This window comes from Plecotus auritus (genome assembly GCF_963455305.1).
Source record: "Plecotus auritus genome assembly, chromosome: 8".
In the NCBI taxonomy this organism is placed as follows: domain Eukaryota; kingdom Metazoa; phylum Chordata; class Mammalia; order Chiroptera; family Vespertilionidae; genus Plecotus; species Plecotus auritus.
In genome coordinates, this window is record NC_137782.1 from 10,163,677 (window position 1) to 10,285,572 (window position 121,896).

Consider the following 121,896-nt stretch of genomic DNA (forward strand, 5'->3'; position numbering starts at 1 on the left):
TTATGTACAATGTAAAACATGCAGAAAAGCAAGATTTAAAAGGATGAGGTGAACGGTACTTCTAAATGCCCAGTTCCCCTCTTCTGGCGCAGTATACACTTCAGGCACCATTCGCGGGTGACGGTGATTTACGTAGTCTTCTGGGCAATTTCAACTTTGCCCCCTCTGTCAGATTTTTAAAGCACCAACTGTTGTTTTACCCGGTGGCCTGGCTGACAATGAGCCCACACCAGGGGGGGGGGCAGGCGCCCTTGGGGCTGTGCCCGCCCCCCCATGTCCACATTAGCGCTACCTCCAGCCCAGGGTTCCTTCTGGGCAAGGTTGTAAAGCCGCTTGCTCTCTCGTGCCAGTCCGTTTATGTACATAAAGACAATAGGCTGCCGATGGCCTTCAGCGGCCCAGCGAGCTGCAGTGAGCCACAGCCCCCCCCCCGCCCCCACCGCACCCCCCCCGCCCCCACCGCACCCCCACCCCCACCGCACCCCCACCCCCCAGCCCTCACGACACCCGGGTGCCCGAGTGCGTCAGCATTCAGCAGTAATGATGTGTGGCTTTCTCTCTCATGTTTGAAGTGAAACATTAAATAGATGGACTATTATTTTCTTGCCTCGACCCCGTGGATCCTTTTCCACACCCTCTGGGGGGGGGGTGCCTCTTAGGAGACCCCCTGCCCCGCACTGAACCCAGCAAACCCTCCCCCCTCTTCCCAGGGAGGCCCCTAAAGAGACGCCATCCGTCGAGGATCTGCCAGCAGCCCTCCAGCCAGCCCATCGGGGAGACGGCGTGGGGTCTCAGGCCGAGCGCGCCCTTCCCTCTGTGCCCAGCCGCCTGCGTTTCGGTCACCGCCCAGGAGGCTGGCTGGCAGGACCCGCCGCTGGACAGCGCCCGGCTGGCACCGCAGCCCTGCCCGCGCGCCCCTCGGCGTCCCAGGGCGCCCTGCAGCGGCAAGGGGCGGCAGGGAGGGCCGCTGCCCCCCAGCTTCCCTGTGGCCTTGCTGAAATCTCATTTCCTGCCACAATTCCGAGAGGCAGGTGTTTCTGTTTTTAAATGTCTGCAGTTGCTATTCTGGTCGTGTGAGCCGCTGGCTGTTTCCAAGGCCGAACTATTTTCCTCCGGTGGAGGCACAGTTGGCAGCTAGGCCGCCCCGATCCGATCCGCTGGGTGGCGGGGCCCTCCCTGCACCAGCGCAGCCCAGCCCAGGGGCCTGGGGACGCCCGGGCAGCTGTGGCCGGGGAGCCGGGGGGCGGGGAGCCTTCTCCCGGGCGGTTTCACAGCCCCCGGGTTTGGGTTGCTTTGCACACGTGCCCCTGGCCCCACGCAGGAGAGCAGAACGGAGCCCGGCTGGGCCCTGCCCCTCAGGGCCACCTCCCAGCGGCCACGGGAGGAGCTGGAGGTGGACTCGGGGCAAGAGAAGCCTCCAGACCCTCCAAGCCAGGACTCTCTCTCTCTCTCTCTCTCACAGCAAATCCTTTATTTACTTCTTTGTTTGTTTATTTGTTAGTCCTCACCCGAGGATATTTTTCTATTGGTTTTTTAGAGAGAGTGGAAGGGAGAGGGAGAGACCGAGAGAAACATCGATGGGTTGGTTGTCTCCTGCACGCACCCTGACCAGGGTGGGGGAACCTACAACCCAGGTACATGCCCTTGACCGGAATCAAACCTGGGACCCTGCAGGCCGACACTCTATCCACTGAGCCAGACCCAGGAGCCCGGCCCCGCTCTGGAGGGCCGTGACCCTCGGCGAGCATCCTAATCTACATTTAAACAAATACCTTGAAAGTTTATTTAAACGTGTTCCACAGCATGTACACTGAGTGGCCAGATTATTATGATCTCTGAACGCATAATAATCTGGACACTGAGTGTGTGTGTGTATGTGTGTGTGTGTGTGTGTGTGTATGTGTGTGTGTATACACATATATATACACACACTAGAGGCCCGGTGCACGAAATTCGTGCACGGGGGAGGGGGGTGTCCCTCAGCCCAGCCTGCACCCTCTCAAATCTGGGACCCCTCAAGGGATGTCCGACTGCCCGTTTAACCCGATCCCAGTGGGATCGGGCTTAAATGGGCAGTCAGACATCCCTATCACAATCCAGGACTGCTAGCTCCCAACTGCTCGCCTGCCTGCCTTCCTGATTGCCCCTAACCACTTCTGCCTGCCAGCCTGGTCACCCCCTAACCACTCCCCTGCCAGCCTGATTGATGCCTAACTGCTCCCCTGCAGCCTGTTTTCCCCTAACTGCCCTCCCCTGCAGGCCTGGTCCCCCCCAACTGTTCTCCCCTGCAGGCCTGGTCGCCCCCAACTTCCCTCCTCTGCCGGCTTGGTCACTCCTAACTGCCCTCCCCTGCAGGCTTGATCGCCCCCAACTGCCCTCCCTTGCAGGCCTGGTCCCTCCCAACTGCCCTCCCCTGCTGGACATCTTGTGGTGGCCGTCTTGTGTCCACATGGGGGCAGGATCTTTGACCACATGGGGGCAGCCATCTTGTGTGTTGGAGTGATGGTCAATCTGCATATTACTCTTTTATTAGATAGGATAGAGGCCTGGTACATGGGTGGGGGCCAGCTGGTTTGCCCTGAAGGGTGTCCTGGATCAGGGTGGGGGTTCCCTTGGGGCGTGGGGCGGCCTGGGCGAGGGGCCTGTGGTGGTTTGCAGGCCAGCCACACCCCCCGGCGACCCAAGCGGAGGCCCTGGGATCTGGGGTTTATTTATCTTCTACAATTGAAACTTTGTAGCCTGGAGCGGAGCCAAGCCTTCTGCTTGCTCCGTGGCGGCAGCCATTTTTGGGGGGATTTATGTATCTTCTATAATTGAAACTTTGTAGCCTTAAGCAGAGGCCTAGGCCGGCCAGGGTGTGTGGAAAGCTTGGCTTCCTCCATCACCAGGGGCAACCCTAGCCTCCTGCTCTTTCCAGCTCCGTGGCTACCGCCATTTCTGTTTGGGTTTATGTATCTTCTATCATTGAAACTTTGTAGCCTTGAGTGGAGGCCTAGGCCGGCAAGGGCAGGCGGAAAGCTTGGCTTCCTCCATTGCCAGGGAAACCCAAGCCTCCCTCCTGCTCTCTGTGGCCATAGCCATCTTGGTTGGGTTTATTTGCATATTCACTCCTGATTGGCTGGTGGGCATGGCTTATGGGCATGGCTTGTGGGTGTAGCAGAGTGGTGGTTAATTTGCATATTACTCTTTTATTAGATAAGATATATATATATATATTAGAGGCCCAGTGCATGAATTCGTGCATGGGTGGGGTCCGGCCAGCCTGGTCAGGGAGAGGGGACATGGGCGGTTGGCCAGCCTGCCTGCTGGTCGAATTCCTGGTTGAGGGGACAATTTTCATATTAGCTTTTAATTATATAGGATATACACTGAGTGGCCAGATTATTATGCGTTCAGAGATCATAACAATATGGCCACTCAGTGTATAAGATCATTTGATAACAGTTCCTAGAGATTTGGGGAATAAAGGGGATTAATTTTCAAGGGAATGGAGAAGCTTTCATCCTTAAACATCCCGGTGCCCGCACACTCGGAAGGCTTGCCCCAGGAGAGGAAAGACGGGGAAGAAGCCTGTCATCACCCTCGCGGGGCCGTGGCCCTGAGCACGCTGGTCCCCGTGTGTGGGTTCACAAAAGTAACGTGGCAGGGCGCTGAAGCGGGTGGGGTTAAAACAATCACTACTAGTGTGTAGCCCTCGGCTGGCGGCTCAGCTGGTTGGAGTGTGGTCCCCCAGGCACCAAAAGGTTTCGGGTTCAATCCTGGATCAGTGGCGGGAGGCCACTTATCTGGGTCTCTCTCTCTCTCTCTTTCTCTCTCTCTCTCTCATTAATTAACAGGTCCTTGGGTGGATTAAAATAATAATAATAAATAAATCACTGTTTAAAGAAAACCAAACTTATGCAATATGTCAATTAGAGCTCCGTTTGAAAAAAAAAATCATATTAAATGTGCTAACTTGAGTTCCAACAGTTTTGTAGGGACTTTTTGCATTTCATTTGAACACTGGTTTCAGTTGGGGAGTTATGTAACTGTTCTTCAGCATACAGAGTGTAAGTAATTTTGTGTTCATCCTTATTTAAGTAATATAATAAGCGAAATAATTTCAGTCAGCCCTGGGGGTTATCATGCAACTTTAGGTTTCCTTTCTAAAAATCATCCCTTTCGTGTTGGAGTCGGCTATCCAGAATTTTCTAGAATGGGGGCTTCTGCTGGAAGGATGAGGGAACAGTCCTTCGGGGTTCAGGACCAGCAAAGAGAGGGCTGGGGAGGAAGGTCTCCATCACTTGACACCTGCTAGGAGGTGAGTTTAAGCAGACATCACCTGGGCCTGAAATCTCCGTTCCAGCATTGTGTGGTCAGCAAGTAAAAAGTGAATTTCAGCCCTGGCTGGGTTGGCTCAGGGGATAGAGTATTGGCCTGCAGCCTGAAGGGTCCCAGGTTCGATTCTGGTCAAGGGCACAGGCCCGGGTTGCAGGCTCCATCCCCAGTAAGGGGCGTGCAGGAGGCAGCTGATCCATGATTCTCTCTCATCATTGATGTTTCTTCCCTTCTCCTTTCCTCTCTGAAATAAATAAAAATATATATTTTTAAAAAAGTGAATTTCATGTATGTGCTGTTGCCTAACGCACCAAGCACAGTATGCCTTGAACATGGGCAGTGCCCAGGGAGCAGCTGCGGGCAGATGAGGTCATCGCCCAGGAGGGAAGTGGGCACCTCGCCTGCCCCCGCCGCCTCTCGGGGCGCTGAAGCTTTGCGCTCTCGCTGGCCTCCCCCGGGTGGGCTGGGGTCACCTCCCTTCCTGGTGGGTTAGGTCTGGGTTGTCATGGCTGGGAAGACAGGGCCGCAGCTGGTTGGGGTTGTACCTGAGACTTCCCAAGAGACCCACTGTCCACAGGAGCAAACGAAAACCACAGTGTGCGAGAGGGTTAGAGAGTTCATGCGAGTCACAAACAAGCCCGTGATGTGGCGAGGTGTCCCCGCTCTCTGCAGTGGGGACCCCACCCAGGAGTAGGTCATCAACAGTCCTCCTGGGGCTCCCAGCAGAGCCGGGAACTTGGGTGTCAGGTCCCCCTGGAACAGAAACCCCAGAGATCTGGGCTGTCTGCCTTCTGAGACAGGAACCTGCTAGAATATTCTCATCAGGAAATCAGGAAGGGGATGTTTGATAAAGAAAGATAAGAGAAGGGTGCTTCACAGGCCCAGACACTAATGGAGCAAAGGGAATACTGGGAACTCAAATCCCAAAGCCAGACACCTCAGGACCAGGTGGGGTAACCAGGGAGGGTGGGGGCGTTTCCAGGGAAGACAGAGCTTCTTACCATCACCTCCCTGTCCCTTGAGAGGGTTTGATGCGTTCCCCCCCCCCCGGCCCCCCCCACCCCACACAAGTGCATTTGTTTGCTGGTACAGAGTACTACAGACGGGGGGGCTTAACCAACAGGAATTTATTTTCTCACAGTCCTGGAGGCGAGACGTCCAAGATCAAGGTGGCTTGTTTCTCCTGAGGCCTCTCTCCTGGGCTTGCAGGTGGCCGTCTTCTTGTTGTGCCCTCACACAGCCTTTTCTCTGGTCCCTCTTTCCTCTTATCAGGATACCAGTCCTGCTAGATTAGCCTCCCCCCGCCCCCCACATGACCTCATTTAACCTTAACTACTTCTTTAAACACCCTATCTTCAAATGTCACATTCTGACGGGGTGTTAGGGATTAGGACTTCAACATATGAACTGTGGGGAAACGCAGTTCAGTCCATAACACCCAGAAAATAGCACTGTGGGCGGTGTGCAAGTTCCAGACCCGAGCTGTATCCTTGCCTTCAGGTGAAGGTCGCGCTGAGTCCCCACCTGCAGTGGCAGCTTCGTTCATGTTCACACGAAGGCGATGCAGTAACTCCAGGAGTGGCCTGTCTCTCACCTTCTTTTTCAGCCTCAGGCAAGGATGGGCTGACTCTGACTGTTGGCCCAGACTCCTGTCCTTGAACTACAGGCTGTTGAACCAGCACCGAGCACTTGTTGTATTCATCACTGTGAAAGTGGAACAAAGAGGCTATTTTCATATTGACCGTGGAGGCTAGGTAGGCCCCAGCGGCACTGGGCTCTGGGCACTGATCCAGTATCTGCTCGGGACATCACAGGTCACCTCAGGTGCCCTTTTGGATTATGTTTACGCAGACAGCTAAGCAATATGTGCAGCTCCCGGGACTGGCTGCCACACACTCCCGCCCCCGGCACATCACATGCCTGGCCTGTGAGTCAGCTCTCCCAGACACGGAGATGCTCAGAGGCTCAGGCTTTGGCCTCTGTTAGCACCAACACCTGCCTCCATTCCTGCCCAATGGGTCTTCATCTAATAGAATAGACATGATAGTACACGCCCTCCACTTCCATTTATGACGGAACAGGTAAATTAGAACAACTGTTTTACCACGGACAGTTGGAAAAGTTGCACCAAATATAAAAATGATTGAAGGCATCAGAGAGCTAACATATTACTGGACCAAGATCTGACGGAGACCAGAAACTCAGGGGGATAGGCAGGTGTTCAGAGCCCGGATGCATTTGCTGATCACACAGAGCAGAGAGGAGAGGCTCAACATTGCCTGTGAAAGCTTCATTGGCTGCTGGGCAAGGCCACACAGCAACAGCACAGACATCAGAAATGGAGAAAACGAAATTAAAGTTTTTCTAAGGTGCTCATATTATCTAAGAAGAGGTAAGAGTACTCATTTCTTTTAGCATTTGATAACTCAAAAAGGTATTGTAATATCCATGTTTGGCAACTGAAAATATATGTTTTAAAATATATATACAATTGCTAAACTAAGAAAAGTAAAGATGAAATAATTTTAAAAGGCAAGAAAGAAAAGAAAAGAAAACAGACTAATTGGGACAAAAAGAGAGCAAAAAATAACATTTAAGCCCAAGTAATTATATTAAATATAAATGGACTAAATGCTCCAATTAAAAGATAAAGATGGTCTTTATCTGATAATTTATAAACTGCTTACAGAAAGCACACCTACAATAAAAAGACACAGAAAGGTTAAAAGTTACAGTATGGAAAAAAGATACAACAATCATAAACCTAAAGCAAGTGAGGTAGCCATATTAATATTAGAAAAAAAACATTTAAAAGCAAGAAGCATTATTAGAGGTAAAGGAGGTGTTTCATGATAATAAAAAGTTTGACCAGAAAGATCTAGCAAATCTAAATTTGTGTGTGCATAATAAAATAGCCTCAACAATGTAGGAAGCCAAATGTTGACAACCAAAAGAAAAATTAGGCAAATCCTTAACTATAGTTAGGAGATAGTAACACATTTCTTCCAGAAACTTGGGGGAAAACCAACAAAAAGTCTGGCAGGAATTGAAAGGGCACACCACTTAACTACAGAAATTGGCCCACAATGACCAATACCAAGACATTTTCTAGTAAAATACTGAACTCTAAATATAAAAAGAAGAAAAATCCTTTGAACAATAAGACCAAGTAACTTATAAGGAAAGGAAAATTCAATTGCCAAAAACCATCTTGATAGCAACATTTTATGCCACAAGAAAATGGATAAGATATTTAAGATACTCAGAAAGAAAATACAAGTATAAGAGCCAAGGACTTCGACCTCGCCAAACTGACTTTTGAATATGAATATTGCAGACAACAACATGCAAAAATTCAGGGAATATTGATTCTATAGCCCTGGCTTAGGAAACTAGTAGAGGATAAAGTTTAGACAACCCAAATGACAAGTGTGTGTGTGTGTGTGTGTGTGTGTGTGTACAATCGTGCACCATTTTCCACTAAAAGAAGTCAAGGCTTCAAGGAGAAATGTCTGGGACAGGAATGGTACAAGATGGAGTGTCTTGTCATAGGGCCGTGGTCGGCAAACTGTGTCTCGCTAGCTACATGCGGCTCTTTGGCCCCTTGAGTGTGGCTCTTCCACAAAATCCCACAGCCTGGGCGAGTCTATTTTGAAGAAGTGGTGTTAGAAGAAGTTTAAGTTTAAAAAATTTGGCTCTCAAAAGGAATTTCACTCGTTGTACTGTTGATATTTGGCTCTGTTGACTAATGAGTTTGCCAACCACTGTCATAGGGGATGGAAAAGAAGCTATCAAAGACACAGGAGTCTATGCAGCAGAAAAAAAAACAGAATCGCTTACCCTTTGAGACAGCATGGAGGGACCTGGAAAGTATCATGCAAGTGAAGTAAGTCAGTCAGAGAAAGACAAGTATCACATGATCACACACATATGTGGAATCTAATGAACACAATAAACTGATGAACGGAGTGGATCCAGAGACATGGAAGCGTGGAACAGAGAGCGAATCTCAGAGGGAAGGCAGGGGAGGGTGGGCGGGAGGTAACCAACCAAAGACCTTGAATGCATTCAGGGGTGGGCAAACTTTTTGATTCGAGGGCCACAATGGGTTCTTAAACTGGACCGGAGGGCCGGAACAAAAGCATGGATGGAGTGTTTGTGTGAACTAATATAAATTCAAAGTAAAGGAGCGGAGGGGAGAGCAAGAGAACCGATATAACAGCCGGATCCGGCCCGCGGGCCGTAGTTTGCCCACGGCTGGTAGATGCACGGCCCATGGACACAGACAATGGGGTGCTGAAGGCCTGGGGGGTGGGGAGGGGTGCTGCAGAGGGTCAATGGGGGGAAAAAGAGGGACATATGTAATACTTTCAACAATCATTATTTTTTTAAAAACGAAATCTTTTAAAAATTACCAAAAAAAAAAAAGAAAAAGACAGGGGCCAAGCAGAACTTCACTGGCCGAATGGGACAGTTTGAATAGCAAGGACAATTACTGAAATGGATGAAACACACCAACCAGAGTCTGTTCTCGAGCATAAGTAACATATATGTAGGGTGGGCAAAGTAGGTTTACAGTTGTGAGAACACAAAACTCAGAGTTTATTCTTGTATTATTTATTCTTGTATCATATATTTTCCCCATGTGAACAACTGTAAACCTACTTTTGCCCACCCCTGTATATTTTTTTTTTCTTTTCATCCCCTCACAAGAAACAAGTGAGCTCAGCTGGTGTGGCTCAATGGTTGAGCGTCGACCTATGAACCAGGTGGTCACGGTCTCCCCACCTAAGCCTTCCTCAGCCTTTGGTAGGGAGGATGCAATGGACTGTGTCCGTGTGCTGGACCTACCTGTCCAATGACAACTCAAGTTTCATGAACCCTCACTGTCCAATGACAACTCAAGTTTCATGAGCCCTACCTGTCCAATGACAACTCAAGTTTCATGAACCCTAACTGTCCAATGACAACTCAAGTTTCATGAGCCCTACCTGTCCAATGACAACTCAAGTTTCATGAGCCCTCACTGGCCATCCTGCCTGGCAGGGTCTCCCTACTGAAACCTGGACCGGAGAAGCCTGCGCCTCCAAACTTACTGGCTCGGCTGATGGGTCCACCACAGCGTGGCCCTCATTTCCCAGGTGAGGGACCTGTGGGCCTTGTTTACTCATCAGCAGGGAGGCTGGGGGAACGGAGGGAAGCGGGTGAGACAAGAAAGGACGGAACTGGGCTTGAGAGAAATCCCAAAGACACACAGGGTGGTGGTTCTAAAACCAGTCAGCTTGGCACCTTTTCCCTTTCCATTTTTTTTTTAAATTGGAAAATCCGATTTTGAATGTATGGTTTGAGCCCTGGCTGAGCTGCCAATGATGGGTCTGGCCACCGTCAGCGTCTGCTTCCTATTCTCTGTAATGGGTCTACACGCCTGCTGCTGGGTTAGGGCGAGAGCAGCAACATGTGTAAGGAAAGCACTTGGTAAACTCAGAAGTGTCCCACATTATCAGTCCCTTTCCTCAGATGGCCCCGGCTGAGGTCCACTGAAGAAAGGATTCCCTAAACAAATCAAGGGGGCGGGGCACCTGCACAGAGGGAAGATTTGGGCCTGAAAACTACTCTCTCACGTGTCACAAGAAACATTCGACGATCTCATCACAAATTATTCTTTTTGTTCTTTTTTTTTATTTATTTTCAGAGAGGAAGGGAGAGGGAAAGACAGATAGAAACATCAATGATGAGAGAGAATCATGGATCAGCTGCCTCCTGCACGGCCCCCACTGAGGATCCAGCCGCAACCCTGGCATGTGCCCTTGACCGGAATGGAACCAGGGACCCCTCAGTCCGCAGGCTGGTGCTCTAGTCACTGAGCCAAACGGGCCAGGGCACAAATTATTCTCCATCAGTCATTCTCCCAGGTCGCCCGGAAGCCCTGCCGCCAAGGGTACTGGAAGGTCACAGAGCCAAGTGGGAGCTCGGGGCCTTCCCCGGCCTCAGCAGGCGCCGTGCCCAGCCCTCCATGCGTGTTTGGACTGGGTGTCCTTCACGAGCCTGGCCGGCTGGGAGCGGATCTCAGTGGTCGCTGGGCTGAGTCTGTGACAGCCCGCGGGCCCTGTCCTTGGGCCAGTCACTCAGCAGCCACCTCTGCCAGTCTGGGCTCTGGTCTGGGGGGCCGGGGTGGGGGTGGGGGGGTACTGACACCCCTCCCCTCAGGGTCGGGTGAGGGTTACACAGTTCACACTCAGGGTGAACAGTGCCTGGCGCTCAGAAGTCTTCCAAGGGTCTTGGCTCATTCTCACAGCTAAAAAGCCAAAGCTCTAAGGCCGTGGTCGGCAAACCGCGGCTCGCGAGCCACATGCGGCTCTTTGGCCCCTTGAGTGTGGCTCTTCCACAAAATACCATGGCCTGGGCGAGTCTATTTTGAAGAAGTGGCGTTAGAAGAAGTTTAAGTTTAAAAATTTGGCTCTCCAAAGAAATTCCAATCGTTGTACTGTTGATATTTGGCTCTGTAGACCAATGAGTTTGCCGACCACTGCTCTAAGGGAAAGGCGTGTCTCAGCTGACGGAGCTTCGAGCAGGGTGGGCCCCACACCGACCATGGCCTTTCTCTCCTGAGCAGCTGCCAGGCCTGGGAAAGGGCCGCCAGACGCCCCTGGCCCCAGCCTGGCTGCAGGGGTGAGGTCACCCAGCCACTCAGCTGGAGCGCCCGGTCTGTGGCCCCCAACAGAGGGGCCTCCAGGAGGCCGGCGAGGCCCCGGCACACACGTGCTGTTCGCTGTATACACAGTTAAATGCTAACCAAGCCCACAGCCCCCCAGCCCCCCCCCCCACACACACACAGCTGCCCGCAGGAGGTGGCCCCAGGCCCAGCCGCCCAGCTGCCCAGCCCCGGGCACGCTCAGGGTCCCGTTTGCTCAGGATCCAGGATCCATTCCCGCGTGCAGTGGGCCTGGCGGGGGCTCGGTGATTTGGGGCAAGGTCCACACATGAGGGGTGTGGGTTCCAGGCCCCGTCAGGGCACACCCCAAGGGAGGCAACCAATCCATGTCTCTCTCACATTGATGTCTCTCTCCTCCCCCCTCCCTTCCACCATCTCTAAAAATTAATGAGAAAAATACCCTGGGTGAGGACTAACCAGGAAAAAAGGAAGCGTGCTCTCCCCCAGGTCCCCGCCTGCCTCCGGCGGCCTGGCTGCAGGCCGGGAGTCTGCCTTTGAAAGGGTGCTGCGGGTGTCTCCTCTGCTCCTGGCCAGTTTTCCCTCCTCTGGTGCACGGCGGCCTCTGGCTCCTCCTGGTGGGGGTGCAGGACAGGGGACGGCCCCCTGGCTCACGGCTGCCCCGACAGGCCCCCTGGGGGCGCTCATCTCACCGCATGGGAAGTCTTGCCTACTCAGCTGGCCCACAGCTGGTGGATGGGCCGTGGAAATGGGTCAGGGAGCAGAGCTGCTGGGTCAGCTGGACGTGGGATGGCCACCCCTCACTGTGAGGACAGTTACTCAGTGGGAGGGAGGACACGCACAGCCTTCAGGCACCGGGAAAGGCGGGGTTCTCATTCCTGCTTAGGTGGCCCGGCCTCTCGCCGGGGGAATGTGGGACAGTTGTCACTTCTCGCCTTGGCTGCGCCGTCCACTGTGGGAGCCACTAGCCACGTGGCTCCTGAGCCGCAAGATGAGCCTTAAGTGTGAAATACACAGGGGTCCCCATCCTCTCAAGTATCTCAGTCGTTTTTACAGCGATGACCTATTGAACTGATATTTTTATGTATTGCTTTCAATCAAATGTATTACTAAAATTAACTTTACCTACTTCTTTATAACTTTTTAAGCGACGTCTAGTGTTTCTGGTGGACAGTACAGCCTCAGAGACTCAGCTAAAACCACGCATGAACTGTTGCATTTTAATACATGTTACAAACTCCCTCCCACCAACCCCAAAAGTTGGTCCTAGCAGCCGTGGGCAAACTACGGCCCGCGGGCCGGATCCGGCCCATTCGGCTGTTCTATCTGGCCCGCGGAGCCAAAAGAGCGGAGGGTTCTCTTGCTCTCCCCTCCGCTCCTTTACTTTGAATTTATATTAGTTCACACAAACACTCCATCCATGCTTTTGTTCCGGCCCTCCGGTCCAGTTTAAGAACCCATTGTGGCCCTCGAGTCAAAAAGTTTGCCCACCCCTGTTAGAGCCATGAAGGTTTGGTCTGGAGGAGGGTCGGACCCCTCATTTGCAGATGATGAAACACGCTCAGGTGGGGTCCTAGCATCCCTGCCGAGCATGGAAGCTGTTTCAAGTTGCTCCCGGGCAACGGTGCAGAAGGTGGGTGCCAAGTTTCCAGAAAGTGCTCGCAGACGTAGGCCCCAGAATGAAGCAGTCCAGTGTCTGCAGCTGCATGCCAGCTGGGAGTGAGAGGGCCGGGCACGGGCCTTTCCCCGCGGGCAGGGCTGGGCGTGGGCCATCGGCCGCACGTGGCCGGCGGAGGTCTGGGTGTGAGGTCCACCCGCTGGCCGCGTCAGGCCTAAACCTGGCCCTCGGCTCTGTTTTGACTGGCCCACAACGTTTTACAGTGTTTTGAATCATTTGCCAAAGTTTCAACATTAGGAAATGGCCATCAAAACCCGGGTTCCAACTTCTGAAAAATTCGATCTGGCCACACGGGGCTGCTTTTCCTGCCTGACAACAGCCCGCTGCCCCTGCGCCTGTGGCTCAGATCCCGGCTCCCACATCCCTCACCTTGCCCCTCTCCCTCACAGGGGCCAGGGCGGCTGAGGGCTGTAACCCGTTGATCCTGGAGGCCGGAGGAACGGGAAGTGGTTGTCCTACACTTGTCTCTATCGAAAGGCGAAGGAATGAGAGCGGAGCCCGGAGGGCTTCGTGCTGGAGGGAGAAACATGTACCAGCTGCCCCACGCATCGCATCCCCTCCCTCCCCACCGCGGGCACCTGAACTTGCCGTCTGATCTGACTTGTTTCCTTCGCATCCTGTGACGAAAGGGGAAGGTGGCCATCTCACCCTTTCCCACAGGGAAACTGAGGCACTGAGCGGCCTCCATCCACTAACACAGGGAGCTGGCTCTGCAGGCCAGGGGGTCCTGGGGCCGGGGTGTCCTGGGGCCGGGGGGTCCTGAGGCCGGGGGGGTCCTGGGGCGGGGGTGTCCTGGGGCGGGGGTGTCCTGGGGCCAGGGGGTCCTGGGGCCGGGGGTCCTGGGGCCGGGGGTCCTGAGGCCGGGGGGGGGGGTCCTGAGGCCGGGGGGGTCCTGGGGCGGGGGTGTCCTGGGGCCAGGGTGTCCTGGGGCCGGGGTCTTCTCCACTCTCTAACATTCCCCGGCCAAGCCACCGGGATTTGTGACCAGTACCGCAGGGCCTCCTGCCCCAGGACAGACATGCATCTCAGGGGGCAGAGTTTGATGGGGTCATGGGGAGGCGGGTCGCTTCTCCCAGGCTCCTCCCAGGCTCGGGAAGGAGCGACACAGACGGAGCCGCACTGAGGGCAGGAACCCGCCAGGAGGGCCAGCACACCGGGATGCTCAGCTGGTCACTTCTGCTGCGTTGCCAGCTGTTGGTCCATCCTGTCCCTGAGGGGATCCTCCCCGCCCCCCCCCCCCCTTGCCCCACTCAGGGCCTGGAGCCCAGACTTGTCTCCCAGGATGTGCGGAGCTTCCAGAAGTGAGGCCCAGACCAGGCCTGCCTGTTGGGGTTGGCGCCCTGCCTGGAACGGGGCGCCCCTGGAGCCGGGGCCCCCCTCAGCTCCCCCCACTGGAGGCTTGGAAGCTCTTCGTTCTCCCAGAGACCTGTGGGTGCTTCTGGCAGCCAAATGAGCCCGCAGGAGAGGGCAGCCCGCCTGGGGGGGGGGGGGGGGGAGGGAGGGAATATGGGACTTTCGTCATAAACAAGGCTTCATATTGCTGGACACTGGCCTACTGGAGCAGGGGTGCGGGCAAGGTAGTGAGCAACACGTGCACAGCAGGTGGGCGCCCCAGCAGCGGGCGGAAGCCCATCCACATCTGTCCCCGAAACTGATAAACCCACATGGGGACAGATGCTTGTCCAGGTGCCAGCACCCTCTGCGCAGACCTTCGCCATCGGGCTCCGGTACCGGGCGAGCGGCTCCAGGAGGCTGGGACCCGGTGTGCCCCCTTCCCAGGACGACCTCACTCAGGAGCCGCTGGGAGGAGGGGCGGAGGGGAGCCTCGAGGGGCAGACACGCCCGCCGCCTTCGCGCGACGATGGCGACCCCTGGCGGTCATCGCAGGAAGTGGAACGCCCGCAGAGGCGCCTCCCCGCTTCTCTCCCGGTTCCGTGGCCACCCCCTCCCTCCCTCCCTCCCCGGACCCCTCCCGGCCACCGCCCGCGCCCGGCCCTCGGCTGGGCCTGCTGAGACCTGTCCCCGCCCAGCTCGCCCCAGCGCCGCGCGCCCCGGCTCCTCCTGGGGACAAACCCGGCCCGGCCCCGGCCAGCTAAATGCCCCACTGCCCGCGCCTCTGCCTCCCTCTCCCCGCGGGCGGCCTGTGCCCTGGCTGCCTGCCGTTTCCCAGCGATCACCCCTCCGCCAGCCCCTTCCCCGGGCTCCTGTGGGCGGCTCTGCGGGAATCAGATTCCCCGGGGAAGGCGAGCCTCCAGGCAAAGGGCTCCCTCGCCCTGCACCTGAGCGCCCACTGCCGCCGCCCAAAGCTCCCAGGCAGCCAGGCTGCGACCAGGTCACAGGCTCCCCACGCACAGCCGCGCTGGGGTTGGGGGTGCGGGGAGAGAGTGCAGGGGTGAGGGGCGGAGGTCACCAGCGCCCCAATGAGGACACAAAAACAGCCCCCGCCCTGGGCTGGATGGATAGCCAGGCCCGTGCATGTCAAAGGTCAGGGCAGCCCCCACACCGGGTTCCCATTAAGGACCTGGTGGTGACGGTGGTGATGACAGCTCGCCTTCATTAGCCCCTTCCTCTACCCCAGGCGCATGGTTAACTGCTTCACACACATTTTCCTCAGTTTATCCTCACATCAGCCCCAAGAGGCTAAGTGTGCCTGCCAGTGTTTCGCAGGTAAAGAAACTGAAGCTTAAAGACGCGGTAGATAGAAGTTGTCAAATGGGCCACAAGGAGAAAGGGCAGGTCTGAGGATGCCTCCAGGTGCTGTCAGCTACCAGCTCAGGTAGGAGGTCACCTGAGATCACGCACAGAGATTGCTCGTGTTTTCCCCGCCGGGGGCATTTCAGGTTACTCCCCTCCTGCCTGAGTGGTCCTATTTGTGGTCCTCGCTGCACAGACTCGCTCTCACCCGCCCCTGTGAGCCCCTCAGCTATCCTCTTTCCAGACTGAGGCTCCCGTCCCCAAAGGCTTTGTTCCCTCCAGAACGCTGCCAGGTGCCTGGCCCAGAACTGACTTCTCAGAGAACCCAGCCCGCCAGGCCTGGCGTCAGCACCTGCCAGGCCTCCTGTACCGCCACCCGTCTCACGGTGCCGAGAGCGAAGCCCCCGGGCACAGAGCCCAGGGTACACATTCCATTGTGACCAGGAAGAGGACAAGACATGCGTTCTTGTCTTCTTGAAATAAAGATTTCAATCAAGAGATAAAGGGTAGCAAGGTAAGTAAGAGCTTACGGAGAGCAGCAAAAATACACTCAGGACAGGGAAACAAGGGAGGGCATGGAAGCAGCAGCAGGAGGGCCCAGGCTGGGCTCTTTGCTCACTGAGAATCCGAGAAAAGGGGGCCCTGGAGACAGGGTCAGGGGTTAGCCTGGGAGGAGCTGCCCTGCCCTGCCCATTGCTCCCTGGTTGCAAGTCTCATGAGGTCCCTTAGAGAAAAGAAGGGAAAAGGGAGTGGGGTTGGCTTTTACCCCTGGGGGAGAGCTTGCCCTGGGTCCTTCATCCTGAGGCTATTTATCTCTCTCTTGCAGGTGGGAACCTTAGGGGAGGTCTCAGGGGAGGGTCTCAATAGAATATTCATCAGCTTTCCAGGTGTGCTCTTTCAGGGTCTTGGTCTCCACTGATTGGTCAGCACCCGGCACGAGGTCACTGATCAAAGACCCTCAGCTGGTCAGCACCAGGGCATAGGGTCACTAATCAATGACCCTCAGCTGGTCAGCACCAGGGCACAGGGTCACTAGCCAATGACCCTCAGCTGGTCAGCACCAGGGCATAGGGTCACTAATCAATGACCCTCAGCTGGTCAGCACCAGGGCACGGGGTCACTAATCAATGACCCTCAGCTGGTCAGCACCAGGGCATGGGGTCACTAGTCAATGACCCTCAGCTGGTCAGCACCAGGGCACAGGGTCACTAGCCAATGACCCTCAGCTGGTCAGCACCAGGGCATGGGGTCACTAATCAATGACCCTCAGCTGGTCCTGAGGCAGCCAAGGAGTCACTTGTCCGGTTTTGCTGCTTTTCCCGGCCTGGAGCTGAAATACAACTGAGGCCTAGATGTTATCTTTAGGGAGGAAAGGTCAGGAGCGTGGAAACGCAGGACCAGCTACATGCTAGGAGAGGAGAGGTGACCCTGGGGCGAGTCCTTGTTTTCCCAGTCTTGCCCCTTGCGAGGCACCTGGGGCTTTCTACCCAGGTGAGTTTCTGTACCCAGCCCGTCATCCTTGCTTGGTTCATGTCTGTCTGACTGCCTGTAACACCCTATTGAAAGAATGAATGAATAAATGTATAAATTTCCTAGAGCAGCTGTAACGAAGCACCACAGATAAGGCGACTAAATCAGCAGGAACATTCCCTCAGTTCTGGAGGCCAGAAGTCTAAAAGCGAGGTCCCAGCAGGCCATGCTCCCTCGGAATCCTGCAGGAAGGACCTTTCCTGGTCCCTCCAGCGTCTGCTGGTCACTGGGGATCTTAGCATCCTTGATCTGTAGATGCATCACTTCCATCTCTACCCCGTCTTCACAGAACCCTTTCCCCGCCTGTCAGCCTGTGTCTCTCCTCTTCTCATTAGAACACCAGTCACATTGCATGAGGGCCTCCCTAGTGTCCTCATTCACTCGGGTACATCTGCAGAGACCCTACTTCCGAGGAAGGTCATATTCACAGGAACCAGGGGTTGGGGTTCAACACATCTTTTTTGGAGGACACCATTCAACCCATAACAACTGCCAAGGGCAACTTGCTCGTGGTCTGATTTTCATTTATAACTAAGGCTCTCGGGGCTTGCTTTGTCCCTGCAAGCAAAAGGACTACAGCTTTTAGGGGTGGTGCTGCCTTACACCCTGCAAGGATGTACTTGTTTCACCCTTGATTCCTCTTCCTGTCTCTGAGACCATCGGTGCTGCCTTTGTGGTCATGGTAATGACTGTGTTGACTCCCAGTTTCAGTGCTCGTGTTTCTCTCCCTCTGGGCAATGACAAGAAGCATTCTAATATCTAAAGACGTTAAGCTGACCTCACATTCTTACTGAAGTTCGCAGTCCTCTGTGTGGTCCTTAAGCCTCATTACAGTCCAGCCCCAGATCTCCTTTCCTGCTTTGACGTACTTGTCTGGCTCTTAGCAGAACAAGCAAGACAGGTGGCTAGGCCTTGAAGACAGACTTCTTTGCAAATATTTTCCACAAGTGACTACCCAGATTTCATGCTTCATTAAACATGAAAACCTTCCTTAAAATAGAAAAGGAGGCAATAGATTATATCACAGCATGCTTATGGCTCTAGTCAAATAACCTGGATTTTTTTAAATATGTCATTCTAAAACTCCTCTCACTTCTAGTCCTCATTCACAGTAAAATGGGCCTAAACTCAATTGCTGGAAGCTACCCATTGTCTACACCAGTGGTCGGCAAACTCATTAGTCAACAGAGCCAAATATCAACAGTACAACAATTGAAATTTCTTTGGAGAGCCAAATTTTTTAAACTTAAACTTCTTCTAATGCCACTTCTTCAAAATAGACTTGCCCAGGCCGTGGTATTTTGTGGAAGAGCCACACTCAAGGGGCCAAAGAGTTACATGTGGCTCATGAGCCGCGGTTTGCCGACCACTGCCCTAACCTGATAATCTTTTACTGTTTACCAAACTTTACCTTTGATATGCTTGTTTGCTTTGCTAAAGGGCAAATGTGTATTCTAGTAAATAAAAGCTATTGGGTCCGGATATTCGGAGAGCTTCACCACTAGAATGAAGTCTCTACCTGGCTTCCCCCATGCCTTCTAAATTTATATTTCTTGTCTAGTGTATCTGTTTATGTGCAGCCCCTTCTCCAGATCCTGAATCCTTGCTGCAAAAGGTTGCGGCATTTTCGCACCTTGAAAGGGACATCTGGAGAAGATGATTCGCCGGAGCAAAAAATGAAGAAAGTTCACCGGAAAGGTGGGATCACTGGAAAAGGTGGGGAGACTCACTGCACATAAAGCTCATGCCAAGCTTTGGAAGTCGTGATCCGTAAGTGGGTGAGAATGTCTTTTTTAAGCCAGGCCATAATGGGGAAGAATTCGAATAAAAGACAAAAATATCATTGTAAATTTTTAGCTTATATGCTCAAGGATAAAGAAATTAAAATGTCTAAAGTTACTCTCTTAAATCAGGCTCAAGGAAAACGAGTGCCCTTGTCATCTTTAACTATGTGGGCTCTTGTTCAAACTGCATTATGCCTAATTCATATTGGGGATCAAAAGTCTGTAATACAGAAGGCCCCAGGTCCTCTGCCTCTAGTGTGGAAAGGCTCAACAGCTAGAGAAAATAGAGCTATCAGTCCATTTACAAAAGGACTCTTTAACGCTTTGTCTGAAAATTGCCATATGATGCCTTGGGACAGACAGATTTTAGCTAAAATAACTTCAGAGGCCAGTCAATGCTATGGAGAGAAAGAGCCAGGAAAAGAACTCTGGTTTATTAAGTCTTGTCTATATGTTATGGGTACTTGTCTGTTGATTGTAGTTTTATCTGTCTTTGTTGTTTATTGTTAGTCTGTTAAGCATGCCTTTAATTTAATTTAATAAGTAAAGAAACCTAGATGGCCAGGCCATTTACTGAATTTCCCCAGAGCAAACAGGATATGGGGGTGGGGAGACATGTGGCCAATGGTACATGTCCTAGGAGACAAAGGGAGGTAGAAATAACTAAAAAGGCCCCAGCCCATTAATTACTAGGTCCTTTGGTGATCCTGTAAAATGGACACCCATTCACGAGAGTGTTATCAAAAGTCTCATTTCGCGATGTTTTTATTTCCCAGTCTGTCATTTGAAATTTGGATAGATGAGACATTTCTCACAATTTAAGGGATACATCTGGGATTTCTGTACCCGTGGGGAGGAAAAGGCTAGCTTAAGAGAAGGCGCGCCCCACCCAACTTTGGGTGGCCTCTTGGGCTGACTCCATCTCTTTACGGATATTGTAGAATAAACCCAAGACTGTTTTTCTTTAAAAGATGGCAAAAATGGCACAAGGAAAACATACAGGCTGGGCTTAGGCAACAAGATTAGTATTTCCATAATAAAGGGTCGTTCTTGAATAATAGACCGCATTCCAACGTTAACATTAAGGCCACTGAAAGTCAGTAAGTTATCTCTGTTGCAGAATCTGCCAAAATAAATGCCTTAAATAATAATAATTGGCTTTAAAAATCTCAAAATCGTGGAAACATAGATAAATAAATGTAAATAAAATGAAGACTTTGTGGTGAAGCTTTTCATTAATAATTATAAGTATATTGATGGTGGGGTCCAGTCGCTCGGGGGAGACTGGCTAAAGCTCTCTGTTGGAGGAGGGGGCTGGTCTCACTTTCTGCAGCAGCAACCTTAGATGTTATCTCTGAGGGAAAAAGTGGCGCTTTTATTTTATTTTATTTTATTTTTATTTTTTTATTTTTTGTCCTTTGAGGCATTTTATTTCCACATATGTATTACATCCCTAGAAAAAGAATCCCAGGATTTTCCCTCCCCTGTGTTTTCGTCTTGCTTCTTCATGGTCCATGATGCCCGCTGCGGTTGTCAGTACAATGAAACCGAACTGACAGGATGGAGACAAGTTTGTTCTGCCATTTTTCTAGATCTTTGAGTTACACATCAAATCTGGGGCTGATTACTCCACACTTGTTCAACCTGCCTGTGAGGTTCACAACAATTTTCCCAGCTCTGTGGTCATCAATAATTTCAAATTCACCAATGTAACCATGCTTCATCATCACAGTCAGAAACCGGACGATGACTTCGGAGCACGGCCTAATGAGAACCTGGCATTTGCCCCTCTTTTCGGCATTGTTGATACTCTAAAGAGCATCAGCCAGGACATTGATGCAGCACAGACCGATGGCGGAAAGAGAATGGGAAAAAGTGGCGCTTTTAAAATTCAGGCCTGCTTTCCTCCTCCCCTTACCTCTTCGCCAGCCTCATATAGTTTTACAAAGTCTTTGGTAACTTCGGAGTTTGCTGAATTAAGTAATAAAAATTATTAAATAGCTAGGTATTTTGAAATAACAGAATACTGAAATATTAATCTGAGTTTGCCTCGTATGAAAAATCTAAAGGATAGATTTGAATCTATTAATTAAATATGTCTTGCATTTTATTTGAAATAAATCCTTAAACATATAAATATATTACTAATCTAAGAAATGCTAAGTATTTAACTTGCCACCTAAAATTTGAGGCTTCAAAGAGTTTAAAGTCCAAATTAAGTTGGGAGAAATTATATTGTTGTGATAATAAAATGCATAAAGTATAGAAATTCATTTTTGAGAGGAATGATTCTTAATTTTCTCTGGAGAAATTAGTAGTTCAAAATATATTATAGTCCTTATGTGTACTATGTGTGGTAAAATTTCAACCTAGGATATAATACTTTATATGGTCTGATTAAAAAAGAAAGATTAATTCTATGGTCTGAACCAAATTTTTAATATAAAAACCAATTTAAATTTAATTGATATCTTTTAGAATAATTACAAAAAAGTACATAATATAATCTTTGGGTTATGTATATTTGATAGTCTTTCCAAGTTAAATTTTAAGACTTTAGCTGAGAGATAGCTTTGGGACATTTCAAGGGCCCTGGAATGATTCAAGGATTTATTCTCTCTTAAAATCAGTGGAAAGCTTTATCAAATAAAAATTAATAGCTATGTTTTATTTATATATATTTTTTTTAAATGTTATAAAAGTTTCAACCTCTAAGGGAGGGCAAGACAAAGTTGCTAAATACTTCCTAAACAGAATTGGATTATTCAGCAGCAGAATTTTAAAACAAAAGCTCTCAGGGAGCCTGCTCTTTAGATAGGCTGGGGGATGGGTCAGCATCTGTACTTCATAGGTCAAATGTATAAGTCTGCTTACTTTGCTTTTTCAATAAAGATGCCTACTTTAGTTACTTAATAAATTAGCTCTTTATAATATAATCAAGGTCTCATATAAACTCATTTATATGAGAAGCCAAAATTTTATAAACAATTGGGTCTAACAAAGTCCAAAGTAAAATTTGCATACATATGCAAATGAGCACTAGCCAAAAAGAATGCTGTTTAAAAGTAAATTTTAAACTTAATAAAATGGAGAAATGTTAAAATCTCTTCTGCCACTATTTACAAAGTAAACTAAAAGTTATTATTCAAGCATTAAATCTCACCATTAATAAGACACCATAAGTAAAAAGACACCACTTTTACTTGATATATGTGCATTGCAGTATTGGTCAGAATCTGAAAAGCAACCAAGTTTGTTACTCTGTTTAAAAGAAAGAAAAAAGATTTTTAAAAGAAACTACCTAAATGTGGCCTAGAAATTACTCTGGGAGGAAATAAAGAAAATTCCTTTCAAATATCTAGAAAACTGTAATTAAAAATCAATGTATTAGGCCTCAAAAAGAAAAGTAAATAATTTGCACTTTGCCTCCCTAACAAAGCTTATGTCAATATACTCAAAGACTGATAGCAGGAATCCAATAAGTGGCATTTACTGTCCATACCCAAGGACAATTGAAGTTAAAAAAATAAGCCTTATTTCAGACTGATTTAAATTGGAAAATTGAAATAAGTTACTATTCAGGGGAACTTAGTTTTACTAGGCAGGAATCTATTCCTGGAGCATTAACTGTTTTTACTGATGGCTCATCTCATAGTAAAGCTGCTTATCATACAATGAATTCAGACTGAGTCATCCAGACCAGTCATACTTCTGTGCAAAGAATTAAATTAGAAGCCATCAAGGCTGCATTGCAGGATTTTCAAGAGCCTCTAATATTATTTCCAATTAAAAACAAAAAAAGGGGGGATAGTGAATATGCTGTAAGCAAACTACATCAAGCCTTAATTACTTAAATTTTTCTGCTTGTAATGCTGATGGCAAAACACTCATGAAATTACACTGGTATCAGAATAAGCCAACGGAAAATGGTCTAGTTCAGTGGTCAGCAAACTATGTGACATGACAGCAATGATATCCGAATTCTGGATGGTGGACAAACGGACCCGCATTGCCATTGCCCACCGTTTGTCCACCATCCAGAATTCGGATATCATTGCTGTCATGTCACAGGGGACAGTGATTGGGAAGGGGACTCAAAGAACTGATGGCCCAGAAAGAAGCCTACTACAAACTAATTCCTTAAATGCCTGGCAGCAATTTAAAAAGGACATGACAGAACTCTAATTCTTGTTAAATTTATTAAGAAAACAAAAAAGGGGGAGATGCTAGAAGCTGAAAACCCATTGTCTACACCAGGGGTGGGCAAACTTTTTGACTCGAGGCCACAATGGGTTCTTACACTGGACCGGAGGGCCGGAACAAAAGCATGGATAGAGTGTTTGTGTGAACTAATATAAATTCAAAGTAAAGGAGCGGAGGGGAGAGCAAGAGGCCGTAGTTTGCCCAAGGTTGGTCTACACTATCATGAAAGTGCAGCAGGGAACACAGAGGCTGATGGACCTTGGGCTTTAGCAAGGGCTAAAAGCTATGCACCAATAGTTCTGTCAAGACAATGGTGGCTCAAGGCAATCCCCTAACCCAGTGATCGGCAAACCGCGGCTCGTGAGCCACATGCAGCTCTTTGGCCCCTTGAGTGTGGCTCTTCCACAAAATACCAGGGCCTGGGTGAGTCTATTTTGAAGAAGTGGTGTTAGAAGAAGTTTAAGTTTAAAAAGTTTGGCTCTCAATAGAAATTTCAATCGTTGTACTGTTGGTATTTGGCTCTGTTGACTAATGAGTTTGCCGACCACTGCCCTAACCTGATAATCTTTTACTGTTTACCAAACTTTACCTTTGATATGCTTGTTTGCTTTGCTAAAGGGCAAATGTGTATTCTAGTAAATAAAAGCTATTGGGTCCGGATATTCGGAGAGCTTCGCCACTAGAATGAAGTCTCCACCTGGCTTTCCCCATGCCTTCTAAATTTATATTTCTTGTCTAGTGTATCCGTTTATGTGCAGTCCCTTAACCAGATCCTGAATTCTTGCTGCAAAAGATTGCGGCAGTCAATCATTTCTATAAAGTAATGATATCTTTTTAAAACCTGCCAATAATATTTAAATCACCAAATGTTTACAGATTGCAATGAGGTCTTTAACAAAAGGAGTTGTTAGTACTCAAGAGTACAAATACGTTGGGAGAGAAATACTTTGAAAAAAAAAGCCATGTAGCTCGGATCAAAATCTCTATTGAAATAAGCTAACCCACTGGTTTCTAGGGTGGTCTTAAGAACACCTTCTGGGCAAGGAAGCTGACGACTTGTTCATCTAAACCGATATAAGGGTAGCTGGCATGCATAATAAGTGTTCCTCAAACTTGGAACACACCTACCTTAGAATCTTATTATGTTTGGAAAGGCCCTCCAAGCAAGCGGTAAAAGCATCAGAAAGACAATCCTTGATTTTATGCCACGCTATTTATTCTATAGACAACCTATTTATCTTGTAGACAAGCAGGCCTATTTTTGCTACAGTAAAGTAAAATTTCAAAATACAACCAACTCTACGCTTGATACATCGTGTCCCCGGGGAAGTCCCGGTAGAGCGGGGGAAACCAAAGCTGCAGTACTGGCTGCTGCCTGCCATTTCCTAGAAGGCGTCTCGCCACTGAGGTTGGACTCAAAAGTGCAAAAGGAAAAACTTAAAAATCAAACCTGGAATTCAACTGTGTATGTTGAGATTCGGTTTTATTTATGCTACTAGCTAAGTAAAAAGCATACATGTTGTGTCTGTGGTACAATCAATACATTTGCAACTTTACTACTTAAATTCTCTAAACAAAGTAACTGCCAATTGATACGGTCATTGATGGCACAGGGCTTAGAAAAACCAAAAGGTATAAAAAGTTTGCAGTCTTGCCCCAAGATACAAAAACTGAATTTCAAACAATGCCTTAACATACATGATTTAAAGAGTATATGAAAAAGAAGTCACATCAAATCAAGTACAAAAATAGCCAAAATGCCTATTATGAGCTGTAATGTTTCCATTAGTCCACACAGGATCTGACACAGAACTTAGCAGTTTCCAAATACGCATCATTTACTTTAAGCACTGCCACCTTTGCAGGATGGGGAGATGGAGGAGTGACACTGCTTTTAGTGTTTCTAAAAGTACAAAGCCTTTCCCTATGAATTAATGAAGGAAAGAAATGGCTCTTCCAGGCTCTTGGTACCCAACCCTGTGCCTGGAAATATAGACTACATCTACTGTTTAACAGGGAAAAGTTATACTACTCGAGAAATCGTTATCCAACTGGGGTAACTATTGAACTTGTCAATGGTATTTCTTTGTCTGATAATTTTAAGGAATTCTCAGTATTCACAGAGATTACTGTTTTGCCTTGGTGAGAATAAAATTGAAGTCGCAAGACAATATGAATTGAAATCACCTTCACTAGTTTAACTTGCAGAAAATATATTTTGAATAAAAGATTATAATACATTACTGTCTTATTTTTTAAACACAGAGTGAAGTTGCTCTTGGTAACATTAACTCACCCACATGGCACAATATTTTGGAGTAAAGTCTGCTCAACCATAACAACGTGCACACAAAATAACATGGGTGAATTAACTTTGAGAACGTCTCTGCCTTTAAAATCAGCAATATTGAGTTTACTCTTTAGAAGAGCACATATGCCAATGTTCTGCATAGAAAAAGGTCAAAGACATTTTAAAGGGCTAAATTTTCCAGGATTGGAATGATTCCTTCATACATAACTGGTGCAGTAAATTTAATAAGAATGTGTTTTTCCTGACCTTCAAGTTCTGAGCCATGCCTGAAAAGTTCTAAATAGGAAAAAACATTTTTAAAAAAAGTTTTAATCCATTTTCTGTCTGCTAGAAGCAAGGCAGCAAACATGTTTTCAACCCTTTATGAAAAGATAAAGCAGAACAAAAGTGATATGTATCTTCAGATTATAAACAGGATTGTATGTTCTAGTCCACCATCCTGACAATGAATGTTAAGGGCTCCAGCAGTAAAGATTTCAGCGTAAACGTTCTAAACGGACAACAGGTAAGGCCCGGAGTACTTCATCCAGGAGCTGGAGGGCCCGGTGCAAGTGAATCTCAATCCAGCAAGGCGTTTCCTTGATGCTCAGATTTGGGTAATCCGATCCCCAGCCTTCCACAAAACTCATCCTGAGGATGCATAAGTCATGTAGGTCATTCACCCCCATCAGTGAAGGATCTGACAAATGTAGCAGAAAAGATTGGAAAGACATCAGGGGGACAGGCTGATCTCTTCCCATTCTCCCTACATCTTACATTAATAAAGTGACAGCTCTCTTTAATTCACTCTACCCAGCATATAGTTCTCTGTCCAAGTGCCAAGAAGTACAGACCTAAATGTTATCAACAGAGACTGAAAACTATTGGTTCAGACAATTTGCATTCCACCCGAGTCATCTGCCTAACCACCAATTATAAAGTAATTTACTGCAATCTACCCACACCCCACCAATTTTTCTCTTTACTCTCTGTCTTTCCCTCTCTCCCACTCTCTAAAAAAAAAAATCAATGGAAAGATATCTGTAGGTGAGAAATAAAAATAAATTTTTTAAAGGACAGTCATATAGTCAATCTGCATTCATCAATATTACATGAAACTAGTGGGAGGAATTTGCATGTACTGTAGAGAAACCTGCAGGGACACTGCAGTTTTCTTGGCCAGTGTGATTTGCTTACCACACTGAAGAGGTTAAGAACAGGGGTTGAATGAATCACTAGTTATGCCTTCAGACGTGGAATATGGGTGCCACGTGTTTCCATCATAAAAGTCTATAGTCAGGAGTTTAACTCTGCAGTAAAAAATTCCCCATCAGTGTGAAACCTGGCACACAGTTCAATTTTACCCTAAAATTAAAAAAAAGTCTACAAGTTATCAAAATACCACCCTCACTTAGTTTTCTCTCCATGCTTAGCATAGTTAAAACACACACACACACACACACACACACACACACACAAACAGGAGGTGCCTAATTCTGAAATTGAAAATGCTTTCCTTCTAGAATGAAGCCAAGCATGTCAGTGATAACCACCCACCCAGGCTGGTGAGGCAGGAATTAAAAGCATCAACAGAAAAGGAGGAGGTGACCAATAATATAATAAGAAACTCTTTTCTTCTTTATCCCATACTCCCTTTTGACACAAAAAGAATAAAAATAGGTTCCTAGACAAAGGGCAAACATTACAAGAACAGTTTTCTATAAATTCAAAAAAGTTATTATCCCAGTAAAGAAAAATTTAATTTCTATTATTTCTTAAAGTAACTAATCAAATAAGTGAATCCAGATAAAACACCAGCAGTTACACTTAAATGCATGCGCACACACAACCAAAAGCATAGAAAAAATTTCCTAAGTGGTGGTGGAATAAATGCAAGCTACATTGACACATTCCCAAGGCCAAACCGAAATTACAACTAAACCACAGAAAAACCATCCTCAATAATCACTGAACAATCAACTGAAGATTAGCTGGAGAGAACCCCATAACCAAGGACAGAAATTGCAGACCACATGCAGACTGGTAGGAAGGGTAGAGGCGGGAAAGGGCAGACCAGGCTCCCACAGACAGCAGCGGAAGTTCTGGAGGTATATCTCAGCTGTGGGAAGCTGCCACTGAGAACTCTGGGGTCTAAACCCCAAACTGGGCCCCAGTACAGAGCACCAGAACTGAGTAAGACGCCCACAGAACATCTGGCGTGAAAAACATCATGGTTGCTGTCTGCCAGGGAGAGATGGCTGGAAATGCAGGCACCCTCTTAAATGGCCAACACACAACATTTCATTGCAGCCACTCACCTTGGGCTCTGGCAGAGGGAGCTGTGTGAGCAGAAGCTAGGGTTGGGGGTCTGGGGTTAGAGCTCAGAAGGCAGACTCTCTGGTTTTCTGTGCTGAGCTATTCCCTCACACAGGGGAGGACATCATGCTCCCTTAGTCCTTTGCTATCCAGCTGTTTTTTGCGGGGGTTGAGGGTAAGGGAGAGCTATTCTCTCATCATTTTAGAAAACCCCTTATCCCACCATGTGGAGTTTCTGAGGCCCAATAAGAGACTGAGAATAGCAATTGCCCCACCATGTTGGCAAACCTTTTGCCACACACTGTGGTCAATAGCCTGAGGCTAATTAAGAATGAATAACAATCAGACTGCAGGCAGAGGCAGGTCTCTGGAGGATTTGAGTCTTTGCCTGATCTAATTTGGGGACCAGGGCTAGGAAAAGCAGACCCTGGTACACATCTTGGTCCTTTCCAAAAGCATCCAGCCCCAGCAGACTGAGCCATATATTGTGGATTGCTGATAGCTCCACAAAGGGTACTCAGACACAAACAGCATCTGACATTGTCCTACACCAGAGATTGGGAGTTGTAACAGATAGACCTAATACATAGACAAAAATCCAAACTGGCAGCAAAAATGGAGAGACAAAATACAAGTCCCAAATAAAAGAACAAGAGAATTCTCCAGAAGAAGAGCTAAATGAAATGAAAATAAGAAATTTATCAGGTCTAGAGATCAGAATATTATGGCAAGGATGTTCAATGCATGAGAAAAGATATAGTAGTTATGAAGAATGACATAGCACTGATAAAGAACACATTGGAAGAATGCATGGCAGATTAGGGGAGCCAAGTGTCAGATCAGTAAATTAAAAGTCAGGGTATTAAAAAAAATCAGTCAATCAAAGAACTAAAAAAAAAAAAAAAAAAAATTTAAAAGACAGGAGGGAGCTGTGGGTCTTCATAAAACGTAACAATATTTGCATAATAGATGTGCTAGAAGTGGAAGAAAGTGAGCAAGGGATAGAGAATGTGTTTGAAGAAATGATGGCAGAAAACTTCCCTAACCTGGTGAAGGAAAAAGTTCAGGAGGCATAGAGAGTCCCAACCAAGAAGAACTCAAACAGGCCTATGCTCAGACACATCATAATTAAAATGCCAAAAATTAAAGACAAAGAGAAAATCTTAAAGGCAATAAGAGAAAAGCAAACTGTTGCCTACACAGGAGTTTCCAGATGGCTGTCAGCTGATTTTTCATCAGAAACTCTACAGGCCAGAAAGGAATGGCATGAAATATGGAAGATAATGAAATTCAAGGATCTAAAAACCAAGATTACTATATCCAGCAAGGTTATCATTCAAAATAGGTGGTGAAATAAAGAGCTTCCCAGACCAAAAAAAAAGGCTAAAGGAGTTCTTCACCACCAAACTGGCACTGCAAGAAATGCAAAAGGGACTGCTGTAATGAGAAGAGATAAATGGAAATAGAGAAACATATGCACAAAGAATTAAAATGGCAACAAGTAAGTACCTATCAATAATAACCTTAAATGTAAATAGATTAAATACTCCAATCAAAAGGCATAGGGTAGCTTAATGGATACAAAACCATGACCCAATTAGGTGCTGCTACAAGAGATCCACCTCAGAACAAAAGACTCACACAGGATGAGAGTGAAGGGATGGAAAAAAATTTTCCCATGCAAATGAAAATGAAAAAGCTGGGGTAGCAATACTCAGATATGAAAAAATAGATTTCAAAATGAAGACCATCATAAGAGACAATACAGGTCACTACATAATACTAAAGGGATCAATCCAACAAGAGGATATAACCCTGGTAAACATATGTGTATACCCAATATAGGAGCACCTAAATATATAAAAAAACCTCTAGAGGACTTTTAAGGGAGAGATCAACAACAATACAGTCATAGCTGGGGACTTTAACACCCGCTATCTTCACTGGATAGATCTTCCAGACCAAAAATTAACAAGGAAACAGTAAATCTAAATGACACATTGGGTCAGGTGGATTTAATTGACATTTATAGAACATTTCACCCCAAAGCTGCAGAATATACATTCTTCTCAAATTCACCTGGGTCATTTTCAAAGATAAACCACATGTTAGGACATAAAACAAGTCTCTACAAGTTGAAGAAGATTGAAATCATAGCAAGTGTCTTCTCAGATCACAATGAAATGAAATTAGAAATCAATTACAGTAAAAACATTCAAAAAGCATTCAAACACATGGAGGCTAAATAGCATGTTATTAAACAATGAATGATTTACCAGTGAGAACAAGAAAGAAATAAAAAACTTCCTGGAAACAAATGAAAATGAGCACACAACAATGCAAAATCTCTGGGACACAACAAAAGCAGTCCCAAGAGGGGAGTTCATAGCACTATTATAGGAATACCTTAAAAAAATTAACAATAAACTATTTAACTCTACAACAGAGAAATAGAAAGAGAACAACAAGAAAAGCCCAGATTAAGTAGAAGGAAGGAAATAATGAAGATTAGAGCAGAATAAATGACACTGAGACTAAAAAAGCAAAACAAAAATCAATAAAACCAAGAGCTGGTTCTTTGAAAAGATAAACAAGATCGATGAACATTTAGTCAGACTCATCAAAAAACAAAAGAGAGGACCCAAATGAATAAAATCAAAAACAAAAGTGGAAAAGTAACAACTCACAACACAAAAATACAAATGATTGTAAGAAAATACTATGAGCAACTATATGCCAACAAGCTGGACAATGTGGACGAAACAGACAAATTCATAAAAAAATACAATCTTCCAAAACTGAATCAGGAAGAACCAGAAAACCTCAACAGGCCAATAACAACTGATGAAATAGAAGCAGTAACCGAAAGACACCCAGCAAACAAGAGCCCAGGTCCAGATGGCTTCACAGGGGAGTTTTACCAAACATTCAGAGAAGAACTACCAACTATGTTCCTCAAATTATTCCCAAAAAGTCCAAGAGGAAGGAACACTTTTAAGCTCCTTTTATGAGACCAGCATTATCCTAGTCCCAAAACCAGATAAAGACACCACAAGGAAGAGAATTACAGGCCAATATCCCTGATGAACATAGATGCTAAAATCCTCAACAAAATATTAGCAAATCAGATCCAGCAATATATTAAAAAGATCATACACCATGAACAAGTGGGATTTATCCCAGGAATGCAAGGCTGGCACAGTATTTTCAAATCAATACACGTGATACATCACATAAACAAATTGAAAGACAAAAATCACATGATTATATCAATAGACGTAGAAAAAGCATTCGACAAAATTCAATACCCATTTTTTATAAAAAGTCTCCCCATAGTGGGAGTAGAGGGATATCTCAACATAATAAAGGCCATATATGACAAATGTACAGTCAACATCATACTCAATAGGCAAAAACTAAAAGCATTTCTCCTAAGAATAGGAACAAGACAGGGATATCTGCTACCCTCACTCTTATTTAATATAGTCCTGGAAGTGCTTGCCACAGCAAGATCAGACAAGAAGAAACATAAAAAGCATCCAAATTCGAAAGGAGGAAGATAACATGCTATTATACATAGAAAACCCTAAAGATTCCACTAAAAAACTACTAGATTTAATGAAGGAATTGGGCAATTTGCAGGATACAAAGTTAACACCCAGAAATTGATCGCATTTTTATACACCAATAATGAATTCTCAGAAAAATAAACTAAACAAACAACCCATTTACCAAGGCAACAAAAAAAGTAAGATACTTAGGAATAAACTTAACCAAGGAGGTAAAAGACTTGTACTAGGAAAACTACAGGACATTGAAAAAAGAGATAGAGGAAAAAAGAGATGGTGGAAGATATAAACAAGTGGAAGATATATACCATGTTCATGGATTGGTAGAATTAACATAATTAAAATGTCCATACTACCCAAAGCAATTTACAGATTCAATGCAATCCCTATTAAAATAACAACAGCATATTTCACAGCTCTAGAACAAATACTCCAAAAATGTATATGGAACCAAATAAAGACCCAGAATAGCCAAAGCAATCTTGAGAAAAAAGAACGAAGTTGGAGAGATCACAATACCAAATATCAATTTATATTACAAAGCCACTGTAATTAAAACTGCCTGGTACTGGCAAAAGAACAGACATATTGATCAATGGAACAGAACAGAGAACCCAGAAATCAACCCAAGCCATTATGCTCAATTAATATTTCATGAAGGAGGCCAGAGCATACAATGGAGTCAAGACAGTCTCTTCAATAAATGATTTGTGAGAAAATAAAAAGTAAAATACAATAAATAAATAAATAAATAAATAAATAAATAAAGTTGGGAAAATTGGACAGATACATGCAAAAAAGTGAAACTGGACCACCAACTTACACCATACACAAGAATAAACTCAAGATGGATAAAAGACCTAACTGTAAGTGGTGAAACCATAAAAAATCCTGGAAGAAACCACAGGCATCAAAATCTCAGACATCTCTTGTAGCAGTATGTTTGTGGATACATCTTCTAGGGCAAAGAAAACTAAGGAGAAAATAAACAAATGGGACTACATCAAAATAAAAGGCTTCTGCACAGCAAAAGAAACCATCAACAAAATGAAAAGGGAGCCCACTGTATGGAAGAATATATTTGGCAATGATACATCTGATAAAGGTTTAAAATTAAAAATATATAAGGAACTCATACAACTTAACAAAAGGAAGACAATCCAGTTTAAAAAATGGACAAAGGACCTAAATAGACACTTCTTCAAAGGGTACATACAAATGGCCAAGAGATATATGAAAAAATGCTCCAAGTCACTGATCATCAGAGAGATGCAAATTAAAACAACAGTGAGGTACCACCTCACATCTGTCAGAATGGCTACCATCAACAAATAACAAGTGCTGGCGAGGATGTGGAGAAAAAGGAACTCTAGTGCACTGCTGGTGGGAATGCAGACTGGTGCAGCCATTATGGAAAACAGTATGGAGTTTCCTCAAAAAGTTAAATATGTCACTGCCATTTGACCCAGTGTTCCCACTTCTAGGAATATATCCTAAGAATCCTGAAACACCAGTCAGAAAGAATGTATGCACCCCTTTGTTCATAGCAATGCAATTCTCAATAGCTAAGATCTGGAAACAGCCCAAGTGCCCATCAGTAGATGAGTGAATAAAAAAGCTGTGGTACATTTACACCATGGAATGCTATGCAGCAGCCAAAAAGAAGGATCTCGTACCCTTTGAGACAGCATGGAGGGACCTGGAGAGTATGATGCTAAGAGAAATAAGCCAGTCAGAGAAAGACAAGCATCACATGATCTCACTCATATGTGGAATCTAATGAACAAAGTAAACTGATGAACAGAATAGGTCCAGAGACATGGAAGCGTGGAACAGACTGTGGAAGCTCAGAGGGAAGGCGGGGAGGATAGGTGGGTGGGAAGAGAACAACCAAAGAACTCGTATGCACATATGCATGAACCATGGACACAGACAATAGGGGGGTGAGGGCCTCGGTGGGGGGGGGGGGGGGAGCGGCTAAAAGGGGTCAATAAGGGGGAAAGGGGACATATGTAATATTTTCAACAATAAAGATTTAAAAAATAAAATTAAAAACAACAACACGAAAGCATACTTACGAGTTATAAGTCTTCCACCTAGTGCTCCAGGGAGAGGGAAGAACTCTGCCTCGGCGGAGTCCAGGGCATCTGTTGCAACATCTAATAAGGCCACGTGCCTCAGGATTAGATTATAACACTCTTTAAAATCAAAGACCTTTAAAAAAAAGTGGGGGGGTCAGTTTAATGTTGCGAGTCCACCAGAAAAGATTCCAGATATCAACGATCAATGCACAATTTATTTAAAACCTGTAGCTTCATTTAGCTCTCAGAAGGAAAACATTAATTAAAAAATTTAAGTTTTTATGTATACTATAATTGGGCGTTAAGAAAGCTGGCCAAGAAACATTTCACCAGCAGGACAGCAGCGGTGGCTCCATGCCCCTGAGCCCTTGATCTAATTCAGTGTAGGTCAGCGTTATTGTCCCTGTGAAAGACCACCTCTTCCTGTAAAACAAACAGGTAACAAATCGCCCCCACCCTTTCAAGACAAACTGCTACAAGTTTTCTGAAGGCTGGATTGATGGCCTTGGTTATTAGATATATAACCAACTTCTTTCCTTTACCATTCTAGCTATTTGGAGGAGTGTGATAAGTGGCATTGACACTACATTTTAAAAAAAAAAATCTTCATTTTAAAGAAATGCATACTTTACTACATAAGAGCTTCTGTCTGGTACATAGTATATATTCAACATGGTCACGTTCTGTTCATTCACGTCAAATGACAAATAATCCAAAGACTTCCCAGGATGGAGGAGTAAGGTATGCATGACCACCTTCTCTCTCTGCTCCATTTACATGCAAAAGTTATTAAAAATTTTATATCCTTGCCCCGCCAGTGTGGCTTAGTGGTTAAACATCAATCTATGAACCAGGGGGTCACGGTGTGATTCCCGGTCAGGGCACATGCCCGGATTGCAGGCTTGATCCCGGTGTGGGGTGTGAAGGAGGCAGCCAATCAAAGATTCTCTCTCATCATGGATGTTTTCTGTATCTCTCTCTCCTTTCCTCTCTGAAAAAAAAAAATCTTTTTAATTGATATTCTCCAATCCAGGAATATAATTCCTATGGAAAACCAGGGGATAGCAATAGCCAAAAAATCCTGAAAAAGAACGAAGCTAGAGAATTCACACTTCCCAATTTCAAAACTTACTGCAAAGCTACAGTAATTGAGGCAGAGAAGTGCTGTCATAAGGGTAGATACACAGATCAATAAAATACAATTGATAGCCTAGAAATAAGCCTTTACATTTAAGGTCAACTTAATTTCAACAGGGGTATCAAGATAACTTAATAAGGGAAACAGTCTTTTTGACAAATGGTTGCTGGAACAACTGAATAATCTCATACAGAAGAACGAAGCTGGATCAACCTCCTTAAACTATGCACAAAAATTCACTAAAAATGTCTAATAGGCCTAAACTGACAGCCAGAACTATAAAACCCTTAGGACAAAACACAGGAGTAATACATTTTCAGGACTTCGGAGTAGGCAAGGGTTTCTTAGACATGACACCAAAAACACACGCATTCAAAGAACAGATAAACTCAAAGGTATCAAAATGAACAACTTTTGTGTGGGCTGCAAATCATATCAAGAAAAGGAAAGACAAGCCAAAGAACAGAAGAAAATATTTTCAAATTATATATCTGACAAGGGACTGATACCCAGAATATATAAAGAACTCTTACGACTCAATAATAAAAACAAAACCCAGTTTAAAAATGGACAAAAGATCTAAACAGACATTTCTCCAAAGAAGATATACAAATGACCAATAAGCACCTGAAGAGATATTCAACATTATTAGCTATTAAGGAAATGCAAATCAAAATCACCATGAGATACCACTTCACATCCACTAGGAAGGCTAAATAAGAAGGATAACAACAAGTGTTGATGAGCATATAAAGAACTGAAACCTTCATATATACCAGGTGTACCAGTTACTAATGCAGATTTTTTTCAATAGATGGAGTGACACATATGGTGATATATATGCGATTTGATATGTATGCTATTTTGTTGTATTGACAGCAAGCTTCATATGTCAAATTTCCTGAAAGTGTTAACATCATAGGTATTTTTACACTTAAAAATGTCGAATTTCGTGCCCCCCAAAAAAACATTTGCGGGAAGTTTTAATTCATTACTTTATTTTGAAGAAAAAAGTTATCGTATACTTCGGGAAGCTTATGGTGAATATGCTCCATCTCAAGATACTTGTGAATGCTGGTTTAAATGCTTTAAAAGTGATGATTTCGATGTGAAAGACAAAGGATGTCCAGGTCAACCGAAAAAGTTTGAAGAAAAACAATTACAAGCATTATTGGATGAGGATGCGTGTCAAACTCACAACTTACAGAAAAATTAGTCGTTACTCAGCAAACAATTCCCGATTGTTTACAAGCAATGGGAAAGATTTTAAAGGGAGGATAATTGGTGCCACATCAACTGAACAAAAGACAAATGGAAAACCGAAAAGTCATCAGTAAAATGTTGCTTCAACAGCACAAAAGTCTTTTTTGCATCGAATTGTGACTGGTGATGAAAAGTGGATTTAGTTTGAGAATCCCAAACACACAAAATCATGTGTGATCCACGTCAACCATCAACATTGACTGCAAGGCCAAATCGCTTCAGAAAGAAGGCAATGCTCTGCGTTTGGTGGGATCAGGAAGGTGTGGTGTATAATGAGCTTCTAAAACCAGGTGAAACTTAATACTGATCGCTGCTGACAACAAATAATCAATTTAAACCACGCTTTGAAACAACCAGAATGTTACACAGCAACATAATTTTGCTTCATAATGATGCACCATCACACACTTAAAAACCAGTTAAAGACATATTAAAAGAGCCCTGACTGGTTTGGCTCAGTGGCTAGAGCGTCAGCCTGTGGACTCAAGGGTCCCAGGTTCGATTCCGGTCAAGGGCATGTACCTTGGTTGCGGGCACATACCCAGTGGGGAGTGTGCAGGAGGCAGCTGATTGATGTTTCTCTCTCATCGATGTTTCTGGCTCTCTATCCCCTCTCCCTTCCTCTCTGTAAAAAAATCAATAAAATATAATTTTTTAAAAAAAGACACGTTAAAAGATCTTGCCTGGGAAGTATTAACCCACCCGCTGTATTCACCAGACCTTGCTCCTTCAGATTACCACTTGTTCACATTGATGGCACACGCACTTTCTGAGCAGCACTTCAAAATGTATGAAGAAGTGAAAATTGGGTCTCTGAATGGTTTGCCTCAAAACAAGAAAAGTTCTATTGGGACGGTACCCACAAATTACCTGAAAGATGGGGAAATATGTAGCTAGCGATGGACATTACTTTGAATGAAGCACTTTTGATGTTTTTCTTGAAATTATCGTGTTTTCTTTGATTACATAATCCGCCATTATTAACTGGTACACCTAGTACATTGCTGGTGGAAATGTAAAATGGCATTGCCACTTTTGAAAACAGTCTGCAGTCTCTCAAAAAGTTAAGCATAGAGTTGCCTATGATCCTGCAATTCCGCTCCTACTTATATATCCAAGAAAATGAAAACACACATCTACCTAAAAACTCCAATATCGATGTTCATAGCAGCATTATTCCTAGTAGCCAACAAGTGGAAACAACCCATTGTCCATCAAATGATGATGGATAAATCCACAGTGGACAGCAGGGCTAAAGACAGGAGGTACTTGGGGTCCCAGGACCACAAACAGTAGGTGCAGAGGACAGAAACTCAGCTTCTTAGAATAAAATGGGAAGATACAGTAGCCAGGCTCTCTGAGGTCTGTAAATGGGCATCTGCCCATGCACCAAAGGCTGGTGAAATACCTTACGCTAATCCAGAAACGCACCGAGGCAGGTTCTTGCCCAGGGCAGAGGTAAGCGTCAGACAAACCTATGCCACAGACTTAGGCCCTGAGGATTGGACCCAGGGGATTGGAACGCAACTTCCTCAAGGGACGCAACTCCTCTACCTTCTAAATATACAAGTCGGCTCTGAGATGTGGATCCCTGGGTGCCGGACTAAGGCAGAATGGCTCCAAGGGGAGAAACCACGACAGGGAGTGAAAACAAAGAATAAGCCCTGGCCAGCGAGGCTCAGCTGGATGAGCGTCAGCCTGTGTCCCGGAGGGGCATGGGTTCAATTCCTGGGTCGGGCACCTGCGGAAGGCAGCCATCTGTTTCTCTCTCACATCAGTGCTTCTTCCTCTCTCCCTTCCTCTCTCTCTAAAATCAATTAAAACATTATATATATAATGTGTGTGTGTGTGGGGGGCTATCTAATTACAATATTTCTCTTTCAAACAGTGTTTTTTATCAAAGTAAAATGAATTGAATATGTAATAATTAATAAAAAATACCTTAGGCTTAATTTGATTGAATAATTAGAATTTCCTTTCATAAAATCCTAAAGATTGCCTAGGAACATTTTACATATTTTATAACAAAGGAATATGCTAGTGGGTTCACTCAATATTTTCAAGAACCTGTGTGTTAGTCTAAAACGTTTAACAAATTTGCTACTACAATAATAGGGCATGAATGTAATCATAAAACGAGATAACCAGCCATGTCAATAAATGCCCCCAAGGAAATGTGTTTTAAAAACAACATAATTTCTGGGATTTAATACATAAAAAGACATTTTTCTTTTTCTCCCTCCTCCATCTCAATTCTCTAAACAAATAGAGCCTTCCAAGTCTGAAATATTTAAGGAGAACGTCCACTAACCTTTTGACACATTACTGGGCAGATCTTATGAACACCTATTCCACGCATATGCCCAGTTTCTCTGTCCAAGTATTCACTCTGTACAAAGACGGCATGGTCACTGAGGCACCTGACCCAAATATCACCTTTACCTTTACATTCCAGCTGCACACCTTTGCCTATGCGCAACCTTAGGGAGGAAAAGGGAATTCATTTTATTTTGATAAGTATTAAAAAATATGTATTAGTTCATACTCAATATTTAAAAATTAAAAAAGAATAAAGAATTTCATATAACACCATAATCAAAAGATTGCCACTGTATATTTTGTATATTTCCTTCTTTTTTAAATATCTTATACTATATAATAAAAGTGTAATATGCTAAGTGTCCGACCGTTCATGCAACCATTCCACCAGTTGCTATGATGCACACTGACCACCAGGGGGTTGACATTCTGACTGGTAGGTTAGCTTGCTGCTGGGGTCTGGCCTATCAGGACTGGGCAAGATGGGCCGGACATGCCCTGGAGCCCTCCTGTGGTCCTTCCCCAAACAGCCAACCTCCTGCGGTCCCTCCCTGGCAAGCCAGCCCCCATCAGCCCTAATCAGGACTGGGTGAGATGGCCTCGATCGGCCCCGACACCAGCCAGGCCAAGGGACCCCACTGGTGCACAAATTCATGCACCAGGCCTCTAGTTCATATACAATAATGATGGGCATCTATATATATATATATAAGGCTCAGCGATCGTCCCACTGGCTGAATGGCCAGTTGGTATGACACACATTGACCACCGGGGGGCAGACGCTCAACAAGAGCTGCTGAGCTGTGGTGACTTGGCAGTGGTGGTTTTCGGGTGACGCACCCTGGAACCAGAGAGGAGGGAGCCACACAATTCCACCTTCAGCCGTGGGTTATGTTGTTGCTGGGGCACTGTCGGCTCCAAATCTAATTTCCTGCTGAGCTGCGGTGACCTCAGACACCCTTTGAGTTGAGGTACCACCCCAGGTGTGGCCAGCTGGGGAAGGACTGCAGAAAGTTGGTTCCAGGGCATGTCCAGCCTCCTCACCCAGTCCCACCCCGCCAGCCACCTTCTAATTACTTTCTTTCAATGTGCACGAATCCATGCACCAGGCCACTAGCATACATAATATAATGCTTGGTTACTATGTGTCAGAAACATTTAACATAAACTCTCACTGAACCCTCATTTCAATGAGCTAAATATTATTATTCCCACTTCATAAATGATGAAACTAAAGCTTATAGCTACACTGTCCAAACTGAAGCCACTAGCTACTATAAGTGGCTATTTAATTTAATGAAAAATAATTTAAAAATTAAAGTTAACCATATGACTATATTTTAAGTGCTCAACGGTTACACATGGCCAGTGGCTACAGTACTGGACAACACAGACACAAACCATTCCCTTCACCACAGACATTTCTTAGACAGCACTGGCTTAGGGACCAGGTGATTGGCCAAAGACACACAGCTAGCGATAGAGCCAAGACTATGTATTTATACACACACACATTTTCTTAGAGTTGAGATTACAAAGTACCTAACACTGTGTATGTTTTCCTATACTATTTCATCTTAAGCATTTACATTTGACCATATAAACATTTTATTAACATTTTAATGACTACATAAAAATAAAAGTTTATCAAAATTTACTCAACCACTTTCCCTTTCATTGTTTCCCAACATTATAAATAACACTTGCAGAGCCATGTCTTCATTTTATATTATTTCCTTTCAATAGATGTATAGAATACATGATTGGAGGATACAAAAACTAGTTTTTAAATTGGATTCCAAAAGGTCTTGTTACTATTCAAAACAGGAACCTCACTTACAAACAAAAGAATCTTAAAGATGATGTGGCACAATGAAATATTAAGCAGCAACAAAAAGAATAAAACCTTGTCATTTTTGACAACATGGGTATCATGATAAGTAAAATAAGTGAGGCAGAGAAAGACAAATATCATATGGTTTCACTTACATGAGGAATCAAAAAGCAAAACAAAATAAAAACAGGCTCATAGAAACAGAGACCAACAGAATAGTTACCAGAAAGGAGGTGGTGGGGGGATGGGTGAAAAGAGAAAGGGGAATCCTATATAATAAAAGCCTAATATGCTAAGTGTCCAGTTGTCTGGTTGTGTGTTCAACCAATCAAAGTGTAACATGCTAATGATATGCTAAGGCCGCTCAACTGCACGCTATGACGTGCACTGACCACAAGGAGGCAGACACTCTGACTGGCAGGTTACCTTGCTGCTGGAGTCCGGCCAATCGGGACTGAGCAAGATGAGCCGGACACATCCTGAATCCCTCCCACAGTCCCCCCCCAGCTGGTCAACCTCCCGCGTCCCTCCCTGGCCCTGATCATGCACCTATGGGGTCCCTCAGCCTGGCCTGCACCTTCTCACAATCCAGGACCCCTTGGGTGATGTCGGAGAGCCAGTTTCGGCCCAATCCCACAGACCAGGCCAAGGAATCCCACTGGTGGACAAATTCGTGCACCGGGCCTCTAATCTATACATAAAAAGCCTAGGCCAGTGGTCGGCAAACTCATTCGTCACCAGAGCCAAATATCAGCAGTACAACGACTGAAATTTCTTTTGAGAGCCAAATTTTTTAAACTTAAACTTCTAACGCCACTTCTTCAAAATAGACTCGCCCAGGCCGTGGTATTTTGTGGAAGAGCCACACTCAAGGGGCCAAAGAGCCACATGTGGCTAATGAGCTGCAGTTTGCCGACCACGGCTCTAAGCAACCATTACAACCAAAGAACCGGAATGACCGGTCAACCAGTTGCTATGATGCACACTCAATGCAGAAGCTGCCCTCTGGTGGTCAGTGTGCTCCCCAGCCAACCTCCGCAGCCTTCCCCCCACCCCTGCCAACCTCCCTCAGCCCTTCCCCTCAGCCAGCCAACCTCCGCAGCCTTCCCCCTGGCCAGCCAACCTCCCGCAGCGCCCCCCTCCCCACACCCCGGCCAACCTCCCTCAGCCCTTCCCCCCCCACCAGCCAACATCCCTCAGCCCCTCCCCCCGGCCAGCCAACCTCCCAGGGTCCCTTCCCACAGCTGGCCGGCCCCCTGATAGGCCTTGATCGCCAACCAGGCTGAGGGACCCCACCCATGCACTGGGCCTTTAGTTTAGTTAATAATATTGTGATATTTGACATGATTGATTACTAGAATTAGTGGGGCAATCACACTGTAAGGTATAAAAATGTAGAGTCACTATATTGTGCACATGAAACTAATAAAACCAAGATAAGATGGTATACCAACTGTATATAAATTTAAGAAATACATTTTTAAAAAGAACTTTTTTTTCATATTTTAAATAACAAACATCTACAATACAAGTGGAATGCTTACTGATTCTGAATTTTCAAGATGACCTTTATTCTTTTTTCCTCGTGGCACACACATTATCCACACTGAGAAATATAACTAAAAAGACAATGTATTCAACTTTTAAAATACTTATACAATCAATACCTTGCTCTCTCAATGGCTTCCGTCCTGTGGACATTGGAGAGTTGACCCAAGCAAAAGCGATCTCCTCCAGAAGGGTCCACATATCCATCAACAGTAACAATAGGGCAGCTTGAAGGAACCTTAAATGTCTCTCCTACTTGGACATCCATTTCAAAGTAAGCGATGGAACACCAATACTCAGGAGCTACAGGAGACAAATGGGAGCAAACATCATTCCATAAGGCAAAGCTGTTCCTCAAATAAAGGCTGGAGGGACAGAAGAGGAATCTGAAAAGCACCCAACAGAATCTGATAAAATGACGATGCTTTAAATATCCAGGCATTTTCCTGTCTTCTATTTTTCAGCTCAGTGCCTAGCATTCTTGAAACTCTAGTCACTTTTAAAATCTGGAATTTGGTTCTTACCTCAAAGACCCAGTCAACTGAGAATTCAAAGAACAAAAGTAATCAGGACAGAAAATAAATTATTTTACCATGGCATTTCATTTCACTGCACATATTTTTTTAATTTTTAAAATTGATTTTGAGAGAGAGAGACTAATTTGTTGTTCCTCTTATATTTATGCATTCATTGCACAACTCTCCAATCAATGTCCACATCGAACCTGAGCCATGGTGTATCTGGACAATGATCTAACCACTAAGGCAGACTAAACTTTTCTTTCTTTAAACACACTGACTTTAAGACATAATCCAGGAAGTATTATCCATAGCATATTTTTCTAGTTCCCTAACTGAGTGTAAGGACCAAGCTCGTCAGCCATTCATTCAGACCAGAGTCAAGGTTAATTACTCTAACTAGACAGCTGCTGTGAGCGGGAATGCTCAACCGTCTCTTGGCTGAAAGGTCATTTGTTGTATCACTTAGTGAAGTCAAGTGATGTTTGCTACTATGATTTTAACCTGAAGATGGATGTAGTGTATTCATTTGAACAACAACAAATGATTTAAAATAACTGTGAATGATTAGCGGGAAAGAAGGCACTACTTGGTTGGGTTTGTAAAGTTTTCTGCTGATTAACCAATTACTTATCTGCACGTCAATGTGACACTTATGAACTCTGACTGGACTAGGATTTGAAGCAATAAAACTCTTAACAATCTGAAAGGATAGAAAAATAGATCTTTTCAACCCCCTCTCAAAAAAATCTTAAAATGAAGTATAACTGATGCCTAAAACACTTTTTTTAAAAAACCTGTATTCTATGTATCTAACTGATTTTTAAAATGTTTTCAAGGAAGAAAATACTTTACAATGAAGAATTAATAAAATGGACCATGAAGATACAAAAATTAAAATTCATATGTTTTCTCAAACAGATCAAATCAACTAATCATGAATACAAACATTCCTTTAAATATTTTTATTGTCATTACAACATGAAAACTAGTGACATAAAATGCCTTGTTAAAAATCCCATTTTGAAATATTTATGAAGTTATTCCTTAGAGTAAAACTAGTGGCCCAGTGCATGAAATTCGTGCACATTAAAAAGGGATTAATTAGAGGAAATAATTTAATATTGCTATTTGCCCTTTCTCTATAATAGAAGTATCAGAGATGAAAGAAAATTAGTAAAATGTATATGAAAACCTTCCTCCTGTAAGAGTCTGGGGCACACCACAGGACCCAGAGTCAAGTCCTCGCCCACCCACATGCGCCTCAAAATCGCGTGAGACCCAGACCTGGCCGCCCCCCTCCCCCATTGGGCTAGATCCAGACCCAGCCAGTCCCACCCTTGTCAAGCCCTGCCGGGCAGGGGACATAGCCTCAGGTCCCCTGGCCCGGTGCCAGGATGGGGGGCATGACCTGAGATCCCCCAGCCCAGACAAGGGTGGGAGGGCTTGCCTTGAGGTCCCCCCTCAAGCCCCACCAGGTGTGGGACATGGCCTGAGATCCCCTGTCAAGCCCGCTGGGTGGGGGGCATGGCCTGAGGTCCCCCGTCAAGCCCCGCCAGGCGGGGGGGAGGGGCACAGCCTCAGGTCCCCCGGCCCGGCACTGAGAGGGGGGAACAGCCTGAGGTCCCCTGTCAAGCCCCATCGGCAGGGGGGTGCAGCCTCAGGTCCCCCCTGGGCGGGGGACATGGCCTGAGTTCCCCTGACCCAGCACTGGGGGTGCACCTTGAGGTCCCCTGTCAAGCCCCGCCAGGCAGGGGGTCGCAGCCTCAAGTCCCCTGGGTTGGTGCTGGGGCAGGGAGTGTGGCCTGAGGTTCCCCAGCCTGGTGCTGGGGTGGGGAGCGTGGCCTCAAGTCCCCTGTCAAGCCCCACCTGGTGGGGGACGTGGCCTGAGGTCCCCCGGCCTGGCGCTGGGGCCAGGGGAGCAGCCTGAGGTCCCCTATCCCAGCACCAGGATGGGAAGCGCACCTTGAGGGCCCCCGGCAAGCTCCACCAGGTGGGAGGCTCGGCCTGAGGTCCCCTGGCCTGGCACTGGAGTGGGGGGAGCAGCCTGAGGTCCCCTGGCCCAGCACCAGGACAGGAAGTGCACCTTGAGGTCCCCTGTCAAGTCCTGCCGGGTGGGGGGTGTGGCCTGAAGTCCCCTGGCCTGGCACTGGGGCGGGGGAGGGCGTAGCCTCAGGTCCCTGCTGATTGCTTGTTAAGGCTCCTGATGGGAACTTGGCCTCAGCTGTGGGTGCAGCCATCTTTGTGATGGAGTGATGGTCAATTAGCATATTCCCTCTTTATTAGAGAGGACTCTTCAGTGAAGACATCACCTTCTGCTTTGAACAAGAAGCTTCAGCAAACACCTGGCAGGGATGCTGCTTGACGCTAAACTAGAGGAAGCCAACAGACCAAGCACCCGTGCTTTGGCAGCTAAAACCACTAATCGCACATAAAGGAGGTCTTTACACAATGAGTCCAAAAGGTAAATTGTGTTACAAACAATGCCCTGAAGTCATGAGTGTTTACAATGATAGTAAAAAATGAGGTGCAAATACATGCCTTTCCTAGTTCACAGTGAAGAACGCTATCTAGAAGCAAAGTTCCATAGTGAGCAACGTTTTTCATGAGTCGATTCAGGGTGGGGCAAAGGAGTTGTAAAATCTTCTTGTTTAAATAAAAAAACATACTGTTATCATGAACTGCAATATCTGTACTTGCACTTACACCTCATTTTATTATTTTCCAGTCACCAAGGGTTTTTTGTTTGTTTCCCCAATAGTTCAGACACCATACAACAAGGATGGTTACGGGAAGCTCCTCTCTCAATAGCTGACCTGCTCGGCTAGGAAGGAGAGATGTACCACAAACCAGGAATGAAAAATGACCATCGATTATGAAGAGGGCATGAGGCCTAAGAAAGCAGGAGGAAGGGGGTTACTGTCTGGAGGACAGAGAGGGCCAGAGGTCACCTAAACGGGTTCCAGGGAAGGTGGCAGTGCCGGGATACAACACACCATGTGAGAACTTTTCCCTTCCACTCCCAAGGAGCTAACCAGACGACAGGGAACATTCTTACTTTTAAAGCAGGAGCAGGTCCTGAGAATTCATTGAGTTCATTAGGCCTTTCTGGATCTCTCTTTGCTCTTTTGCTCCAAGAACCAAACGCCATGTGGGTGACAAGCCTGCAGCTTCACATCATTACCATCACCACAGGCTGAAATCACTGTCAGAGAGCACTTTCTTAATTAAAAGTTGGTGGGGCTGTTCTGTGCGGGCTGTGCTGACCGCTGATATTTTGTTTCTTGCTCCCAAATTAGTGAAGTTGGCCAGAGGAAAGGTTGTAGAAGGCTGAGTTAACAACATGAAACTTTTTTTACAATGTGAGAACTTAGCTAAATTACGTGTTGTAATGGGGAAACGTAAAGCACAGCTTTATCAAATAAATGCTGTTCAATTACAATGGAAAATGTACATCTCCAAGGCATACCTTTAATTTCTGAAATCACGTCATTCAAGAAAATATTTTTAAATTTGGTTAACTTTTTTTTAATTAAATATATTTTATTGATTTTACAGAGAGAGGAAGGGAGAGAGATAGAGAGTTAGAAACATCGATGAGAGAGAAACATCGATCAGCTGCCTCCTGCACACCTCCTACTGGGGATGTGCCCGCAACCAAGGTACATGCCCTTGACCGAAATCGAACCTGGGACCTTTCAGTCCACAGGCCGACGCTCTATCCACTGAGCCAAACCGGTCAGGGCAACTTTTTTTAAAGTTAGAATTTGGATAAAGCACCTAAGAGATTCATTATGAATTATTCTTTATATTATTCAGATCTGAATGAGATGCCCTGTGAGAACCTTTTATGACACATAAAGGTCCTCTCGCCCTGGCCAGTGTGGCTCGGTTGGCGAGTCGTACACTGAGAGATCTGGGGGTCAGGGCACATGCCTAAGTTTTGGGTTCAACCATAGTGTCTCTAGGCGTGTACAAGACGCAACTGATCTAAGTTTTTCTCTCACATCGATGTTTCTCTCTCCCTCCCTCCCTCCCTCCCTCTCTACAATCAGTAAACATACCCTTGCATGAGGCTGAGTGTAGCAGGTATGAAATGGTGAGGAGAAGGGCAATATGACTGGAAGCCCACTCAGTAGGGAAGTCCGGTGCTCTCCCCCCTTGGTGCAGGCCCAGGCCTTTCCCTGCCCTCTCGCTCTGCCTCACCCCCACCCCAGCCAGAATCCAAGTACCCAGGTTGCTGAACCCAGGCTTGGTCTGACCCCACCGGTCAGACACCTGGTGCTGTTCCCACAGCCTACAGCACATTTGGTGCCTCGTGACTTGCCTGCTCCCAGATTCCAAGGCACATGCCCGCTCGACCCGGCCTGGGAAGACGCCATCACTGCTTGTGTGTCAGCTCCAGGCCCAGATAAGCAACAAAACCAGCCTCTGCCGACCTCAGGACCAGCTGCATTGAATAATGACACCCCCCTGGTGCCTGCCAATCAATCATTGGAGACCACACCCCTGAAAGGATACACCTGAAGAACTGCTGTGTATCCTATGAAGATCTTTCCCTGGGACCTCCCCAAAAATCCCTGTCTTAAAACACTTAAGATGGAGGACCCAGTGCGCTCTCCCTCCCTGGAGCACACCTGTGCCTTTCCCTTCCCTCTCTCCCTCCCCACCCAGGTACATTACCATCAGCTTCCTCACTCCCAAGCTCCAAGGGCCCTTCCTCTACCTCTGTAACTTGTTGCCTAACCCCATTTCTTCTAGGAATTACTTCTATCTCTGTAATTTACCCAATAAATTCCCCTCAGCAAAAAAGAAAAAAAGGGGGGGGGGAGATCAGTTAGGATATTCTTTTAACAGTTCAAGAGGAAAATAAAAGGTTGTGAGTTAAAACTACTCTAGGGCCCATTAGTATTCACAGTCAAAGAGTTCACAGCCTTCTAAGTTCCAACCAGCTGACTCCATTAAAGGTGTGTGGGCAGAGCTGGTCCCCTCCTGCAACCACTTGGACAAGAGACCTTTCAGGATCATCCTCACCATTGAGTTCCTTCCTATTATACTCAAAGACAGAGGCTTTCCTGCCCATGCAGGGCTACAGATGCATGGCTCATAACTAGTTAATGCTGTTCCCTCACCACCAGAAGCTCTTAGGCCTCAACATCGGTTCTAGCCTGAGAAGAATGAAGTAAAGTTATCATGAGGCCAAAGCGATTGCAGGATATAAAATTGAGATCACAGAACTAGCTAAATGCCACCCCTCCCAAACCCACACCACCATTCCATCTAGGGTAGGTCTTTCTTCAGAGCCCTGATTACCCTCATTCCTGTAGATCACCTTCCACTAAGCCTTACAAAGACTGACACTACACCCCATCCCATGACCCCCAAGTTGCCAGAGGTCACTATTAACTCTCAATGATGCTGCCTCGAAACCAGCAAAAATCCTCATTCTTAAGATTCTAGATATTCCCTTCTGATCACAATATATTTATTCACAAACAAAATTAAGATTCTGATACCAATTCTTTAATTTCAAATACAAATAAGACAAAACTACTAAACTGGACTGTTTAGAGATGTAGTCATCACTTTCAAAGAGCAATACACATATGGCAGGACAGTGGTTACCACTGCGGGGAGGGTAGAAACCTTTTAGACAGAAAAAGTGCCTGAGGTAGGAAGGTTTCTGGGGGTGCTGCAGTGTTTTAGTTTTCAATCTGGGTGGTGTTTATACAGGTACTGGCTTTAATGTTATTCATTAGATTGTATGTATCCATATTTTATGTACTTTTCTATTTATTACATTTCTCAATAAAAATCCTATATAATAAAATATGCAAATTGACCGAGCAGTGGAATGACTGGTCGCTATGACACGCACTGACCACCAGGGGGCAGACACTCAATGCAGGAGCTGCCCTGTGGTGGTCAGTGAGCTCCCTCAGGGGAAGCAGCGCTCAGCCAGAAGCCGGGCTCATGGCTGGAGAGCGCAGCAGCGGTGGCAGGAGCCTCTCCCGCCTCTGTGCTAAGGATGTCTGACTGCCGGCTTAGGCCTGCTCCCTGCAGGGACCGGGCCTAAGCCGTCAGTCAGCTATCCCCCGAGGGCTCCTGGACTGCAAGAGGGTGCAGGCCAGGCTGAGAGAACCCCTGAGTGCATGAATTTCATGCACCAGGCCTCTAGTTTCTATAAAGGCAAGACCCCTTGACCCACAAAAATGTTTAAAACAACAAATATGCAAATACCATCTAGAAAATCCACTACAGAGAATAACTTAACTAATCTATACTAATAAAAGGGTAATATGCTAATTAGACCAGTCATCCTGCCTTCCTTTCAGACAAAGCCCCGGTGGCGGGGGCCGAGGCAGAGGCGGTTAGGGTCAAACAGGCCAGCAGTGGAGAGCAGTTAGGGGCAATAGGCCAGCAGAGGAGGACAGTTAGGGGCAATCAGGCCAGTGGGGGGGGGGTACAGTTAGGGGTGATCAGGCTGGCGGGGAGGGCAGTTAGGGGCTATCAGGCACGCAGGCAGAGGAGTTAGGGGCAATCAGGCAGGTGAGCAGTTAGGAGCCAGTGGTCTCAGATTGCGAGAGGGATGTCCGAGGGGTCCCAGATTGGAGAGGGTGCAGGCCGGGCTGAGGGATCCTCCCCGCCATGCACGAATCTCATGCACTGGGCCTCTAGTTAATATATATGTTTAAAAATGTCTCTGAACATTTCTTTAAATCAGACTTTTCCTCTAAATCAAAACAAACATTATTTGTATCCTAAATCAGCACAAAGTTTATTAAACTCTCACATTTACTCCTGGTGAGCATAGTAAATGTGCTTTTCATACTCTAATGTGTAAATCAATTTGGCCTTCTGATCCAGAAATTCCTCAAATCCCTTAAACTGAAGAGCTATAAGCATCAAGGTCTTACCCTCACTGTTTTAATGGCCAGAAGAAAAAATGGAACCAACATAAATAACAAATAACAGAACACTGTTTAAGAAAATTATACAGATCTATTTGAGAAACTATGTTATCCTTTAAATTAATCATTATGGTTACCATAGTTATACTTTTACAAAACCTTTTTTGGAAATATATGCTAAAGTGCCTACATATGCAATGACTATATCGGATTTCCTTCCAAATAGAAGGTGAGGGTATGAATGAGAAGTAGGGGGATGTGAATGAAACAAGACTGGCCATTAGTTGTTAATAGCTCAAACTGAGGGATGAGTACAATGAGGGAGGGATCTCCCATATTATTCTGGTATTTGTTGTATGTTTGAAATCCTTTATAATAAAACATTTTTAAATTAGGGTGAAAATTAAGGGCGTGAGTTGAAATGATATACTTTGCATCTTTTTATGATAAGAAAGGCAGTTATGGAGGAAAGAAAAAACAAATCAAAATCCTATGCTTATGTTAAGAAGCCTTCGGTATGTTATGCCTAAACTTTCTTTCTTTTTTTTTTTTTAATATATTTTATTGATTTTTTACAGAGAGGAAGGGAGAGAGATAGAGAGTTAGAAACATTGATGAGAGAGAAACATCCATCAGCTGCCTCCTGCACACCTCCTACTGGGGATGTGCCGGCAACCAAGGTACATGCCCTTGACCGGAATCGAACCCGGGACCCTTCAGTCCGCAGGCCGATGCTCCATCCACTGAGCCACACCGGTTAGGGCCCAACTTTCTCTGTTTTATTACTTCTACAGTTAAAAAGTTATATTCAAACTATGAACTGAGAACATCTGCTTCGCTATTTACTCCTTTCAGCATAATGTAATCTGTGTGTAAATTCCAATTAGCCAGAGATTCCTGAATCTATCTTCTAAGACAGACACAGCGACTTATTTTTCTTTCCAGCATCTACTTCAGATCTTCCCATTTCCAGGGACGCGTTCCCTCCAGGGCGGTGGCAGCGCCCTCCCTCCCCACCAGGGGGCGCTGTGAGCGTGCGCTCTCCCAGCCTCCATCACCTGTAAGAGAGAACTTCAGCTCAGAGAAGCCACGTCCTCTGGTTTCTACAGCATTTTTTCTAACGCTCCGGTCCCATTGCAGCGGATGCAAAACATAAATGTTCCTGGTGTCACCCCTACACGTGGCCACTTCTTCACCACGAAATTCCCTGCTATTTTGGAGAAGCAATTTATGGGTAGCCTAGCGAGGGATTGGGGTGGTGGCGCCGCCAATTTCCCCTCCTGATCCTTTATGTCCCTTCACACGAGACTTCCCTTCAGGCACCTGAGTCCCAGAGAGACTTCAGTCTCTACGCCTCACTTTCCTCGTCTTAAATCAGCGGTGACATTCCCTTTTAAAGCTCTTGAGAGGATTAATGAGTAACTGGAAGGGGACACAGGCGCTCCCGAATGCTAGTTGTCCTCGTCCTGCCTCCTGGGCCTGGCTCTGGAACTCCCTCTTGGCCGGGAGCTCGCCCTGCTGGGCGGGAGTCCCCACCTGTCAGTGACGCAGGGCTGAGAGCCGAGGCGGGGTGGCGGTGGGGGTCAGCCGTCCCTCGGATGCTCTGAAAGCCACGCCGCTAGCGTCCGGGGAGGCTCCTGCCCCTCTGAACCCCCTTGGGCCCCAAGAGGGGAAGGGGCTCACAGGCCTGCAGACCTCCAGGGTGGCCAGTGCTCAGCGAGCGGGGCACCTTCCTGAATCTGGGCAAGCGAGGGCCTGGCTTAGCTCCACCGCCAGACCCAGGCTCTGTGGACTGCAAGGACCGTTGTCAGAGCTACCTCCCAGGGGTCCTTGCAACACGGAATGAAGATCCTTAACGAGTCAAACTCTCGGCGTCGGGAGCAGGGGTGTTCGTCTGGCTCCGGGGCGCAGTGGCAGCAGGTGGGCCAGCCCACGTGTCTGTGGGCGGCGGCCAGCACCCTCTGCGCAGACCTTCGCCATCGGGCTCTGGTACCGGGCGAGCGGCTCCAGGAGGCTGGGACCCGGTGTGCCCCCTTCCCAGGACGACCTCACTCAGGAGCCGCTGGGGAGGAGGGGCGGAGGGGAGCCTCCAGGGGCAGACACGCCCGCCGCCTTCGCGCGACGATGGCGACCCCTGGCGGTCATCGCAGGAAGTGGAACGCCCGCAGAGGCGCCTCCCCGCTTCTCTCCCGGTTCCCTGGTCACCCCCTCCCTCCCTCCCTCCCCGGACCCCTCCCGGCCACCGCCCGCGCCCAGCCCTCGGCTGGGCCTGCTGAGACCTGTCCCCTCCCAGCTCGCCCCAGCGCCGCGCGCCCCGGCTCCTCCTGGGGACAAACCCGGCCCGGCCCCGGCCAGCTAAATGCCCCACTGCCCGCGCCTCTGCCTCCCTCTCCCCGCGGGCGGCCTGTGCCCTGGCTGCCTGCCGTTTCCCAGCGAACACCCCTCCGCCAGCCCCTTCCCCGGGCTCCTGTGGGCGGCTCTGCGGGAATCAGATTCCCCGGGGAAGGCGAGCCTCCAGGCAAAGGGCTCCCTCGCCCTGCACCTGAGCGCCCACTGCCGCCGCCCAAAGCTCCAAGGCAGCCAGGCTGCGACCAGGTCACAGGCTCCCCACGCACAGCCGCGCTGGGGTTGGGGGTGCGGGGAGAGAGTGCAGGCGTGAGGGGCGGAGGTCACCAGCGCCCCAATGAAGACGCAAAAACAGCCCCCGCCCTGGGCTGGATGGATAGCCAGGCCCGTGCATGTCAAAGGTCAGGGCAGCCCCAACACCGGGTTCCCATTAAGGACCTGGTGGTGACGGTGGTGATGACAGCTCGCCTTCATTAGCCCCTTCCTCTACCCCAGGCGCATGGTTAACTGCTTCACACACATTTTCCTCAATGTATCCTCACTTCAGCCCCAAGAGGCTAAGTGTGCCTGCCAGTGTTTCGCAGATAAAGAAACTGAAGCTTAAAGTCGCGGTAGATAGAAGTTGTCAAATGGGCCACAGGAGAAAGGGCAGGTCTGAGGATGCCTCCAGGTGCTGTCAGCTACCAGCTCAGGTAGGAGGTCACCTGAGATTGTCTCCATCTTCACAGACCCTTCCCGTGTGCTAGTTCTGAAGACTGGGGAGTGAGTGTTTGCTTATTACTTTCCGCAGCTTATCGATTAGGCTCGTTCATTTTTATTTATCAAATATTACATGGTAGTTTGACGTTATTCAAAGACTGACTGCCAAGACCTCTGGCAAATGGGATGTTTACGACATGATAAGGAATCTTGGGAAGCACAGGAGAGCTGGACCCCAGTGAGGGGCGCTCCCACGGCTCCTCCCTCCGGGCGGCTGCTGGCTGTAGACGGGTTCGGGTTCGAGGCCCGCCAGGCTACTCGGATTCCAGCTGTCACTGTCCCTACTCAAAGCCCCGAGTCCGGGTGCCATCAGCTGGCTGCTTGCGGAGAGGCGTGGCCACCTGGTTCAGATCCCCTGTTGCATCTGTTCCGTTTACCTTTGAGGATACCTTTGCCTGGCTCACTTCTCTAGGTTGTTACTGGCAACTCACTAAGGTGTCCTATCCCTCTCCACCCCCTTCGCCTTCTGGTCCCAAGAATCCTGTCCTTCACGGTGAAGAGATGTCCGTGGGTGACAGCTCTGAGGTGAGCTGGTCCACACGAGCAGCGAGGCAGAGGCCACCTCAGGAGTCATTAGGGAGCGGAAAGGCTGGCTGATGTGCCTGACCCCGACGACAGGAAATTCAGGTTCTGTGGCAAAGCGGGGGCTACAATGAGAGCTACATAGAAAAGTGAGCAATTAGCCCGGGCCGGTGTGGCTCAGTGGATAGAGCGTCGGCCTGCGGACTGAAGGGTCCCAGGTTTGATTCTAGTCAAGGGCACATGCCCGGGTTGCAGGCTGGATCCCCAGTGGGGGTCATGCAGGAGGTGACCAATCAATGGTTCTCTTTCATCATTGATGTTTCTGTCGCTCTCTCTCTCTCCCTTCCTCTTTGAAATAAATATTTTTAAAAACTTTAAAAAAAGAAAAATGAGCAAATTAAAATATGAAGGCAATGAATTTCAGGGGGAAAGCAAAAAACATGAAAGAAGTTAAACAAAAAAAAGTACACCAAGTGGCTCAGCTGTGGACAGTGAATTAATCAAAAGTTATGATTTAATCCCAGTGGTGAGCAAGAATTGATGGGGTAGTGATGGTGTGAGACAGCTAAACCCTCATTTTTTTAGAGTAGCAAGTCAATGGCTCTTTTTTTTTCCCAAAAAAATAAGAAATGCCACCATGATTATGCTATTTAGAAACATGACGGTGAACCCAGAAAAAAGGCGCTAAGAACCAGGAACGGGACTAGGGAGGCATGAGGTAAGAAACCTCTTTCATTCAAGCCGCGGCTCCCACATCTCCTCCACCCACCGGGACCCACCCTCCTTTCAAAAATGAGAGAAGAGTGGGGACTGTTCTCCATGGTCACAGTTTGAAATGCCGTATTCCCCATTTCAGCGGTCACAGAGCAATGAAGGAAATATTGCCCTCAAATTCGAGAATTCTCTAAGTGATGAGGCACTCTTTCCAGAGCCAAGACATCCACAAGCTTAAGAAAAAAAATGAGCACATAATGGTTTAATTGGCTTTCTCTTTTAATCAAAAACATACTTTGTTACAGAGTTCTCAGGAAAAGGTTCAACTATTTGTTAGCCACAGACGTCACCCAGGGAAAAGCATACAGAGAGCCACAGAGCGCCTGGCACTTCAGCGGGCCAGCTTTCCCCAAAGCGGCTCAGGTGGCTCCTCGGAGCTTCAGCGCAGCTGCACTCCTCTGAGTCCAGGGAGGAGGCAGAGCTGGGAAAGCCACCACCAAATCCGTTCCGACCCCCAGCTGCTTCCTCCAAATGGTTCTGCAGCCCACCCCATTTTCATCAGCAAGCAGTCACACGTTCACCTTAAAGCACATGTCTGAGGCATTGGCCAGAACCCAACACCTGGAGGAAGTTTGCCGACTCCATGTTTAGCCTTTTAACCAATTCAAACCCATGAGTCCTTCTATCAGTGACAAGCAGCCATAGCAACAGCAGCTGGTTACATCCCTTCCTGCCCGGCTACCACCGAGCTGGCCTCTACCAGGACTCCCCAACCCCCACCCTTGACCCAGCCCTAATGGAGGCTCTCAAGGTCCTTGTAAAAGCCCAGTTCACTCATTACACTCATCCACGATGGGCTGGAAGAGAACTCTGAAAGAAATGCTCCAACCAAAAGTCTTCTAATCAAAATGGACTAAAAAGAGCCAAGAATAAAGTGAATAATCATCCACTACACGTTTCATTGAGTTGTACAAACCATTTTAATTGATGCAGTTCAAAGGAATGTCCCTGTTCTAAGCATAGAAGAGTTAAAAAACCAAAGACCCAAAGTAATGACCTCCACTATCATCAGGCATTTACAGTAAGTTTTCAATCCATTTTAGTTAAAAAAATTACCAGCACACAGCCCTTAAGGGGATGGCGTCACACACATACCAACCCAAAAGTTAGAATGTCATGACTCAAAAAAAGCCTTGCTAAGCCTTCAATAGAGATGATGGGAAAATAAAATGAAGGCTTTTCCCCACCCCTCTTTTTTTTTTTTAAGTATTTATTGCAGCCCCCAAGGTAGTGCTAGGCCTTTGGCTGAATTTAAGTCTTAGGGACATACTATGTAACTTAGTGTCCACAGGAGAATAGTAATAAAATCTCAAGCCTAGTCTCATTCAAATAATGTAGAAACAAGTAAAAAAGCCCCCTCAAACAGCAGAGCAAAGGTGAGGAAGAAATCAAAAACTGCTGCAAGGTAGGCAAGGCCACTGACACTTCAGAGCTGGAAGAACGCGTCTAGTCCAACTCCCTCATTTTACAGATGAGGCAACTGAGGCCCACAGAAGGTAATGACTTCCCAAGGTCATGCATCAAATTGGTGGCAGGGCACAACTAGAGAGGAGTCATTCGCTTCAGGCTGAACAAGAGCCTGGCTCAGAGACCTGCCGAGGACGCACCTTAAACTGAACACTATCCACATCCATAGAGAAATGATTGTCTTCACCAGAGCGATCTCCTCAGTCCTTCCTAGTTTAAAAAAAAAATAGAGGTTCATTCATTCACTCAACTCTGATGGTGAAATCCCTGAAAACTTCAGCAATTACTTTAGCTACTCCTTGGGGCAGGCCATCAAACCCTCAAATGTCATAAAGGCACCTAGAGGTCAAAAACATCTGTGGAGGAGGAAGGCCAGAACATAGGGCTCAAAAGGAGACACCGAAACAAAACAGAAACGATCCTTTCGTTTTCCAAGCTTTGTTTTGTTTTGTTTTGTTTTGTTTCTTGGTGTCCTCTAGGCAAGGGTAACGCCTCTGGCTATTGATAACCTAGTTTCACAGCCCTTGTGACCCCAATTTTTATGTGAGCATTCAAGTGGAAGCAATGAAACCTTTTAAAAATCTTGCAAAGGGGGAAAATAGGAATATGACTCACTTCTGTCTGCCTCAACTGCCTGAAACTGAGCAAGAATCAAGAAGCACTCTAAGCCAGTGGTTCTCAACCTTTCTAACGCCGCGACCCTTTAGTACAGCTCCTCGTGTTGTGGGGACCCCCAAACATAACATTATTTTCGTTGCTACTTCATAACTGTAATTTTGCTACTGTTAATGAATCGTAATGTAAATATCTGTGTTTTCCGATGGTCTTAGGTGACCCTGCTAGTGGGTCACGACCCACAGGTTGAGAACCGCTGCTGTAGAGCCTAAGACCATCGGAAAACACAGATATTCACATTACGATTCATAACAGTAGCAAAATTACAGTTTTGAAGTAGCAACGAAAATAATGTTATGGTTGGGGGTCACCATGTGAGGAACTGTATTAAAGGGTCGCGGCATTAGGAAGGTTGAGAACCAGTGCTAAGCAGTCAAACGCCAACTGAAGGCCTTTCAATCATGTACAGGAAGTTTCTTGGGTCCTGTCCCAGTTTGCCCTGTAGTCAAAGAGAGTGCTACTAAGTCTGGTTATCTGGCTTCCTTGCCCAAGCAGCTGGGAAAAAAATGAATCAGAAAGGGAAGAAGAGGTACTAAGGGGAGGTACACTAACAATGCACAGGAAGTGTCACTGTCAGAAAGGGAGAAGATGGGGGTCGGAGGGGTAAAATCTAAACATTCCAAACCACAGCAAGTCTGCAACCATTTAGTAAAGGCCAACAACCCTTTCTGAGCGCCCGCGAAGTTGAGGAGGAGAGCTAGGCACAAAAGCAAACATACCCAGTATGTTCTCTGACATACATATTAAGTAACTCCATCAAAAAATGGCTGATGCAGCCCTGGCTGGTTTGGCCAGTGGGTAGAGCGTCAGCCTGGAGACGGAAGGGTCCCAGGTTCAATTCCAGCCAAGGGCACATGCCCGGGGTTAAAGGCTCGATCCCCAGGGCATGTGCAGGAGGCAGCCAATCAATGATTCTCTCTCATCATTGATGTTTCTCTCTCTCTTTCCCTCTCCCTTCCTCTCTGAAATCAATAAAGATATATATTTTTTAAAATGGCTGAGATAAAAACGTCTTACTGCTTAAATAAGGCAAGTCTGGATTATGCAAAAAATTCCATTTCACAACCATACAAGATAAACCACCTAGTAACACTGGAACAAGTGCTGGGGACAAGGCTGGGCCCGAGGATGCTGCTCTGAATAAGGCCACTAACATTTTACATCCTTCCTGACATATCTGAAGAGAAATTACCTGTCAGAAAAAAAAAAAAAAAGGCTTGCACTAAAGATTCTCAAAGCCTATTTCTATACTCTGGCAAAGGAGGATTTAGGCGATTCTTTACAGAGATCCATCTGCAAGAAGATGCGTCCCACCTCTAGAAGGAAAAAGGATGCATTTCCTCATTCTATTCTCTGCCAGTCTTTGTCAAGCGCCATCTACAAGAGAGTTGTTAACTGACTTTACAGACAATTGCTTTCATATATTCATTCACCTCCGTAACCTAAATTTACCACTTTCCCAACTTGCTGTCCTTAAATAAAATGCCAGTAAATGACTCAATGATAAAGGGAGCAAACTATAAAAACTATGAACAAAAAGGATTCTGCCCTACTCAAGATAAAATTGCTTATTCCAAAAGACTCTCAAAAAGGATGTGAACTAATCTGATTTTGCATAATAGCTAATGAGTAACAACTATTAACCAGTCACCACCAAACCAGGAACAGAAATATTTCACCTTCTATTCTTTAACTTCCACAGATAGTGAAGGAGCAGCTTGGGAAAATGTACAACTTCCCTTCTCCAGATGGGCACAATAAAAAAGATACTGCAATACACTTTTAAAATATTTATCATCTGGAAGATAGGACATTATATATTGTCTTCAAAATTTCTATTACAAATACCTCCCTTTACACCACACCCTTCCCCACAAAAATGGATTTTAAAAGCTACTATGTATTCAGTTTACTCGGATGTTTCAAGTATGGTTGTCCTTAAGTGAGACCACCCAACCTGTAAACCTACAATGTTCCAGGAGGAATGGGATGGGTGACCTATTTAGTGGTTAGGTCAATAAAAAGGAGCCATGCTTCTGGAAAAACAAGGTTATATGGCAGTGATTTCTTGTCGTTATCTTTGTATACCAGGTGTAGCATACTTTTACAGAGGAGATAGACTGTATCTCACCAAAGAATGTACTCCCTGGAAAATAAAGGCAACACCATAAAGGATTCCCTTTGAGTATGAAAGGCACTGACAAATGTGGAACGGGCCTCATACTGGATGATAAAGGTACGTACTTAGTTCACCTCTCATTCAGCTTTCACTGAAATTCAACATTTTGAAAGTCTTTGACATATGAACCAGCGTAGAACACTCATTCAGAAACATATGCTTATAATAATCAGATTCTTAGAACTGCAGAAACTATTGTACCCCTAAATTTAACCTAGTGATTCCTTTATCTTACTCATTAAAGATGACTACATTTAAGAAATGGAAATACCAGTTAACAACTAAGCTCTCAGGAATAACTGATAACATACTAGATGTTTTCTCAAAAGCATGTGATTGCATCTGGGTACAAATATAAAGCAATTAATAACTATAAATACTTTTATGTACTTGTCTGGCTCTTAGCAGAAAGCAACCAAGACAGGTAGCTAGGCCTTGAAGACAAACTTCTTTGCAAATATTTTCCACAAATGATTCCCAGATTTCATGTTTCATTAAACATGAAAACCTTCCTTAAAATAGAAAAGGAGGCAATAGATTATATCACAGCATGCTTATGGCTCTAGCCAAATAATCTGGATTTTTTAAAATATGTCATTCTAAAACTCCTCTCACTCCTACTCCTCATTCACAGTAAAATGGGCCTAAAGTCAATAATTTATATGAAATGATATCTTTTTAAAAATCTGCCAATAATACTTAAATCACCAAACTTTTACAGATTGCAATGAGGTCTTTAACAAAAGGAGTTGTTAGTACTCAAGAGTACAAATACGTTGGGAGAGAAATACTTTGAAAACAAAAGCCATGTAGCTCGGATCAAAATCTCTATTTAAATAAGCTAACCCACTGGTTTCTAGGGTGGTCTTAAGAACACCTTCTGAGCAAGGAAGCTGACGACTTGTTCATCTAAACCGATATAAGGGTAGCTGGCATGCATAATAAGTGTTCCTCAAACTTGGAACACACCTACCTTAGAATCTTATTATGTTTGGAAAGGCCCTCCAAGCAAGCGGTAAAAGCATCAGAAAGACAATCCTTGATTTTATGCCACACTACTTATTCTGTAGACAACCTATATATCTTGTAGACAACCAGGCCTATTTTTGCTACAGTAAAATAAAATTTCAAAATACAACCAACTCTACGCTTGATACATCGTGTCCCCGGGGAAGTCCCGGTAGAGCGGGGGGGAAACCAAAGCTGCAGTACTGGCTGCTGCCTGCCATTTCCTAGAAGGCGTCTCGCCACTGAGGTTGGACTCAAAAGTGCAAAAGGAAAAACTTAAAAATCAAACCTAGAATTCAACTGTGTATGTTGAGATTCGGTTTTATTTATGCTACTAGCTAAGTAAAAAGCATACATGTTGTGTCTGTGGTACAGTCAATACATTTGCAACTTTACTACTTAAATTCTCTATACAAAGTCACTGCCAATTGATACGGTCATTGATGGCACAGGGCTTAGAAAAACCAAAAGGTATAAAAAGTTTGCAGTCTTGCCCCAAGATACAAAAACTGAATTTCAAACAATGCCATAACATACATGATTTAAAGAGTATATGAAAAAGAAGTCACATCAAATCAAGTACAAAAATAGCCAAACTGCCTATTATGAGCTGTAATGTTTCCATTAGTCCACACAGGATCTGACACAGAACTTAGCAGTTTCCAAATACGCATCATTTACTTTAAGCACTGCCACCTCTGCAGGATGGGGAGATGGAGGAGTGACACTGCTTTTAGTGTTTCTAAAAGTACAAAGCCTTTCCCTATGAATTAATGAAGGAAAGAAATGGCTCTTCCAGGCTTCTTGGTAACCAACCCTGTGCCTGGAAATATAGACTACATCTACTGTTTAACAGGGAAAAGTTATACTACTCGAGAAATCGTTATCCAACTGGGATAACTATTGAACTTGTCAATGGTATTTCTTTGTCTGATCATTTTAAGGAATTCTCAGTATTCACAGAGATTACTGTTTTGCCTTGGTGAAAATAAAATTGAAGTCGCAAGACAATATGAATTGAAATCACCTTCACTAGTTTAACTTGCAGAAAATATATTTTGGATAAAAGATTATAATACATTACTGTCTTATTTTTTAAACACAGAGTGAAGTTGCTCTTGGTAACATTAACTCACCCACATGGCACAATATTTTGGAGTAAAGTCTGCTCAACCATAACAACGTGCACACAAAATAACATGGGTGAATTAACTTTGAGAACATCTCTGCCTTTAAAATCAGCAATATTGAGTTTACTCTTTAGAAGAGCACATATGCCAATGTTCTGCATAGAAAAAGGTCAAAGACATTTTAAAGGGCTAAATTTTCCAGGATTGGAATGATTCCTTCATACATAACTGGTGCAGTAAATTTAATAAGAATGTGTTTTTCCTGACCTTCAAGTTCTGAGCCATGCCTGAAAAGTTCTAAATAGGAAAAAAAAAATTTTTTTAAAAAGTTTTAATCCAGTTTCTGTCTGCTAGGAGCAAGGCAGCAAACATGTTTTCAACCCTTTATGAAAAGATAAAGCAGAACAAAAGTGATATATATCTTCAGATTATAAACAGGATTGTATGTTCTAGTCCACCATCCTGACAATGAATGTTAAGGGCTCCGACAAGCCAGTAAAGATTTCAGTCTAAAGGTTGTGGGTCGGCAATAGGCATGGTGTGAAGTACTTCATCCAGGAGCTGGAGGGCCCGGTGTAAGTGAATCTCAATCCAGCAAGGCGTTTCCTTGATGCTCTGTCTTGGGTAATCTGGTCCCCAGCCTTTCACAAAACTCATTCTGAGGATGCATAAGCGACGTAGGTCATCCACCCCGATTCCAGCAGCAGCTGACAAACCTAGCAGAAAAGATTGGAAAGACATCAGGGGGACAGGCTGATCTCTTTCCATTCTCCCTACATCTTACATTAACAAAGTGACAGCTCTCTTTAATTCACTCTACCCAGCATATAGTTCTCTGTCCAAGTGCCAAGAAGTACAAATCTAAACTTTATCAACAGGGGCCGAAAACTTTTGGTTCAGACAATTTGCATTCCACCTGAGTCATCTGCCTAACCACCAATTATAAAGTAATTTACTGCAATCTACCCACACCCCACCAATTTTTCTCTTTAGAAATGGAGGTGAAGGGATAAGAAGCAACTTGACTTTAAGGGTAGTGCATGTCCACAGAATGGGTCATGCAAACTTCCTGTCTATCTAAACAGCCTGGTTCAGAGTAAGACATGACTAATAATGAAACAGTTAAGAGTCCTAGTTCCATTAAAGCTTCTTGGAAGACCCCGACGATGTCTCTCCATTTCACAATGTAACAGAGAATATGCAGCTACTCAATTAGGGCATTAGATGAGAATGAGAACTTTAATATTTCTGGATTCTTCAGTAAAAGCATGTTTATGACATCAGAACTGGCAAATGAATGGTTTAGATGCCTGAATTTTTTAAAAAATCAAATTCTGTAAATGAATATGCCTTATCTATCTCTAAATTGTAAACTCCTGAATATCAGTCATAATAGAGACTCTGCATCTAATTTTCCAGTCAGAACATACAGTCATATAGTCAATCTGCATTCATCAATATTACAAGAAACTAGTGGGAGGAATTTGCATGTACTGTAGAGAAACCTGCAGGGACACTGCAGTTTTCTTGGCCAGTGTGATTTGCTTACCACACTGAAGAGGTTAAGAACAGGGGTTGAATGAATCACTAGTTATGCCTTCAGACGTGGAAGATGGGTGCCACGTGTTTCCATCATAAAAGTCTATAGTCAGGAGTTTAACTCTGCAGTAAAAAATTCCCCATCAGTGTGAAACCTGGCACACAGTTCAATTTTACCCTAAAATTAAAAAAAAGTCTACAAGTTATCAAAATACCACCCTCACTTAGTTTTCTCTCCATGCTTAGCATAGTTAAAAAACACACACACACACACAAAAACAGGAGGTACCTAATTCTGAAATTGAAAATGCTTTCCTTCTAGAATGAAGCCAAGCATGTCAGTGATAACCACCCACCCAGGCTGGTGAGGCAGGAATTAAAAGCATCAACAGAAAAGGAGGAGGTGACCAATAATATAATAAAAAACCCTTTTCTTCTTTATCCCATACTCCCTTTTGACACAAAAAGAATAAAAATAGGTTCCTAGACAAAGGACAAACATTACAAGAACAGTTTTCTATAAATTCAAAAATGTTATTATCCCAGTAATGAAAACTTTAATTTCTATTATTGTTTAAAGTAACTAATCAAATAAGTGAATCAATATAAAACGCCAGCTGTTACACTTAAAAACAACACAAACCAAAAGCATACTTACTGATCGCTGGAGCTATTCCACCTACTGACCCCGGGCCAGGGATGTTTCCTGCCACTGCTGCTGCCTGGGCCGCCGCTGCAGCCTGGGCAGTGGCCGCCTGCTGCTGCATCTGACGGTGACACTGCCGTAAATCAAAGACCTTCAGAAAAAGGGTAGGTTTAACGTTACGAGTCCACCAGAAAAGATGCCATACATCAAAATCAATGCACAACTAATTTAAAACGTATAGCTTCATTCTGCTCTCTTAAACAGAGAAATGTAAGTTTTTATGTATACTGTAATACAGGAAAGCTGGCCAAGTGACACATTCCACCATAAGGACAGCAGTGGTTGCTCCATGCCTCTGAACCTTTGATCTAATTCAGTGTGGGTCAGCGTTATTGTCCCTGTGAAAAACAACCCCTTTGTGTAAAATAAAGTTAAGAAATCACCCCTCCCTTTCAAAGCAAATTGCTACGAGTTTTCTTTAGGATGAATTGATGACCTTGGTGAGTTATATAGCCAACTTTTTTTCTTTACCATTCTAGCCATTTGGAGTGAGTGATAGAAAGCATTTTCACCTTACTTTTTTTAAATCTGAATTTTTAAGAAATGCATACTTTATTACATAAGAGCAAAAGAACTTCTGACTGGTACATAGTATATATTCAACACTGTCATGTTCTGTTCATTCACTTCAAATGACAAATAATCCAAAGACTTCCAGTCAGGATGGAGGAGTAAGCTATGCATGACCACCTTCTCTCTCTGCTCCATTTACATGCAAAAGACAGAAAAACTATTAAAAGTTGATAAGCTCGCCTTGCTGGTGTGGCCCAGTGGTTGTCGACTATGAACCTGGAGGTCACGGTTTGACAGGGCACATGCCCGGGTTCTGCGCTCAATCCCGGGGGGGTGGGGGGGGGCGCGGGGAGTGAAGGAGGCAGCCTATCAATGACTCTCTCATCATGGATGTTTCTATCTCTCCCTCTCTGAAACAAATAAGAACGTATTTTTAAAAATTGATATCCTCCAAGCGTGTCATATAAATCCTGTGGATATACCAGCGGGTGGCAATAGCCAAAATAATCCTGAAAAAGAACGAAGCTAGAGAATTCACACTTCCCAATTTCAAAACTTACTGCAAAGCTACAATAATCAAGGCAGAATAGTACTGTCATAAGGATAGATACACAGATCAATATAATACAATTGATAGCCTAGAAATAAGCCTTTACATTTAAGGTCAACTTAATTTCAACAGGGGTATCAAGATAACTTAATAAGGGAAACAGTCTTTTTGACCAATGGTTGCTGGAACAACTGAATAATCTCATGCAGAAGAACGAAGCTGGATCAACCTCCTTAAACTATGCACCAAAATTCACTAAAAATGTCTAACAGGCCTAAATTGACAGCCAGAACTATAAAACCCTTAGGACAAAACACAGGAGTAATACATTTTCAGGACTTCGGAGTAAGCAATGGTTTCTTAGATATGACACCAAAAACACACGCATTCAAAGAACAGATAAACTCAAAGGTATCAAAATGAACAACTCTTGTGTGGGCTGCAAATCATATCAAGAAAAGGAAAGACAAGCCAAAGAACAGAAGAAAATATTTTCAAATTATGTATCTGACAAGGGACTGATACCCAGAATATATAAAGAACTCTTACGACTCAATAATAAAAACAAAACCCAGTTTAAAAATGGACAAAAGATCTAAACAGACATTTCTCCAAAGAAGATATACAAATGACCAATAAGCACCTGAAGAGATATTCAACATTATTAGCTATTAAGGAAATGCAAATCAAAATCACCATGAGATACCACTTCACATCCACTAGTAAGGCTAAATAAGAAGGATAACAACAAGTGTTGATGAGCATATAAAGAACTGAAACCTTCATATATACCAGGTGTACCGGTTAATAATGCGGATATTTTTCAATAGATGGAGTTACACATATGGTGATATATATGCGATTTGATATGTATGCTATTTTGTTGTATTGACAGCAAGCTTCATATGTCAAATTTCCTGAAAGTGTTAACATCATAGGTATTTTTACACTTAAAAATGTTGAATTTCGTGCCCCCAAAAAAAACATTTGGGGGAAGTTTTAATTCATTACTTTATTTTGAAGAAAAAAGTTATTGTATACTTCGGGAAGCTTATGGTGAATATGCTCCAACTCAAGATACTTGTGAACGCTGGTTTAAATGCTTTAAAAATGATGATTTCGATGTGAAAGACAAAGGATGTCCAGGTCAACCGAAAAAGTTTGAAGAAAAACAATTACAAGCATTATTGGATGAAGATGTGTGTCAAACTCACAACTTACAGAAAAATTAATCGTTGCTCAGCAAACTATTTCCGATTGCTTACAAGCAACGGAAAAGATTTTAAAGGAAGGAAAATGGGTGCCACATCAACTGAACAAAAGACAAATGGAAAACCTAAAAGTCTTCAGTAAAATGTTGCTTCAACGGCACGAAAGTCTTTTTTGCATCGAATTGTGACTGGCGATGAAAGTGGATTTAGTTTGAGAATCCCAAACGCACAAAATCATGTGTGATCCACGTCAACCATCAACATCGACTACAAGGCCAAATCCCTTCAGAAAGAAGGCAATGCTCTGAGTTTGGTAGGATCAGGAAGGTGTGGTGTATAATGAGCTTCTAAAACCAGGTGAAACTGTTAATACTGATCGCTACCGGCAACAAACAACCAATTTGAACCATGCTTTGAAACAACCAGAATGTTACACAGCAAAGTAATTTTGCTTCATAATGATGCACCATCACACACTTCAAAACCAGTTAAAAACACGTTAAAAGAGCCCTGAACGGTTTGGCTCAGTGGCTAGAGCATCAGCCTGTGTCCTGGAGGGGCATGGGTTCAATTCCTGGGTAGGGCACCTGCGGAAGGCAGCCATCTGTTTCTCTCTCACATCAATGCTTCTTTCTCTCTCCCTTCCTCTCTCTCTAAAATTAAAATATTTAAAATATATATGCATATATATTTAGGCTATCTCATTACAACAATATTTCTCTTTCAAGCAGTGGTTGTTACCAAATAAAATGAGTTGAATATGTAATAATTAATAAAAAATACCTTAGGCTAATTTGAAAAATGAAAGAATAAATAACTGGTTTAATTCCAAAGTAACTAACTTTAAAAAACCTACCTTAGAATTTTTCATTTCTCAGGTTCTTAATTCAAAAACCAATTAACATTAGAATTTCCTGTCATAAAATCCTAAAGGTTGGCTAAGATGGAATTCCAAAATCTTACATGTTTTCAACTAAAGAATAGGCTTGGTGGTTTCACTCAAATGTTTTTAGAGCCTGTGTGTTAGTCTAAAACGTTTAACAAATTTGCTACTACAATAATAGGGCATGAATGTAATCACAAAACAAGGTAACCAGCCATGTCAATAAATGCCCCCAAGGAAATGTGTTTTAAAAACAACATAATTTCTGGGATTTAATACATAAAAAGACATTTTTTTCTCTTCCCTCCTCCATCTCAATTCTTATATTTAAGGAGAACTTCCACTAACCTTTATATATGCACTTGGGTAGATCTTATGAACAGCATCTCCAGGTGCACGCCCAGCTTCTCTGTCTAAGTAGTAACTCTGTACAAAGACTGCATGGTCACTGAGGCACCTGACCCAAACATCACCTTCACCTTTACATTCCAATTGTACACCTTTGCCTATGTGCAACCTTAGGGAGAAAAAGGAAATTATATTTTATTTTGGTAAGTATTAAAAAATACATATTAGAATACCCAATACTGAAAAATTAAAAAGAATTTAAAAAGACTTTATGTAACACCACACCAAAAGATCGCCATTGTTAATTTTTTGTATACTTCCTTCCTTTTTAAATGTCTATTCATATATAAAAATGATGGGCATATATACACACACACACACACACACACACACACACACATAATACTTAGTATGTGTCAGAAATATTTAACATAAATTCTCACTGAACTCTCAAAATTCCATAACCTAAACATTAGTATTTTATAAATGACTAAACTAAGGCTTATATCTACACTGTCCAAACTGATAGCCACTAGCTACTATAAGTGGCTATTTAATTTAATGAAAAATAATTTAAAAATTAAAGTTAACCATATGACTATATTTTAAGTGCTCAACGGTTACACATGGCCAGTGGCTACAGTACTGGACAACACAGACACAAACCATTCCCTTCACCACAGACATTTCTTAGACAGCACTGGCTTAGGGACCAGGTGATTTGCCAAAGACACACAGCTAGCGATAGAGCCAAGACTATGTATTTACACACACACACATTTTCTTAGAGTTGAGATTACAAAGTACCTAACACTGTGTATGTTTTCCTATACTATTTCATCTTAAGCATTTACATTTGATTATATAAACATTTTATTAACATTTTAATGACTACATAAAAATAAAAGTTTATCAAAATTTACTCAACCACTTTCCCTTTCATTGTTTCCCAACATTATAAATAACACTTGCAGAGCCTTCATTTTATATTATTTCCTTTCAATAGATGAATAGAATATATGGTCTTGTTACTATTCAAAACAGGAACATCACTTACAAACAAAAGAATCTTAAAGATGTGGCACAATGGAATATTACGCAGCAACAAAAAAGAATAAAACCTTTCCATTTCCAACAACATGGGTATTATGCTAAGTAAAATAAGTCAGGCAGAAAAGACAAATATCGTATGATTTCACTTATATGTGGAATTGAAAAACAAAACAAAATAAAAACAGATTCTTAGAAATAGAGACCAACAGGATGGTTACCAGAAAGGAAGGAGTAGAGGGATGGGTGAAAAGAGGAAGGGGAATTTAGTTAATAATATTGTGATATTTGACATGATCGATTACTAGAATTAGTGGGGTGATCACATTGTAAGGTATAAAAATGTCGAGTCACTATATTGTACACCTGAAACTGATATAACCAAGATAAGATGGTATACCAACTGTATATAAATTTAAAAAATACATTTTTAAAAAGAACTTTTTTTTCATATTTTAAATAACAAACATCTACAATACAAATGGAAATGCTTACTGATTCTGAATTTTCAAGATGACTTTTATTCTTTTTTCCTCATGGAACACACATTATCCACACTGAGAAATATAACTGACTAAAAAGACAATGTAGTGTATTCAACTTTTAAAATACCTATACAATCAATACCTTGCTCTCTCAATGGCTTCTGTCCTGTGGACATTGGAGAGTTGACCCAAGCAAAAGCGATCTCCTCCAGAAGGGTCCACATATCCATCAACAGTAACAATAGGGCAGCTTGAAGGAACCTTAAATGTCTCTCCTACTTGGACATCCATTTCAAAGTAAGCAATGGAACACCAATACTCAGGAGCTATAGGAGACAAATGGGAGCAAACATCATTCCATAAGGCAAAGCTGTTCCTCAAATAAAGGCTGGAGGCACAGAAGAGGAATCTGAAGAGCACCCAAAAGAATTTGATAAAATGACGATGCTTTAAATATCCAGGCATTTTCCTGTCTTCTATTTTTCAGCTCAGTGCCTAGCATTCTTGAAACTCTAGTCACTTTTAAAATCTGGAATTTGGTTCTTACCTCAAAAGACCCAATCAACTGAGAATTCAAAGAACAAAAGTAATCAGGACAGAAAATAAATTTCGATGGCATTTCATTTCACTGCACATATTTACTTTCCTTTTTTTAATTTTTAAAAATATTGATTTAGAAAGAGGGAGAGAGAAAGAGAGAGAGAGAGAGTGAGAGAGAGAGAGAGAGAGAGAGAGAGACTAATTTATTGTTCCTCATATTTATGCATTCATTGCACAACTCTCCAATGTCCACATCGAACCTGAGCCATGGTGTATCTGGACAATGATCTAACCACTAAGGCAGACTAAACTTTTCTTTTTTTAAACACACTGACTTTAAGACATAATCCAGGAAGTATTATCCATAGCATATTTTTCTAGTTCCCTAACTGAGTGTAAGGACCCAAGCTCCTCAGACATTCATTCAGACCAGAGTCAAGGTTAATTACTCTAACTAGACAGCTGCTGTGAGCGGGAATGCTCAACCGTCTCTTGGCTGAAAGGTCATTTGTTGTATCACTTAGTGAAGTCAAGTGATGTTTGCTACTATGATTTTAACCTGAAGATGGATGTAGTGTATTCATTTGAACAACAACAAATGATTTAAAATAACTGTGAATGATTAGCAGGAAAGAAGGCACTACTTGGTTGGGTTTGTAAAGTTTTCTGCTGATTAACCAATTACTTATCTGCACGCCAACGTGACACTTATGAACTCTGACTGGACTAGGATTTGAAGCAATAAAACTCTTAACAATCTGAAAGGATAGAAAAATAGATCTTTTCAACCCCCTCTCAAAAAAATCTTAAAATGAAGTATAATTGATGCTTAAAACACATTTTTGAAAAACCTGTATTCTATGTATCTAATTGATTTTTTTTTAAAGTTACCAAGGAAGAAAATACTTTCCAATAAAGAATAAAATGGACCATGAAGATACAAAAATTAAAATTCATATGTTTTCTTAAACAGATCAAATCAACTAATCATGAATACAAACATTCCTTTAAATATTTTTATTGTCATTACAACATGAAAACTAGTGACATAAAATGCCTTGTTAAAAATCCCATTTTGAAATATTTATGAAGTTATTCCTTAGAGTAAAATTCTTCAGTGAAGACATCACCTTCTGCTTTGAACAAGAAGCTTCAGCAAACACCTGGCAGGGATGCTGCTTGACGCTAAACTAGAGGTTACCGAAGCCAACAGACCAAGCACCCGTGCTTTGGCAGCTAAAACCACTAATCGCACATAAAGGAGGTCTTTACACAATGAGTCCAAAAGGTAAATTGTGTTACAAACAATGCCCTGAAGTCATGAGTGTTTACAATGATAGTAATAAATGAGGTGCAAATACATGCCTTTCCTAGTTCACAGTGAAGAACGCTATCTAGAAGCAAAGTTCCATAGTGAGCAACGTTTTCTCATGAGTCGATTCAGGGTGGGGCAAAGGAGTTGTAAAATCTTCTTGTTTAAATAAAAAAACATACTGTTATCAAGAACTGCAATATCTGTACTTGCACTTACACCTCATTTTATTATTTTCCAGTCACCAAGGGTTTTTTGTTTGTTTCCCCAATAGTTCAGACACCATACAACAAGGATGGTTACGGGAAGCTCCTCTCTCAATAGCTGACCTGCTCGGCTAGGAAGGAGAGATGTACCACAAACCAGGAATGAAAAATGACCATCGATTATGAAGAGGGCATGAGGCCTAAGAAAGCAGGAGGAAGGGGGTTACTGTCTGGAGGACAGAGAGGGCCAGAGGTCACCTAAACGGGTTCCAAGGAAGGTGGCAGTGCCGAGATACAACACACCATGTGAGAACTTTTCCCTTCCACTCCCAAGGAGCTAACCAGACGACAGGGAACATTCTTACTTTTAAAGCAGGAGCAGGTCCTGAGAATTCATTGAGTTCATTAGGCCTTTCTGGATCTCTCTTTGCTCTTTTGCTCCAAGAACCAAACACCATGTGGGTGACAAGCCTGCAGCTTCACATCATTACCATCACCACAGGCTGAAATCACTGTCAGAGAGCACTTTCTTAATTAAAAGTTGGTGGGGCTGTTCTGTGCGGGCTGTGCTGACCGCTGATATTTTGTTTCTTGTTCCCAAATTAGTGAAGTTGGCCAGAGGAAAGGTTGTAAAAGGCTGAGTTAACAACATGAAACTTTTTTTACAATGTGAGAACTTAGCTAAATTATGTGTTGTAATGGGGAAACATAAAGCACAGCTTTATCAAATAAATGCTGTTCAATTACAATGGAAAATGTACATCTCCAAGGCATTATCTTTAATTTCTGAAATCACGTCATTCAAGAAAATATTTTTAAATTTGGTTAACTTTTTTTTTTATTAAATATATTTTATTGATTTTACAGAGAGAGGAAGGGAGAGAGAGAACCATCGATGAGAGAGAAACATCAATAGCTGTCTCCTGCACACCTCCTACTGGGGATGTGCCCGCAACCAAGGTACATGCCCTTGACCGGAATCGAACCTGGGACTTTCAGTCCACAGGCCCACACTCTATCCACTGAGCCAAACCAGTCAGGGCAACTTTTTTTAAAGTTAGAATTTGGATAAAGCACCTAAGAGATTCATTATGAATTATTCTTTATATTATTTAGCTCTGAATGAGATGCTCTGTGAGAACCTTTTATGAACACGAAATGCGTGCATGAAATTCATGCATTTAGAGGGGGTCCCTAAGCCTGGCCTGCGCCCTCCTGCAGTCCAGGAGCCCTCAGGGAATGCCAACTAACAGCTGGGCTCGGCAGTGGGACGTCCTTAGCGCTGCCAAGAAGGCGGGAGAGGCTCCCACCATCACCATTGCACTCGCCAGCCTTGAGGCAGGCTCAGGGATTCTGGCTGACTGGCATTCCCCCTGTGGGAGCACAATGACCACCAGGGGGCAGCTCCTGCGTTAAGTGTCTGCCCCTTGGTGGTCAGTGCCCATCCTAGCAACTGGTCATTGTGCCATTCGGTCGATTTGCATATTAGCCTTCTATTATATAGGACAAAGATCCTCTCGCCCTGGCCAGTGTGGCTCGGTTGGCGAGTCGTACACTGAGAGATCTGGGGGTCAGGGCACATGCCTAAGTTTTGGGTTCAACCATAGTGTCTCTAGGCGTGTACAAGACGCAACTGATCTAAGTTTTTCTCTCACATCGATGTTTCTCTCTCCCTCCCTCCCTCTCTACAATCAGTAAACATACCCTTGCATGAGGCTGAGTGTAGTAGGTATTAAATGGTGAGGAGAAGGGCAATATAACTGGAAGCCCACTCAGTAGGGAAGTCCGGTGCTCTCCCCGCTTGGTGCAGGCCCAGGCCTTTCCCTGCCCTCTCGCTCTGCCTCACCCCCACCCCAGCCAGAATCCAAGTACCCAGGTTGCTGAACCCAGGCTTGGTCTGACCCCACCGGTCAGACACCTGGTGCTGTCCCCACAGCCTACAGCACATTTGGTGCTGCGTGACTTGCCCGTTCGACCCGGCCTGGGAAGACGCCATCACTGCTTGTGTTTCAGCTCCAGGCCCAGATAAGCAACAAAACCAGCCTCTGCCGACCTCAGGACCAGCTGCATTGAATAATGACACCCCCCTGGTGCCTGCCAATCAATCATTGGAGACCACACCCCTGAAAGGATACACCTGAAGAACTGCTGTGTATCCTATGAAGATCTTTCCCTGGGACCTCCCCAAAAATCCCTGTCTTAAAACACTTAAGATGGAGGACCCAGTGCGCTCTCCCTCCCTGGAGCACACCTGTGCCTTTCCCTTCCCTCTCTCCCTCCCCACCCAGGTACATTACCATCAGCTTCCTCACTCCTAAGCTCCAAGGGCCCTTCCTCTACCTCTGTAACTTGTTGCCTAACCCCATTTCTTCTAGGAATTACTTCTATCTCTGTAATTTACCCAATAAATTCCCCTCACCAAAAAAGAAAAAAGGGGGGGGGTGGAGATCAGTTAGAATATTCTCTTAACAGTTCAAGAGGAAAATAAACGGTTGTGAGTTAAAACTACTCTAGGGCCCATTAGTATTCACAGCCAAAGAGTTCACAGCCTTCTAAGTTCCAACCAGCTGACTCCATTAAAGGTGTGTGGGCAGAGCTGGTCCCCTCCTGCAACCACTTGGACAAGAGACCTTTCAGGATCATCCTCACCATTGAGTCCCTTCCTATTATACTCAAAGACAGAGGCTTTCCTGCCCATGCAGGGCTACAGATGCATGGCTCATAACTAGTTAATGCTGTTCCCTCACCCCCAGAAGCTCTTAGGCCTCAACATCGGTTCTAGCCTGAGAAGAATGAAGTAAAGCTATCATGAGGCCAAAAGCGATTGCAGGATATAAAATTGAGATCACAGAACTAGCTAAATGCCACCCCTCCCAAACCCACACCACCATTCCATCTAGGGTAGGTCTTTCTTCAGAGCCCTGATTACCCTCATTCTTGTAGATCACCTTCCACTAAGCCTTACAAAGACTGACACCACACCCCATCCCCCAAATTGCTAGAAGTCACTGTTGTAACTCTCACTGAAGTAACTCTCACTGATGTTGCCTCAAAACCAGCAAAAATCCTCATTCTTAAGATTCTAGATATTCCCTTCTGATCACAATATATTTATTCACAAACAAAATTAAGATTTTGATCAATGACATCAATTCTATAATTTCAAATACAAGTAAAACCAAACCACTATACTAGACTTTTTAGGGATGCAGTCATCACTTTCAAAGAGTAAAAAAAAAAAAAAAAATACTACATAATAAAAGTCTAGTACGCTAAGTGTCCAGTTGTCCTGTTGGCCAATCAACCAATCAAAGCATAATATGCTAATGACTAGAGGCCTGGTGCACGAAATTCGTGCACGGGAGGGTGTGGGGGGTGGGTCCCTCAGCCCAGCCTGCACCCTCTCCAATCTGGGACCCCTCAAGGGATGTCTGACTGCCCGTTTAGCCCAATCCTACGGCCCGATCCCGGTAGGATCGGGCCTAAACGGGCAGTCGGACATCCCTCTCACAATCCAGGACTGCTGGCTCCCAACTGCTTGCCTGCTTGCCTTCCTGATTGCCCCTAACCACTTCTGCCTGCCAGCCTGATCACCCCCTAACCACTCCCCTGACAGCCTGATTGATGCCTAACTGCTCCCCTGGCCAGCCTCATTGCCCCTAACTGCCCTCCCCTACAGGCCCAGTTGCCCCCAACTTCCCTCTTCTGCCGGCCTGGTCACCCCTAACTGTTCTCCCCTGCAGGCTTGATCGCCCCCAACTGTCCTCCCTTGCAGGCCTGGTCCCTCCCAACTGCACTCCCCTGCTGGCCATCTTGTCTCCACATCGGGGCATCCATCTTTGACCACATGGGGGGAGCCATCTTGTGTGTTGGGAGTGATGGTCAATTTGCATATTATTCTTTTATTTGATAGTATAGAGGCCTGGTGCATGGGTGGGGGCCAGCTGGTTTGCCCTGAAGGGTGTCCTGGATCAGGGTGAGGGTTCCCTTGGGGCGTGGGGCGGCCTGGGCGAGGGGCCTGTGGTTGTTTGCAGGCCGGCCACGCCCCCCGGCAACCCAAGCGGAGGCCCTGGTATCTGGGGTTTATTTATCTTCTATAATTGAAACTTTGTAGCCTTGAGCGGAGCCAAGCCTCCTGCTCACTCCGTGGCCGCAGCCATTTTTGGGGGATTTATTTATCTTCTATAATTGAAACTTTGTAGCCTTGAGTGTAGGCCTGTGCCGGCCAGGACAGCAGGGAAGCTTGGCTTCCTCCATTGCCGCGGAAACCCAAGCCTCCTGCTTGCTGCAGCTCTGTGGCCGCAGCCATCTTGGTTGGGTTAATTTGCATAGTTGCTCCTGATTGGATGGTGGGCATGGCTTGTGGGTGTAGCAGAGGTACGGTCAATTTGCATATTACTCTTTTATTAGATAGGATATGCCAGTGGTTGGCAAACTCATTAGTCAACAGAGCCGCGTGTGGCTTGCGAGCCGCAGTTTGCCGACCACTGGGATATGCTAAGGCTGCTTAACCACTCGCCATGATGCGCACTGACCATCAGGGGGCAGAGTCGACCCGTCGCTATGACATGCACTGACCACCAGGGGGCAGATGCTCCAACTGGTAGGTTAGCTTGCTGCTGGGGTCCAGCAGATAGGGACTGAGCAAGATGGGCCGAATACGCCCTGGAGCTCTCCCGCAGTCCCTCCCCAGCTGGCCAACGTCCTGCATCCCTCCCTGGCCCTGATCGTGCACCGGTGGGGGTCCCTCAGCCTGGCCTGCGCCCTCTCACAATCCAGGCTGAGGGACTCCTCCCCGCAACTAAGTACATGAATTTCATGCACCGGGCCTCTAGTAATATCTAGAAAAAGCAGGATCATGATTACCGCTGGGGTAGGGGAGAAAAGTTTTTGACAGAGAAAATGCCCCAGGTAGGAAGGTTTCTGGGGGTGCTACAATGTTTTAGTTTTCAATCTGGGTGGTGGTTATACAGGTATTGGCTTTAATGTTATTCATTAGATTGTATGTATTCATGTTTTATGTACTTTTCTATTAATTACATTTCCCAATAAAACTCTATAATAATAGCCCTAACCGGTTTAGCTCAGTGGATAGAGCGTCGGCCTGCGGACGGAAAGGTCCCAGGTTTGATTCCAGTCAAGAGCATGTACTTTGGCTGCTTGCACATCTCCAGTAGAAGGTGTGCAGGAGGCAGCTGATTGATGTTTCTCTCTCATCAAAATGTTTCTAACTCTCTATCCCTCTCCCTTCCTCTCTGTAAAAAATCAATAAAATATATATTTTTAAAAAAATCTATAATAATAAAAGCATAATATGCTAATTAGACCAGACATCCTTCCAGATGAAGCCATGGTGGTGGGGGCCGAGGCAAAGGCAGCTGCCACCGTGGCGGGGGCCGAGCCCCTTGCCTCTAGTGTATATAAAGATAAGACCCCTTGACCCATAAAAATGTTTAAAACAAACATATAGAAAATCCACTACAGTTAATAACTAAGTAATACATGTTTACAAAATGTCTGAACATTTTTTGAATCATAATACTTCTCCAAATCAAAATAAATATTATTTGCATCCTAAATCAGCACGTTTACTAAACTATCACACTTACTACTGGTAAGCATGGTAAAAGTGCTTTTCATACTCTAATGTGTAAATCAATTTAGCCTTCTGATCCAGAAATTCTTCAAATCTCTTAAACTGAAGAGTTATAAGTATCAAAATCTTACCCTCAATGTTTTGTTTAACAGCCAGAAAAATAAATGGAACCAACATAAATAATAAATAATAATTTTCATTGTTTAAGAAAATTATACAGATCTATTTGAGAAACTATATGTTATCCTTTAAATTAATCATTATGGTTACTATAGTCATATTTTTAAAAAATCTTTTTTAGAAATATATCCTAAAGTATTTACATGTAAAATGACCATAGCCCCACCAGTGTAGCTCAGTGGTCTATGAACTAGGAAGTCATGGTTCAATTCCAGGTCGGGGCACATGCCCGGGTTGCGGGCTCAATCCCTAGTGGGCAATGTGCAGGAGGCAGCCGATGGATGATTCTCTCTCATCATTGACGTTTCTATTTCTCTCTCCCTCTTCCTTCTTCTCTGAAATCAATAAAAATATATTAAAATAAATAAATAAGATGACTATATAGGATTTTCTTCAGAATAATAGATGAGGGTATGAATGAGAAGTAGGGGGATATGAATGAAGCAAGATTGGCCATTAGTTGTTAATAGCTAAAACTGAGGGATGAGTATAATGAGGGAGGGATCTCCCATATTATTTTGGTATTTGTTGTATGTTTGAAATTCTTTATAATAAAACATTTTTAAAATTAGGGTGAAAATTAAGGAGATGAGTTGAAATGATATACTTTGTATCTTTTTATAATAAGAAAAAGTTATGAAGGGATAGAGAAAAGAAAAATCAAAATCCTATATTTATATATTAAAGAAGCCTTCAGTATTTTACTTCTAAACTTGTTTTATCACTTCTATAATTTAAAAAGTTATATTCAAACTATGAACTGAGAAAATCTACTTAGCTATGCTCTCTTTTGAGCATAATTTAATCCGTTTCTACATTTCAATTAGCCAGAGATTCCTGAATCTTCTAAGACAGATACAGTGACTTATTTTTCTTTTCAGCATCTACTTCAGATCCTTCCCTAGCTTTTTTTTTTAATTTATTATTATTATTTTTAATCAGAGAGGAAGGGGGAGGGAGAGATAGAAACATCAATGATGAGAGAATTATTGATCGGCTTCCTCCTGCATGCCCCCCACTGGAGATCGAGCCCGCAACCTGGGCATGTGCCCTTGACCAAAATCAAACCTGGGAACTTTCAGTCCACAGGCCGATGCTCTATCCACTGAGCCAAACCAGCTAGGGCTTCCCTAGCTTTTTAAGTGGCAATTTTACATTGTGTTCTATTTGAAACCCAGTTTCTTCTGCTGCATATTTATATATTCAATGCTAAAACCAGCACTTTGGTATTTTATATTTTAGTTGAAAACAGCTCTTATCTTTTCTTTCAGAGACAGTTAAAAAAATATATAGACAATTTGTGTGTGACTATAACGGTTACTTGTAAACTATTAACTAATGCTATAATGAGAATTGTACTTATTTAAACCTTAAATTACTGTGTTATTACATTAAAACCTGCGTGTGTGTGTGTGTGTGTGTGTGTGTGTGTTTATTACCATAAAGAAAATCTAATTATAGGGAATCAATTTTAAAATACACTTACCAGGATGATTGGAAATGGGAGGCTGGAATGCAAGCTCATTGTGAACTGGCCCTAAAGAAAAGATAATAGAAATCCCGATTTTATTTACTAAAAGTTCACTAATATTAAAAATTTTAATATACCTTATTTAAATATAACTATCATACCTTAGGAGCTGTTTGGATCAAGTTTCTGCAATGTCTAAGAACTTAAAAGTTTAATTTATATTACTTCATAATTATAACAAGCAAATACTCTTGAATTACTTTTATATTTAATAGCTAACATTTAGTGCTATATGCCAAGTGCTGTTAAGCAATTTATAATAGTTGTACATGCAAAACTTAATGTAAGTTATAAATTATTCATGTAACATGTAATACAGTATAATTTATAATGTAATATATAATAATAATTTAAATTGTTAGGTCCATTCTAAAAACAAGTGTTTATGGCTTATTAAATTAAGGCTATTTCCATAATGGAAGAGTAGCTAACATAATTGAGAGATTATTATGTGTTAAGACATTGTGCTAAACATCTCATATGAATTATTACATTTATTTCTTACAACACTGGGTCAGATACTACTAATTACTACTGTTACACTTAAGGCTTGGGGAGATTAAATAATTTGCCAAGGTCACACAGCCAGTTAAGGGTCCAAATTCAGCACCCTTAACCACTATGCTGGCCCAGCAGCCATTAAAAATTATATTCTCTTAAGACAGTGGTCGGCAAACTGCGGCTCTCGAGCCACATGCGGCTCTTTGGCCCCTTGAGTGTGGCTCTTCCACAAAATACCATGGCCTGGGCGAGTCTATTTTGTAGAAGTGGCGTTAGAAGAAGTTTAAGTTTAAAAAATTTGGCTCTCAAGAGAAATTTCAATCGTACTGTTGATATCTGGCTCTGTTGACTAATTAGTTTGCCAACCACTGTCTTAAGACATCAAAAAATAATAACATGACTGAAAAAAAAAAACAAAAAACAGGATATAACAATATACACAATATGATCTCCTCCTCCCCCCAAATTTATATATACCCATTTATATAACTGGAAGGAAAACATGACAAAGTATTACAAGTGGATATCTCTAGATAGTAGGATTCTTATTTATACACTTCCAATATTTTTTAAGTTTTCTTTGTGACTATTAACCTTATATTAGAGGGAAAAAGATTTAATACATATGAAAGATTTATACTATCGATTTTACTAAGCCAAAAGAACAAAGTTCCTCTTCTGCCTGAAACTACAAGCTATGGTTAATCAGTAGGGTATCCCTCCCAATCAAGCCTGCAGAGCAATGATGGGTTCCACATCAGAGTGTCTATGGTGTGCTAAATACTACAGTGAGGGAAACCTTGAGATCTTGACACTCAAAGGGTTTCAATCAACTTGGGGGTGGATATACAAATACACATGAGATCTAAGAACATGCACAAAGCAAACAAACAAATGAATGGAAATCAATGTGGTGTTAATGAAACATTAGCAACGGAAAAATAAATATATTGGTAAACATTACTCCTCTAAAACAAAGGTATGATAACACAGTTATAAAAAATAATGTTTACAAAAAATACTGAAAAACTCTAATCATTTAATAAAACTAAATTGTAAAATGAATAAAAGATGTAAAAACATTTTTTAAATGGAAAAAAAAATGAAGTCCTCAAAAAGAAAAGGCCCTTACAACAAAAACAAGAGCTTACAGTAATGTCCGGGATGGGGCGGCATAGGCGGGTGGTGCTGAAGATGGCCGTTTTGGTGGTGAGGCAAATTAGGTGTGTATGGTGCGGTCCTACTTCCAGTCCAGGTGGTAGTGCTGTCTAAAAATTAAGGCCCACATGGATTAATTTGCTCTTAAAAAGTCTGCCTAGTTCTTCTCAACTACTTAAAATATTTTAAAAAGCATGTACATACTATGATGGTAAGTAGCTGGCTGACCAGTAAATCCATTCTGCTGCTGTCCTGGCTGAGGCCCTGAAGCTATCTGCAACAATCCTTCACTATGGCTGCCTGCCAGTATACTGGCAGGCTGACCTAGAGGAACAAGAAGACATTAAGATGGCACATTTATAGATGCAATCCTATGGTTTTATACAGTAACTGCAGGACCAAATTACATGATAGTCACAACTATAAAAATGAGCAAAAATGAACTCATTCATGGCCTATCAAATAAAAAATCCTAAAGTCCTCTATAAAGGCAAACCTTAACTTGAAGAAGTTCAAAATCATTGTATCTTAAGTAATGGCTAGTTAATTTTAGCAGCCTATTTCTTCACAATATTCTTCAAATGCCAGAAAAATACCACTATATGTCTAGCCTACCACACTAACTTCTTCAGAAGCATATCAGTTCACCCCGGCCACTCCATTCAGCTCTGGACCTTTCTGATTAGGACTCCAAAAGGCCAGGCTTAAGTAAATGTTGAAGACTGGAAAGTTCATTATTATCAGCTCTGGTACTGGTAATAATAGAATGCTGGGGGTTTGATAAGAGAAAAGCAGATCAGGCAAATATTTTAAATGAAATGTGATGGATAAGGTGAGAAAATAAAAAAAAAATTCAAGCTCCACTGTTTAATTGTTACAGTATGATTGCTAGTTTTAAGAAAAAAACTATCAGACTATCAGTCTTCTTTGAAATTTTTCATGTACTTTTAAAAACCAAGAATCATCTCTTTCTAAGAACATTATCACACTCCTGAAATTACAGGAAACTAGTTGCCCTCTGTTATGTAACAAAGAAGACTAAGCTTCCTCTGGCTTCTATTCAATTAAAAACCACTCTATGATATTGCTTACTGGCCTACATTTTTAAGGTCTTTTTTTTTTTTTTTTTTTCCAGTGGGGGGGAAAAAACTTGATTTCTTCAAGCAAGCATTAAGTCAACTGTCTCATTTCTAAAGCACTGAAATGTCATAATTATTGTCTAATCTTCATAGGACTCAGCCCGTTTAAAATGAAGTCACTTTAGCAGGCATCAATAAAGGCAGTCCAATTTCAACCTCCAGATACTATCAACAGTGGTTAGTAGCTGTGCTCTAGCACTAATCTATGCTGTAAAGTACATTCTTTAATTCTCCATCACTACCCATTCTCTTTGTCAACTATGTTCCCAAACTGGTAAATAAAGAGTAGATAGCCTAGCTGGTGTGGTTCAGTGGTTGAGTGTCGACCTATGAACCAGGAGGTCATGATTCGATTCCCAGTCAGAGCATATGCCTAGGTAGCAGGCTCAATCCCAGTGTGGGGCGTACAGCAGGCAGCCTGCAGAGGCTAAGAGCAGTAGTTAGCATAACAAATGTGAGAAGCTCGTCAGAAGGCTGATGGACATTTTCAGCAGGGCTGAAAATCAGCTGAACAGCTGTAGGCATTTCCCCTAACCCAGTGGTCGACAAACTCATTAGTCAACAGAGCCGCAGTTTGCCGACCACTGCCCTAACCTGATAATCTTTTCCTGTTTACCAAACTGTACCTTTGATATGCCTGTTTGCACTCCTAAAGGGCCAATGTGTTTTCAAGTAAATAAAAAGCCCTGTGCCCGGAGATTCAGGGAGCCCACTTCAATAGAGGGTGAGGCCTCCACCTGGCTCCCCCTATGCCTTCCAAATTTATATTTCTTGTCCAGTCTCTATTCATTTATGTGCAGCCCTTCTCCAGATTCCTGAAACCTTGCTAAGAAAAGACTGTGGCAGCAGCCAATCAATGGTTCTCTCATCACTGATGTTTCTACCTCTCCCTCTCCCTTCCTCTCTGAAAACATTAAAAACAAAGAAAGATCTATATATATAAAAGGCTAAGTGACTGGCCAACTGGCCCACTGGCTGACCAGCCAGTAGGTATGATGCGCACTGACCACTAGGGGGCAGACACTCAACGCAGGTGCTGCTGCTAAGTGACAGCAACTTTGCAGAGTGCCTTCTCGCACTTCAGGACCCCTCGCAGGATGTCAGACTGCTGGTTTTGGCCCGATCCCCACAGGCCAGGATGAGGGACCCCACCTGCTGGAGGGACCCGGCTCACTCCGCAGATGCCCTTTGAGCTCCGGCACTGCCCCAGGTGTGGCTGGCCGGGGAGAGACCGCAGGAGGTTGGCTCCAGGGCGAGTCCAGCACATCTCGCCCAGTCCTGCCCTGTCAGCCACCTTCTAATTAATTTCCTTTGGATGTGCACGAATCCGTGCACCGGACCTCTTTTACACACACACACACACACACACACACACACGTATGAGAGAGAATAGAAACACCAAGTGGTTATATCCTCACATGTTTTCACATAAACACTGTATCTAAGTATTCATCTCATGTAGCAAATCCAAAAGATACTGCTTTGAAGAGGTAAAATGAATTAAAGAGGGGGAATGTTGGTATGCTTTACTCAAAAACTCTATTATATAAATCAGTTCTCCATTTATTCCAAAGGTCAAATTTATATATTGAATCTGATCTGATATTAAAGTAAACAGAATAATGCTCCCTTTGGTAGGGGCCAACAAAGTATCAGTCCAAATCTATTAACATCTAGTGGTGATGTGGGCTTAGATACAATCTCCTTAGCAACCAGGTACAAATAACATATACATGCCAACAACCTGCTCTGTGATTAATTTTACAAAGCTATTCCAAGCAGCAAATTGTCCAGACATTTGTGACTGTAAAAATAAATAATAGTAGTAACAGAACTAGGTCATTATTGCCTTCATCAGGCCCCAAGAAAAGTTGAACCTAATAGCCCTGTGCCAGAGAAGGTGGCACCTCTATTATGGGGAAAACCTTTTTGAAACAGACTTCTTACTTGAAAAAACACAGCATTAGCTTATGTGGAATTTAGCTTTATTTCAAAATCAACTACAATACTTAACATTTATCTTGAGGAGTATTAGTCTGTCAAGATCCCTTCTTCTAAGTTTGCACAATGGGAGACTATTATAAAGCAATAGTCTGCCAGATAAATCAAAAGAAGAACATTGATTAAAGGAAAGCTCGCAATTCCATTACCACAGATTTTTATAAACATGTTGCTTTAAAACAACTTTGTTAACTACTTAACTATTTCTCTAAAAAGTATCTGAAAGCTCAAGAGGCTTCTTACTTCTGCATGTAATAGTAGATAAGTACAAATTAGACCTCTAATTTAAATCAGTATTATAATCAAAGTCATTACTTAACTTCCAAGTGACTATACATCAACATAAAAATGTTTAAATAAACTACAAACCATATTTTCCAGGATCAACCCAACAACCTATTTAATACCTATTTACCAATGAAAGATACCATAGTACAGCCCAGCCGGTATTGCTCAGTGGTTGAGCAATGACGTATAAACCAGAAAGTCATGGTTTGATTCCTGGTCAAGGCACATGCCCATTGCGGGCTTGATCCTTAATAGTGGGTGTGCAGGAGGCAGCCCATCAATGATTCTCTCTCATCACTGATGTTTCTCTCTCTCTCCCCCTCTCCCTTCCTCTCTCTGAAATTAATAAAGACATATTTTTAAAAAAGATACCAGTAAGTACTTTTAATTATTACTTACTTGGAGTTTTCCTCCAAGTGACTATATGTAAATATTCAATGGTTAAGGAAATTCAATTTGCTGACTACATCTGCTTCTACAACTCACTTGTGGAAGCCACAGGAATGTTGGGAAAGTTGGTGGTGCTGGCAGCATTAGACTCAGATGGAGCTAGCAGAGCTGGGGTGCTGTATGTCTCCGTCGATGCACGATTACTTGGTGGATGCTGGATGGTTTGAATTGAATGCCCTTCAGTGGATAATGATGGCTGTCCCTCAAAGTCATGTACATATTCATCCTTCACCAACATACTTGGTGGAGCTATATAGAAAATTAAGCATATCTTAAAATCTTATAAGCTTCTATTCCTAGAAAAAAAATCTTACAATAATACCTAAAATTAATAATAGTGTAAATAATTCAGAGTTTTTTATAATATTTGAAAAGCATACTACTTTATCAGCAAAAGCTATTTATTTAGAGGTAGTGGCATCAGATATACTTTATCAATCAATTTGACTGACCCCTTGAAATTGGAAGCTAGACTATATTCCAACAACTTCCAGCAATGGTTCTGAAGAGGTAGTCCTTAGTTAACTTAGAAATAATAATCACCTTAAATATATAACATGAGGCAGACAAAAACCAAATGGCTGAGGAAACTATCCAGATGAGACCAAATTGAGATTGAGCACTGAGCTATATCTTTTTGCTAATTTCACACATGGTAGAATTATGAGTCAGATCTGATAGCTATCCAATTCCAGGATCTAGAATTATTAAGTAACATAGTCTTTGAAAGTAAAGTATACTGAATATCCCTTAAGGTTTAGGACCAGACAGAAAAATCCTAAATGCTAAGTCAAACTGAAATTCCCTTCTAGAAACCCAACCCAAATAATGGTACTCAATAACAGCAATATTTTAGGATAGGGAAGGAGTGTAGAGTCTTCAGAACTGGAACCCCTAAAAAGCACCCTCCGCCAAGGAGATTCTAATATAGCTATCCCTACAGTTTCCCAACCCCTAACACCCCTTGTGCTAAATGCTTTAATTCTCCAAAAAATATGGATGGAGAATGGTGATGATGGTAAGTGACATGGTATCAATATCTATGGCGACGGCTTTAACCAATCTGGATCCCTTCCCAGACCATCACAACAGCTTCTATTACCAACCAATTGTTTGAAGAAACCTAATAACCATTAACAAGTACCAAAAGGCACTAGAGTATTCTTCTGTTACTAATGGCACAAAAGAAAAGTGGAGAATAAAAACAAGTGGACTTTCATGGTCTTCCTAAATTTTGTTTAAGGTCAGAAGATATTTCTGACCCACCTCTAAGATTCTGCAACAGAAGAGGTACTGAGCCACTAACTTCCCCTCCCAGAACAATGGCACACCTTTTTAAGGTGACAGTGGCTCTTCACCAGTTTCTCTGCAAATTAATTAGTTCTTAGAATTTTGAGTTTATTAACATGTTCTAAATAACAGAGCTGAAGTTTTAACAGATCTCTGTTCTCCCATTATTACACTAAGAAAAAAACAAAAAAACAAAGAACACACACACCCATTTGTTGCATTTCCCCACCTCAAAACACTTTCTCCTTTTTAAAATAGGACTAGATCATCTGTGATCAGCATATACTTTAAAGTGCCCTTGCTTAATTTACTCAAAATGTAACAAGACTGAAAAAATATTTATATATATAGTTTTAAATCATTCTTAAAATTACCTATCATTCATAAACATAAGTTAGGCTGAAATGAAGAAAAATTAGAATACTGGTATTTTTTAATGTTATACAAGATTCCAAATTACCAAACATTACAGGTATTTATACCCATTTAAACCAGCTCTGTTAGATTTTCTTCCAAAATAACCAGTTTTAAATGATTCAAAAAATATTCTTCCTTTGTATGTTTTATGATCCCCTATTATATTTTTATACTACTTTAGTTCATAAACAGCAGTTCAAATAAAAGCACCAACAGCTTATTTAAATCCAGATGCATGCAACCCCCAAACCCTACATTTCCAAAGGGGCAAGACTTTTTCTGGTAAATGTTATCAGAATCTACAATTTCTAAGTAAATGAAAAATAGAGGAGACTGAATTAAAAAAAAAAAAAAAAAGAAAGAAAGAAAAAACAGAGAAAGTTACAAGAAACAGGTTTCTTACCATTACTCTGCAATGTTAATCCTGAGAGATCTTCATTTTTAAAAGGGGAAAAGAAAATGAAACATTAATCATTACCATGCAAATATTTTCCATTTATTTTAAATTATTAAATGTAAATATAAGCCAAAGTCAAAACTTCATGAACCATTTCAAGAATAAATGCTACCATAATACATGAAATATTCAACTCTATCATGCTTTCCATCTTATTTTCCAAAACAATATTCTAAATGAGCAAAATACCAATTATTTAGTTTTAGCAATCAAAATACAAGTGTGTTCCAAAGTTGAAATTTAAATATTTGTATTTCATTAAGAATGTCTGTTTCTTTAACTTTAGTTGAAGTCCTGGGCCACCTCCAAATTTATAATTAACTTAGAAAAATTAAAACACTATTGAGATGTTTTCCCTTTGTGCTTCTAAAGAAAAAAGCAAAGTTTACTTACCAATTCCAGGTGATACAACTCGTTCATAGTGATATGGGTTCACACAGACACTATCACACTTTAAGTCAAATGCATACTGACAATATTTAACATGTTTTAGTTCATTTTTGTGAAGATCAGGCCACCTCCAGAGACGGGCATAGATCACATGAGGAAATCCTTTCCGGCCTGCCACCTAGGAAAAAGGAACAACCATTTATTGAACATCAGTTATGCATCATACATTATACAAGGCACTTTATACGTGTTCTCAGTTAATCCTTAAAATCCTGTAAAGTCAGTTTTTTAATCTCCATTTCATAAATGAGAAAACTAAAGCTCAAAATAACTTACTTGGCCATGGTCACAAAACAGTGAGCTCAGGTATGATTTCAAGGCCTGTGCTCGGATTTTAAAATGCAAAAAAAGTATGGCTTTGTTGTGGAAATTATGCATAAAATCTAGAAATAAAAACGTTAAATCTAATGACATGTTCCTTTAAAAATATTAAGGACAGGAGATATATTATGTAGTTCTACATGAGAAAAATGTGACCAGTTAAAATAAAAGGTAAAGAAAATTTGTCAAATAAAAGTTTTCTAACTTAAGTTTTAAAGATATCTTTGAATTCTTCTAGATTGTTTTTTATATAAAAGTACCAAACATACATTATCAGATTTCTAAATTATTTTTAAAAAACCACAAGTATAACTCAGGTTTCAAAAATGTGCATATAATACCAAAAAGGAAAAAAACATAAAAAGCAACAAGAATGAATACCAAAATGCTAAAGGTATGGGTTTTCTTCTGCCTTTTATTTTTATGTTCCAAATTTTCTACACATAACTTTTTAGTCAGAACATTAAACAATTTAAAAAATGTCTTTAATACATGGAATACATATTCTTCCATATATTCCCACAGTGGGTATTGGTACAGGATGTATAATATCTAAAGAGATGGGGCAAGAATTAAAGTATCCCAAAGAAACTGAAAGGAAACGAGAATTTCTTTTTTAATCTGCCACTACAGAAGATATATGAAAACTCAAGTACAAGACTAACCTGAAGCCTTCCATCCAATGTTCTCTGTATGGTAACACATTTACTAGGATGAGCTCCATTTGTAGTAATGGCTGTTATTAACGAATCCAATTCATCTTTTTTCTCCTTCAGCTTCTTTACCAAACTTTCAATTGCTCTTTTTGCAAATGTTTCACTCTCTCCACCTTGTCTATGGCACATCAAACTATGTACAATGCTCAGACAGGCATCATTACTTGTTGGTGTATTTGTAATAGACATATTGTCCATTTGTTAAAGTTATGTCTTTTAAGTCAAGTATGTCTCCAATTTCCAGAGCAATTTTGGAGGCAGTGAAAAACACTGGCTAATGTCACAAGGAAAATTGTTAAAACATGTGGCATTCAGGATAACCTTAAAAAAACAAAAAAAAAGAAGACAGACATTAGAACACAGTTTACAAAGGAAATTCAATTTCTTAGGAAAGATGGAATTGCTCCAGTTAAGTCAAAGATTCAATGCACATAATTAAAATTTGGTGCTTAGCCCTAGCTGGTTTGGCTCAGTGGATAGAGGGTCGTCCTGTGTACTGAAGGGTCGCAGATTCGATTCCGGTCAAGGGCACATGCCTCGGTTGCAGGCTCAATCCCCAGGAGGGGCATGCAGGAGGCAGCCGATCAATGATTCTCTCTCATCATTGATGTTTCTATTTCTCTCTCCCTCTCCCTTCCTCTCTGAAATCAATAAAGATTAAAAAAAAAAATTGATGCTTACATTTTTAAATGACTTAATTAAAATGTTGCTGTTTTTGACATTCCAAAAATATTAAAGTTAATCCTTCTCATTATTATAGAGGCATGCTCAATCAAGCCTTATTGACTGTACTAGTCACCATAAAGTAAAATCTTAGGACTTTTAAAAAAGAAATACTTAGGAAGGCCAGCACTTAAAAATATTCTTGATAGATAAACAACTAGTTAAACCTAATCGTCTATCAACTAACACACATGAAAAATTCACTGTCATCTAATACAAATGCCGTTTATCAGTGTATAACACCCATCTTTGTTCAGAGACTACTGACAACAATAAAAAGGTAAAAACTTGTATATGGGCAAAGGATTCTAAAACTAATTTCTACAAAGCATGGCTATAAGCACATGAAATATGCTCAATCATTAATCATTAAGGGGAATGCAAATCAAAACCACAAGGAGACACCACTTCACACACACTAGGTTAGATAAATCAAAAGGATATACAGAGAAAGACAAATACCATATGATTTGCCTTTCACTACAGAATCTAATGAACAAAATAAACAAAATAGAAACAGACTAACAGATATGGAAACAGACCGACAAGCTATCAGAGGGAAGAGGGCTAGGTGAAAAAGGTGATGGGATTAAAAAAATATTTCATGGACACAGACAACAGTGATTACCAGAGGGAAAGTGAGATGAGGGGAAGTAAAAGAGGGTAAAGGAGGGATAAATGGTGATGAAAGGACACCTGACTTTGGGTGATGAACACTAATACAATACACAGATACTGTATTATAGAACTGTACACTTGAATCCTATAATTTTATTAACCAATGCTACCCCAATAAATTCACTAAAACATTTTTTTTTTTTAATGATAGATAGATACAAATAATAGGGTAGTGAAGGCCTGGAGCAAGGGGCAAGGGTGGGCCAGAAGGGATCAATGGGGAGGAAAGGGGGACATAAATCTTTCAAAAATAAAGATTTAAAAAGAATAATTAAAAAAAGAACTTGAGCTAGAAAAGATTTTTTTCAAAAAGGATATACAATAAGTACTGGCAAGGGAGTGGAGAAAATCAAACTCTCATACATTGCTAGTACGATTGCAAAATGGTGCAGCCACTTTTGGAAAGTTATCTGCCAATTCCACAAAATGTTAAACAAAGAATTACCCTATTACCCAGCAATTCTACCCAAGATTACTGAAAACCTATGTCCACACAAAAACCTGTACATAAATGTTCATAGCAACAGCATTCATAATGTCCAAAAAGTAAATACAACCCCAATGTCCATCAACTGATAAATGTATAAACGAGTATATCCATACAATGTAATATTATCCTATATAATAAAAGCCCAGTGACCGAAACGGCAGAACAACCAGAACTACCAGAGACCAGAACAACCACAGCTCCTTGCCCCGGCCATCCCCGCCCCCCAGCAGGAACCCCACCCTGATAGGGGGCATGGCCGACCTGCAAATCACCCCCGGCCCCTCGCCCCCCAGCGGGAACCCCACCCCGATCCGGGACCACCATCAGGACAGGCCAGCCAGGCCCCACCCATGCACCGGGCCTCTATCCTATATAATAAAAAGGGTAATATGCAAATTGACCCTAATGGCGGAACGACCAGAACAACTGCTCGACCAGTCACTATGAGGCGCAATGACCACCTCTCAGTCCCTTTCTCTGGCCAGCAGGCTCTGATCATCCAATGGCGAACAGGAAACCGGGGGTGGGTGGTGGGGGACAGGGGTGGTGCCAGGCCAAGGGCCCCACCCCACCAGTCACCCCACACACAGAGGGCAACCCACAGCGGGGACAGGGCCAGCGAGTGGGCGGTAGCAGCCAACCTCTTGGTCCCTTCCCCTGGCCATCAGGCTCCGATCACCCGATGGCGAACGGGGAACCAGGAGTGGGTGGCAATGGGGGGTAGGGCCGGCTGCAGGTAGCCAGGGAAGATGGCCCTAATCACAGGCCAGGCCTAGGGACCATACCCACGCACGAATTTTGTGCACCAGGCCTCTAGTTCAGTCATAAAAAGGAATTAAGTACTGGTACATGCTACAACATGGATGAACCTGTAAAACATGCTAAATGAAAGAAGACAGTCACAAATGGTCACATATTATATAACCCAATTTATGAACTATCCAGAATAGGCAAATCCATAAAAACAAAAAGTAGAATAGTGGTTGCCAGAGGCTATGGGGAAAAGGAATGAGGAGTGACTGCTAATGGGTATGAAGTATCTTTTGGGAGTAATGATAATGTTCTAAAATCAATAGCGGTGATGCACAACTCTATCACTCTAGTGAAAACCACTGACATGTATACTTTAAAAGGGTGAATTTTATAGTTTGTAAATTATATCTCAATAAAGTTATTAAAAAAGAAAAGACCACTGAGCCCTGGCCAGGAGGCTCAGTTGTTAGAGCATCGTCCGGTACACCAAAAGGTTGTGGGTTCAATTCCCAGTCAGGACACATACCTAGGTCACAAGTTCAATCCTGGTTGGGGAGCATAAGGGAGGCAACCCATCAATGTTTTCCTTCTCACACTGATGTTTCTCTCTTTTTCTCTTTCTCTTTCTCCCTCTTGCTCTTTCCCTCCCTCCTTCCCACTGTTCCTTCCTCTCTCTCTAAAAATCAATAAAAGCATATTCTTGGCCCAGCTAGTGTGGCTCAGTTGGTTGAGCATCATCCCATGCACCAGGAGGTCACTGGTTCAATTCCCAGTCAGGGTACATGCCCAAGTTGTGGGCTCAATCCCCAGCAGGTGGTGTGCACGGGGCAGCTGATCAATGTTTCTCTCTCGTTGATGCTTCCACCTCCCTCTCCCTTCCTCTTCCTGAAGTCAATCAACACACACACATCCTTGGATGAGAATTTAAAAATATTTTTAAAAAACCGACACTGAATTCCTCAAAAGTTTTTACCTGTGAAAGCAACAGGTTAAATTCTTTTCTTCTTTTTCAATTGTTTTTTAATTGATTTTTTAGAGAGAGAGGAAGGAAGAGAGAAACATCAATGAGAAACATGATCAGCTGCCTCCTGCACACCCCCTACTGGAGATCAAACCCATAACACGATCATGGGATGTGCATGGGACAATGCTCAACCAACTTACCCACACAGGCCAGGGCGATTATTTTTTTTAAAAAACTAAAATGTCTATATATATATAAAAGGCTAATATGCAAACTGTCCCCTCGGGAGTTCGACCGGGAGTTCGATCGTTCGCTATGACTTGTGCTGACCACCAGGGGGTGGCGTGGACGAAAAAAGGCCCCAGCCAGCAGCCAGAAGGCCCTGATCGGCACTGATCGCCGGCCAGGCCTAGGGACCCTACCTGTGGATGATTTTCATGCACCAGGCCTCTAGTAGAAAATAAATATTAATGAAGAATCTATACTTATATGTACAAAACTAAAATAACTTATCTGAGTTCAAGTTCCAACATGGAATACGAAAAGGCCATTAGTCTAAGAATAAATGACATAGCGCTGGAGTGTAGGCTACGCTTTGAATGCTGAGTTGTTTTTCTTTATTGGTTGACTAGAGGCCCGGTACACCAAATTTGTGCATGGGGGGGGGGGTGTCCCTCAGCCTGGCCTGCACCCTCTCCAATCTGGGATCCCTTGAGGAATGTCTGACTGCCGGTTTAGGCCTGACTTGCATGGGATCGGGCCTAAACCAGCAGTTGGACATCCCTCTCACAATCCGGGACCACTGGCTCCTAACTGCTCGCCTGCCTGCCTGCCTGATTGCCCCTAACCGCTTCTGCCTGCCAGCCTGATCACCCCCTGACCACTCTCCTGCCAGCCTGAATGCCCACAACTGCCCTCCCCTGCCGCAACCTGCCACCACTACCGGGACCTGCCTCCTCAGCGCGAGGCGGTGGAGATGCCAGGACCAGCCTCCTCCATGCCGCGCAGAGCTGCGGGACCCCCAGGCCTCACCGCACAGAGCAGCCGCCGGACCCCGCCTCCACTGTGCATGCGGCCATCTTGTGACAACGTCACGCGCAAGGACCACCTAGGCTTTTATTAGATGTTATTGCATTCCATGCTTATTTCACTTTTATTTTCCTTTGCTCTTTACTTGAATCTTTTTTTTTTATATATATTTTATTAATTTTTTACAGAGAGGAAGAGAGAGGAGAGGGATAGAGAGCTAGAAACATCGATGAGAGAGAAACATCAATCAGCTGCCTCCTGCACACCTCCTACTGGGGATGTGCCCGCAACCAAGGTACGTGCCCTTGACCGGAATCGAACCCGGGACCTTTCAGTCCGCAGGCCGACGCTCTATCCACTGAGCCAAACCGGTTTCGGCTCTTTACTTGAATCTTTAAAGATCCACCCCCAACACCAAATAAATAAAACTAACCCATCAGTCTATACCAAAATCTGTTCCTCTTCTGATGACCTTTATTTCTAAAGCATTAATTCCATTCAATTACCAACACTGGAAAAGCTTGGTAAATCATCTTTGACTTCCCTCTCTCTTTCACTACCCCCACATTCTCTCACAAAGTTACATAATTCTTTACCTTAGTCATTTCCATCAATCTCCTCCTTTCTTTTTTTTTATTAAAAAAAAAGGTTTTAAATGTTACACGCAATAAACCTTAACATTTCAAGCAAAATGATCTTATAAATGTTACATATTATTATTTATATGTAACATAACATATTATAAATGTTACATATTATTATTAGAGAACCAAAAAGAAAAAGAACAATATATATAGTTACGTTTCATTGTCCCACAGCTCCCCAATAAACATTAATATCTCAAGAAAAATGATTTTAAATATATTACATGCAATAAACACCAATTATTCAAGAAAAATGATCTTACATATATTACACGCAATATACATTAATATTTCAAGAATAAACAAATTTTAAGTATAATAATATTACCAAAACAGTACTAACATAGTATGATATCACAAAAGTTGTAGGAAATATTAAAAATCTGCAAATAACAGGATTACTTCTATTATATTCTAGTATATTCCCCCCCCCCCCCCCCGGCTCTATTTTTGCCCATCAGTTTATGTTGTTCATTATATTCCACAAATGAGATCCTATAATATTTATCTTTCTCTGACTGGGTTATTTAGCTTAGCATGATGCTTTTAAAGTCTATTTTGCCAGATATGAGTATTGCTACTCCAGTTTTTTGTGTTTTGTTTTTCTTTCCCATTTGCTTGGAAAATTTTTTCCCAACTCTTCACTTTCATCCTGTGTGTGTCTTTTGTTTTGGGGTGGGTCTCTTGCAGACAGCATATACTAGTAGTTGGGTCATGTTTTGGTAGCCATTTAGCTACCCTACACCTTTTGATTGGAGCATTTAATCCATTTACATTTAGGGTTATTATTGAGAGGTACTTATTTATAGCCATTTTAATTCTGTATGACTAGGTTTCTTTCTGTTTCTTCTTCTCAGCAATCCCTTTAGCATTTCTTGTAATGCTGGCTTGGTGGTGAACTCCTTTAGCCTTTTTTTTTTGGGTGGGGGGGGTGTCTAGGAAGCTCTTTATTTGACTGTCTATTTTGAATGATAGCCTTGCTGGATATAGCAATCTTGGTCTCAGATCCTTTACCTTGAGTACTTCATGCCATTCCCTTCTGGCCTGCAGAGTTTCTGGTCAGAAATCAGGTGTCAGCCTTATGGGAACTCCTTTGCAGGTAAGTTTTCTTTTCTCTTGCTGCCTTTAAGATTCTCTCTTTGTCTTTAATTTTTGGCATTTTAATTATGATGTGTCTGGGCATGGGTCTGTTTGGGTTTTTCTTGTTTGGTGTTCTCTGTGCCTCCTAAACTTCTGTGACTTTTTCCTTTACCAGGTTAGGGAGGTTTTCTACCATTATTTCTTCAAACACCATCTCTATGCCTTTCTCCCTTTCTGCCTCTTCTGTCACACCTACTATTCTAATATTTTTACATTTCGCCCTGACCAGTTTGGCTCAGTTGATAACGCGTCAGCCTACGGACTGAAGGGTCCCAGGTTCAATTCCAGTCAAGGGCATGTACCTTGGTTGCGGGCACATCCCCAGTGGGCGGTGTGTAGGAGGCAGCTGATCAATGTTTCTCTCTCATCTGATGTTTCTGGCTCTCTATCCCTCTCCCTTCCTCTCTGTAAAAAAATCAATAAAAAATATAAAATATATATATATATATATATATATATATATATATATATATATATATATATATGTTACGTTTCACATTGTCCCACAGCTCCCTTAAGCTGTCCTCCTGTTTTTAATTGTTTTTTTTTCTTTTTGGTTCTCTAATTGAGTGATATTTTCAACTCTATCTTCTAATTCACTTATTCAATCCTCAGCTTCCCCTAATCTGCTGTGTCTTCCTTCCAATGTGTTATTTGTTATGTCATTCTTTATCTCAGACTGTTCTTTTTTCATAGTTACTATTAGAGGCCTGGTGCACAAAAATTCATGCACTGAAGGGGGGCCCCTCAACCTGGCCTGCCCTGTCTTATAGTCTGGGAACCCTGAGGGGATGTCCTACTGACAGCTTAGGCCCACTCCTCACGGCCGATCAGAGGAAGGCACCACCCCCATCACCCCCTCGCTGCTGCTGCCTCTGGCCTCCCTCTGCGGGAGGCAACCGGGTGATCAGGGGAAGGCAACACCCCCATCATGCCTCTGCTGCTGCCACTGCCAGCTGCATGGCTGCCTGAACCTCAGCCCTCCCAGCCACCGTAGTTTGCCTGAGCCCCGGCCCGGCCCTCGTTGCCTGAGCCTCGGGTTGGCTCTGGGCTGTGGCAGCCACCATCCGTGGCTTGCTTGAGCCTCAGGCAGTCACTGTGGCTTTGTCCCGAAGGACGCAGCATCAAGTCCCTGCCCACCCACGTGTGCCTGCTGCACACTCAGCCTCCTGCTGATCAGTCGTTATGGCGTAATGACCATTAGCATATTAGCTCTTTATTAGATAGAATATCTTCTTTTATACTGTTGAGCATTTTTAACATTATTACTCTGAACTCTGTTTCAGATAAATTTCTTATCTCTGCTTCATTTGTCTCTTCTTCTGGAGAATTCTCTAGTTCTTTCATTTGAGGGTTGTTTCTTTGTTTCCTCATTTTGGCTGTCTGTTTGGGTTTGTGACTAAGTATTAGGTAGATCAGGGGTGGGCAAACTTTTTGACTCGAGGGCCACAATGGGTTCTTAAACTGGACTGGAGGACTGGAACAAAAGCATGGATGGAGTGTTTGTGTGAACTAATATAAATTCAAAGTAAAGGAGCGGAGGGGAGAGCAAGAGAACCCTCTGCTCTTTCGGCTCCGCGGGCTGGATAGAACAGCCAAACGGGCCGGATCCGGCCCGCGGGCCGTAGTTTGCCCACAGCTGAGGTAGATCCTCTATGCCTCTCAATCTCTAGTGCAGGACAGTGTTAAAGGCTGTTTCTGACTAATTGGATCAGGCAAAGACTCAAAGCCTCCAGAGACCGCCTCTGTCTACAGACGAATAGGATTCCGACTTGAATTGTCCTCAGGTGTGGTGAGAGTTTTTTCATCAGGGTGGGGCAGTTGCTTCTGCCTGGAGGCTAATAATCTCTTAAGTGGCCTCAGGGCAAGGTGTTTTCCAATAGGGTGTGTCCACTGTCTTCCCCCCAGGCAAGGCAGATGTCTATGTGGGAAAGATGTCCTCTGCTGTTTGAGGGAATGACTCAGCCCAGGAAACTTGGGGGTCTGCCTTCTGAGCTTTATCCCTTGAGACCCCAGTCCTGGGTTCTGCTCTTACAGTTCCAATCCACTTCACCCTCCCTTTGCCAGAGCACAAGATGGATGGCTCCACAGAGAATTTTTGTGCATTGGCCCTTTAAGAGGGTGCCCAAATTTTCAGCTGCCACTCCCTGGCAGACAGCACCCCACTGCTTTTCACAGCCAGATGTTATGTGGGCACCCTCCTCAGTTTGGTGGTCTCTGCTGGGGAGCCTAGCTTCGGGATTAGATCTCAGAGTTCTCAGGGCCAACCCCCACAGCTGAGATATCTCTCTGGGACTTCAGTTGCTGTCTGAGTACCTGGCCAGCCCTTTCGCCCCTCCACCCCTCCTACCAGTCTCTATGCCGTCTCCACCTTCCATCCTTGGGTATCAGAGTCCTCTCTTGTGAGTTTTCCATTGATTATTCAGGAAGCCTTTCCATATTTCAGTTGTAATTCCCAATCTCATCCTTTCTATTCTCCCTGGCCCTCCCTGTTGCAGTTTGGGGCATCCTTAGAATTTATATCAATCACTTGGTATTTAACATGTGTTCCCCCTTACTGTTATCTGTTTTACATAAATGTCTGTCTCCTCAGCTAATGATAAGCCCCATGCAGAAAAAGGCAGTTTTTCTTATATCTTTGGATACTTAGCACATTCTATAAATACATATTTGAAGGTACACTTTCCAGATAACCAAAATTTAGCTACATGGGGGGAGGGAGGGGTTAGAGTCAGAGATCTGCATTAGAATCCTAGCCTGGCTGGCATGGCTCAGTGGTTGAGCTTTGATCTATTAACCTGGAAGTCACAGTTCAATTCCCAGTCAGGGCACATGCCTGGGTTGCAGGCTCAATCCCCAATAGGGGGTGTGCAAGAGGCAGCTGATCAATGATTCTCTCTCATCATTGATGTTTCTCTCTTTCTGTCCCTTCCTCTCTGAAATTAATAAAAAAATATATTTAAAAAAAAGGAAATAATAATAAAAAAAGAATCTTAGCCCATACACTAAGTAGTTGGACAAATTAAGTTAATGTGTCTTAAACTCTCTGAATCTGGATTAAAAGGAGAGTATATAGAGCTCAAATGAGAAAGTCTATACCATAAAGTGATATGGTTCAATAAAAAACAGCTATTACCTGAATACCAAAATGTTTATTTTAATTGTTTAAAAATTTTTTTTTCCTAAAACACATTATGCATTTTTCTGCACTTTCTCCTATTAAAACTTGTCAAAATTTAGGAGGGCAGGGGCTGAAGTAGACTATTCATCCAAGGACTCACAACTCAAAGGCCTATAGGAGCCAGGCAAATTTTATCCTATATAAAAAAGAGGTTATATGCAAATTGACCATCACGCCCTCACAAGATGGCTGCCTACGACCAGGCCGGCAGGGGGTTAGTGAGGGACGACCAAACGACTGAACAAGCAGGCTGCGTGGGGCAACCAGGCTGGTTGGGGGGTTAGTGAAGGACGACCAAACAACTGAACAGCAGGCTGTGTGGGGCGGCCAGGCAGGCAGGGGGGCCATGAGGGGTGACCAGGCTGGCAGGGGGGGCAGTTGGGGGCGACCAGGCCAGCGGGGGTGGGGCAGTTAGGGGCAACCAGGCTGGCGGGGAGGTGCAGTTGGGGGCGATTAGGCTGGTGGGGGGGCAGAAAGGGGTGACTAGGCTGGCGGGGGGGGGGGCAGTTGGAGCAATCAGGCTGGCAGAGGGGGGCAGTTGGGGGCAACCAGGCCAGCAGGGGGGGCAGTAAGGGGTGACCAGGCAGGCAGGCAGGTGAGCAATTAGGAGCCAGTGGTCAAGATTGTGAGAGGGATGTCCAACTGCCGGTTTAGTCCTGATCCCCAGTCCGACATTCCCCGAGAGGTCCCAGATTGGAGAGGGTGCAGGCTGGGCTGAGGGGACCCCCCCCCTCCCCCATGCATGAATTTCATGCCCCAGGCCTCTAGTAAATAAATAAAATGTGCCAGGTGTAAAGAAATATATGGAGAGGAGTACAAGTGCATGCTCATCAAAATGGGTAGCCACTATGCATTTCCATTGGAGACCTTCAATGTCCATTTGTATGTGAAATCTCCTTTTTAAGTATTTCCCAATACTTATCTGTGGGGAAAATGGAGAGAAAAAGAGGAAAAGCAAGAAACCACTGTGTATGTCAAATAAAATACACCTTCAAACTCAAATCTGGCCCAAGAGTGCCATCAGTTTAAAATCTTTGAATGCCACCTCATAACAATTTTAGTTTCTAGACTGAAAGCTCTAGGGGCAGCAACTGCATATGCTTTATTCATTATTACAAACCCAATTCCTAGGACACTTAAGTGCTCCTGATTATCAGATCAATGCATTTCTGTATGTGCTTTCAGATTCTTTCTCATGCTTTTCTTCCGTGTAAAACATTCCGTCCCATTTTATCCACTTGGTAAGTCCTAGCCATCCTTCAAGTGCCATTTAAATATCTCAGTTTTTGCCCTAACCGGTTTGGCTCAGTGGATAGAGCGTCAGCCTGCGGACTGAAGGGTCCCAGGTTCGATTCCAGTCAAGGGCATGTACCTTGGTTGCGGGCACATCCCCAGTGGGGGGTGTGCAGGAGGCAGCTGATCGATGTTTCTCTCTCATTGATGTTTCTAACTCTCTATCCCTCTCCCTTCCTCTCTGTAAAAAATCAATAAAAAATATATAAATATATATATATATATATAATCAGTTTTTCCAGGACCACACCGTAACGCACTATCTCTTCTCCTCCCAATCCTAGAGAATTACTTCCCTGGTCTGTTTACTGTATGTTCCCTGTATATTACTTGATCCCTACCGCAAATTTGAAACATACCCCAATTAAAACACACAGTATTATAGTTGATTATGTATTTGTCTCACACTGTTATCATAAATCTAGAAGTTCAAGAAAACAGCAACACTTTCTCATCTTAAAAATTCCCAGCACCATGCAGTTCCTAACATATACCAGGTAAAAGTTTGTGGGTTGACTATAGCTTTTTGTTCTGTGGCATTTCCTTGCAATAATTTTGAATAGTGCAAATACTTTGCTGTTAAACTCATTTTCTGATATTACATTCCAAAAGATTTGTATCAATTTGAAAGTGTTTGAGTATAACTATTTCAACATAATCTCACCATCAGATGTTATCATTTCCAAAACCTAAGTTATCTTTGGGCCTAATGGTATCTCAAAAACTGTTTTAATTGCACATATCTTTGAAAACTAATGAAAATATCTTTGCTTTCTTAAACAGAGTTTTTTCATGTGTTTGTCTTTGTTGTATTCCTTTGACAAGTGCCTAAAACATTATTAAAAAGTTCCTTGTATAAGAAATAATAGCAGGGGTGTACAGATGTTTTCCTACATTAAATAGCTCTACATTATAATTTTTTAGTGATATGTAATGATGTAGACAAGGGCACTAGTTGGTATAAATAAAATTATATGTTCTAATTAAAGCTCTAGCAGCATGACTGAAGCAAGTTAACATCTCCTTCAAGTCTCTCATCTATAAAATGGGAACAATACATGCCTTGCTAACTTTAGAGACTTGCTATGGTAATCAAATGCAACAATATCCATAAAAACAATCTGAAACCACAAACTGACCAATCCAACACTGTATCTACCTACTATATGCAAATCACTACAGATACAAGACAAGCAGCACACAATGAAAAAGTTCTCAACTCTATCAGACCAACATCTCATTTTGTAACAAATAATTTATATCACCATTAGCATTCTTGAAACAATTCTAACCTATTTGACGTATTTAAAAAATTTTAACAATGCCATCATTGTTAAAGGAGAAAAAGATCCTAATATATATAAAGATCTAGGTGGCATCACGACTGAACGGGCGACCGGTCACCATGAAGTGCATTGAGCACCTCTCGGTCCCTCCTCTCTCCCCCAACCCCCAAGCCACTCACCATGAGGGGGGGCTGGCGGTGGGGCGGGACTGGGGACTGTTGAGCGGCAGTGGCCATGAGCTTAGCAGAGCAGTCACCCAGGCGGCAGCGATTTTCCCGAAGCAGTAGTGGGGCGGGTGAGTTTCGCTGAGCATCCAGGGGCAAGCTTCGCGGGCGGCAGCAAGCTTCACGGAGCAGTGGGGGTTGGGGAGAGCCTCCCGGAGCATTCAAGGGGCCGCAAGCATCGCAGAGCTTCCCGGGGCGGGGAGCTTCACGTAGCGTCACAGAGCGGCAGAAGCCACACAATGGAGGCCAGGCTAGGCCTAGGGACCCTAACCGTGCACGATTTCGTGCATGCTGGGCCACTAGTTAATAGATAATAAAGTATGTATTTTAACAAAAATGTTCCAGCATATCAATAAATTTAGATAATAAAAATGATAGATGCTTGCACTCATATGTAGAATCATCATAAATATGACAACTTCAGGTGTTTTGTTTTGGCAACTTAAATAGCAGTGATAAAGTTGGGGACAAAGATTTTCCAAAATGGTGAACTCCTGATAAAGTCCCAAACAAAACAACTTCAATTAAGAAACCAAATTAAGAGCCTGGCCAGCGTGACTCAGTGGTTGAGCATCAACCCAGGAGCCAGGAGGTCATGGTTCGATTCCTGGTCAAGGCACATGCCCAGGATGCAGGCTTGATCCCCAGCAGGGGGCATGCAGGAGGCAGCCAGTAAATGATTCTCTCTTATCATTGATGCTTCTATCTCTCTCTCCTTCTCCCTTCCTCTCTAAAATATACATAACACTAGTAGCCCTGCGCACCAGTAGCTCACCAGTAGCTCGCTGCCGCCCTCCAGTAGCTCTTCACCCGCTCCCCACTCTCCTGTAGCTCCCCCCGCCCCCCCTTCTTCCAGCCCCCCCTCATAGCTTGCTGCCCTGCCCACTCCTGTAGCTCTCCACCGCCCGCTTGTAGCCAGTAGCTCACTGCCGCCCTCCTGTAACTCCCTCCGTGCCCCCCCAGTAGCTTACTGCCCTGCCCCCTCATGTAGCTCTCCGCTGCCCGCTTGTAGCTCGCTGCCCCACCCTCCTGCTGATCCGTGATCCGGTCGTTACGCGATCAATCGTTATGCTTCACAGTGCAACGGCCATTTGCATATTATATCTTTATTATATAGGAGTATTTTTTTCTTTTTTTAAAGAAAGAAACCAAATTAATAGAAACTTCATTTCTGAAAAATTGAGTACATATTAAAATGGAGCTGCATTCTAGGTTAATTATATGTTTCCTCTTACATGAATTTCTGGGGCATCTGACAGTGTTGTGGGATGCAACATAATTCTTCAAAATCCTTCACATTGCAAGATGGCATCCCTAGCTCCCACCCACCAAAGCTCCTCCCACTAATATCCACATCACTTAAGGAGCAGTACTTACTCCACTGATAACCACAGATACAGAAGATCCAAATATATTACTCTTAAGTAATAGATGCTAAAAGAGGTAGGTGTTAAAGTGAATTGGGACTATAAATGAGAAAGCATGGAAAGTCCACAGGTAAACTAGATCTTAGCATGATGTATCAGTCAGGCTAGGCTACCCTATGTTGCAGTGACAACCAACCCCAAAATATCAGTAGCTTAAATCACAGGTGTATTTTCTGCATAAACTGGGAGCACTGCTCATTGTTTATGCAGAAAATACACCTTAATCTCTCAGGGATTAAGCTAACAATGACTTCATATCTACATATGTCCTTAAATGGCAGGGGAAGAGATAGGATAATTCATGCACTGTCTTTCAAAGGCCGACCATCCCTTCTGCTCACATTTGACTGGCCAAAGTCATATGGCCATGTCAGTGGTTCTCAACCAGAACAACTTTGTCCCTCAGGGTCATTTGGCAATATCTAGAGACATTTTTTATTTTCACAACTGGAATGGGGAAGTGAGAGGCAGAAGATTACTGGCATCTAGCAGGTAAAAGCCAGGGCTGCTGCCAAACATCCTACAATGCAAGGACAGCCCCCTACTACAAAAATGTATCCAGCCCAAAATGTCAATTTTGCCAAGGCCGAGAAGCCCTGAACCATGCCTAGTTTCAAGGTTGGGGTGGGAGACAGAGAAGTGCAAGACAGAAGAGAGCCATCAGAGTGATTATTGGTGGAATAGTACGAATGACTACCACATGTGAATTAGAATTTGCCAGGCTAAAAGGAAATCATAGGGAAAAGCAAAGGGATAAGAATACAGATATTTTGTCTAGAGTAAGTCCATGATAGGAAAGTGGGGGAGAAATAATAACATTAAATATCTATTAGAAAGAAAACTATAGTAAGAAGATGGAGAATAGCTTTAGAAAGTGAAACAAGAGAACTAGTTAGGAGACAGTAATCAGAAGAGTAATAGGGCCTAGACTAGAGGTATGGGCAAGGAAAACAAAGGGGGGAACCAAGGAAGTGTTTCTAAGTAGAACAGACTAGATATTTTAATCACCTAAGTATAAGGGATGAAAAGAAGGGACAGTCAAAAGATGACCCATTGCCCAGCTGGTGTGGCTCAGTGGTTGAGCATCAACCTATGCACCAGGTTACCAGTTCAATTCCCTGTCAGGGCACATACCCGGGTTGTGGGCTCAGTCCTCAGTGGGGGGTGTGCAGGAGGCAGCCGATGGATGATTCCCTCTCATCACTGATGTGTCTATCTCTCCTTTCTTCTCTGAAATCAATAAAAACATTTTTTAAAAGATGACCCAAAAAAAAAAAAAAATGACCCATTTCCTAGACAGATTAACTGAAAGATGACAGATTAAGATTTAAGAGGTTAAGTATGCTAAATTTTAAAGAGCTCAATAGAGAATCCTATCTGAAAGTCTCTAACACACAGGTATTAGATAAAAAAGAACTGTAATAGAACAAACAATCCCATGGTGACAGTGGTAATGGGAGGTAGAAAGTCACTAAAAGGGACAAAGGTTTGTTCTTTTTTCTATCTACCTATTGTGTATTTTGTCTCTAGCCTTATTTTAATCATGTGTCACCTGATGTTGACCATAGGGGTCTAACAGCAACTCCAAGCTAATTAAGTTACTCTCTAAAAATAAAAAGGCTGATTGCTGGCCTGAAGGGCTCTATGGAGTTCAAAAACTTTAATTAATGAACGTTGGTATGTTTCTATTTCTCAGATATCTGTTTACTTTTGAATTATCAGCTGTATTATATATGGAACAAACATAGAAGTATATTTTCTATAGTTATAGGTATTTTGATTAATGATCAATAAACAATAAAGAAATATATGAGAAAAGTGCTTAAGTTAACAAGAAAAAAAAGTCTAACCTGGTGAAATATCACTAGGAAGAAATTCTAATCATAGACTTAAAAGCAAGAAAAAAGTATCTGCAGGTTTAGTTCAATAGCCTGTAGCACAAGCTGAAGCCTGGATTCTAACAGAGGAACATCCAAGAGTTGAGGGTCATCAAAAGAAAACCTTCCAAAAGCACAAAGGATTATAGACATAGGTATTAATGATTTAAAAACCTGGGATGGGAATAATACAATCAGAATGCTTTTGTCATAACTTTTAAGATGAACTATAAGAAACAAATTTAGAAGTGTGCTTGTTTATCCATAGGTCTTAGATTTAAATATCATACTGCAACACTATGGTGATTGATTGCCAGAGGGAAAGGGGCTGGGGGAGGTAGAAGAGGGTAAAGGGGCAATAAGTGGTGTTGGAAGGAGACCTGACTTTGGGTGGTGCACACACAATACAATATACAGATGCCGCACTATAGAATAGTACACCTGAAACCTATATAATTTTATTAATCAATGTCACCCCAACAAATTCAATGAAAATTAAAATAAACAAGCATCACCTTATATAATCTTATTTAAAAATTAACATTTTTCTGGACTCTCATCTGCTTCTACAGCAACCTGTTACAACATGTTGTTTTGGTTAAAGTATATGAAGAAAATGTGCCTCACATAGATAACTAATTAGAAATGAGAGGAGTATTTTAATGGCCTTTTAAGATAATGGATTTTCAATTTTTATTCAACACCAAGTGCAACAAATGGCAATTCTTAACGTTAATTGCAACGTGAAATCTGAATCCACATCAATGAATTTCCTGGCTCTGCTATATAAAAATATTTTGAATGGACCTCCTTACCCATGCATGATTTTATAACTTCATGCATTGGTCATCTGGGAAAATATTAGTTTAATGAGTTATATAGATCTTCCAAATGTTGAAAGATTTTATGTATTTTAATCACATACCTTAATAGCACCACCAATTTGTTCACTCATTTTCTTTCTTTCCTTTTTTTTAAGATGGGCACAAGAGGAAGTTTTTTTTATATATGTTTTTATTGATTTTAGAGAGAGGAAGGGAGAGGGAGAGAGAGAGAAACATCAATGAGAAACATCAACATTGACTGGCTGCCCTCTGTATGCCCCCTACTGGGGATCCAGCCCAAAACCCAGGTAATGTGCCCTGACTAGGAATCGAACCTGTGACGTTGGTGCATGGGTCAAGTCTCAACCACTGAGCCACACTGGCCAGGCTCTTCATTCATTTTCAAGAAATACCTGCCAAATATCAAATCTGTGCAACTATGGTTTATATAAAAGTCATTCTTTTATGTAAAAATACAAGTAGTAGTTCATTAAAAAGCACCTAGGTTAGCCCTGGCCAGTGTGGCTCAGTTGGATGGGCATCCTCCCGTGCACTGAAAGGTTGCCGGTTCAATTCCTGGTCAGGGCACATGCCCAGGTTTTGGACTTGATCCCTGGTGAGGCATGTGCAAGAGGCAGCCTATCAATGTTTTGCTTTTATATTGATGTTTCTCTGTTTCTAAAAAGCCAATTAAAAAATCTTTATATAAAAAAAACCCACCAGCTAGTTTAGCTTGCACCTCAATCACACAAGTGCTTTTCTCAGAGATGAACCTTGTACTTCAAAGTGCAGAAGTAGGTTATGCTAGCTTTTATTTAATCACACTGAGTATTAAAAAGATATGCACTCCAGGGGACAGATTTTAAATGTTAAAACTTTTACTGCTTCACCAAGGATACTCCTAAGTGAAACTGACATTTTTTTCTAATGCTTAATGTGTGTGTTTGGCTGTGAAGAACACAATAAAGATTCATACAGTTTGCTGCCACTACCTCGATTCATGCTAAGGTGCCCGCAGTTTACCCACCACTTCTTCACCAGCAATGCAAATGCCCACATGGTAAAAAGGCAAGTTAACATTTATTTTATTATGAAAATAATTTTGACTTCATGAACGTCCTAAAAGAAAAGGGTCATGGGGACTGCCCCCACCTGGAGTCTATGGATCACACTCTGGAAAAAATTGTTTTAAAAAATTGGAAACTGAAGTATCCTATACAATAAAAGAGAAACATGTAAATTGACCGTACCTCCACTACGCTCACCAGCCAATCAGGAGTGAGTATGCAAATTAACCTGATGCGGGTTAATTTGCATACACCAGTGCCAGGTGGAGAGCAGAGTGGGAGAGCTGGCGGAAGAGTGGAGCGGCTTGGGGAACTTGGCTCCCCAAGCCGCCAGACAGAGAGCAGAGAAGGAGAGCTGGCTGCCTGGAGGACTTGGCAGAGTGGGAGGCCATGGGACAGAGACAGAGCAGGAAGGGAGCGCAGGGAGCACCAGGAATTCTGGGAACAGTTCTGGTAGCAGCCACAGGACTGGAAGCGGAAGCCCAGAGCACAGGGAGCACCAGGAATGCTGGGAATCGGAGTTCTGGTGGCAGACGGATCTCCTAGACACTAGGGCAAAGCGAGCCTAGAGCAAGTTACTGTTGCGGTGGGGGATGGAGGGAAAGCAAAGGTGAGAGACATAAGTAAAATCAGAGTGTCTAGGAAAAATTAAAGGGAAGATATCCTAAAACTTCCAGGAAATCTCCACCAATGAAGCAAAGAAAAAAAAAATGCCTCTATCATTCTGTGAGCAACAAACCAAACTGGGTTGGGGTCTCAGACAATTCGCTCATATGATTGCAAAGACAGACAGAAACTCCCGGATTGGCGAGGGCTCCCCTGAGGGCTCCCAGATTGGAGAGGGTGCAGGTCAGGCTGAGGGATCCACACCCCGTGCACGAATATTCATGCACCGGGCCCCTAGTCTATATGTATAAAAGCCTAAGCAACCCAACGACTGGTCGCTATGATGCGCACTAATCACCAGGGGGCAGATGCTCAACGCAGGAGTTGCCCTCTGGTGGTCAGTGCCCTCCCACAGCCAACCTCCCATGGCCCCTCCCTCCGGCCAACCTCCCACAGTCCCTTTCTCCAGCCGGCCAAACTCCTGCTGTGCCCATCGGCCCCAAATGCCGGCCAGGCTGAGGGACCTCACCCATGCACAAATTCGTGCACTGGGCCTCTAGCATTTTAATAACTGGTAATTGAAAAATACATTTCATAAAACCTTTTAAATGAAGAAGACCATCAAGTCATCTAGATTATGCTTTCATAAAGGGCTGTATCAGAATACCCTGCAGGTTAGCCTAGACCCGTGGTCGGCAAACTGCGGCTCGAGAGTCACATGCGGCTCTTTGGCCCCTTGAGTGTGGCTCTTCCACAAAATACCACAGCCTGGGCAAGTCTATTTTGAAGAAGTGGCGTTAGAAGAAGTTTAAGTTTAAAAAATTTGGCTCTCAAAAGAAATTTCAATCGTTGTACTATTGATATTTGGCTCTGTCGACTAATGAGTTTGCCGACCACTGGCCTAGCCCTATTAAATATATATAGAGTGGAGCTCTACCTTCAAAAAGCACTCTAGGAGTCTTGAGGTGTCAGTTTTATAAGGCACTAATCTAGTCTACACTAATCTACACATTTCACTTTACAAGTTACTAATTACAAAAAAAAAAGTGAAACAAAATACAATATCATGAATATATGCAACTGATTAAAAGACTAATTACACAGATGTTATGTCTCTTTACTATTAGCCAGCTGCATATCCATATACATAAGATCAGGGGTCCTCAAACTACGGCCCGCGGGCCACATGCGGCCCGCCGAGGACATTTATCTGGCCCACTGGGTGCTGCTGCCTGTCCTGCTTAGCAGCCGACTCATCCCGGGCCCGCAGTGCGCATAGGAATTTGTTCATAGTTGTTGTTTTTTAAACTATAGTCCGGCCCTCCAACGGTCTGAGGGACAGTGAACTGGCCCCCTGTTTAAAAAGTTTGAGGACCCCTGCATAAGATTCTTCCTTCCTTTCCACCAGATGATTCAATTACAATGACTGCTCACCTATTGTTATCAAATTCTTGAATACCATTAGTGAATAAATATCCTTAACTCAGTTTTCCATTTAGAAATATATTTTGACTTGAAAAAGGCCTGAAGTGCATATACATTCATCCACATTAAGACACAGAAGTCATACCTTACTACAAAGACAAATATTCAGTAGCAGTCCTTTTATTCAAATCATAAATAAGATTTGCATTCTAAACATGCAAATTGGGGGTGATGAATTTTAAGTAAATTGATCCAGTGCACTGATTGTAAAATAAAGTTTGTACTGTATTAAAACAAATGAAGCAATAGAATAAGCATACTAAAATATCCAAAGCCTTTAAAATCAAGAGGTACTTCCTTTGTAGTACAGATTCCCATGCCCCCTCTATTCTATTCCCAATTCTGACTTCGTGTGTGTTGAAATGAGGTATGGTAAGGGAAGAAAATAATATTTTGTTTTATTTTTTTAAGTAGCTCTTCCAGAGACAGAGATGCAACTGGTCTTAGACGGGTGCTTCAGGTGATATAGATGGAGAACTGAAGCTACCTGCACAAATAATCTCTAAAGAACTACCAACTAGTTGGGCTTGTTGGGCAACTTTCTCACAGTATTCAAGTTAAACCCTGACAGCAAAAGTTAAATCAATGCAACATGCATCTCAGGAACCATTCAAGTGACTATTTGGCGTCTAGAAAATTTTATGGTTTCCAAACAGATTACCCCTATAAAGACCAAGTTCCTTTGGGAGTTTAAATGCTAATTTTGGCACCTAAACAGTCTCTAAAAGGAGCCAAGTAAGCATTTTAGAATGCTTTAAAAGATAAACCTCCTAGTTAGAATAGTGATGATATACCAACCTCTCATCACGGGAAATGTAGCATCCTAAAACTTGCTACCAGACAGTTCAAATGAATTGAACAATGAAAAGTAGAAAATAGGGGAGAGATGAAGGGGGCAGACTTGGAAGCAAAACATATGAGGCAGTATCTTCAAGGGACCCATGAGACAATATCTTCAAGGGACTCATTACGTTAGATGTGAGATGATTACATTGTGCGTATGTATATCAATGTATTAGAGTGTGAAGCTGACACAGGTGAAAGTTAAAAAAAAAGTTATCGAGGACCCTGCCCTGGCCGGGTAGCTCAGCTGGTTAGAATGTCACCCCCATCTGCCAAAGTTTCGGGTTTGATCTCCAGTCAGGTGTCACATACAAGAAGCAACCAATGAATGCATCAGTGGAACAACAAACTGTCTGTCTGTCTGTCTGTCTCTCTCTCTCAAAGCAATCAATAAACAAAAATGTTTTAAAAGTTAGAGGACCCTAATAGCTCAACCACTTCAGAACTCTCACCTGGCTACACCCCAAGCCAACTGAATCACTATTTTTGGGGGTGGGATCCAGCCATCAAGGTTTGTAAAGCTCCGCAAGGGATTTCAAAGTGCAGCCAAGATTGAGAACCACTGTCCTAAACACTGGGAGCTGAAGAAAAAGATTAAAAAAATGAACCCCAGCCCTATCCAGTTTTCCCAGTGGTTAGAATTTTGGCCCACAGACTGAAAGGTCTCGGGTTCAATTTTCGGTTGCAGGGTCCCCAGCCCCTGTAGAAGCATGTGCGGGAGGCAACCAATCGATTTGTCTCTCTCATGTCAATGTTTCTCTCTCCCCCTCCTCCTCCCTTCCACTAACTCTAGAAATCAATGGAAAAAAATATCCTCTGGTGAGGATTAAAAAAAAAAAAGATGAACTCCACAGTTATAAATTTTCCAGACTGCAAAGAATTCTCATTTAAAATATAAACAATAAAGTATAGTTCTTGAGTTTAAAGGCATTTACAATTATCACCAAAATTGAAATTAAGATGCAATAATAGATATTCATTACAATCAGCCTGATAGCTTTCTACTGTATCTTACCTATGATGTGATTTGCAGTAGCAAATAATCAAGACTTAAAGTAGCCCAGCCAGTGTGGCTCAGCGGTTGAATGTCCACCCAGGAACCAAGAGGTCAGCAGTTCAATGCTGGGTCAGGGAGCATGCCCAGGTTGCGGGCTTGGATCCCCAGTAGGGAGCATGCAGGAGGCAGCCGACCCATGATGTTCCTCTCTATCTCTATCCCTCTCTAAAAATCAATAAAAACATTTTTTTAGAAAGACTTAAAATTATAAGAATCTGATCACTTATTATCCTAGTTTTACTAGTAAGCACTACCCTCATTTTTATCCACTCTCATAGTTAAAATAAATTTTCCTGGCTGCCAATCACACCATGTAATAGTGTCAAAGTGACACAACCCAAAATACCTTGTTCCCGAGAAACAGAAATTCAGCCACATTTCTCATCACCAAAATTACACATTTTAGAACAAGAAAAGAAATCCAAAAATTCTAAATCTGACCCATTATCAAGCATATGTTTTGGCATATTATGATGTAAACAGTATCAAACTGAAAGTCACTCAAATGAATACCTAGACAAAATTTTCAACTGTTTGAATTTCTCTTTTTAAAACAATTGAATCCTTATCAACTGTTGAGCAAAAAGCCCCAAATTTAATAATTTAATAAAACTGAATGTGTTATGCTAACCTAGCTCCTTTCATTTAGTGTAGGATATGATAAAATCACTGAAACTAATTAGTTTTATACACGATTAACCATTATCTGAGTCACCATTAATCATCACTTAAGCAAAAACAAAAAACAAAACAAAAAACCAGAAAACATAACTCTGCCTAACTACACAATCTTCTAGAGAAAAAAAAAAAAGAAAATCCAACATGTACAATGAGCACTGAAATGGCTAACATGTTTAAAAAACCATTCACTTTAAAATCACTGAATAAGCTCAGCCCGTGTGGCCCAATGGTTGAGCACAGCTCTATGAACCAGGAGGTCACGTTTTGATTCTGGGTCTGGGCTCATGTCGGGGTTGCCGGTCGATCCCCAGCAGGGGGCGTGCAGGAGGCAGCCCATCGATGAGTCTCATCATTGATGTTTCTATCTCTCACTCTCCCTCCCTCCCTGTCCCTTTCTCTGTCTCCCTCTAAAAGAAATAAATAAAAAATTTAAATAAATATACATTTTAAATATAATGAACAGAGCAGATCCTATAGGGTTAACTGCCCTAGTAGAAGCTTCAGCAATTCACAGCTCAATTAGCATAGTGTCTAATGATGTTACTATAACACCAGCTCACTCAGAAAAAAACAGCTTCCAAACTGGAGGGCTGGAGTGTGACTGCACAGCATAAATTAAGTTTTCTACTTGCTCTTTAATTGGGGAGTGGGGGAAAGAGGGCATGGAATCTGAAAGGAAATGCAGAATAAAGAATTCACACACAGAGACGGGGTTCCCCTGACCTGGCAGCTCCCACTGCGGCTGGGTCCCCTCCCGGAGCTGCGGGCTTGGACGCGGAGTAGCCGCCATCTGGAACCGGAAAGTGGAGCTTATCGGAAGCCTGAGAATCCACAACGGCGGCACCCACGGAACAGCTGCGAGCCCCAGAACAACGCTCCCCAATTGGCGCAAACACACGGGTTCAGAGGAGCTCTACACTCCACCACGGAAAGGTCAGATTTCGCCTGGGATAAGGTGAGGTCTCTGGTCCCAGCGCGAGAGAGGAACGCGCGTTTTGCGGGAGCTGGAGGACCAGGGAAGTCTGTGCCTAGAAAAATCGGTGGCTGCTGGGGCTGGCGTGATCTGTGAATGTGGAAGGGGGTCCTCAGAGCTGCTAACAGAAGGGCTCTCTAAAAAGCAACCCATTTTGATCTGAAGTGCAGGGACACCCTAAGAATTTCAGGGGTGTGCTAGACTTACGCGCAGCCACGGAGTGCGCACACTTGGGCTTTTTCCTCTTGAAATTCTTGCTTCTGATTACTAAGCCCAATTCATAGGATCACCCAGTTGGGGACACCCTGGGAGACTGCAGGGGAAAGTTGTTTTTCTGGAACCTGGGGATCGGAGCGGGGAGTGACCATAGGAGAGCCAGCTCTGAGGCAGCCCACTCCCACAAACCGGGGAAAGAAGGCTCTAACACTCCCTAGAGAGGCCATAGATAAACCCGGAAGTCAATCCAGAAACACTGCCACCCAGGGGCTGAATCACAAATTGACTCTTGTGTAATCAAAAATAAAGGAATACGAATTAAGACACACCGCCTGCTTAAAATCAGGACTGGCTTACATCACTGAAGAGCAGTGGAACGCAGGGAACTGCAATACTGTCCAGACTGAGAAACAGGCGTGCCAAACAGAACAACAGAGGAAGTGAATGACCTTCACTACTCCACATTTTATTATTATTTTTTATTTTTTTATTTTCATTTTTTGCATCTTTTACTCAAGAAACTAATTTTTTTCCTCACTTGATTTTACCTTTTTAATTATTACATTTTTATTTTCAATCCGTATTATTACTACTGCTATTTTATCTTTTTTTTTTTTTTTTTTAAGTGTCATTTTATTTTCTCTTCATTTTGTTTTGGGATTAATGTTCTACATTCTATTTTTATCTTTCCTTTAGCATCATTTTACTCTATCTCAAATCTACCTTTATGCCATCACTCTCTTCCTCACTTTTCCCTTTTCAGTGTCCTGTTTATCTTACCCCTTTCCTGCTTTAGATTTTACCTATACTTTCTGTTTACCCCCTTTTAAAATTTCACCCTACTTATATATCTAATCTCCAATCCCCTGCTCCAAGTCCATACACACCTCTATCTTCGCTGTCTTAACTATCCAAAAAATTGTTTTTCTCTCTGTCCTTTTGTTGTTGTTCGTTTGAATGTAGATTATATCGAATTTTTATGCTTTTTTGTGATATTGTTTTGCTTATTCTTCTTTTGTTTATTTTTTTGTTTGTTTAGTGCTTCTGTTTCCCCTTGCCTCACTCAATATTAGTTGGTGTTGTAGTTTGTATTAATCCCCAGGTACTTGTTGCTGGCATTTGCTGGGATAAGTGATTGTTCTATTGGAGTTTTATCCCCAATATATATAGTCTGTTTCCCTTTCTCTCTTAGTCTCTTTCTTGTCTCTCTTACTTTTTTTTCTTCTTTTTTTCCCTTTTCCCAATTTCATTTTGACACCCCTTTTTTTCTTCTTCTTCTTTCTTTCTTTTTCCTCTTCTTCTTTCTCTACTATCCCCTAATTTGCCTTTCTCTCTCTGATGGTCACCTTTATTGGAGGTTATTAATATCGTAAATACATTTCTGTTCAGTGCCTTGTGTGTTGTACCTGGTAGTGCTGTATTTTGTGCCTTTAAATCGACGCAGGAGAGAGAGAACTACATAACCAGACACCCAGAGAAGAGAGACCATGGGGAGACAAAGACACAGCCCGCATATGAAAGAAAAGCAGGCATCACCAGAAAAGGAAGTAAACGAAATGGAAGCAAGCAACCTTCCAGAAAAAGAATTCAGAGAAATGGTCATAAGGTGGCTGAAAAGAATGGAAGACAAATTTGACAATATGAGCAAGAACCAAGAGGAAATGAAGAAGAACCAAGAAGAAATGAAAAATGACATCGCTGCTGTAAAGAACTCAATAGAAAGCATCAAGAGTAGACTAGAAGAAGCAGAGGACCGCATCAGTGAGCTAGAAGACAAGATGGGAAAAAATACCCAAGTAGAACAACTTCTAGAAAAAAAAATTAAAAGGCAGGAGGAGAGCCTAAGGGAACTTTGGGACAACACGAAACAAAACAACATCCGCATAATAGGGGTTCCAGAAGGAAAGGAAGCTGAGCAAGGAATAGAAAACCTATTTGAAGAAATAATGACAGAAAATTTCCCTGATATAGAGAAGAAAAAACCCACACAAATCCAAGAAGCTCACAGAGTCCCAAGCAAAATGAACCCCAAAAGACCGACGCCAAGGCACATTATAATTAAATTGGCAAACACCAACGACAAAGTAAGAATCTTAAAAGCGGCCAGAGAGAGACAGAAAGTTACATACAAAGGAACCCCCATCAGACTAGCAACTGATTTCTCAACAGAAACTCATCAGGCCAGAAGGGAATGGAATGAAATATACAAAGTCATGCAAAGGAAGGGTCTGAATCCAAGAATACTGTACCCAGCAAGGCTGTCAATCAAAATTGAAGGTGAAATCAGGAGCTTCACAGACAAAAAAGGACTAAGGGAATTTATTACCACCAAACCAGCAATGCAAGAAATGCTAAAGGGTCTGCTGTAAAAAAAAAAAAAGAAATAGGAAGCGAAGAAGGAACACAGGTGTAAAGAATAGGAATGGCGACAAACAAGTACCTATCAATAATAACTTTAAATGTAAACGGATTAAATGCCCCAATCAAAAGACATAGGGTAATGGATTGGATAAGAAAACATGACCCATATATCTGCTGTCTACAAGAAACCCACCTCAGAAAAAAAGACGCACACAGACTGAGGGTGAAGGGATGGAAAAAGGTTTTCCAGGCAAATGGAACTGAAAAAAAAGCTGGGGTAGCAATACTTATATCTGACAAATTAGATCTCAAACTGAAGGACATAACAAGAGATAAGGAAGGCCACTTCATAATACTAAAGGGAGCAATCCAACAAGAAGAAATAACTCTGGTAAACATATATGCACCCAATACAGGAGCACCCAAATACATAAAAAAACTCCTGGAGGATATCAAGGGAGAGATTGACAGCAATACAATCATAGTAGGAGACTTCAATACCCCACTATCACCATTGGACAAATCCTCTAAACAAAAAATCAGCAAAGAAACATCAATCCTAAATGACTCACTAGACCAGATGGAATTAATTGACATCTTCAGAACATTTCACCCCAAAGCCACAGAATATACATTCTTCTCAAGTGCACATGGGTCATTTTCAAAGATAGACCATATGTTGGGACATAGGCAAAGTCTCTTCAAATTCAAGAAGATAGAAATCATATCAAGCATCTTCTCAGACCACAGTGGCATAAAACTGGAAATCAACTACAATAAAAACAACCCAAAGAAATCAAACACATGGAGACTAAACAGCATGCTATTAAACCATGACTGGGTTACCAGAGAAATCAAAGAAGAAATAAAAAACATCATGACAACAAATGACAATGAATACACTACAATCCGAAATCTATGGGACACAGCGAAAGCAGTCTTGAGAGGGAAGTTCATAGCTCTACAAGCCTACTGCAAAAAACAAGAAACAGGGGTAATAAATTACCTAACCCAACAACTCAAAGAGTTAGAAAAAGAGCAACAAGAAAAGCCCAGTGTAAGCAGAAGGAAGGAAATAATAAAGATCAGAGCACAGATAAACGACATAGAGACCAAAGAAACAATACAAAAGATCAACAAAACCAAGAGCTGGTTCTTTGAAAGGATAAACAAGATTGATGAACCTCTAGCCAGGCTCACCAAGAAGCAAAGAGAGAGGACCCAAATAAACAAAATCAGAAATGAAAGAGGTGAAATAACAACAGATCCCGCCGAAATACAAAGGATTGTTAAAAAATACTACGAACAACTCTATTCCAACAAACTGGACAACCTGGAGGAAATGGACATATTCCTAGAAAAATATAACCTTCCAAAACTCAATCAGGAAGAATCTAAACAGCTCAATATGCCAGTAACTATGGAAGAAATTGAAGCAGTCATCAAAGAGCTTCCAGCAAACAAAAGCCCGGGGCCAGACGGCTTCACAGGAGAGTTTTACCAAACATTCAAGGAAGAACTAAAACCTATCCTCCTCAGACTATTCCAGAAAATTCAAGAGGAAGGAACACTTCCAAGCTCCTTCTATGAAGCCAGCATCACCCTAATACCAAAACCAGATAAAGACAACACAATGAAAGAGAATTACAGGCCAATATCCCTCATGAATGTAGATGCCAAAATCCTCAACAAAATTCTAGCAAATCGGATCCAGCAGTACATCAGAAAGATCATACACCATGACCAAGTAGGGTTTATCCCAGGAATGCAAGGATGGTTCAATATCCGAAAATCAATAAATGTGATACATCACATAAACAAATTGAAAGATAAAAATCACATAGTCATATCAATTGATGCAGAAAAAGCATTTGACAAAATCCAACACCCTTTCTTGATAAAAACTCTCAACAAGGTGGGAATAGAAGGATCATACCTCAACATAATAAAAGCTATATATGATAAACCCACAGCTAACATCATACTCAATGGGCAAAAACTAAAACCATTTCCCCTAAGAACAGGAACAAGACAGGGATGCCCACTCTCACCACTCCTGTTTGACATAGTACTGGAAGTATTAGCCATTGCAATTAGACAAGAAGAAGAAATAAAAGGCATCCAAATTGGAAAAGAAGAAGTAAAGCTGTCCCTATTTGCAGATGACATGATATTGTACATAAAAAACCCGAAAGACTCTATCAAAAAACTAACAGACTTAATAAATGAATTCGGCAAGGTAGCAGGATACAAAATTAACGCCAAGAAATCTATGGCATTTCTATACACCAACAGTGAACTTACAGAAAGAGAGACTAAAAAAGCAATCCCATTTTCCATCGCACCAAAAAAATTAAGATACTTAGGAATAAACTTAACCAAGGAGGTAAAAGACCTATATGCGGAAAACTACAGGACACTGAAAAAAGAGATAGAGGAAGATGTAAACAGATGGAAGAACATACCATGTTCATGGATTGGTAGAATCAACATCATCAAAATGTCCATACTACCCAAAGCAATCTATAGATTCAATGCACTCCCCATTAAAATACCAACAGCATATTTCACAGACCTAGAAAGAACTCTCCAAAAATTCATCTGGAATAAAAAAAGACCCCGAATAGCCACAGCAATCCTGAGAAAGAAGAATAAAGTAGGAGGGATCTCAATACCAGATTTCAAGCTGTATTACAAAGCCACTGTTCTCAAAACAGCCTGGTACTGGCACAAGAACAGACATATAGATCAATGGAATAGAATAGAGAATCCAGATATCGACCCAAACCAATATGCGCAATTAATATTTGACAAAGGAGGCATGAGCATACAATGGAGTCAAGACAGTCTCTTCAATAAATGGTGTTGGGAAAATTGGACAGATACATGCAAAAAAATGAAACTAGATCACCAACTTACACCATACACAAAAATAAACTCAAAATGGATACAGGACTTAAATATAAGACGGGAAACCATAAAAATACTAGAGGAATCCACAGGCAGCAAAATCTCAGACATATGCCAAAAGAACTTTTTCAGTGATACTGCCCCTAGGGCAATGGAAGCCAAAGAGAAAATAAACAAATGGGACTACATCAAAATAAAAAGCTTTTGCACAGCAAAAGAAACCATCAACAAAACAACAAGAAACCCCACTGTATGGGAGAACATATTTGCAAATGGTATCACTGATAAAGGTTTAATTTCCAACATCTACAGGCAGCTTATACAACTTAATAAAAGGAAGATAAATGATCCAATAAAAAAATGGGCAATGGACCTAAATAGAATCTTTTCGAAAGAAGACAGAAGGAAGGCCAAGAGACACATGAAAACATGCTCAAAGTCACTTATTATCCGAGAGATGCAAATCAAAACGACAATGCGATACCATCTCACACCTGTCAGAATGGCTATCATCAACAAATCAATAAACGACAAGTGTTGGCGAGGATGCGGAGAAAAAGGAACCCTCGTGCACTGCTGGTGGGAATGCAGACTGGTGCAGCCACTGTGGAGAACAGTATGGAGTTTCCTCAAAAAACTGAAAATGGAACTCCCATTTGACCCAGTAATCCCACTCCTAGGAATATATCCTAAGAAACCAGAAACACCAATCAGAAAGGATATATGCACCCCTATGTTCATAGCAGCACAATTTACAATAGCTAAGATTTGGAAACAGCCTAGGTGCCCATCAGCAGATGACTGGATCAGAAAACTATGGTACATCTACACAATGGAATACTATGCTGCCATAAAAAAGAAGGAATTACTACCATTTGTAGACACCTGGATGGAATTAGAGAACATTATGCTAAGTGAAATAAGCCAGTCAATGAAAGAAAAATACCACATGATCTCACTCATTTAGGGATAATGAAAAACATTATAAACTGATGAACCAAAAGATAGTTACAGAGGCAGTAAAGCATCAAACAGAGTGTCTAATTACAGCGGTAAGGTTAGGGAGAGGTGGGGGAAATAAGAGATCAACTGAAGGACTTGTATGCATGCATATAAGAGTAACCAACGGATGCAAAACATTGGGGGGTGAGGGCAGGTATGGGAGTGGGGTGGGGGGGGGGGCAATGGTAAGATATGTACACATATAATACCTTAATAAAAATTTGAAAAAAAAAAATAAAAAAAAAATAAAAAAGGAAAAAAAAAAAAAAAAAAAAAAAAGAATTCACACACAAATGGAGATATGGCTAAACTAAAATGTAGTTTAAGAAAGTGAAGTATAGGTTTTTACAAAGATTTGCTGCTTCCTAGTATAAGCAGAATTCCTTCAAGCAGCAGAGACATTTGGTCAATGATCCATATAAAACTTATTCTGAAAAATTTCAAAGTGACTTTCTCAGCAGAAATTTTCATTAAACCTGAAACCCATTTAAAGGATTTTTTCCTAAGCTCAAGATTTAAAATGAAGGCATTTCGATGAACAGGGAAGTTTCTACTTAGGCACTCCCACTTCAAACATTAAAGAAGATGCAACCTTTCCCAAAAATTATTAGACTCACAAAATGGTATATCAATTTTGTCTAGAAAGCTTTTAGTTTTAACTCCAACAACTTAAATTTACATAACTCATCACCACTGTTAGACCTAAAGATATTCCAAATCTTACTAGTAAATGCTTGGCCAGCCTGCATTACATTTGTTCTGTAATAAACCCAATTAAAAAAAACACAAAAATCGTGACATTATCAAAGAAACATTAATAAGGAATCATATTTCTAAATGTTAATTATATCAATCATTTAGAACCTGAAATGTCATGTACTAGCTTTCCAAAAGAGAAAATTAAATCCTTAGCAGAAAAGTTACACACTAGAATTTCGTATGCTATATTTTCAACTGAAATATATTTAGACTCAGTTCAACATGGTAAAGGCAATTTATAAAATCTACAATAAAAATTATTCAGCCCTAACTGGTTTGGCTCAGTGGATAGAGCATCGGCCTGCGGGCTCAAGGGTCCCGGGTTCGATTCCGGTCAGGGGCATGTACCGTGGTTGCGGGCACATACCCAGTGGGGAGTGTGCAGGAGGCAGCTGATCGATGTTTCTCTCTCATCAATGTTTCTAACTCTCTATCCCTCTCCCTTCCTCTCTGTGAAGAATCAATAAAATATATTTTTTAAAAAATTATTCAAATACAATGTTCCAAATCACATTACTGAACGAAAATATGTACTTTTGAAAGTATGCATTTTCTACTAAGGTGCCCGAATAATCAAACTGCTACGGAGACTAAAAGGATGCTAATTCTGTCAAAAGTCAAAGGTTGTTAAATAAAAATTAGTCAAGATTACGGGCCTTTAGAAAGTCACTTCAAATGTAAATGATTCCACATTACCTTACCAGTATACTTATTACTCCTAAACAACCGGCAGTTTCACCTTAAAGTATAGTGCAAAAACTAAAGGCATTAAGAACTAAATTCAGCCCGGCCAGCATGGCTCAGTGGCTGAGCGGCAACCTAGAACCAGGAGGTCACACAGTTCGATTCCCGGTCAGGGCCATGCCCGGGTTGTGGGCTCGGTCCCCGGTGGGAGTCGTGCAGGGGGCAGCCGATGGATGATGATTCTCTCCTATCATTGATATTTCTATCTCTCTCTACCTCTCCCTTCCTCTCTGAAATCAATAAAAATATATTTTTTAAAAGAAACTAAATTCAAAATAAATGAATAAGAAACTAATATATTCACTTTTAAAAATCACTAGCATTCTCAGGGGTGAAAATAGCCATCAATCTTCAAGAGGCCTTTCAAAACCTCTCCATACACGCAAAGAAACCTTTCAAGTTAACGAAATACGCCCATTTCTCTGAAAATCTAGTTTGGGGTAAGTGATGGAGCCACTGACCTCCACCCTCCACCAATTTCACACCCATTACGCGTAGCCCTAGCAATAAGGTAAACGATGTCTTTTTTTCTCCTTAATTAGGGGCTGAGCGGGAGTAGGGGTGGTTGGGTGAGGTGCGAAGATTGTTTCCTGCAAGCCATCACCCACAATACTCAAAAAGTAAATAAATCAAAGCCAGGACATAAGCTCGAATGGCACAACCAGGAAGAGAAAAGAAGGGACAAAGAGAAAACAAACTGCTTGGGAAAAGAAATGAAGACAAACCATGTCTAACTTGCATTTAGACAGCTAAGGCAACACTACACTTCAGCCGACCCAACGCGCTCGGCCCGGGCGGGCAGGGAAACTCCTCGACACAACAAAGAGGAGCGGCCGCAGCCAGGACTCCGGCTCCGAGTTTAACTCGACTCTGCGACCGACTGCGAAGGGTGCTGGGGACCAGAGGACCGACGCCGGGCCCGAGGGACGCGAGGCACCGCGGCCCGGCCGGCCCGACCCGCCGAAGGGCCCCTGGCTCGGCCGGACAAGAGACCGCGCTCGCTCCCCGCGCGGACCTCCGGCCTCCCGCGCGCTCCCCGCCGCCGCCGCCGGGAGCCCGCCCCGGGCGGGGAAGCCGCGGGAGGGGTGCGCGGGCTCGGCCGGGGGAAAGAGGGGAGGGGACATGGCGCGTTACCTGGACTCCGGCGATGGCGAGGGCGGTCCGCTCTCCCGCCGGGGCTAGTCCGCGAGGGCGTCGGGCCCGTCGCTCCCCCGGCGGCCCGGAGCCCTCCTCGGCCCCCGCCCCGAGGCGTCCGGGCCAGGCCGCCCCTCCTCGGCGCCGCGCCGCTGCCCGCGCGAGCCGGGCCGCCTCGAGCTCCCGGGCCGCCCCGCCGCGGGGGCCTCTCTCGCGGGGCGCCCGGCTCCCCTCACCCGCTCCCGTCCCCTGAGCGGCCGCGGAGCCGAGGCCAGGGCGGAAAGGGCCTCCGGACGAGAGCAGGCGGGCGCGAGCGCGGGCTCCGCCACCCGAGCCGCTCCGTTACCGCAGCGGCGACGACGACCAGGGCCGAGGTGCCGCTGCCAACTTGTCGGGAGGACACTGAGCATGCGCGCGCGGAGACCACATCCGGGTAATTTCAGGGTTTGGCCCTTTCCCCCCGCAGCTTTCCTTTCTCCCGGCTGCCCCCGCCTCCCGCCCGCAGTGACGGGAGGTCGCTCTGCGCAGGCGCCCGCGGAGGAGACCCAGCCCGCCAGCCTCCCGACCGAGTGGCGGCCTGGGACCCGGCCCTGCAGGGAGGCGCTGCCCCTCAGAGGTGGGCGAGAAAGGCTGCGTGGAGGGAATGATCGCAACAGAAATTGGCATCTCTTCTCAAAAAGGTACCCAAGAAGCGCGGGAGAGCTCGGCGTATGTAAGTGTTTATAAATAGCGACCAGTCGGGCCTTGTCTGGGGGGACCTCCGGGGCCACAAAAATGAGACTTCAGCTGCTAGCAGTTTACTTTGGGAAGAACCCGATGATGACGGCACCTTCCTTCCCTTCCCCCCTGCCCTGGATCACTAGATTCAGAGGCGCTTACATTCGCGGGACTCTCCCATATGGGACCACATGCCATAAACTGGGCGAAAGAAACGCACAAGACGGTCCAGAATCGCTCACGTGAGAGCTGGCCGGGTTTCTAAGTTAGTGGTTCTGGTTGGGAGAGATTGAGGCGGAACGGCAGAGTTGGAAGGAACCTTGGAGGACCTCCGACCCACCTGTTAACTAGGTACCCGTGGGGTAGGGGGGAAGGCCTAAACTCTGCTCGTTTTACTTCCTACTTCTTTTACTTGAAATTTTTTACAAGAAGCGCGCGTTTCTTTTACATTTACGAAGTTTCAGAAAATACATGCTATTTTTCTTTTTCACCAACCAGGAAACACTTCTGGTGGGAGTTCCACCGAGACCAATCAGAAAGCTCGAAAGCCATCTGTTGCTGAGTGTGCAGGAGGCCTTCCCTCGGCGGAAGTGGGACTGCTCCGGGCGTTGGTGTCTCTGCCCAGGCCGGCTCCACCATGTCCAAGGTTTCCTTTAAGATCACCCTGACGTCCGACCCGCGGCTGCCGTACAAAGTACTCAGTGTTCCTGAAAGTACACCTTTCACAGCAGTCTTAAAGTTTGCAGCAGAAGAGTTTAAAGTCCCTGCAGCCACAAGTGCCATTATTACCAATGATGGAATAGGAATAAATCCTGCACAGACTGCGGGAAATGTTTTCCTCAAGCATGGTTCAGAACTGCGAATCATTCCTAGAGATCGTGTTGGGAGTTGTTAATATCCTCTACTTAAAGATAAATATACCTTTCAAAATAAATATTGGTATGGCCCAGCCGGTGTGGCTCAGTTGGTTGAGTATGGGACCATGCACCAAGAGGTCGCCAGTTTGAATCCCAGTCAGGGCACATGCCCCGGTTGCGGGGGTGATCCCCAATGGATGTTCCTCCCTCATGGATGTTTCTCTCCTCTCCTCCTCTATCTCTAAAATCAATAAAAACATATTTCAATAAATAAATATTGATATTGCTGTTGTAGAACTGAAATCAAGCATTTAATCAACCCAAGAACGTGTATGCATATATGCATAACCCATGGACACAGACAATAGGGTGGTGAAGGCCTGGGGGGAGAGGGAGTTAGAAGGAGCTAATGAGGGGGAAGGGGGACATATGTAATACTTTTAACAGTAAAGACTTAATTTAAAGAAATAAAAAAGAGCCCAGCACAGAGCAAAAATAAATAAATAAATACTATGAAAATGCCAATAGTTGATGAAATAATGAAAGATGACTCTTTCCTTTGTTACTCCCACTCTTCGTGTGAAGAGAATGCTTATGCATTGAGGGTACCTTTTTTTACAGAAGATCTTAGTCTTTCATTGCTACCTCACAGTATGCACAGCTTAGTTCATTTTGGGTAAATGAATTATCCAACTGTGTTTTATTACTGAAGGGTGCTTCTGAGAATTCCTTCTAAGAACGTTTGGAAGATTAAACTTACTGAATCTTGAAAATTTTATAAGGATTGGATCATACATGGCAGGTTACTTGACAGGATCTGACTTGCAGATTCAAAAGTAGTTGAAATCCTAATTATATAGTGCTTATGATAAAGGATATAGACATCCATGAATACTTAGCTGTCTAATTTTCTACGTTTAGATATTTTTTAAAGTTTCAAGCTTCATGTGTTCATATAAATTTTAATTAATATCAGAGGGCCAAAAATGGAATTTTCTTACCTAGTTCCCATGTGTAAAATGTATAGCCCTCACCAAATAGTTTTAACTATGTTCTTGCAGAATCCAATACTTGAAATTGGAAAAAGTGGAAGCATCCGTTGCTGAAAAATAATAAAGTCATCTATTAAGTCATATGGCCCTGAAACTCTCTAGCCCCCTCCTACTTTCTCACAGTGCCCACCCCTCACGCTGTTCTTGCCATCATAGCCTGAGCTCCTCCCTTTTCTACCGGAAAGTCTGTCCTCTTCACCGGTGTTCCCTAACCCCTGGGGTCTGGGAAGACTTTCCAAGACTAGTTTTAAGGGAATTCATTTCCAGATCTCCCTCTGCAATCTGTACTATTTTCTGAAATTTCTCAGCTTCAGAAAGCACCTGAAGACATAGCAGCCCCTTTTAAAACTGTCTTTCTCCCACCTTAGAAAAAAGTCAAAAGCCTCACCCATTACGAAGGTGCACTGACCCAAGTAAAGACCTCCAGGGTCATTCAAAGGGACAGTTCAGGAGTTGGTGTCTGTGCTGAGAAAGGAAGCTACCCAAATAAAAGGGTCATAAATTCGCTTGTAAGTCTCACTTCTTTGTTATCAACAAAATTAATAATAGCCGAAACCGGTTTGGCTCAGTGGATAGAGCATCGGCCTGTGGACTCAAGGGTCCCAGGTTCGATTCCGGTCAAGGGCATGTACCTTGGTTGCGGGCACATCCCCAGTAGGGGGTGTGCAGGAGGCAGCTGATCGATGTTTCTCTCTCATCGATGTTTCTGACTCTCTGTCCCTCTCCCTTCCTCTCTGTAAAAAATCAATAAAATATATTTTTTAAAAAATTATAATAGATCAACATGGGATTCTTAGACAATACACCTCAGTTGGGGTTCAAATAATTGAATAACATTGCTATAATTAAACTTCTTCTATTCTCATCTGTACTAGTTAACCTTGTTGTATTAGTTAACCTTGCTGTGTAGCACAGCAGCTTAAACACAACACCAATGCATTGGCTCACAGTTTCTGTGGGTCCGGAGTCCACACATGGCTTTCCTGGGTCCTCTGCAAGATCACATCGTGATGCTCGCCTGGGAAAGGATCTGCTTCCAAGTTCACCTGCTTGTTGGCGGCATTCAGTTCCCTGCAGGCTGCAGGACCTGAGGGCCTTAGTCTCTAGCTGGCTGTTGGCTCCCCCAGTTCTGGGACATGTGACCCTCTCCATAGGGAAGCTTACAATATGGCAGCTGGCGTCTTCAAAGCCAGCAAGGGGGACAGTCTCGGTGTAAGGCATTGGTTACAACCTTATATAACACTAGAGGCCCAGTGCACGAAATTCGTGCACAGGGGATGGGGGGTGTCGCTCAGCCCAGCCTGCACCCTCTCCAATCTGGGATCCCTCTCACAATCCAGGACTGCTGGCTCCCAACTGCTCACCTGCCTGTCTTCCTGATTGCCCCTAACCGCTTCTGCCTGCCAGCCTGATCACCCCCTAACCACTCCCCTGCTAGCCTGATTGATGCCTAACTGCTCCCCTGCAGCCTGTTTGCCCCTAACTGCCCTCCCCTTCAGGCCTGGTCACCCCTAACTGCCCTCCCTGCAGGCCTGGTC

The 121,896-nt window shown here is 43.4% G+C and overlaps 2 protein-coding genes and 1 pseudogene across 8 annotated transcripts; 1 reads left to right on the plus strand and 2 right to left on the minus strand.

Moving 5' to 3' along the window:
* Nucleotides 1-20,126: 20,126 nt before the first annotated feature.
* On the minus strand, nucleotides 20,127-24,190 carry LOC308255884 (small ribosomal subunit protein uS8-like; annotated as a pseudogene). Its single transcript has 2 exons — nucleotides 24,180-24,190; nucleotides 20,127-20,554 (listed from the first exon to the last, which is right to left on the minus strand). The product of its transcript is annotated as a small ribosomal subunit protein uS8-like (transcript).
* A 29,077-nt stretch (nucleotides 24,191-53,267) lies between these two features.
* Nucleotides 53,268-117,867, minus strand: SMAD4 (SMAD family member 4). 6 transcript variants are annotated; one of them, XR_013961550.1, is made up of 13 exons: nucleotides 117,733-117,867; nucleotides 85,311-85,682; nucleotides 84,268-84,442; nucleotides 83,821-83,850; nucleotides 81,747-81,959; nucleotides 78,037-78,156; nucleotides 77,826-77,942; nucleotides 76,129-76,179; nucleotides 66,951-67,134; nucleotides 65,274-65,442; nucleotides 61,721-61,859; nucleotides 61,073-61,185; nucleotides 53,268-60,239 (listed from the first exon to the last, which is right to left on the minus strand). XR_013961550.1 is itself a non-coding variant. In XM_080686613.1 (13 exons), exons 3-13 carry the CDS (start codon nucleotides 85,557-85,559, stop codon nucleotides 60,028-60,030), a joined length of 1,659 nt encoding a protein of 552 aa, XP_080542739.1. In that variant the 5' UTR covers nucleotides 85,560-85,682; nucleotides 100,328-100,423; nucleotides 117,733-117,820; the 3' UTR covers nucleotides 53,268-60,027. The 6 variants fall into 6 exon arrangements, 4 of the variants coding, with proteins under 4 accessions (XP_080542739.1, XP_080542738.1, XP_080542740.1 ...); XR_013961551.1 differs by having other exon boundaries at nucleotides 61,073-61,240; XM_080686613.1 differs by lacking the exon at nucleotides 61,073-61,185 and adding an exon at nucleotides 100,328-100,423 and having other exon boundaries at nucleotides 117,733-117,820.
* A 438-nt stretch (nucleotides 117,868-118,305) lies between these two features.
* LOC308257291 (ubiquitin-fold modifier 1) lies at nucleotides 118,306-119,761 on the plus strand. Its single transcript, XM_080686617.1, has 2 exons — nucleotides 118,306-118,444; nucleotides 118,948-119,761. Exon 2 carries the CDS (start codon nucleotides 119,087-119,089, stop codon nucleotides 119,342-119,344), a length of 258 nt encoding a protein of 85 aa, XP_080542743.1. The 5' UTR covers nucleotides 118,306-118,444; nucleotides 118,948-119,086; the 3' UTR covers nucleotides 119,345-119,761.
* The last annotated feature ends 2,135 nt before the right edge of the window (nucleotides 119,762-121,896 follow it).

Bases quoted from the DNA above. Each gene is read 5' to 3' on its own strand.
- LOC308257291 (XM_080686617.1), top strand. From the start codon at position 119,087: ATGTCCAAGGTTTCCTTTAAGATCACCCTGACGTCCGACCCGCGGCTG.
- SMAD4 (XM_080686612.1), bottom strand. From the start codon at position 85,559: ATGGACAATATGTCTATTACAAATACACCAACAAGTAATGATGCCTGT. The intron at 83,851-84,267 runs GTAAGTAAACTT...TTAAAAATGAAG, and splicing joins AGTTGTATCACCTGGAATTG to ATCTCTCAGGATTAACATTG. The intron at 67,135-76,128 runs GTAAGTGTATTT...TGTCTCCTATAG, and splicing joins TCCCATTTCCAATCATCCTG to CTCCTGAGTATTGGTGTTCC.